Below are 144,179 nucleotides of genomic sequence, written 5' to 3' on the forward strand. Positions count from 1 at the left end.
TCATGGCAGAGGTAACGACTGGAGCCATGTTTATTGCCAAAACTTTATGGCATTTCATAATCTTTGCCACCACCAGAAAGCATGCGGTCAGCTTTTCATCAACACCATTTAAGTGTTTCGTGGCAGGACCTCTTAAAAGAGCTGCAATGTTTTGCGGCTAAAGCTGAGTCAGAAAGCCTCTCTTAAATGAGAGTGTTTGCCTCTAGCAAGCAGAGCCCACCTGAGAAAATGCTGCTATAAATAAGACGTGCTTAAATCTATTCTTTTTGTCTAGAATTACTTTCTAAGCTCTCTCAGTCTTTATGTGGATGCAGTTGTCCACATGGATGCCATTTGTTGACTGAGTTTTCTGTCCTGCCTGGTTCCTGCATTTATTAGGACCCAAAGAAATCACACAGAGGTCTATATTAGTTATAAACTTATTGGCTCATTAGCTCAGGCTTCTTATTAACTCTTACAACTTATATTAGCCCTTTATTTTTAGCTATGTCAGCCACTTGCTCTGTACCTTATTAAGAGGTGCAGTCATATCTTCCTTCTTCTGTGGCTGGGACAGGACTGCAGAGTAGGACTTTCTTCTTCCCAGAACTATCTCCTGTTCTCATTGACCCACCCCTACTTCCTGTCTGGTTGCCCCACCTACATTTCCTGGCCACTGACCAATTAGCATTTATTTAAAATATAATTGACAGAATACAGACCATTGTCTGACACCAGTGCTGGGGAACAAACTTGGGTTCTCATGCTTGCACACAAAGTACTTTTATCTCCTAAACCATCACCCAAGCCCTCTGTTCTGATTGCTCTCCTAGATTCCCATAGCTCTTCTATCCTATAATTTAATTGACTTACTGTGATTATTAAGCATTGATTAAGTCTTCAGAGCAAAACCTGTGGAGTATTTGGGTATGTCTTCATATATGTCTTCATATATGGCTTCTCATGAATCTGCTTTGATTTCCGTATCTTCTTTTATTGTTTGCAGAAGTATAAATTAAGTAAAGGTAGTGAATAGCCATGCTGTGAATGTGGATGCATATATCAATACCTGTTGCCTACCATCTCCACTACAGTATACACTTACATCCTGGAAGTATCTCCAAACAGCCTTCACAGTATCATGTTTAAGCAGGAGCAGCTTCTCTTTGAGCACCCTGTTTGCTTGCTTGGTTTTTTTCAACTTATGTATTTTTAACTTTATGAGAATCCAAAGGTATTTCTTGGAAACTTAACACTCTCAACTGGGAAAAAATAGATTTATCATCATACAATGCTGTTTCCCACAGACTTCACATCTTCAAATAAGCATGGCAAGGACACAGCTTGCCTCCAAAATCAAAGCAATATAAAAAAAAGGAAAAAGAAACATTTCTGCTGCCGATGTTTAATGGGCTGTTTTAAGAGGTTAGACCTTGAATCAAAAAGAACAATGAAAATAGATCCAACCAAACCCATTTAAATATCAATTCAGATAATAATCAGATAGAAAAACAGAGAAACTTTTCAGTGCCTGGTTAAAAAATAAACATTTAAGGCTTTGTTTTTGTGTGTCTAGAAAAACGTTCAAGTGCAACAAAAATATTAGCTTAATAACTGGTCTGGGTGTACCTCAAACTTGAGACATTATGCATGGGAGTATGGGTGTTTGAATGCAATTGGCTCCCACAATCCCATAGGGAGTGATACTATTGGCAAGTGTGGCCTTGTTGGAGTAGGTGGTCCTGCTGGAGGAAGTGTGTCATGGTAGAGGACAGCTGTGAGGTCTCATATTTGCTCAGGTTACTGTCCAGTGTCTCAGAACACTTCCTGTTGTCTGCAAATCAAGATGTAGGACACTGAGTTACTTCACCAGCATAATGTCTACCTGCATGCCACAATGTTGCAGCATGATGCTAACAGAGTAAGCCTCTGAAAATATAAGCCACCCAAATCAAATGTTTTTCCATTGTAAAGGTTGCTGTGGTCATGGTGTCTCTGCACAGCAATAGAAACCCTAAGACAGATAATGTCTTTATTCTTCCATATAAACACTATGAGGAAAGATCACCTCTGCAACTGACAGTTTAATTCTAATATCCCCATGGAAATTGTTAGTTAATGTGTAAGCCCATATGCTTAGTGAGCATTCCCTCACAACTGTGCTTGAAATAATTTTTATACCTAGGATCATATGTCTAATCCCAATATAATATCAGCACAGCACATACTAATCCATTCAATTTCCTAAACCAACATATCTCAAACTGAACACTGCTTTCTTTACAGTGGCACTGGAGTGGCTTCTTCATGTCATTTTGTTAGTGGTTTGTAGCAAGGATCACTGAAGAATCATTTAGAATATCCCAGTTCATTCTCTTGTTTCCAGAATCTGAGAATGTGATATGTTCATCATTTCTATGACCTAAAGCATCATTTTCATTTGCACGTAATGTTCCATTTACCTCTAACTAACTATTCCTTCAGTTTCTCTCCTAGCTTGCTAATCTTTGTCAACAGTATTACATCACACAAAGTCACAAGGTGTAATTAATTGCATTGTTACCATCTCTTTCAAAGTAAATGACCAATTGAACCTAGCCAGCTACTACTTCTTTCTATCTGACTTCGTCTTCTCCTTGTTGTCTCTTGAGTGGGACATACTGAGCTTTGGGCTGTTCTCTTAGCATGACAGCTGCTCCTTTCTGCAGGGTCATTGTACTTGTTCATGACTTGTCATACAGTGATCCTGACACAATTGTTCCTATTACTAACTTCTTTACTCACTCAGGGAAGTTCTTAAATGTACCCTCTATATTTCAGAGGGTCCTTTCTTCAATAAAGTATTTTAAAAGCTATCCCATCAGCTCGGTAGCCTACTACCCAATAATCCTTCTTTTCAGAGGGTATCTGTGAGTATTGCATTGTCTACCTCAGAGGTGTTAGTGTCTGTGCCTTCACTTTCTCCCTGTGATCATGGAGACTGCGAAAAGAGTTATTTCAAAAAGAGTTGATTTTCTAAGAAGAAATGTAAAATAATAATTTCTATTAATAATATGTAACAGCTTTCAAACCAAGTTTAGAGAGGTTGAGTTAGTTGGCCAGGGTCAAATGGGGTTATCAACAGAAGACTATAAGTGCTCCAGGTCTGCCACTATCTCTACTGATGGATGTCCTGGCAGAAACTCTACTGTGTTCATACTGACCAGGAGATAATGATTCAGTTAAACAATGATGCTTGACAAGAGTGTTCCTTACAGTGTTGCCAAGGCTCTTTAATCTATGGTGTGATTGTGGAGCAACTTGCCTTATTGTTTTGAGCATTGATTAATAAGTGATGGCCATAGACCATGAGGAACACCAGTTTGGAGAAGGAAATCCATAGACAGAAATTAAGAATGAGCATGTAAGACAAAATTTATAGGCAGTCTGCTCACTGATGAAAATTGTTTACAACTTACAAATTAATGTTGAGGACATAATTTTACCCCATAAATCTTGCCCGGAAGGTACAGTAGAGAGGATTATTTACATTTTATGGATGGTGGGACTGAGAATCAAGGAAAATCTGAGATGTGTGTGATATGTATTGTTAAGTGTACTTTGTCATAGCAAGATGCTTCAAAGTTGCTTATGGTATTTGTAGATTTAATTCTTTCATGAAAACTCAGTTCCCTGATTGCAAAGTGTGGATTTCCCTTTGTGTCCTTTCTTAGTGGACAGGATTTCCTGTTGTCTATTTTCTTTGTAAAATATTAAGCCCACTATTAGACTCCAATATTGTGTGCACTTCTAAACAGAACTCTTAGGTGTAGTTTCTTTCTTCAAGTATTACAACACTGTTGTAGACAGAGACTGTTTGTTTATTCCCAGCCTCCTAGACCAGAAATAATTATTCAGAAATATATTAATTAAATCACTGCTTTACCAATCACTTAAACATATTGCTAGCTTGCTCTTATATCTTAAATTAAACTATTTCTATTAATCTGTGTATCGCCAAGTGGCTGTGGTTTAATGGGCAACATTCTGGCATCTGTCTCCTCCAGCGGCTACATGGCTTCTCCCTGACTCTGCCTACTTTCTCCCAGCATTCAGGTTAGTTTCCCACCTAACTCTATTCTGCCCTATCACAAGCCAAAGCAGCTACTTTATTCATTAAGCAATAAAGGCAACATATATACAGAAGGACTTCCCACACAATTTCCCCTTTTCTGTTCAAATAAAAAGGAACATTTTAAATTTAACATAGTAAAATTACATATAACAAAGCATGTTACAAGCAAGAAATAAAGTTATAATATTTATATCTACTTTCTTTTATCATAACTAAGGAAAATTATATCTATCTATTCTTCAACTCCATCAAAGACTCCAGAAGAATATAATATTACCTAAGTAAACAGGAAGTGCATTGTACGTAACTTCCAAGACTCTAGAATTGACAGAGACATCTTCCTGCCTGGAAAGTCATCCAGAGTTCCTCTGTAATATTGGGGCACCCATATTTAGCCTATAGGCCCATAGTATCTGGCAAACTTTTCTATGTGGCTGGAAATTTGAAGATCTCTCATGCCTTGTATTGGCAAAGTTCATCAGTTGCTTTCTTCCATGTCCTGCAGAATGTCTGGCAGACTCTTTCATAAAACAATAATCCTGAAAGAGAGTCTCACCTTTAGGCAAGTTCAGTAGTCATTTTTCTGTGGGTCTTGCATGTTCAGTTAATATAACAACATCAAGCAGTACAGGAAAGAGTAGTTTCTTGCCCAAATGGCTAACAAACTTCATAAGGAGGCTCTTTGATGCCCTTCTTCCTTTTGAAGTAGATCAGTGCTACCAGGAGGAGATGTGTCCCATTGTCAGAAAAAGTCCTAAGTTCTTGAAACATTTTAAATGCCATATTCTGTAAGTCTTTAAAAAACATTTGAAGAATATTTGTCTCTCTGAAATATATCTTTGTACATCTAGAATACCTAACTAGCATGACTATAAGCTTGACTATTATAGATGACTATTAACCTGTATTTCTTAAGTATGCATTACATTTTAAATGAACTACACAAATGCAATACCTTAATCAAGAGCAGAAATATCCATATTAAAAATTGACCTAAAACTTTGATTAATGGACCAAGATTCATACAAATGCAAATATCTATAGCATATACCCCTTTAAATGTAAACAAACATTTATAAACCATATTTGGTCATTTGTGTAGTTTGTCTCAAACTACTTCTGGCTTTTTGTTGGGCAAAGTATTTTTGTGTGTTTTCATGGAGACTTTTTGAGTAGTCTTGGTCCATCAAATCACATTAGTTTGGAAAGAAACCATGGGTTCTCATCCTCTGTGGAAACAAAAGAATCTGTTTTCCAAAGCAATAAATGTTTAGAGACAAATTTGAAGTCAAGATATCTTTAAAATATATAGGTTGGTTTAGCTTAGCTGCTCATACACTGAAATGTCTCTCTGTACTTCGCTCATTCACAGTCAATAAATTCAAAGAAGACACAATCATATATATAATTCAGACTCTCTTTATATATTCTATCTTTACATGGCTTCTTTTCATACTCTGTTACTTTTTAAACAAAATTAATACTTATTTTATTATCTTTACTCCTTTATCTATGACTGTCTGTACTCTTTTATGTTATAACTGTCTGTACTATTTTACCAGTCTCTCTCAAGCCTGCATCCAACACTATAACACATTTAGAGGTCTTTTTCATATGAATATGTCTCTATTGCATGTGTATCTGTAATTATTTTTTCACCAGGAGTACTTTTTTAAAAATGCTAAGTGGGCATGGCTATGAGCAACTCAATGGTCCTGCTTGTTGGCTATGCCCAGTCCAACATGGCAGAGGCATATTTGCTGCCTCTGATAGCCATTCTCTCAACCCCAGATCAGGGTCACAGCAGGTTTGTGTCACCATTAAGTGATTTGTATCACACTGTGCACAGACCCCATTTAAGTGCTTTGCCTTCTGAAGAAGTCAGAACTGTAGACACATCTATCACAAACCAGAAAGCCACAGTTTCTTAAAGAAGTCACATGTTTTTATGCTAAACAGGTATGACACAAATACAGAAGGACTTCCCACACTTCACACCACACAGGGTAGACATTTTTTGGGGGGAATTATAAGGGTACCCAAACCTAACCATATCATAAGACACCACCACACATGGCCACAAATCAGATAAGTTAGATGAACTTTTGTCTGGGTTTAAATTCAAAATTTCTTTAATTTCCAATCAATAAAGTTTGTGCTTGGTGAACCAAAATTAAGCAACTTGATATTTTCTACATTTGGAATAGAAAAGGCACCAGGGAACTTTCTGTTCAAGTCTTACCGTTTTGCTTAATATTTTCTCCATACACGATTTAGCTAGGTGTAATAGATATAAGAACCTTCACTCCCTGTTGCCTGCTGTGCACCTGATACTCCCCAGTATCTGCTCCCAGATACACAGAAAGATGCTTTTATTAGAAATTGGTCTAGCTTTACTTTAGACAAGAAGATCTGCCTCCTTTTTTCAAAAGTTCAAAGAACCAGGGTGTGATTAGATAACATTACTTTATTGATGCAGCAATAATAAAGAATCATTCTCAACAGAGGTTGGTTCCCCTGTTCCTGTTCAGAAATGGACAGATCTCCCATGGATACCAACAAAACATGACATTTGAAGTTACAGTATGATCAAGCATGCCTCCCTTATACTAAAGCTGGGCAAGGCAAATAGGTTCCCAAGAGTCAACCAAAACATGAGAGACTGCCCCCGTTCCCACCATTATTATTTAATGACTTTAGATGCATTTGGTATAATTATTTTATTTCACAAGTCATAGCATAATATACTATAGAAGAAGCACAAAGAATCGAGTCTTTATAGATTATTCCCTGTGTTAGTCTGGTTAGTAAAATAGTTTTTCTGTAGGAAGAACAATTTTCATAATAAAATAAAGCCTTTTTAATTTTCTTAAACAGTGTTAGAGAGAATGAATTCAGTCTCTTACTCTCTTCCCAGATAGTAAGGACACTATCTGGTGTAAAATTTGACAATCATTAATCCTGTATGCGATAATAAATTTTAATGCTTGATAACATTTTGTCATCTTTAAAATGAGAATGGTGTTATTGAGATCATCACAACCTCCCTGAGTTATGCTATTGCTATATTCTATGTGTACCTTCCAGATTTCCTGTTTTGGAAACTTAATCCTCATATAATGATACTGAGAGGTAGGGTCTTTTGAAGGAATTAATTCCTCAGGGCTCTGTTCTCATAAATGTAGGAACACTCTTATTACAATTGTTAGCTATGATCAAATCAGATTTCTACATGGATGAGTTTGATTCTTTATTTTACTTGGTACATGTGTCTTTTTGGCTTTCTGCATTCTCCCATACCATGATACTGAAAGACCATGCTCAACGAATGTGCTTTATTGGCCTTTCCAGTCTACAATAATGTAAGAAATGAATTGTTATTCTATAGATTATCCATTCTCAGGTATCTTGTTATAGCAGCACCAATGTAACTAATATAGCTATTCATTTCTAGAGTGGTAAGCAATGGAGTTCACCTGTATTTGAATGATATCGTCAGTATGTGATGACTCCTCCTCTTCCTATTAATATCTTTCATCTACTCCTCTTTCTTTCATCACTGCCTTCAATAATCTTGCAAAGTTTCTCCATGCTTTTGACATGTCATCTTTCACATATAACTAATTTTATGAAAAGTATGCAAGGCTTCTACTCACCAAATCTTTTTATAGCAGGTGACTGATTCAACAGATGTGGGAATTGAAATTCTAGCTCAAGAAAAAGATCTAGCTTTGCAAATTCTAACCAAAGAAATTTAGCATTCAGGTCAATATATCGTACTTCAAAAATAAAAGCAGAAAACTCAAAACCTCATTTAATATTAATTTTATAGGGTCAAATTATGCAGCAAATTATTAAGTTTAGATTGATTTCCAATTTTTATTTAAAAATCAAAAAGCAAGGAAATGCATTTCCTAAAGGAAAAATGACTGCAGAGGTTCCTAAATTTGAAGGAATGAAGCAGAGGCTAAAGAAAGTGTAGATATAAAGTGGTGTCCATGGTATCTTAAGAAAGCTCATTAGAACCACATGTCTGGAAACACAAATGTGTCAAGTACTAGTGCTGATCTTTTTTCTTTTCTCTTTTAATTCTTCAGCATTATCTAACCTTCCCATTTATTTCTCAAGTAACATTAAATACTTCCATAGTTATATTTACTCATTCTTTTAATTAATCTATGATCACTTGTCATTTGCTCATACTCAACACTATGGGATAGTACGCGAGCCGGGAACTAAGCTGGAGACATAAAACATACACATACACAGACAGACAGAGACATGGGACACGGGTCATCCCTGATATAAGAGTACCAAGAATGCCCACTTTATTGTGCTCAGGGGCAGTTTATATAGGGCTCTGGTCACACCCCAGCTCTTGGGATCCTTCAGCTGCAGACTCACCGGAAACCAATCCCCTGCAATCAGGATCTTGTGCTCAGAGCAGTTGTAGGCTGCCCAGAGCAGAGGAAACAAATTGTTTACAAGAAATTCGGGGTCTGGTGATTCGCAGTACCCAACACCTTTCCAAGAACACACTGCTGTAGGTGGCACCACTCTCTAGGCACAGCATCCTGACCTCTATGAGTGGAGAAATCTAACTGAACCCAAGAACATAAGTAAAAATGCATGCACTCATTTTTCTTTGTGATTGCTGGAGATACATTGTAAATAGTTGGTTGAAGTTACTGCCTTGATTTTCTCGGAATTATGGACTATAACCAGGAAGGGTAAAATTAAATAAGCACCTTCATCTGCTGAGTGATCTTTTTGGCAGAGTACTTAGGCAATTTATCACAGTAAATAAATTAAACTAGAAGAAGACGTTTATCACCATTAACATCTCAATTAATAAAAGTCCTGTCCTCCTCAAATAGCTTAATTAAACCATTTTTGCAGGTCTTTTAGCAGAGGTATGGCTCCTCCATGACTTGTTCATGATTTCAGTGATGCTCACATGTGTGTGTATGATAATTCCATTTATTTTTTTTTCTCCCTAAAGATTAAAAAAATTGTTTGCTCTTCATCATGTCCTCAAAATTGAGGCATATTCCTGGCACTTTTATTCCATTAGATATTAAAAAATAAAATTGGATAATTCATAAGCAACAAAATTTGAAGCAGGATGTTCTCCAAAATATCAGCTTTGTAATAATTCACCTTATATGCCACTAGAATAAAAAGAATTATATTTAGCAGAGAAACTTCCAAAAAGCAAAATCACATATTTTCTATTCCTGTTTTCCAATTCATATGCTCTATAATACCCTTAACTTCATATCATAATTTATTCAGCTTATGATCTGAGAATAGTCTACATGTTAAAAATAATATTAAACATAAAGTTGCAACAATGACTAGAAATAGCTCTTCCCTTCAACTGAATGCAATGAGTATGTAAAGAAGCTGGCCTTTTAAAAGGGGATAGTCACACACTATTATAGTGTGAATGAGAACCTCTCCCCTGGACTCAACATTTGAATATTTGGTTCCCAATTGGTGGAGAAGTTGGGGTGGTCTAGGAAATGTGACCTAGCTGGAGGAAGTATAGAAGTGAGTGTGGGCTTTGAATTTTCTGAATCCATTTCCAGTTTATCATTTCTGCCTCCTCTTATTGTTCAAGATGTGAAGTCTCAGTCTCTCAGTTTACTGCTCCAGACATGCTTACCAGGATGGTGACATATTTGTATCCCTTTGGAACCATAATATAAAATAAACTCTTTAAATCATCAAAACATGGAGAAATCATCAGACATGGAGAAATTTAACATGTGTCCATTAGAAGCCTCACCCACACAGATCAGTGTTCATAGTACTAGAAGGACTGTGCATGCTCCTGAAATGATCAATATAATGTCTTTTCAGGCAAATACGCTGGTATAATAGTTACATTAATGTTGTGGTAATAATCCAGCAAATTTTAAAAATTAGATTTAAGACCCACTTGATGAAATGGAACCATAATTGACATTACTAAAGTGGCCAAGAAACTGAGACTTGACAAGTCTTGGGCTGTATGGAAAAATCTACTACTACTATCACACTGCTAAATGGAATGACATTAACATGACTCCTAAGGGCCTATTTCTATACTGCAGTGGTTTAGATGAAAATGAGTCCCATAGGTTCATAGGGAGTGGCACTATTTGGAGGTGTGGCCTTGTAAGAGGAAGTGTGTTGCTGGGGATCAGCTTTGAGGTTTCAGATGCTCAAGTCAGGCCCAGCATCACTATTTCTTCTTGTTAGCTTGTGATCTTAGGGTAGAACTCTCAGCTACCTCTCCAGCACCATGTCTGCCTGCATGCCACCAGGATTCCTATCCTGACGACAATGGACTAAACCTCTGCTGAACTGAACTGTAAGTCAGCCCCCTTTAATGCTTTCCTTTATAAAAGTTGCTATCCGGCCAGTGGGATATGAACAGTGGTCCCTGATAAACCTAGGGGAGAGTAGTGGAGGGTACAAGAGACACGAAGAAATGACGGCAAGACAGTATTTCTGATCAAACCGCCCTTTATTCTATCCTCAGAAGCTGTTATAGAGCAAATGGGCAAGAGGGAGGGTAGATGTTTCAGGTCTGTTGGAATTCGGGCCTGGAGACATCCCTTGCTGATAAGTAAATACTGAGGGTCTTGTGATTGTTGACTAACAAAGGAAAATGCTAATGTTTTCTAAAAGCCTGGTGCCTGCAGGTCTCACTAGGCTAATGTCCGGGATTTGCCTGCAAAGGTGAATATCTTACTTATGAACTTAAGATGGCCATAAACAAAATGCAGATCTCAAAATACAGGTCTTTGCTTCCAGCAAGTTGCTATGGTCATGGTGTCTCTCACCATAAGTAAGACATATACCCATAGCATCAAACTTTCATCAAAGAACCTGCCATTTTCAGAATATGTAATTAACACAGAAGCCCTCAAAAGAACAATCTTTACAGAGGAAAGACTTTGGAACACGAAGCTTTAACTGGGTTGTCTTTATCAAACTCCTACCAAGTCTCAGAAATCTATGATGAAGAAGAGACAAAAAGATTAAGATAAGAATTGGAGATGGTGGATAACTCTAATAAGAAAGCATTTTTCAGTCATGTCAGAGCTAGCGAACACATGGATTCACAAGGACTGTGACAACAATTCCAAGACCTGCAAAGGTTCAAGTCAGACAAAATCACAGCATCAAGGAGAGGAAGTAGACACAAATTCTCAGCCTTAACTAAGAAGCTATATACAATTTATACTTGCTCAGAAAGGAAAACTATTTTTTCTCTAATCAAGTAGCACTGAGTATATTCTCCAGAGTCCAGGACATGTCCCATGAACAAGCAGTAGATAAGCAAAACAAAGTGGACTTCATGTTTCTATTTGTGCTTTTGTTGCTATTATTGTTGTTTTGGGGTGGTGGTGTTTGGTTTTGTTGTATTTATCTTTGCTTATTTTTTTTCAAGAGAGAAAGAACATGAAGATAGCAGGTAAAAATAGGAGACCATAGAAGGAGTTGGAAGAGGTAAAATAATAGGTTTCCAATATATCATATGAAAAAGAATAAATTCAATAAATACAAAAGGAGAAAATGGTTTTAGTAAAAGAAGCAATAGAGCATTCTGCAGTAGAAGTAGAAGCAACCATACCATGAAAGTCTGCCTTCCCTGTGGACAGCCAGGGCAGGTCATCCAAAAGACCCCAAGCCATTTGAACACTTTCAGCTAGAAGCAATTCAGAGACGGTTAGCAAATGTCTTTATAACAAAGAAGTTTATTAAGTATGATAAATGCAGTCCTGACTTTTAAAGCACAATGAACTACTTAACCACACCCTATCACCATGTATACTTGTGACTCCCTGTGTCTGTTTTTTTTTTAAAATGTCCAGTTCATGAGGATAGTTCTTTTCATGACACAAAGAGCAACAATTAAAGCAAAATTACTCTTGTTCATGCCAAATTTCAGGAGGAATATGCAACTATCTCACTAATCAGTCTTCGCTTACATTGCTCCAACCTGGGTGAGATGTGCCACTGTGAAGCCATGATAAGCCCTGAAGGACACGCATATCAAGGTCTTATCTCCAAAGTGTATAAAGCAATTGCATTTTTCTGGACACTTGAATAAGTGTAACCATCATATACTACAGGTCAGAGTATGGATTTTTTTTCCAATTGATTAATTAATCTCTCTTTGTGTAAGATATTCATTGCCCCTTTGGGTCCCAGAAAAAAATGTTAAGTATATGATATTATTCTTTTAGAAAGCTAAAGAGTGTGGGGACAAAGGCAGAGAACAGGGCAAAGAGAAGAACATGAAGAGAGCATGGATTTTATGTGGAAAAAAAGAAACTCAGAACAGGACAAATGTTTAATGTCTTATTCTAAAATAAAACCACAGACTGAGACATATTTAGCCCTTTTGACGGCATGAGGCCAATCGGATCCATTTTCTCAAGCTTGCTAAAATATTTGTGTTGCTTGCTGGCTTTTTTTTTTCTTTTAATTGCTAATGTTAATTTGTCCATTAGCAGCTGTTTTCTCATTTTAGGACAGGAGGCAAAAAAGGGGAACAAAGAAAGCAAATGACAACAATCTTTGTAATGCTGCAAATCTGTGGGATGATATTTTAAGAGATCCACAGGCCTCATGGAGCATAGGTGCACACCAAGCACTCAGTGGCAGGGCCTACTGTTGCTTATGTAATTTATATTCCTGTTTTGTATGTTTATGTAGTGTGCATTTAAGTGACCATATTTGTGTATGTAGAAGAGATCTGTGGACATGTGTGCAGGTTGTGGTGGGTGTTTTCCTTAATCCCTCTCTACCTTTTTATTTTATTTTTGAGTCGTGATCTCTGGGTGAATATGAGGCTTGCTGATTGGGCTAGACTGACTAGAGAGCAAACCGCTGGATTCTTCCTGTACCTACCTTCTCAGAGTTGGAATTACACACAGGATTTTCCTGCCGGAGTGCTGGGGATATGAACTCAGAGACCCACACTTGTAAATCAAGCAATGTATCAACAGCACCCTCTCACCAGACCTGTTAACTCCCTTAAAATAAGTTGGAGGAGTTCTTAAACCCTCTGTAGGATTATAATAACTGATCCTTCTCTTGAAATTTTTAGTAAATTTTTATTTCTGAACCAAGGCATTAGAAGATCCAAAATTTTACATTCTGATGAAATCCAAGCAGATTAGATAGGATTTGTACCTCACTATTTCAGTTAAGAAATATTTGCTTGCCAAAAGTTGTAAGATCCTGTCTTCCCACATGATTAACTGTGAAAGTTTGCCATAGATACTGAGATGTAAATCCCAGTGTGTCTTTAACATTGCATCCATTGGAAAGCGGGGCTACCAACTCAAAATCTATAGGTTCTTCTTTCTTTTTCTTTCTTTCTTTCTTTCTTTCTTTCTTTCTTTTTTTTTGTCTCAGAGTATCCAGTACACTGTCAGATAAAAACCATAGATACTGGCACCTTACTTTATATCTTATCTCTGGTCATAAAATATGCCATATATAGGATTTTCATAGCTATAACCTGTCAGATTCAAGAGTTTTCTGTTTCTTATGTGTACAGAGATATACCATGGTGGATGAGTATTAAATTCTTATGACAAATAAATAATAAAAGTATAAACACATTATTCTTTTAAAATAACAAAGTGTGTTGGTTTTCAAGAAGCAAGTCAACCTTCCATTCTTGTGAAAAAATGCACTGTGTTTCATGACAAAGTAACCTTGCTATTTAATGCAAGATAAAATTATATATATATATGTAATTATATATGTAAGGTATAATTATATATCTTATAACCTTGTTATATAATACAAGATATATTCAGTGTAATACATTTAGTGTAATATTGGTAATCATTTTGTGTTTTGATGAACAACATTCATCAACAAGATCTTCCCTACTTATTTCTTCACTGATTTTATTATTCATATAATAATGGCTTACAATTATGCTCTCTAAATGACATTGAACATGCTTCTTCCAATTTTCTTTTTATCTGTTGTTTTTCTATTAACACTTTTTAAAAGTTAACATTTAATAATTGTTTGCATGTGTGTGTGTTTGTGTGCATGTAAGGGAGCACTCAGGACTGGCATGGCACAAGAGTGAAGGTTAAGGACAACTCTTAAATTGTTTTTCTCCTTTCTCCATGTGGGCTCCAGGAACTAAATCTAGTTCTTAGGTGTGGCAACATATATCCTCATTCTTTTAGTCCTTGTTCTATTTTTTTGAAAGATGTGCAGATCTGCATATTTTTTTCTTCAATGTTTAACAAAGCTGTCCTGAAAGGCATTCTCTGACTATTAATTGAATATAAGACTGATATTACAGCTGCAAGGAGATTTCTCTGCAATAGAGGGGACATTTATTAGAGCTTATGTCTACTGTAGGAATATAATCAGGTCACCACAGTGGATAGCCCATAGGCTTAGATAGAGTTCTTGGAAGGGAGGGAGGCTCTTCACAGATCTCCCTGATAAAGAAGAAAACAATTATTGCTATTGCATGTCCTTGGACCTGAACAAAGCAAAGGATCAAAATAGGAAAGCACAGAATGACTGCAAAGGCATATTATGAGTCTTTTTTTTTTTTTTCAACTGGATGGAAGTAAGTTATATTCTGAAATTTGCCCACAATATTCTTGGGGCAATAAATACATAGCAGTGCATACTTTATTTTTATCACCAAAACAATATTTGGCAATGAACACCCTTGGTCATAAGTTCAAATAATATATATTTATTGAATTTCATGTTGGTTGTATTCAGTTACCTGTGTTATTTTCTTTGAAATTTCCATCTTTTCTGGCATCTTGAATTTACTTAAGATAATCAATACAATTGATTGAGACCTAAAATAGAGGACTGACAATAGCTTCCAATCCAGTTTGACTCTGAATAGCTAGAGAATATGGTTAATGCAGAAGAAAACAGCACTGGTCTCTAACACTGATGGCACCTCTCTAGCTTTTTTTTTAGTACTAAAACCTCTACTACTAGGAAAACCCAAGTACTCCATGAACGTAAGGACACATTGTAAGTTTTGTTCTGTGTCCTTGCTGCACATGACTCTCAATTCTCTGAGTAGCTAAATGTTGTCTGAGGTTTTCTGTCCCACCCAGTCCTTGTTCTGCCCAGGTCCTTCAATTGTTAAGTCCCAAAGAAATCACACAGAGGTTTACATTAATCATAAACTTATTGGCCCATTAGCTCAAGCTTCTTATTAACTCTTATAACTTATGTTAACCCATTATTCTAGTATATGTTAGCTACATGGCTCTGTACCTTTTTCAGCAGGCAGGTCACATCTTCCTTCTTCTGTGTCTGGGCAAGATTGCACAGGGAGCTTCCCTCTTCCCAGAATTCTCCTGTTCTCATTGTCCCGCCTCTACTTCTTGTCTGGTTTCCCACCTATACTTACTGCCTGGCTACTGGCCAATCAGTGATTATTTAAAGCATGATTGACAAAATATAGACAATTGTTCTGCACCAGCTAAATATTGTATATCATCTTATAAATCTGTCCTGTTCTCATAGCAACATGAGAATTTTTTTTACATTGTTCAGTTTGTTTTGTGTAACTCTGTTAAGTTCCTTTTGGTTTCTATTTAACCTCTGTTTTGAAGTTTCTATTGGTACGGAGCTGAGGCAGTGTCCTTGAAACTCTGAGCTGATGCTCATGCATATTTAGTGGCACACTATTGAACAGAGTCATGTTGTATCAACAGCAATGGTTAGAGAAATAGAATATGATGCCTTTGTGGAAAAAAATAAGAAAATCAAGAATGTTATTATACAGGGATTAAAATATTTGAGACATTAATTCCATGGAAAAGGAAGAATATGGTGCTTTGAGAGCATACATAGAATTTAGTTTCCTCTGATCTCTGGGTTTTTTTTATGATTTAATGAATGGATCCCCAAATAAGCTTTTGTTCTCAATAGAAGTGGGGAAGAAACTTTATCTCCTAAGGAACTTTACTTTATTTACCATGTTAAGGAGGTTGTGCTGTGGTCAGGAGATAGTTTGTAGGAATAACTTGACCTGAGGGTTCAGGATGGGAGGTATTCTAGTGGAACAGTATGTGGAAGGACAGATACTTCCCTGACAACATGTATAATCAACAGTGTCTGTAAGAGCTGTTGATAGCATTCCCCAGAGTATATAACAATGCCATTCACTGGATTCTGAATTTTAATACTCTGAGAACATGACACATATTGTATTTCAGGACTGAAATTGCCTTACTGACAATGAAACCTAAAGCAAGTGGTGTTTGAGAAATATCCTTATTATTCCTTTTTGTCTCTTTGCCCTGTTTATCTTCTTTCTGGGTCTCCTTTGCTGCCTCTCTCCTTTCTTCCTCTTTCCTTGTTTCATGGTCTCTCCCCTCATGGCCCCATTCTGTCTACTGGCCATGTTCAGTGCATTATGTTCTCCCCCTGCTTTGAACTCTTCCAGATGATTCGGACTGTACTCCCCCTCATATCTGTAATAAAATACTTCTCTTCAACCAAAACATATAAAGAAATATCATTGTTAAGATGTGAATCCAAATCGTCTTTATTGTATTGTTACTTTCATGGTTTTACTTAAGAGACACTTTGATTATTGTACAAACTCTGTTTTCCTATTTCAATTCAGCAAATGCTCCAGGAGAGCCCTACTTGACTCACTCAAATCAAGCAGATGAGGGATTTTCTTTGTGGCATAAAAGATGTATGCTTCTCTTTGACATGGAATGTGATTAATACATATGGTACTAAAATAGATTTGCACTTTGTTGCAAACTGTGATGTGGAACGTTCATGTTCCAGATGGAATATAGAATTTATAGTGAAGATTAGAACATAATGGAAGATAATGTATGACTATATAGATAGGTATATGATTGATAGGTAGGTGAGTGGTAGAGAGACAGCAGGTAGATTGGTAGTGTGATGAAGTGACTCACCATGTCCATTACATAAGATTGCATGCTTGTAATTTTTCCTTAAGACTAAGTGGAATTGTCACAATGAAACATATTTCAAAACTATTTCATACAAGACCTGAAAACTGTTAAAAATTGCTAAGTACTTGAAATGCCTCTCTTCATAAGAAGGAGTCCATTTGCATTTAACTAAGGAGCTATACAATTGCTAATGAAATTTTAAAATCTTAACAGAAGTAATATGTTTTAGAGCCAGTCTCAACCAACATAAACTCCCAAGGAAGAAACAGAAAGAAATGCATACCTGTAGAAGATGTCCCAACAAGACAGTTTGTGACATAATTGGGAAAAAAATATTAGACTTGGAGGTAGGTGCCGTCTGGAACAATGACATATGCTTAGAGAGGAGCCATGGTACCTCTGAGGCAGCTGGCATCACTGAAACTAGTCATCTTGCTCATTAGACACTGCAGTGGGACAGGCAGGGCTTGTTCTTTGAAAAGTTTACTACAAAAAAGGAGCCCAGGGAATCTAGGAGGGAGATGATAGGAATGCTGGTGTCTGTTACCACCACTGCACAAGGCCAAGGATGGAACAGGAGCGTGTTTTCCAGAAGAATTGTTGATCAAAGAAGGCATCCCCAAACTGCTATATTTTATAGTTGAGTAAGATTTGCTTTGTGTTACATGTTTCTTATCAGTCATGATAATTTTATTTGCTTATCAGCCCCATGATGGTAACCACCATGCCTGTTGCCTGTCCTAAGTAATTACCAATGAATAGCTTGTTGCTTAGATTCATGGAAACACAGACTACAAAATGACAACACTACATGCATTTTAACACACATATATAATATATACAAATATATATTTATAACATATTTGACATATGTAAATATACAAATAGGGAATATATATATATATACAATTTTGAGATTATAATATAATTATATCATTTTTCCTTCCATTTCCTTCCTCCAGTCCTGCCCATGTATCCATTTTCAAATTCATAGCCTCCTTTTTATAGTTATTGCATTCATATATGTATGTACATATATATTACTAAATATAAACTACTCAGTTTATATGGCATAACTCATATGTCAGGGTTGACTGTTTCACACTGGACAACCAATTGGTATGCTATTATCTGTGGAAGGCCACCTCTCGTGCCGAAATTTCTTAGGTTGCCTATAGTTCTTTGTGTGGTTGAGCTGTTATGCTGGTGAGAGTTTGTATGTGTTGCTTCTGTCATTACCAGGAGAAACAATCTTCCAGCAAACTTCCCGATTCTCTGGTTTTTAAGCTCTTCCATCCGTTCTTCTGCAATGTTCCCCGAGTCTAAGGTTTGGGTTGTAAATGAATTCTTAAAATATGTCTTTGCATCATGCAATCGTAATCCCTCATTTCATAGACAACGGAAATGAGGGTTAGAGTCCAAGAGTTGGCCTATTCACAGATGGTGAATAAAGAGACTGAGAGACCATTTCAGTGTCGTTTATTCTTCTGCCGTCCCCACTGCACTCCCGTTCTCTGGCTCCTCTTCCCACCCACCTCAGATGCCTCACAGGGAACAGGATTACTGCAGCGTAAACAAAGCAGCTGCAAGCAATGAGCTCTAATAACTGTGCATACTGTTCTGAAATTACACAGGTAGCTTGTTAATGTGGCGCCATTTCAATACTCCTGGCAAGGAATTTAGAAGAGATATGTTGATCACCCTTCAGCAGTTGTTCTTCCAAGGACCCTCCTGTGGCTGCATAGCAAATTAGCATGGATTCGTGGTGCTAATCAGCAGACTTGTGCTTATTTGAATCAGAGATGCCAAAAATCTGAGATGCAGATATTAGCATAGTTGCTCTCTTCTGAGGGCTTTCTTCTTGAATTGCAGGCATGGTCTTCCTTCTATGTGTGCTGATTGATAGTCTAATGGCCTCTTCTCATGAAAATATTGGCTTTACTGGATGGAGCCCAACTGGTGAACGTTTTAACTTAGTTAATGTTAAACAAACAAACGAACACGTGATTCTTTTCTAGGGCCTGGTGGTACATGACTGCCTAAGCTACACAATGAGTTGCTGTCTCCAAGCAAACAATTCTGGAGATATAGCACAGTTAACTGAGTGCTTGCCTAAAATGGAAGAAGCCCTGGGTTCAATGCCAGCATTACATAAGCCTGGCAAGACCTGAAATATCTATGATCTCAATATTCTCTGGATATAGAATCAGGGATCCAAAAGCTTCTTACTACATAGTCAGTTTGAGGTCACCCAAAGATATATGAGACTGTCTCAGGAATAAAATCAATTAATAAAAATGTTAAATTTAAACAAAAAAGACAAAAAACCCCACCTCATCTCAATAATGTAAGAAAGAGTGCCACATTCTGTTCTAATTTATTATAAGTAAAGACTTCTCAAAACTTCAAAACTCGAGTTTTGAGAGATGACCAATCAGTCCATGTTCTTTGAAGCAGGGAAGGGAGAGAAAGATGGAAGGAAAGACATGAGGTCATGATGCATTTGTTGATTTTGCTAGAGTAAATAAGACCTTAAGAATAATTTCAGTCATTGCCATGATACAAAGAAACCTAAAGATAGACATACTTGTCTCCCAAGAGCTTGTGTGGGTAGTTCCAGTACAATATAGATTGGTTCTTTACCTTACAAACTCAAGCCTAAAGTACCCATTTGTAAGCAATAATTTTATTAGTGTAGACAATTGTACATGATCATGGATTCCTTGTGAACTTTCATTATCAGGTAAATGTCTTTATTGTTACTATTGTCCTTTGGTCCTCTCACTATCTCCATAATCATCCTTGCTTGCCTGTTCCTCTCTTCCTTCTTTTCTCCCTTTGTTTTATATCTATTTATATATTTATGTTCTCCTGTAATTTTCAAGTGGTGCCCTCCGATAAGTTTCATATTCCCTCTCAAGACATCACTCAAAGGATTTCTAAAAAGACTAGAGATACTGGAAACTGTCCTAATGACAGGTCACGTAGTTTCAGGAAGACCAAGGAAATGGGTCCACAGCACAAAGGAGATATGGATGTGTTGGTAAATTTAGATAAAACCAAATGGGCAGAGTTGCCGTAATGCTGGAACTACTCAATCTGAGCGAACCAACGTGTGTCAAATGATACACTTGGTATATGATATTCTCCCTCTTGTTTAGGACGTTCACGGTTCTTAATATTCTATTCTATTTTTTTCTTCACTTTCTCCTGTTCTCATAAAACTCTCATAGCTTCTGCGAACTTTCCATGGTGCATCACCATAATTTCCCCATGATTTTTCCATCGCCATGGCGCATTTCCATGGTTACATTGCATACATACATAGTTTAGTGTCCTGCTCCCCCTGCCCTTTATGGTTTTCCCTCATCATTTCATCTAACGATAGAGTGTCTTCTGTGTCAACAGTTCTGTGTTTCAGCTGCAGTCTTTCTTCAGTCTCTACAAAGTCTAAATTTAGATTCCTCAGGGTCCTTTCCAATGGCATACATCCAAATCAATACATGTGTTTCTTATTGAATTTCTGGATCACTGAATTTGGTCTTGGAAATTTTTTCCTTAACTTCCCATCTAAGGCAGAGTAGTTGAACCCATGTCATTACGGGAAGGCAGAAAAAGAGAGATTGCCTGAGTTCCAGAGTTCTGAAGGCTAAGCAAAATATTCTATTCTTTGTAACTATTATGATTTTTTTCTATGTGTTTTAGGTGATAAGTCTCTTACATTGAAATTACATCAGTTAATTAACTGTGTATATGTGTGGTCTTATATGTGCCATGGTGGGCTTGTGGATGCAAGAGGAAAATCCATAGCTACTGATTCTCTTCTATTATGTGATTTTTGGCACACAGATACAGGTTTTCAGTGTAGGCAGCAAGCAGCCTTATTCATTCAACCACGTTGTCAGCCGTATTTTTGAAAAAATAAAATATTTATTTTAAGTAGATTGAAAAATTAAATATAAAGTGAAAACCCCAGAAGTCTTACTGAAATTAACTCATTAGTGTAATAACATTGTGACTAGATATATTAAAATGGACTGCAAATAATTATTAAAATAAAGGCAGAAAAAAGGAGATAGTCTGCAATGAAAACCAGAAAGGAAAGATAAATAGCAAATATTAAAATTGTAGGCATAAAAGCAAACCTGTAGAGACCTACATTAAATATAAATAACTAAGTATTCCTATTAAAATTTAGGCATTCTCAGAAGGAAATTAAAAAGACAAAGCAAACAAAGATGCAATACACACAGTCATGCTGCCCAGGAGAAATCTTGTTCCACGTAACTCTATCTGCAACTGAAATAAAATAAAAAAGGCAGAAAGGATGCAAGCACCACAAACAAGAAATACAGGGTTTCAATTAACACCGGGCAATTTAGACTTCAGAGGGAAATTCCAATGGTAAAGATCAGTATTACATGAAGATGAAAGAGAAATTTCTCTGAGAACATACAAGGCTCTTACATGCAGAGTCTCACAATGTCCTAATGATGCTAACACAGTCTTCCAAGCATCAAGGAACAGCTGACAGTACTGAAAGGAATGACAGGAATTACAAGACTATACCTAGAAGTTTTGTATATCTTCCTTAGAGCCCACAGACAAAGAATCACTGCGTACAGAGAAAAGGATATTATCGACCAGCCAAATGTAACGAGGGTGGATGTCTTTCTATCATACAATAGTAAAACACAAATCTTGTGAAAGCATATGAAACATTTACCAAAATAGATAATACCATGTCAGAAAACAAGACTGAGAAAGGGCAGAGGAATTAAAATCACAACTGTATTGTTATCATAATGGAGAAAAAAATGAAATCAATAATACAAGGATAGCTATAAATCCTTTAAAACTGGGAAATTCAGCATGTGATTCTAAACAATTCATAATTTGTGAAATAAACATTGATATAATAGACTTCAGTAGGATCAAAAATATTTGTGGAATTCAAGACACTGCTTAGGAAATGAAAACATGTCACTAAGGGAAATGGTGAAAATCACGTATATAACAAAGAATTCGCATTTCAATCTTCAAAAGTCAACAATAAAGATAGAAAGCTCCTAAATTCACCTCAAAATCAGAAAAAAAAAATATTTTAACAAAGATACTAATTGGTCAGATTGAGGGATGCAAACCTGTAAAGGAAAGCTGCTCCTCTCAAGAGCCACTAGGGAAATGTTCCTAAATCAATTGCAGTGTATGTGTGAACATGGAAAAGAGAGTGAAGGAATTAAGAAGCTACAGCCACGATATCAGTGTCTTGCAAAGATGTCAGAAAACTGGACATAGGAGTTCACAACCAAAAAGACAAGAAACTGAAAGTGGTTTGCAACACTGTTGGGAATGCAAAAATGTTAGATTACTTTGGAAAACTGAGTTTCTTCTAAACACCACTACTCTCTCTAGTAGTCTAGACTGACAATTCCATGTCATCATCTCTATTCAAGATAAATAAAACTTATGGTATTATATAATCCACAATATTCTTTTATTGCCACCAAAGCTATCAACACCTTGAATATATTCTAATGGGTGCATTTATAAGTAAGTTGTAGTACATTTATATAGCCAAGCTCTAAACAACATGAAAAACAAGCTGTTGATTCAAGGATGAATCTCAAAGACATTGCTGATATAAAGATATCCTTCTCAAAAGTCATATGTTGTATGAGTAAATTTAAATGACATGAGGAAAAAGACAAAGATATTGGGTTTTCCTGGGATTGGGATCCGGGATTCTAATACGATGTCCACTTTCAACCATTTCTATCAATAGCCAGAGTGGCAAATTCATCATTCTAAAATGTCTCAGAGTATTTCAAATCTAATAAGATGTGCTGTAGCAAGATATTGGAATATTAAGAATAATGAGAAAGCCTAAAGCATGTATTGATTATTCTCTAGTCCCTCACAGTATTTTATTTTATGTTTTTTCTTACACTTAAGCATATATAGTTTAAAGTTCTAAAAAGAAGAAATTAAATTAGGTCCCCACAGAGGTTTTATCATCTGAGATGAAGGCATTTTGTGAGTTGAGAAGTGATGTATAAAAGATATACTTAAAGAAAATTCTTCAATTTGCAAAGGGCTCCTCCAGCCTAATGGAGGTAACGTTCAGTCTTTGTTATTTGATTGTCTCACATTGACAGATCATTCATTTGGTTACCCAGTTACTTATCCATTCAATATTTGTGTGCCATGCTAGGAGCCAAGAAAACAATAAGGAATGAAAACAGACTAGATTGTAAATTACCGTTGCTTTGTTTTGCAGGCCACATAGATTATTTTTGGCAGCTGAAAACAGTTACTGATTATAATAATCCTTTTCTTTTTCACACTGGATTCCTTATGAAATTGGTACTGGTATTTCATGCATTTGGTGTATAGGTAGTGGTTCATATAAATATGGTTTAGCAAGGCAGAGGTTGAACTTGTAAGCCCTCATAAAAATGCCCCCCAACTATTCTTTTTTTTTCTTTTTAATAATCTTAGTAAAATAAAAAAAGAAAAAGAAAATTTTAGAAACCTTCCATGAGCATCAGGTAAATAGGTGGTGACAGACAATTCTCCAAGACTTTTCTTTTTTTTTTTTTTTATGGAGGAATACAATTTTATTTATATACATGCTACATTTTCCTTTGTCTATTCCTCTATTGATAAATTCCTAGGCTGATTCTATACATGAGATTTTTTTCCAGTTTATTTATTTTTTATTAAAAATTGCCATCTCCTCCCCTCCTCCTCCCCCTTTCCTCCCCTCCCCTCCACCCACACCCCCACTCCCTCCCTCTTGAGGCCAAACAGCCATCAGGGTTCTCTACGCTATGTTGAGTCCAAGGTCCTCCCAACTCCCCCCAGGTCCAGGAAGGTGAGCAACCAAACTGACAAGGCTCACACAGAGCCCGTCCATGTCGTAGAGACCAAGCCCATCGCCATTGTCCTTGGCTCCTCGGTCAGCCTCCACCATCAGCCACCCTCAGAGAGTCCGATTTGGTCGCATGTTCCATCAGTCCCATTCCAAGTGGACTTGGTGGTCTCCCATTAGTTCTGTCCTGCCGTCTCAGTGGGTGAACGCGTCCCTCATGGTTCTGACTTTCTCATGATCTCTCTCCATCCGCTCCTCATCAGAACTTTGGGAGCTCAGTCCGGTGCTCCAATGTGGGGCTCTGTCTCTATCTCCATCCATCGCCAGGTGAAGGTTAAGGCTCACAGTGAGCCCGTCCATGCTGTAGAGTTCACATTCATTGCCGTTGTCCTTGGTTTCTCAGTCCTCCTCCACCGTCAGCCACATTCAGAGGGCCCGGTTTGGTCCCCTGTTCCATCAGTTCCATTCCAACTGGACTTGGTGGTCTCCCGTTAGATCTGTCCCACCGTCTCAATGGGTAAACACACTCCTCACGGTCCTGACTTCCTTGCTCATGATCTCCCTCCTTTTGCTCCTCATCGGGACCTTGGGAGCTCAGTCCAGTGCTCCTATGTGGGGCTCTGTCATTTTCTCCATCCAATGCCAGGTGAAGGTTCTATGGTGATATGCAAGATATTCATGAGTATGGCAATAGGATCTGGCCATTTCTGGCACCCTCTCCTCAGCTGCCCAAGGAACTAGCTGGGGGCGTCTTCCTGGACACCTGGGAACCCCTCTAGAGTCAAGCCTCTGCCAACCCTAGAATGGCTCCCTTAAGTAAGATATATAATTCCTTGTTCCCATATCCACCCTTCCTATATCCCAACCATCCTATTCCCCCAAGCTCTTCCCATCCTCCACTTCACACTTTTCTTGCCCCATCCCCCCTCCCCCCATCCCACCCCACCCCTATGTTCCCATTTTTTGTCCGGCAAAAAGATGAACATGTACTCACTCATAATTGGGTTCTAGCCATAAATAAAGGACATTGAGCCTATAATTCGTAAAAATCCTAGAGAAGCTATATAAGAAGGTGAACCCAAAGAAAAACATATAGTTATCCTCCTGGATACTGGAAGTAGACAAGATTGTCCCCCAACTATTCTAAACAGAGTATTGGTACTGATATGTCTCTTCAGAACACCCTATTTGTGGCAGGAAAGGAACTTGGCATGTACCTTTATACATTTGTGCTATTCAGTCAATAGAGGTGGTTGACCATTCTTCTTGAAGGTGTATGGCATGGGCCAAGCTGCTCTCCATGGCTCAAGGAATTGTTCAGGAGGGATCTGATTAAGATATAATGTCCTCCAATACTCTGAGAGATAAATAAACATTTCAATTCTAAATTGCAGGATAGAGTATTATAGTATTCATCACCTGCCATGGTATTAGATCTTTAGGGTTTCTCATGGTATTTGGCACACATAGGAACTTAGTAAGTTACATTCTAGTGTACTTAATGAAATTTACTAAGGAAATTGAAATTTGTGGGAAAATGCTATTTTGGATATAGTGAATATTTGAGGGAATCATTATCCTTTGCAATAATAACAAAGTTGCATGGAATACCATTGACAGTGTTAGAAAACCAAACTATAGAATTCCCAGTTAATATGTGAAGTTTGAGAAACAAGAAATACAACTTAGCACACATATTTTTGCACTATTTAGACTTTATATGTATATACATGTACCTTATATGCACATTTTATGTACAATATTCACTTGCTATATTATATTAGAAATATATATGAAAAAGTTATTTTTTTTTGAAACTCGAATTTAAAATGGTACCTTTTATTTTAAATGGCACCTGGAATAGAAAACCAGAGGGGCTCACTATTTTATTTTTTTATTTTAAGGTGTAGTAGTGGTTTCAAAAGTTATCATTTGAATAAAGAATCCAATCAACGTTTTGCAGGATCTGTGGTCATTATTGTTTGTTGTCTTTAGTCTCATTATGTGCTTTTGTGGTTCCTGAGTTTCAGGGAAGTACAGGCCTTCAACTAGATTGCTTAGGTTCTTTCTCTGGAAGGACATGACAGAGAAGCAGAAGATGAAGTGGAAAGATTTCTCTCAACTTCCAGCTATGCCTTCAGCATCTATGACAGCAGCAAGGGTCTTTGCCAGCTGTGGGCTCTTATGGTATCTTTGGAACCAGCACATTGCCGCTGATTACTGTTGCAGCAGCAGCAGCAGCAGCTGGATTCTACTCTACATTAGGCCACTGGAGCCAGCAGCACCACCCTGGTCAGGTCTGTCTAGCAGTGAGTATTCAAGTCCAGATGTCTAATTGATAATTTGACCAGATTAGAACTCTTAGAATTATTCTAAATATTAAAATTATATCAGAACACTGTGGTCCACAACTAAAGATTCTATTTGAAAATTTAGAGCTACCCAAAGGGCAGAACCGGAACTAAGTCCATTTCTTGCAGTGTTTACACTGACAGTATTTGTATTTGAGAAGCATCATTCTTACATTTTCTTCCCTGAAGCTTCTGTCCTGACGTCTGACCCACTTCTAGGCATCATGGGTATCCAACGACTAAGTAACTTCGTGGCATTGCATCCCATCAGGTCTTATCCTGCTACAGACAGATCATGTAACACTGACGACAACTTAGCAGGATTTAGAGATAAAGTCAGATAGAATCTGGGTGGAAAGAAATACAGGAGACACCTTTCCTGAGGGTATTCTCTTTAGACTTACCAGAAAATCCATCAAATCCCCTAAACAATTCCTTACAAAAAGAAATTGTATTGAATTTCTTACATATGTTGCAGGGATACATTATTTTTTAGAAGAAACGAGACACAAAATCCAGTGACCAGCCTTGATAATTCATCCCAGGCACTATCTGCAGCAGTACTAGAAAGAAAAATGACAAAGTTATAAACAAATCCTGTTGCAGAGCAGGCTAGAGCACAAGGTATAGTCTGATTTTGTGCAATGGCAAATTGGCTTGAGGAAAGCCAGCCCATCTTAGGCTGAATGTTAAGCCATCCTTTTTCTGTTTGTTTCTGGAAAAGGCATCCATTCTTTCTGAGGTTTGATGTCCTTTTAGAATCAGTGATCCCCATTCTCCAGACTGGGGTCAGTTTTACTAATTACATCAATGTAAAAGGGATTGTTGTTCTTAGAAGCTCTCCATAAGCAACTTCCAATGTATTGTTTTTCTTTTGTGCAAAATGAGGTCTGGATCTAAATTATTAGTTTTAAATTGAGTGAAGTAGCCTGTATATTATGGACAATAAATTGTCTTCCACTGCACTGGATCATTATGAGAATAGTAAATCAAACTTCATGTCTTCGCTGGAAAGATATTTTCACATCACATCCTCACATTTTCCCAAGCCATGCAAACTGTTGTCCAATGCAGGGTGTAAGAAACACATCCCGGAAGCAGCTAGAACAGAAGGGGATAATGATTTTGGGCACCAGTTGAGCATCTACACATTCCAGACGCTTCACTGATACATTTCTCTTAAATTTCCACAGGCTCAGTGACTCAGTGAACTTTGCACGATTGATGAGTTGGGAAACTGGAACATACTTCCTGTTAGTATCTTTACAGGATGGCCAATCCCTTAGCTTTGAACTCTCTTCTACTTGTAATTCACTCACCAGCTAAGTGTCTCTGAGAATGTGAGTGCAAACATAACACAGCCTTTTATTTCATTTAGGTCCAAAGAAATTTTAACACAATACCATTTCCTCACCTATAAAAAGAGGAAGTAAAAGCCGGGCGGTGGTGGCGCACGCCTTTAATCCCAGCACTCGGGAGGCAGAGGCAGGCGGATCTCTGTGAGTTCGAGACCAGCCTGGTCTACAAGAGCTAGTTCCAGGACAGGCTCCAAAGCTACAGAGAAACCCTGTCTCGAAAAACCAAAAAAAAAAAAAAAAAAAAAAGAGGAAGTAAAACCCTACCAATCTCAGAGGCCTGTGAAGGGAGTGGAATTTACATATAGAAACTTGTGTGCACATCGCAAATTATTCAACTAGCATGGGCCACGACTGTGGTGGCTTAAATTCCAGGGGCCTGTGCATTTGCTGTGATATAAATAAAGTGTATCTTCCAGAATTAAGAGGATTTTATAGTTTTTCAAATAACAGAGGAGTTAGATTCTGCCAACCAGTCCTTCTTATGGGGAACACAGGTAGTTCTGTGGAATATACAGAATTTCCATATCTCTCAGATCTGTCAACTCCATCTGAATGATATTTTTATTTAATTATTTTTGCTGAATAGTACACAAACTAAATTAGAGGCAGCTCCATTTTTTCCTCTTTCTATATTTTTTAACCTTTATTACATTTTAATGGTACCTGACAGACACTTCCTACAGAGAACTAGAAGGGTCCCATGCTACTTTAGGACAATGGCATAATGGTTGAAGGAGCAAGGAATAGAGGCGACATAAGTGAGTTGGGGCTTGAGGCAAAATAGGAAAACCAAGTATGTTAAAGGTCTAGGGGCGTAAAGAAAATTTGTGTTATTTGAATATGTACATCTCCATCTCAGGTAACATTTATGGAGGCCTTAATAACATGCTCTATACAATGAAAAATGCTGCTAATTTATTTAACACTTAACATATCCATAAAATAAATAAATTTTCATTATAACTGCTGGTGAAGAAACAAATGAAAAAAACAGTTTTCCCATTTGATAATATTTACATTTAGAGTGTGATGAACCGAAGGGCCATATTTGGAGAACACATCTCTCTACATCACATTCTTAATTGCTCAGCTGTGCCAAATGATGGGCAGTTAAGTATACTATGTGCTACGTTCTAAAAAGAAAAACAAATCTCATGATTACAAGTATCTCTTTTGCTTACTTCATGTCAGTCTGCTCAGATGGCTGAGAAAAACACCACAGACTGTGTAAATTACAAATAATGGAAATCTAATTTTTCACTGTAGGTGCTGGGAAGTCAAAGATCTCAAAGCAGTAGCTCCATCCTAAGACTTCTTCTCTTTGTAGTAGGTGGTTATCTCCTTGGATATCCATAGGGATTCTGTTTGTTGTGTGTGGCAGGGAGAACAAGCGTTCTGATGTCTCTTATAGTAAATTCTCATTCTTTTACTTAAGTGCAATTTCCACTTGAAGGAAACAAACAGTGTCTACCTGAGAATTAGGATTTCAGTCCCCACTTTTTTTTTTTTTTTTTTTTTTTTTCCAAAAACACTTAAGGTCATGCTCAACCTTCTTAGCGATCAGGGAAATGCAAATCAAAACAACTTTGAGGTACCATCTTACAGCTGTCAGAATGGCTAAAATAAAAAAAAAAACACCAATGATAGCCTTTGCTGGAGAGGTTGTGGGGTAAGGGGTACACTCATCCATTGCTGGTGGGAATGCAAACTTGTGCAACCACTTTGGAAAGCAGTGTGGTGGTTTCTCAGGAAATTTGGGATCAACCTACCCCAGGAACCAGCAATACCACTCTTGGGAATATATCCAAGAGATGCCCTACCATATTACAAAAGCATTTGTTCAACTATGTTTATAGCAGCATTATTTGTAATGGCCAGAACCTGGAAACAACCTAGATGCCCTTCAATGGAAGAATGGATTAAGAAAATTAGAGTACTACTCAGCGGTAAAAAACAATGACATCTTGAATTTTGCATGCAAATGGATGGAAATAGAAAACACTATCCTGAGTGAGACAACCCAGACCCAAAAAGAAGAACATGGGATGTACTCACTCATAATTGGTTTCTAGCCATAAATAAAGGACATTGAGCCTATAATTTGTGATCCTAGAGAAGCTAAATAAGAAGGTGAACCCAAAGAAAAACATATAGTTATCCTCCTGGATATTGGAAGTAGACAAGATTGCCGGGAAAAAATTGGGAACTTGGGGGTGGGGTGGCATGGGGCTAAGGAGAGATGGTGAGAGAAAAGTGTGAAGGGGAGGATGGGGAATGGGATGGTTGAGATAAAGAAAGGGTGGATATGGGAGCAGGGAAGTATATATCTTAATTAAGGGAGCCATTTTAGGGTTGGCAAGAGTCTTGACTCTAGAGGGGTTCCCAGATGTTCATGGAGATTTCCCCAGCTAGTTCCTTGGGTAGCTGAGGAGAGGGAGCCTGAAATGGCCTGATCCTATAGCCATAATGATGAATATCTTGCATATCACCATAGAACCTTCATCTGGCGAAGGATGGAGATAGAGACAGAGCCCCATATTGGAGCACCAGACTGAGCTCCCAAGGTCCAAATGAGGACCAGAAGGAGGGAGAACATGAGCAGTCCCCACATTTTTAAAAATATCCAAATCTGCATATACAGGGCCTTATATTGCTCCTCAGTATCCCTCAAATTCATGGAATTCTTAGATGCACTGTAACTTTCAGCCCTTAGAAAAGTACACTTTAGAGAAGATGCCCACATGAGTACAGTCCTTAGTTTTTGAGCTGTTGTGAGGGACTGTCTCTCATGATTGTGGGAACCAAGACAGCTAAATGTTGGCCACGAGCAAGCTGGAGATCAGGAGACTCTGGTCTGGTAACTGTCTGTATGAAAAGGCCTGAGAACTAGATCCAGCAGTGTATGTTTCAGTTCCTGTCTGAGTCTACCAGCAAAGGCCAGTGTCCTGATTAAGACAAGTGGGCAGAGCGAAATAACTTTATAGTTAGCCTCAGGCTTTAACTTTCTGTGAATTTTATTATACGAGGTTCAGTCATTTAGAGAAGAAGCATTCCTTCACTAGGCCTACTGACTTAATCCCATCCAGAAACACAGTCCCAGACACCCTTACTAAGGATTTTTTTTTGTCAAATACTAAAAGACTTGTGGAGCCAACCAATTTGGGAAGTAAGCAGACACACTTGTATGTTGGTCACAGAGAGCATGCCCAGGCAGGTGCAACTTATTTCCTGCTATTTCTCCCTGATACCAATCTCCTGTTTCTGTGCATTTCAGTGTGCATTTCAGAAGCAGTGGCTCTTCAGGAATCTCCCAGGCCTTTACCACCATGTTAAAGACTGCTGAGATGAACTTTGTGAATTGAGCAGCTCCTGAAGTCTCAGCCTCTCCCTGGTACAGATGGCTATTTTTTTTCCAGTTTATTTATTTTTTATTAAAAATTGCCATCTCCTCCCCTCCTCCTCCCCCTTCCCTCCCCTCCCCTCCACCCATACCCCCTAACCTTCACCTGGTGATGGATGGAGATAGAGACAGAGCCCCACATTGGAGCACCGGACTGAGCTCCCAAAGTTCTGATGAGGAGCAGAAGGAGAGAGATCATGAGAAAGAAAGTCAGAACCATGAGGGATGCGTTCACCCACTGAGACGGCAGGACAGAACTAATGGGAGACCACCAAGTCCACTTGGAATGGGACTGATGGAACATGCGACCAAATCGGACTCTCAGATGGCTATTTTTTGATAATCCACCTATCCAAAATAGGATAATCCAACTACAAGTCAGTCTAGAGGTTGACTTGGAGGATAGGAAACTCTTTGCAAATCCCTTTTTCTCTTACTGGTAGAAGAGTTTTGACCTATTCTAGCTCACGGAAGAACACCTAAGCCTAGACCTAGAAACACATGTGGTAGATTTTTTTCAAATTAACAGAGAGATAACAAAAACAAACAGAAATCATAGTAGTAAGTCTTGCTGCAGAATGAAAATGAATTTCATTCACAGCAAATGCATGGAAAGAGTATAGCTCTCAGGGACACCTTGCTCTCACACACACCCAGCATTCCTCTTCCACATTTTACAATAGCATAGTTATCCTCTATTTTACAGCAAATATCAACTTATGAGTGACTATATACCATGTTTGTCTTTCCCAGTCTGGGTTACCTTACTCAGGATGATTTTCTTTCTAGTTGCAACCATGTGCCTTCAAGTTTCATGATGTCATTTCTTTAACAGCCAAGTAATACTCCACTGGGTACATGTACCACATTTTCTTTATTCATTCCTTGGTTGAGAGATATCTAGGTTGTTTCCAGATTCTGGCTATTACAAATAAATGAATAGAGTTGAGCAAGTGTCTTTTGGTATGCTTGATCATCTTTTGGGTATGTTCCCAAGAGTGGTATAGCTGGGTCTTATGATAGATTGGTTCCCAGTTTTCTGAGAAACCACAACATTGACTTCTAAAGTGGCTGTATAAGTTTGTATTCCCACCAACAACGGAGAAGTGCTCTACATACTGTCAAACATGAGCTGTCAAATGTGTTTTTGATCTTAGCCATTCTGACAGGTGTAAGATGAAATCTCAGAGTCCTTTTGATTTGCATTTTCCTAATGTCTAAGGATGTTGAACATCTCCTTAAGCGTTTCTGCATTTCTTTGTCATTTGAGATTCTTCTATTGAGAATTCTCTACTTAGATCTGTACCCATTTTTTGTCTGAAAGAATGACCACAGATAAGAATCCCAATTTTCTCAATTGGGACCAAGGGGGTAGGGGGAAAAGAGAGCTTAGAAGGGTAGGAGAAGGGGAGAAGGGGAGAAGGGGAGAAGGGGAGAAGGGGAGAAAGGCAGGGGGAGGAGTACTTGAGGAAATTGGATGGTAGAGATGGGGCAAGGACAGAGAGGGAGATCAAGTAAAGAGAGATCTTGATTGAGGGAGGCATTATGGGGCTAAACAAGAAACCTGAAACTAGGGAAATTCCCAGGAACCCACAAGGATGACCTCAGCTAAGACCCTAAAGAATTATGGAGAGGATGCCTGAACTGGCCTTGCCCTGTAGTCAGGTTAATGACTTTTTAAAATGTCATTATAAAATCTTCATCTAGCAACTGATGGAAGCAGATACAGAGATCAACAGTGGAGCACTGATTTGGGCTCCCAAAGACAGTCGAAGAGAGGGAGGAGTGATAATATGAGCAAACGGATCAAGACCATGATGAGGATACTCACTGAAACAGCTGATCTGAGCTAATGGGAGCTCACCAACTCTGTCCTGACAGTGGGAGAGTTAGCATAAGACCAAAGTAGACCCTCTGAATGCAGTTGAAGGGTGTATTACAGGGGCAGACTGTGGGGCCACTGGCAGTGAGGCCAGGATTTATCCCTTCTGCTTGTTTTGTCTTTATGAAACTCATTCGACTACCTTGCTTGGCCTAGATATAGTTGGGAGGGACTTAGCCTCTCAAAGCAATGTGTAGACTTCAGTGACTTCCCATGACTCTGCGGAGTGAATGAGGGTGGGGTGGGAGGAAGGTGAATGGAGTGGGAGGAGAGGAGGGTGTAGGAACTAGGATTGGTGTGTAAAATGAGAAAAGATAGTTTTTTAAAATAAATAAATTAATTTGAAAAATCATAAAATACTAGATATATAGCCTGAACTGTCCATCCCTTGTGACCAGGCAAGACTTCAAGTGGAGGGAGTGGGAAGCCAAGCCAGTCACATAAGCTTCAACATCTAGTCTATCCTACCTATGAGATGTACTGGGTAAGGGTGGCCTAGAGACTGAGAGTGGCCAACCAATGACCAGTCTAGCCTAAAACCCATGACAGGAGAATAAGACCACCTCTCTCACTGACTGGAGTATGAGGACCCACAGGCTGGATGACACAGAGACCTAGAATAGACCCAAACATGACTGCAAAAAAAGTCAGTGTAATGATGCCTAATGATATTCTGTTATAATCATAGATTTGTGCCTAGTCCAATTGTCATAAGAGAGGCTTCATTCATAGACTGATCAAAACAGATGTAGACACTCACAACCAAATGTTAGGCAGAGCTCAGAGAACCCTGTAGAAGAAGGGGAGAAAGGATTGTAGGAGCCAGAGGAGTCAAGTACACCACAAGAAAACTCACAGAATCAGCTAACCTGGGCTCATAGGGGCCCACAGAGACAGAACTTCCAACCAAGAAGAATATATGGGGATGACTTAGGCTCTCTGCATATAAGTTACAGTGTATAGCTTGGTCTTGTGGGATACCTAACAGTGGGGAACAGGGGCTGTCTCTTACTCATTTGCTGACTTTTGAGACCCTACTCCTCGTATAAGATTGACTTTCCCTGCCCTAATACATGGGAAGGTACTTAGAATTACTGCAACTTGATATGCCATGTTTTGTTGATATCCATGGGAGGCCAGCTCTTTCCTGAATAGAAACAGAAAAGTGTTGGTGGAAGGAAACAGAGTGGGGTTGGGAGAAGCAACTGGGAAGAAAGAAGAGAGGGGAAACTGCAGCCAAGATATAAAATAATGAACTAATTAACTAAATTAATTAATTAAAAAAGTTCCACACTAGAGCAGTGAATACTTAGAGTTGATAAGCATAGTGACACATCGTTATTACTCAACTTGCCCTTGGCGTTGCACGTTCTGTGATATTTCTTTGTAAAAAAACAGGGTTTCTCTGCACAGCCCTTCCTGTCCTGGAACTCTCTCTGTAGATCAGGTTGGACTCAAACTCAGAGATCTACCTGCCCTTGTTTCCCAAATTCTGGGATTAAAGGCATGTCCCAGGACCACTCAGCATATTCTGTGTTTTTGCCCCCACCCCCCAAAAAGGCCATATCTTCCTCACAGTAGCATATAGAATGGCATGAGGGCCACACAGATCCTCTTTGCTTACCTATTATTATCACTCTCTCCTGGCAGCCATTCATTGACTTAATCGCTCTTAATCATGTTCTATCTAGGATATCACACAGTTGGAATTACACAGTAGGCAGATTTTTGGAATGCCTTCTCTTACCACATAATATATATCCAAGTCTCCTTTCCCAAGTCTCCTTTCCCAAGTCTCCTTTCCCAAGTCTCCTTTCAGTCCTTTTATGGATTCGTCTCTGTCTCTGTCTCTCTTTACTTCTCTCTGTCTCTGTCTCTGTCTGTCTGTCCCTCTCTGTTTCTCTCTCCATCTGTCTGTTTCTCTCTCTTTAGTTTTAGTTTTGTATATTATCCATTATCTATATTCACCACAGCTGATTTGTCTTTCGTTTATTAAAACAGACCACTATTTACTGGAATAAAAAGAAACTCATTTTACACTATTTTTGTGTGTGTACTTCAAGCTTCCCAGCCCCCAAGTTTTATTTTATTTTATTTTTATTTATTTATTATGTATACAATATTCTGTCTGTGTGTATGCCTGAAGGCCAGAAGAGGGCGCCAGACCTCTTTACAGATGGTTGTGAGTCACCATGTGGTTGCTGGGAATTGAACTCAGGTCCTTTGGAAGAGCAGGCAATGCTCTTAACCACTGAGCCATCTCTCCAGCCCCCCAAGTTTTATTAATGAAGAAACAATATATTTCTTCTCCCCCCCCCCCTCTCTCTCTCTGTGTGTGTGTGTGTGTGTCATGTGTTCTTAACTCATATAGTTAAATACCAAGGAGACCTTATGGTAAAAGAGAGCTTTTTAAGTCAAAGCTGTCTTTCAAAACATCTGTAAGTTTTAGGAGCATTCCTCTCCAGAAGTAAGAGCACCTTTTTGTAGACTCACACTTTTATCATTGTAGAACTGCCAGAGGAAGTGAATTTCAACTGGTTTCGTAGATCTGCAGTTCCATGTCAAGTTGATACAGTGTTTCTTGACAAAATATGCCATGGACTCTTAGGATATCTGTCAGTCGTCATTTTGAGTTTTAGCCTCTTGTGAGTGTTTTAACGTTGATAATCTCTGCTACTACTTCTGGGCCTGCCTACTGCCCCATTCATCTTTGAACACCAGTCCAAAAGAACGGTACAGCACAATTCCTCTAAGTGTTCTCTTACTGATGTTAGGTTTGTTAATAGACTACTTCTATAGTTCAAACACCAAAGTTTAGCAAAGTGTTAGTTCCTTATATTTTTATGTATTTAAAATATTTTATATCTTTTAAACTTTTCTGGTATTCATAACTTTATCATTAACTTAGCATTGGTTATCCTTAGGGTGAGCTACCCTAGTTATGTTGGTATTTGGTCTTGGGTTTTTTTTTTTTTTTTTGTAGTCTTATTACCATCATTCACCAATGCCCCAGTCATTATTACTGTATTACTTGAATTTAGCAAATTGATATTTTTTTCAGAACTTTGATTTTAAAGTAAAATTTATTTTATATGTCTATGGTATTTAAAATTATTATTTTCTTTTTGAATATTATTTAACCATGACTACCTTTGAACTTAATGTAAGTCTTTTTTCTGGATACATATATACTTTGCAGGTGTAATTTTTCTGATGTCAAACACAAAAATTCCACTATGCATTTATATCACAGTACTTTTAGCTTTTAAAAATTTATTTTACTTTTATGGTTTTTTTTTTGTGTGTGTGTGTGTGTGTGTGTGTGTGTGTGTGTGTGTTTGAATGTAGAGAACAGAGGTATGTCAGATCACCAGAACTGGAGATATGGTAACTGGTGGGAATCTAATTCAGGTTTTTCTGGAAATACAGCAAGCAAGCCAACTTAATTGCTGATCCATCTCTCCGACCTCTGGGGTATGTTTATATGTATTTCCAGTGTCTTATTTTTCAAAATAATGTTGTGATCAACACTGTGGTTGTTAGTTTTGTTAGACTGACTTCGGATACTGTGTAGCTCTGAACTGTATTTGTAGCATCCTTGAATCTTACAACTGAGGTGACCTGGCATAAAGATATGAGTATATATAAGCCTTTTTGACAACTGAATTAATGTTCACAATCTAGTATATCATTTTATATAACTATAGCCAGTAAAAACCTATGCTATCTCAAAACAATCATTACTCTCTAATTTTGAGAAAAAAATGAGCCAATCTGAAGACTGATTGAATCTCGGAACACTTTTGACAAATTTTTAAATCTTTATGACCATCAATCCTCATATATTAGGTAAGAAAGTAGCAGTAAGTAGAAAAATATGCTTTCCTAGATTCATCTCCTGTGTCTTAATGGCTGCATACTCATAAGAAAAAGATAAGGCAATATATTTCAATTTTTAATAATGTGCCATAGAGTAGCATGGTGTTTCTCAAATAGTATACTCTGAAAATTTTCCTTATTAAATGTCCTAGAAAATTTATATTTTGTATAGGCTCAATCTACTGAAAGTGAATAAAAAAAATAAAATTTGTTTTGCTATGTTCTTACTGAAGTAAATGTGTTAATCACATTAACCATTAATATTAATAGCACATATTTATGTGATTGTATTTTTCAAAAAGTGCCATACATTTTTATAATTTTCTGAAAAGTAAGTACTTAGAGGTATGGCTGACATTTAATCAATTTTTAAATTAATTTGTAACACTTAACAGGAAATAGCTTGACTTTCATATGTGTTTTGCATCCAGTGAGCTCTTTAAAATTTAGTTAAATGAGGAATATCAAGTCTCACACCTCATACTGAGAAGACAGATGTGTATAAGGGAAGTCTATATTTAAAGAACTTTCTAGATAATCATGAATGTCTTAACATTAAGTTAAGCATAGCAATGTGGAATCGATCATTCTTTCTTGGAACACAAGAGCATCCATTTATTTTGCATGTGGAATACAGCTTTAAACTGTGTGGGATTTTTTAGGATCATACACTGATCATTTGTGGGAGAGGGAAGAGAGGGTGTGGGGAGCCGGAGGGTATTGGGAGAAGGAAAGGAAGTGTAAATAATTGAATGAAAATTAATTATTAAAATTTTATTTAAAAAACTAGCTCACTGATAGACATATTTTTTTCTAATCAGTAGAAGATTTAATTATAAAGTATAGAGGATTTTATTTGTAGATATTGACAATAATTTCATAAGAAAGTTTTCAGTTTTAAAATACATAGTTAACTTTGTGATAAGAAATCTATTTCCCTTACTTTCACACTTCAGTTGTAAATTCAAATATCACTATTGGAAATGTATGTGAATTATTCCCTTTGAAGAGACAAATTCACCTAACTTATTAATTGGTGGGTGTTGCCACACACCAATCTGGGCATATGCATATGTAGCATAATTTTCTAAATACAAAGTTACTGAGAGTAAAAGGAAGCTTGTTCTCCTGATAAGGTGAAACGAGCAATGTTGTCATTGTTATTGTTGTTTGTTTGTTTTTATTTTTTAAACAGTATTGTGCAGTACTTAGGCATGCACAGTAAATGTTGTGTATGCAGTTTAGTAATTCCCACCTTCAATCCTTGTGCTGAGGCAGGAGGATGACAAACTCCAACATAGCCGAGGCTATATAGTGATAACCTGTCTCAAAAGAAAAATCGACAAAACAAAGCAACAAACAGCATAGAAGTGCTCTGTATACTTTTGTCATTTTCACACGATAATAAAAAAAATATATATAGACCTCTCTTAGCATTTAACAAAACAAAAATGTTTTGTTGTTGCAAACTGGACATTTCAAAAGGAAGTGGTCTTTTACCTTTCTCTTCCAGCCAATGTTAACAGAGAGCCAACACCTATAGTATGAGTGCTCCCAATCCCCTATTTAGCATTAAATTCCAACAGTGTGACTGTTGTGAGAGATAGAGACCCAGAGAGACAGAGACAGAGAGAGCCAAACACAGACAGACAGACAGACAGACAGATCAAGTCAGTATGCATCCCCTCAAAAAAAAGGAAAATAAACATAATCTTATGGTGTTGCTGTGAATGTAACTGAGGTCATGCATCTCAGAAGAGTATCAGAGATCCCCAAGATGCCCTTTACATAGATACCCTTTTTGTTTTGCCATCTTAGAATGGGATCTCCTAATTGAACAGTTGAATGTTTGATCAAATATAGCAAAACTCAGTGACTGACAGAGAGTTTGGAATAAGGACTAGCATACATGCACCCACAATCACAATGGAGATTTAATTTAATGATGTCTTGGGAGTCAGGAGGAGAGTCCAATTACTCCCTTGTGAAAATATGTGGTCTAACTGTTTTTTTTTTTTTCTCCACATGTAGACCAAGCAATACCCAAGGCTAGAGAGAAACAAAATTAGAGAAAACACTCAAAATAAATTTGTCAGCTGCTCCCAATACACTCAGTGAAGTCTAACCAAGGGGAAGGTAAACATTATTGACCTTCTAACACACACACTTTCACAGAGAAAGGGAGAATTCTTGCTGGTAGACACAAAAGGGAGTGTGAACTGAGACCACTCCAGGAAAATGGTGCAACATTCATTTTAAGTGGCTACACCATGTCACTCTGCAGAACACGCCATGATGCTGATGGATGGGGGATGTTCTTTCACTGTAGCCGCAGCATCGTCCTAGCAACAGATTTATGAAACTGAAAGATAAACAATGGCTTAGTATAAAATCTTGACCTATACGGAAGTAGACCATGGCTGAAGGTCTTCTGTCCAAAAACATTAAAAATTCCAACGCTTTGTAAGCATTACTTCCTAGACTTTGGGTAGAGTTCCACAGTGGAAACAGGCTTTCCGTATGAATTATCTTTTGGTTTTGCAAGTGCCCGCACATCATGAAGGAAATAAAGGAAGGAACAGAGTCAGCTGAGCCAAAATGGTCGCATTGAGACTGAAGTTTGCCATGTCCTTATCAAACATAAGCAAACACAACGGTATTAAGTCTTGAGGAGTCACTATTTCTAAATAAATATTAAACTTGGGCCCGTCTATCATCAGCACCCTTAGAGTGTTTCTTTGCTGAAAGTGACTCTCCGACAAAGAGACAGATGCCCTGAAGATTTGACTGACAGGCCCTCAACTCATCCGGAGATCTTAAAGCTTAGGTTGGATACAGCTGTGTGATGTGCTGCTACTATTTCGGCCAAGTGTTTGCCATCATCTTTACCCTATCGTTCTATTGCTATTTTACTTAGCTGTCACATGCACGAAAAGTCAACCCCCAATTTTTACAGACTTTTAGCTAAGTGAATTTTGACAAGCATTGTCTTCAACCATGTCCTTCATCCATTGTTATGGGACTTTGGCTGGCTTATAAATTCACTGAGAGTGCCACAGGCCGCCAAAAGCAGCGTGTTCTTCTTTTTGTCTTTTCAAAACTATCTAACCTGTCACTCAAACATCTGTCCATATTTTTTTGATTAAAAGCCCCTATAATTTAAAGGTTCACACGTCGGATTTCGTGAAAAGCTTGACATTGCCTCAGCATGGACTCTAATTTAACACTGTGAGGTTGAATAGGTGAGTGGATGCATATGGGCTCCGTGGTTATCCAGGCTTCTCCTGCAGGTTCTGTTATTTAGGAATTATCTTTCAATCCTTACCCAGCTGCTCGTGATCGACTTCTGTCTCCCTTCCTCCTCCCTTTCTCTCTCCCTTTGCCCCCTTTCTTTTCCCACTTTTCCCTCTTCTCCTTTTCCTTCCTCTTCTCCAGCCTCTTTCTGTTACATTCCTAAGCTTCAGCCATAGAGAACATTGAAATCAGAAAAGAGCTGTTATTAGTGAATTCTGCGTAATTTAAATCATGTAGGAAATCAATATTATGAATTTTAATGAAATGTTATACTCTTTCAATAATTTTATGAAAAAAAAATCCTCTTTTTCCGTAAAAGTCTCAGGGGTACAGATCGCAACAGAAAATGCACAATCTTAAACCACAAAATGCACTTTCAATATTACCTGTAGAAAAGCAAAGAGATGGGGCTGGTTAGGCACCCAACAGTTAAGAGCAAACACCACCCTGGCAGAATTCCTGAGTTCTGTTTCCACCACCAACATGGCAACCACTTGTAACTCTAGCTCCAAGGCATCAACTTTTGGTCTCTGTGGGCATTGTACACCAGATGCAGATCCATATAGGCCCTGTGCTTGTTGCTTCCGTCTCTGATAGCTCATCTGTGTTGTGCTTAGTTGATTCAGAGGGCCTTGTTTGTTCTCTCTGCCTATATACAATCTTTCTAGGATTCTCTGAGCTTTCAGAGGAAGAATTTGATGGAGACCTCCAATTTTGACTCTCTCATCTAATAATGTCTGGTTGTGGATTTGTGCATCTATTCCCACCTGCTGCCCGAGGAAGGCCTCTCTGATGAAGACTGGATACGGCACTGATCAATGGGTATGCAAATATATCATTAAGAGTCATTTTATTGATAATTTTGTTTGTTTGTCTGTCTGGCCAGTAGTATTTGTTTTGACCCTAGGCTTCTGGGTTATCTAGCCTTTCCCACCCAGACCCCCTCCTCTTTTCTTATCCTCTCTGGCTTTACAGATTATAACTTGGCTATCATTTACTTAATGGCTAATATCCAGTTATAAAAGAAAGCATATCATGTTTATCTTTTGGGGTGATCTCACCAAGAATGATTTTTTTTTTAGTTCATCCACTTGCTTACTAATTTCATGATGTCATTTTTAACAGATGAATGATATTCCGTTATGTATGGTAGTATGCAGGTAGCTTCAAACTCCCTCAGAAACACATCATTACTGAATGGGGCTGGTCCTGGGTTTGCCAGACACTACCCCCCAGTGTGGAGTCCCTGCAGCATGTCCGGCTGGGACAATGAAGTGTAGGGCAATGGAGCTGTAGCAGGCTGCAAGCACAGTGGTGAAGCTCACAGACCTTGGGGGGCAAACGTTGAAGGTGGAGAGGTGTGCTGGAGCCAGGAACGGAATCTGCCTTGGGATGCCCTGCCTAGCCACCACATCACCATGACTCTGGACAAGAGCAGAATATTTGATATGAGTCTTGGCAATGGCCTAGTACTATGATGCTTCAGAAACCAGAAACTGTGTAGCAGACCAATGACTCATTTCAATGAGTGTATATACTATGGGATACACTGCAGTTTCCAATGCTACTACCATGGACACATATTCAATGGAGAAGTTCAAAAGATGGAGGACCGAGTGTGTGGAGGAAAAAGGCAGGACTGGAGACTTGACTATGGTTAGAGGTGTGAGAGAAGGCTGCAGTGGACAGGGGGACATGCACTTACTGCCCATGAGCATGCTGCCCAGTCACATAATCTCCCTAATTATGAGCAATGACAACATGTCCAATAAGAAGTACAGTTCATTTTCTGGATTGGACCTCGAGAAACACCTCTCCTTCTCTTAGCACTTCTCCTGGTAGCCAGGTTGGTGTCTGTGGACTGAGTACTGCTGCAGGCTGTGCTAAAGCCAGGGGTTCATGTGGATGGCCTGGTCTGCCCCTTTGGCTACCACTGTGTGTGCCACGTGGCTGTCCAAAATCCATGTTAGTGCATGGTCCAAATTTCCTCGGAGGCCATGCTGATGTGAGAGGCTTATACTTCTGCCTGAGGTTGATATCTGTGGCCCGTGCACTTTCCTAAAGCCATGTTGATATGAGGGACCTGTGCAGCCACGTGAGGTCATGATGATGTCTATAATTTATGCTGCCTCAGAGGGTCATGGCTGGGGCTGTGGTTCTGTTGTAGTCAGGGGCTGTGTTGATATCTGTGGCCTGCTTTACCACCGAAGGCCAAGATTCCACGGTCTTTGCTGCCTTCTGAAGCCATGTTGAGGTTCGTGGGCTAGGGTGCTGCTGAGGACAATGATGGCGCCCATTGCCCCTATTGTGGCAGAGGGACTCGTTGATGTTCATCCTCTGTGCTGCCACCAGAGACCATGTGCATTTATGTGGTCCACGATGTCACTAGAAATATTGTGGAAGTCTACAGTCCATGTTCCTACTGCCTGCAGGTGGCAAGGAAACTACTTTTATAGTGGCCTTGATGACTTCAAACTCACAGCTGAGAAGGGGGGAAATAGAAGGCTTCTCTGACAACACCTATCCTCCACCCTCGCCCTCAAAAGTAACAGTCTAAATAGGAAATCATTGAATATAACCCTTAAAGACAATGAGCGCTGCTGAGAAGTCAAGGACAATGGCACTGGATTTGGATCCTACTACGCATACTGGCTTGGGTGGGGGGGGGGGCTGGCCTGTTTGGATGCTCACCTTCCTGGACCTGGATGGAGTGGGGAGGAACTTGAACTTCCCACAGGGCAGGGAACCCTTACTGCTCTTTGGACAGGAGAGGGAGGGGGACAGGAGAGGGAGGGGGACTGGAGGAGGGAGGGGGTAAATGGGAGGCAGGGAGGAGGCAGAAATTTTTAATAAAAATAAAAAAAAATAAAATAAAAAAGATGATTATAAAGAAGCTGAAATGTATTTCTCCACAATTGAGAGCTTCTCATGGGGGAGTGCAGGTGGGGAAGGATTCAGTTTTTTTTAAGGGGCTTAATATTCAGAAACTCACCATGCTCCAGTGAATATATTGGACATACAGGTGTTTGGCTGGTCAGTTGTATTTTCTTCTTCTTATTGGGGGGTTACAAGGCTGGGTCTGGGAGGACTGGAAAGTGATTGTGATTGGAATGCATGATGTCAAATTCACAAATAACCCACAAAGATATTATGTTGAGAAAATATTTGAGCAATCATCAGGACAAGAGAAATCCATGTCTGGGTCTGTAGCATTATTAATAAAACCTCAGAGACAGAAATTGTGTTTCAACCTGATCGTCAGAAAAGCAAAACAGCCAGCCACTGGCTCTTACCTCAGTCAGAGATGGCAATCCTGTCTCTAGTAATCTCAGAATGAGGCTGTGTAGAACCCCAAATTCTGTCTCTGGGCTTTTATTAATCGTACTACGTGTTTCTCAACTGAGACTGCATAATTGGGAGAGGGTTTAGACTGTAAATTAAATCAGTAAATAAATGAAATAATTTGAAAGGAGTGGGTGCTAATAAAGGAAGCTAGGTAGAGCCTCCTGTAGCATAAGCTAGAGTATATGATAGCATACAGGAGACAGAGGAATGTGTGCGGCTTTCTGGTAAAGTGATGTTTTAGATAAACTATAAAAGACAAAACAAGCTAGTTTATAGAAGACTGAGGGGAGAGAGACTTTGACACAGTAAACACTGTCTGTTGGGTGCCCTGTAGGAAACCTAGGTGGTTCCATGGCTTCCAGTGAAAGCAGTGAGCACTGAGCCAAAGACATGCCCAGGAAGACCATACTAGGACTTGGGTTCTGTCTGTTGTTGGAAAGTAAGCTACTGGAGAGCTGCTGCAGCAGACAGTGGGACATGTCACTGATATCACAGAACCATCACAATTAATATGTGAAGGAGTTTATAAGAAGAGGGAAATCAGAAGAAAAACAAAAAGCACAGATGATATCAAGGAGTACCAGATGAAAGAAAAGAAACTGAAGATTTTACAAATAAATGGTGTTGCATTCAAATTACAATACAAGACTCTGTGAACAGCTAAGATGATAATATATTTGAAGGACATGTAACAAATGGATCATTGGTGGGGAGCAGGGTGCACCTAGGAAGGGCGGATAAGGAAAGGAGTCAGTGTATCATGCATCATGTTCTAGTATTTTTGTGATTTTGTACTGTAGGTATTTACGGCTTATACAAATATTAGTGAGTAAAACATGTTTTGAATATTAAAAAAGTAAAGCTAATCTCATGTAGACCAGGCCACATATACTCTCTTTTCTCGCAAAATAGTGAGTTTGTGGCTAACTATAAAGAAAAGTTTTCACTTCATGGGAAGAAAAATTAAACAAAAGGAGTATGTGTTTTTGATGAATAAAACTATAAATTAAAATAGTGTTCTAGTGTGTTAATAAGCAGATGTTTTTCATGTTGATTGATATACTACATCATTAGGCTTCGGAACACAACTGTTTAAAAGAGATAAACTGAGGGTAAATGAGAAACACTAACCCAAGGAAAAACTATGTCATAAAGCCCTCTACTGAGAAAACAAATAACATGTTACTTTACAGGGTTAGAGTGTTTTACTCAATATAATGCTTTACAGATTGCTTAGACATATGGATGTTAACATTGAGTTGCTTTATTTCTAAATACTTTTCTACAGTTTTGGAGAACTATATATTTTATGTCTTATGGAAGAGTATCTAGGTTGCTTAATGGTTAGGATATTGTCAGTGAAGCCATTATATACATTTATTTTCAAGCATGTTGTGCATTCATAGTTTTCTTTGAGATGTATGTTCAAATGTCTGATTTCTAAGATGTTTGTTAGTTACATACTTAGTTTTTAAGAAGTGCTACATACAAGCATGTATGAACACTAAATTCTCAGCTGGATAGGATATTTTGCAAGGTTGTAGAATCTTTGAAACCTGGGACATAACAGGCAGAAGTAAGTCATTAGGAACAATCAATTAGGAAACTTCTACCTGCTTCATTAAAAGAACACTCAAACTGGTGTCCAATACCAAGTGGCCATCACTGAGACCACACAAACAAGTAATATTATTCAGACTGAGAAGGTTGTATTTAGGTATTTTAGAATATATGTGTCTATTTATAAATGCACGTAACAAAGTTAATTTGAAAGACAGCAATGAGGGAGTATATGGGGGTTCAGTGAATTGGAAAGGGAAAGAGAAATGATATAATCTCAAAATAAGAGACAATCAAATTATTATATATTTAATTTATTTTAAGTAAATAATTTGATCTTCACTTGAATGTAAACTGAGTGGATATGAAATTGGAGATAAAATTCTTTTCGAAACATGAAGACATCACATTTTTCATTTATTCATTGAAATTTTTACACAGTGGTAGCTATGACAAGGAGAGCTCATTTTCTTTGGGGTGCCTATGCTTCAGTGGATGTCTCCATGCTGGTGCATATTCAGGCTGTACTAACTCTACCCAGTGGTATAAATAAGATTAGAACACAATTGGAAGACAAGAAGTGAGGGGGAGAATTTGTTGGCGGAGGGTGGAAATAGTCACGGACATGGTTGCAGTGAATAAAAAGTGCATTGTAGATTTTTCTTGTTCTGTCCTGAGCTTGCTTTCTGGTCTTGATAACATGTGGCAAGTCCTTTTGCCATGCCTGTCCAGCTCCAGTGTACTGAAGCTCTATAACCGTGAGCCAATAATATCCTCTAAACAGTGATCATTTCCTGAAACAAATTCTGGGTCTTTTCAGACCCTTTCCAGGGTTGTCTACTAGGATTCTAGCATGGAATTGTGGTAAGAAGAATATTTTGTTTGGCATAAGTAAATAACATGCTTGAAAAGCAAAGCCATCTGGTGATCAGTGATCAGAGATCCCAATATGCTGCCTTAACAACTGAGATTTCTTGTGTTGAACCAAACACAATTCCCAATTCCAGATTTCTTAAAACTTAGAGGAGATAAATTGTTCTTCTCTTTAGCATACCTTGAAAAATGTGTAAGTATAAATATTTTACCTTCAATTAAGGCATCTTCACATGTTCAAATTAATTATGGATGCAATGGATGGAATCTGTGGCACAGGTGAGATCCAAATCACAGAAAACAGAACAATCACAATTCTGCTTTTAAAGCCAACAGACACAGGTTTTCTAGAAAGTTTCAAGACAAGAAGGTAAGTCTTTCATGTTAACCGATTTCTGATAGAATTGACCCCATATGGATTTACTTGTGACCATAGATGGGTCATGTAGAATCCAAGGCTGGTCCAGCCTGCATGTGGGAAGACATTTACATATGAGCAGAATTTTACCATTATTGCTTATTTTTATTCAAGTGAACATTTTATGGATGTTTATATATTCAACCATGTATGTTCTTGTAGAGATATTTGTATATACAGTCTATTTTAATCCATTCTATGTATCTATATAGTAACCTATACATCCATCTTTATCTAGAAAGAGATGTACAAATTCTAAATGGAAAAAAGCATGTCTTCCCTGAGGGAAATGCATGTGTCATCTCTCTGAATTTTTTTTTTTTAAAAGAAAGATGAGAGAAAAAGAATATAAGGTTAGGTGGGAAGGGAGTTGGGAAGGATCTAGGGGGAATAGGAGGGAGAATACATGGCCAAATATATTGTCCGAAATTTGCAATAAAACATAAAAAAATGAAAGCAAGAAAAAAGTATAACACAGAAAATAAAACTTGTACTTGTTATTGAATACTGACATTCTTGAATAATACAATTGTATTCAAAAAGGAAGTAGACTATACAAGCATGGAGACGAGGCATGTGAAATACCTCAAGTGAGCCTTGGAGCTCAAAGAAGGATGCAGAAAGTAGAGGCACTAGTACAACCACATTCTAGGACTCTGCAGATTCAACAGGACATTTTGGGGAAAATTATTGATATTGTTGAATATAATAATAATTCATATATATACATACATATATATTATTGTATAATATTCACTTGCATAACAATTACATCTTACAGTTGTAAACATTTTCACTGTGCCCACTTTTTCTCTTTGAGCTTTAATGTTTTCACCTAATTTACACTTGGAACACTTAAAGCATAAAGAAAGTGTGAAGTGATGAGAGAGACCATTGTTTCCTTTTTTCTAGATCACAAGATATAGCACCCTTGCCTGAAAGCATACCGTGGTCCATTTGTTCACCTTTGCATTACTCAAATTTTACATAATGTCGTTACTTTCAACTGTAAATTTTCCATTAATTCTAATGTCAAATCCTCTTACATATTACAATTGTTGTCTCTATATATGACTACAGCGTCTATTGTTCTTAAAAGTCTTTATTCACCTCAATGCTCCTTTGATTTAACAACTGATTTTATGAATAAAACTGAGTGGACTTGGAAGGTCAGGTGAGCAGAAAATGAACATCTAGTAAATGAATCGCTAATTCATGAATGCAGCAATACCCTCTATTTTCACACACTTGCCTTAATTTAGTTTAGGAGCATTTAATAATTTTCCATGCAAAGGCTGTGTTATTCTTTTGAAAAATATAGACATAGAACTAACAAGAAAAGCCCACTAAATCCTTTAAAATCAATTCTCATTTTTTTTTAATCACAGTTGAACTTCTCTGTGGTGATATTGTTTCAATTTAATTTATCCTAGGTACTTAAAAACCTAGGTATGTCTTTCACTGTGTTGACATCTCTCATCAGATTTTTACAACTCTGTGATGTTGCTTTCCTTGTACTTAGGACCCTCGAATCTACACATGTGTTTTGTTGTTTTGTTCCCTTTGTATTTAGAATCTCATTTATTCGATAACTTATCTCTGATCTATTGACCTATATTTTACCCCATCAACAGTCTTTATAGTCATGTTAATGATTGTTAATATCTTGTACTGTATTCTTCATTTTGATGTCTTATTGTATGCCCTAGAATTTTGGTGTAAGTATGGTTTTATTGTTTTATAAATTTATTGTCATTAACCATCTGATCACCATGTTAATTTCAAGTTCGATACACTGCAGCTTCAATGTTTATATCTCATGAGAGATTTTACTGTATAAATTTTAACTCAAACTTATACCATTTCATGTATTTGTTTTTGTTTATGCAGACTAAATTTTAATTAAATGTCATAAAATAATCTGCATCCTACTTGAGATTTTGGATGCTGTCTTATTCCTCACTTAGAATCTATTTTCCCTTCTTTTAATTAGGATAATATAATAGAAATTTGGATCACTTTAATTTATTCAAATATGAGTCTTATGAAATGCAATGTTTGTTTGGGTCTCTTTCTGCTCTTTCTACTTTTTCTTCCAGATATAGATAGAGATAGATAGAGATAGAGATAGAGATATAAACATGAAGTCTGCATTTATTGGGGTCTTTATTTATAGGGGACTCTGTTCTTAACACATTATCTTAGATTTTCAATATTTTACCTATTTCTGCCATATACATGTCTCGGCTACTGCCAACGGGTTACTGAATTTCATGTTTAGAAAGTCAGTGCATATATTAAACAAATTGTGTTATCTTTTATTTCTATGACTTTTCCTTTCAACTATGACAGGCTTTGATTCTCTAGAGTGATTTCATACTCAGTTTTTCTAAAAGTTCACCAAGTTAAGTTCTTCTCACAAATACAAATGGCCTGTGTCTACCTCTCTGTAACGGGACGCTGAGTGTTTGCCCCGCTTTCATTCCAGTTTTCATTGTAAAGGCTGAGCCAGAATGAGTAACTCTCACGCTAGAGTTTCAGAACCCTGTGTTTACAAGGGATCCTTCTCATGTCCACCTCCTGTGCCAGGCTAAAGATGTTCAGTGATGATGGGGGGGGGGAGTGTGTTCTATATAATTTTCAAAAGGGGGAAAAGGGTATAACTTCTGAATTTTATGGAACTACAACTGAATTGTGCCATAATCAATATTAGTATTTGAACTTTGGTGTCATTTTCCAACCTTCTTGAGGGATTTTATGTAAAATTTGTCTCCCACTATAATTGCTATTTGCTCTTCAATTGGATTGCAATATTCTATTACTAGGAGAGGATGTCTCCATGATAATTTCCTCACTGAACAACTATTTTTCTTCTACAATGAGAATTATGAACTTGTGAAATGTAGTAACTCTAGCTTGAAGCAATTGCCAGAGAAATACAAACTAAATTATTTCAAAATACAGACTCTTATAAGAAAATTTTAATAACTTTTTGTATATTATTCTCTTTTTCTATTTTCTACAATTATTTCATCCTAATTTTTAAAATTATATTTTAAATTTCTCTTTAGTACAGATATCATTTTTGTCCATGGTAAGGCACTTTACAATATATAAAAACGTCAAAAGCATGGTTAAATTAATGAACTACGGAAAACTTTTAATCACTCTGAATGTGGCTTCAATGTAGAAAAGATAAAATATTGCTTCACATTTTTAATATAATTAGACAAGAAGATATAGAGTAGTTTAAAGTAAAATATGTATCAAACATTACAATTCTCTCAGACCTTTTCTCTCTAAAATTTGTCCCTGAGATCTTCATATACAAGATGTTTCATTAATGTGTTTTAAGTAAATTATTGTTTGTGGGATAGAAAAATCGCTAAGATGATTATATTTCCTAAAGTACAGATTCAATGTTATACCCATTGAAACATAAATTAACTCATTACAACTAAATCTAAAATCACCTGAGGCATGACAATTTTGGGATATAAATTTATAAATATAATTAATATGTAGTAGGTTAACAAAATTGCCTCTTTGTGAGAGAAATTAATTCCAACCCTGATACATAAAGAAATGTAAAGAGATATGTGACTGATCTATAATTTTTTTAAATTTAGCTATCAGTGCATATATGTGTGAGTGATACTGTGCTGATTTTAGTTTTTACAAATACAAGTTCTATAGTACTGCAGTTGTGCATTTTCTCTGAACCTTTGTGTTCTCCGTGAGAAATTCATTAAAAATTAATTATTTAGTTGGGTGGTGGTGACTCACTCCTTTAATCCCAGTACTCGAAAGGCAGAAGGAAGTGGATCTCAGTGAGTTCAAGGCCAGCCTGCTCTATAAAACAAGTTCCAGGACAGATAGTGCTGTTTACACAGAGGGACCATGTCATATTCATATGAATATATATCCATTTGTACATCTAAAAATACTAAGGTAATCATTTGAGCTCATGATGGGCAGGCAAATGATTGTAGAGTCCCTGCCATTTATTTTTGATAATATCTGTCTCTTCAGGATTATTAAAATTCTAGGAGACAGGAAGGCTGAACTGGAGATGTTCCTGGTGAAGGGAGCTTTAACTGAGAAACAGAGGAGAGGTTCTAGGAGTTTCTAAAATTCAGAGTTTCAACACAAGCTAACCAACACTAACCAAGCATAACCAACAAAGCCAAGCATAAAATCATGGCAACCAACTTACTTCTCTCCATTTTATTTAATTTTATATTGGTTTTAACCCCCTCATGCTGTCTGTTGGTAGTAACTGCAGGTACTCTAGGAGACTGTCACACCAAATGAGAAAAAACTTTTCCACCTAATCTTCCCAGTCTATTAACTTATTAGCACTGATTTCCATTGGCTCAGATTGCGTCTGTGTGATGGAAAATCACAAATGATGTCTCTCAGAATTTCTTTCTGTCACTTATTTCTTTCAGCAAGTTTTTGTTGAGATCAATACCTGCCACTGTGTGGTTTTGCATTCCATTTCGTTTTTATCATTCTTATCCATGGGTAGCAAGTCTTTAAATGAGTATAACATTTTCTTTGTTCATTCACTTCTATGTTACGTCACATAGTAGAGATTTTGCTGAGCCAGCTATTATCTGTATTAAACAGTAATGTTATGGATATTTTAGCATGTCTAATTTTTATAAATATTTTTAATTATAAGGAATAAATATTTATTTTATGTTTTATTACTTTTTAGTCATAATTCTTCCTTTTTCTAATTCTTATAATATTTATTATTAGTATACATCATTTCCATTGTGTAATGGATTTATCATTATATGCATACTTTAATGTTATTTACTCCCTGGAGTAAATGCTTTAACCCTTTCTCTCTCTCTCTCTCTCTCTCTCTCTCTCTCTCTCTCTCTCTCTCAAAAACAAAAAAACAAAAAAATCTACTCAAAACACATCAGAATTTAGACTTCAAAGACAGAGGGAAAGAACTTTGGTGAAATCACCTAATATCCTTGCAATTTGAGTAGGCAGTGCTTTCTCACAATGTAAATGTATGAACGTCATTTAATGTAAAGTGTTTATATATCAAACTTACTCTTAAGGGAGTAATGGGTAAATCACTAAATTGCCTGTTATGCAAGGTACATACCTGTATTTAAATTCTTACTGCCCATGTAAGAGCTGAGTTGTTATTTCAGTGAAGTGTAAAGGCCTGATGGGCAGTGGTTTAATCATTGGATGATTTAAAGATTTTCCTGGAACAAAAAAACCTGGCAGATGCTTCCTTGGTTTAGGATCTTTGTATTGACTTCTGTTTTAATCATTGTTCTTTTGCTGCAAAGTGATGCCATGACCATAGCAACTCCTATAAAAGAAAGCACTTAATTGGAGCTTGCTTCCATTCAGAGGTTTAGGTTGTTATCATCATGGCAAGAAGCATGGTGAAATGCTGGTAGACACAGTGGTAGAGAGATAATGGTGAACTGTACATCTGGAACTGCAGGCACCAGGTAGAGGGAGGCACTGGGTCTGGCTTGAACATTTGAAATTCTAAAGCACAAATCCACTGACACACTTCCTCCAGCAAGGCAATGCCTATTCAAGCAAGGCCAACACCTCCTAATCCCTGTCAAGCAGCATTGCTCCCTAGTGAACAAGAATTCAAACATATGAGCTTATGGGGGTCATTCCTATTCAAACCACAGTACTCCACTCCCGGCCCCCATAGGCTTGTAGCAATATCATAATGCAAAATTGCACTCTGCCCGACTTCAAAAGTTCCCATAGTCTATCCCAGCTTCAACACTGCTTAAGAGTTCGGAGTTCAAAAATTTCTTCTAAGACTCGTAACAATCTCCTAATAATAATCACCTGTAAAACGAGCAAAACAAAACAACAACAACAACAGAAAGAAAACCACATATTTCCAACATGCAAAGACATAGATAGAATATACATTACCATTCTAAAAGGGAAGAAAGGGAGCACGCAGAAAAAAATACTAGAACCAAGCAAGACCTAAAACCATCAGGACAAACTCCAAACTCTACTTTCCATGTGTGATTTCAAAGGGCTCTTCAAATCTCCAACTCTTTCCAACTTTGTTTGCTGCAGTATACTTCCTTCTCTTGGTCTGGATCCACTCCCTCTTAGCAACTCCTCTTGAGAGGTATCTCAAAACACTGGCATCTCCAAAGTCTGGGGATCCCCGAGGCAATCTAGGTTTTATCATCACATCTTCATGCAAAGGCCTCTCTGGTCCTCCATGCAGGGACACCCCTGACACACTCCTAACCTCAGTGATTTTCCTTAAGCAGAGAGGAAGACTCCATAACCTTTCTTGTATCATTGATTCTTTATTATTATTATTATATTTTATTATTTTAAAAAAAATACCAATCCAAACTCCAACTTCCTTCCCTCCTTCCACTACCCTCCCACTCTCTCCACACACCCTCCCCCAGGCAGAGCCATGTGGCTAAAAGTGCCAAGCGTGATGCTTGCCTGGGCTGGAACACAGGAAGCCTCCTCATTTTTCAATTACATCTGCATTACCTTTTTAAATTTCTTTCAATATCTGAGCTTGGATGTCCTGGAACTCACTCTATAAAGGAGGCTGGCTGTGAACTCGGATATCTGACTAAGGACTGTCCCTGCCCCCTGAGTGCGGGGATTAAAGTAGTGTGGCACCATGCACGGTGCTAAGCTTCTCTTTGATTCCTTTTCACAAGTTGAAAGCTTAGCTGGGTGGGGTCTTACCCTGAGGTCCCCATTGCCCTTTTTTCCCCATTTATCATCAGGCTTTTCTTTAGTCTGTTTATCTCCTTAAGCATGGGACTTAGCTTCATTCCACTTCCTGATGCCCCCTTTGTCCCCAAACTGCACATTTTGTATTCTTTCTTGCTCAGCTTGCTCCTTTTCATTATAGATATGCACAAGAACTGTCTCTAATAACTGTGTGATACAGTCAATACTGAGTAATTTTGAACTTTCTTCTACCATGGCCATTAATCAAAAAGTCTTTAGTTTTACCTCAGGAATACTTTTAGACAGGGATCAAAACTATGTACATTCTTTAACAAAATCTCACAAGAATGATCTTGAGGACACAAACGAATATTCTTCTCCTCTGAAACTTCTTTAATTGGTCCTCCACAGTTCAAATCATCTTCAGTACCACCATTTTCCTTGCTTGTTCCTACTAGGGTGGTCTATTAAACCTCATGTAAAATGTCCAAATGCTTTTCTAGTCCAAAGCTCCAAAGGGTCTCATATCTCTCCAAACAAAATCATGGTCAGGCCTATCACAACAATATTCAACTCCTGGTCACAAGTTCTGTATTAGTCATTGTTCTATTGCTATGAAGAGATTCCATGGCAACTCTTTTTTTTTTTTTTTTTTTTTTTTTTTTAAAAAAAAAGAATTTAATTGGGGCTTGCTTACATTTATAAGTTTAGTTTATTATTGTCATATTGGGAAGCATAGTAGCATGCAAGCAGACATTTTGCTAAAGAGGTAGCTGAGAGTTTTACATCCAGACTGGTAGGTATCAGGAAGACACTAGGTCTGGTTTTGAAACTCCAAATCTCACCCCCAGTGATACACTTCCTCCAACAAAGCAACACCTTCTATTCTCTGTCAAGTAATGTTATTTTCTAATGACCAAGCATTCAACTTCCTTAATTTTTTTTTTTTATTTTTTGGGGGGGTTACCTTCATTTTTAATTTATTTTTTATTTTTTTAATTTATCTTTATTATTAAAAATTTCCACCTCCTCCCCACCTTTCATTTCCCTCCTCCTCCCTTAACTCCCCTCCCCCTCCCTTGCCAGTCCATGGAGCAGTCAGGGTTCTCTGCCCTGCGGGAAGTCCAAGGTCCAACCCACTCCATCCAGGTCCAGGAAGGTGCCCATCTAAACAGACTAGGCTCCCCAAAAGCTAGTACATGCGGTAGGATCAAAACCCAGTGCCATTGTTCTTGGCTTCTCAGTCAGCCTTCATTGTCCGCCACCTCCAGAGAATCCGGTTTAATCCCATGTTTTTTCAGTCCAGGTCCCGCTGGCCTTGGTGAGCTCCCATTAGACCAGCCCTGCAGTCTCAGTGGGTGGGCGCACTCCTCGCGGTCCTGACTTCCTTGCTCATGTTCTCCCTCCTTCAGCTCCTCATTTGGGCCTTGGGAGCTCAGTCCTGCACTCCTTAATTTTTAAGAATCTCTTTTGCCAGTTGCCCTGACAGGAGGATGAGGACATGAGGGTTGTTGTAACAGAAGATTGGTGATTATGTGTGCTAGGGTATAAGGAAAGTTTGCACTTGAACATTTTAAGTGATACATCTCTGTCTTCTTTCCAAGCTCTTTAACTACACATTTGCAGTTGGATATTATCAGTTTGATGTGCTGAACTCAATTGCCCTTAGTTTAAAGAAAATGTTAATGCTCAATGCATTGTCTCAAAACTAGTACCTATTATTTTACAAAATACTAGTTTGAGAAAATGCAGTCTTATTTCTCTGTGGCAAACTCTGGTCTCCCTAAATCCCTGAGTTATATTGCAGACTGTTTACTGATGCACTACTAGATTATAAGAGTTTCAAGAATAAAAGCTCTGCTAGCCATCTTAGCATGGAAGAAAGGGTAAGACCCACTATTTGAAACCTCTAAAGCGATTTCCGAAGACACTGAGTATTTTCTATGATGAAAAGGAGAAAAGTTCTTCATCTTAGATACTTTTTTTCTTTAGGAAAAGGCAACTCTTAAGTATCTCTTAAACATTCTGTAGTTTCTTCATACTTTTAAGTAAGAAGTTCTAGAACAACAAATCTACTACCTCCTTACTCAGTTCTAAGCAGGGTGTATTCAACAACTCTTAGGATCATCTTGTATTATTAATGTGTTGTCCTCATTAGCATTTGCCTTGAAAGGCTTATGACTACCAAAGACCCATCCTCCTTCTTCCCTCTGTTTGAGCAAGGAACATAGACATCTACTTGAGGAAGTGACACAAACTGAACAAGAAGATTATATGCATCAGTGTACATCTATCCCTCCTATATTCTTGACCAGAGCTCGAGTCCTTTTGAATTTGATCCCCCTCATAACCATATCCCATTGATACTGTTATACCAAGAGATAAGAATAGAGTCCAGATCTATACAGGCAATGACAGGCCAGATTTCAGCATTTTTAATAATTCAGTGCAAAGCGTTTGCTCCCTGGCCTACACATAAGAGTGACACCAGAGAGACAGCATGGGAATGATGGTGTTGGTGTCTCCGTGATTGCTGTTACAGAGATCCTAAGATGAAGGGAGTGAGCCCACATCGAAGACTTCAGAGTGCAGCTATCACTCAGAGCAGACCCCTTTACATGCATTGGTAAATAGTTCCAAGCACCTGAAAACAGTAGATGCTAAGCTTAACAATTTTTGTAGACAAAATTTTACTGTCTGATGAGAGAGCCTATTGACATGGATATATTCATAGTATCATAGTCTTCACTGTAAACTGATGCAGTCTAGAGTCCCCTGAGAAGGGAGTCTGAACAGAAGGGTTTTCTAGAACAGATTGGCCTGTAACCATGTCCGTGAGAAACTGTTTTCCTTGTCAATTAACCTACAACGGGCCCAGATCACTATAGTGACACCATTCATTGGGCAGGCACTCCTAGGTTATGTAAGGAAGCTAATCAAGCATGGGACTGTGAACAAAACATCAAGTAGCCTTCCTCCTGAAGCCTGCTAAAGATTGCTGCTTGAGTTCCTGCTCTGCCGCCCCTTGTTAATGGACTCCAACCTCTATGTTACCATAAACCCTTTCCTTCTCTAAGCAGCCTATGCCAAGAGTGTCTTTACTACAGCGATGGAAAGAAAACTTGGTAAATAAGAATAGGAATTCAGGACTTTCCAGATGACGTTCAGACTTGTGATGTTTTTATGTGACTTTCGTTGATAAGTTGTAGAACGCATGCTCCTGATTATGGAGAAGCGGAGTGAATGGAAGAGAGAACACAAGCTGGGAAAAAGTTTGAGGAAGTTTACACTGGCAGCAACAGAGGGTGTCAGTTTATCTGCAGACAGAAGTTTTGAGGGCGTATAGAGAAGTGTTGCATCCAAAGAAATGACAAATGAAAGCTAAGGCACACCACGGCATTACAAGGACAACTATCGGGCAGTCACACCAGGGCTGATGTTGGATAGCCACCAAGATTCATGTCACAAGGATCTGATCTGCCTCTTCTAAAGTTGGAAATAATCCTGTGAACAAAGGAGAATTAACACAGCTTTATTATACCAAAGACAGAGGAAAACTGATAATGCCACTGCAGAAGACGTCTCTAGCTACAGCTCCTAACATGGGGGCAGAGACATGGGAGCTAGAGAAGAAAGCTCTTGGTGCCGGTGGTTCCCTTGCCTAACAGCTCTGTGAAACCTATCCACAGTCACCCATTGAGTCATTCAGTGAATTAGTGTACCATGCACTTCATTCTGTGGGCTTACCTTCAGGAATGCAGCACTCAGGAGCTAACAGAGTTAGCTAACCCACCTGAGCAAAGCAGGCATGAACTCACAGAGATGGAAACAACAAGGACAGGGCATGCACAGGTCTGTATCAGGTTCTCTGCATATCCATTATACGTTTCCATTTAGTGTTTTTATGGACTCCTGAGTGTGCGGATGAGTGGAATCTCTGGTTCTTTTCTCTTCTCTTGGGCTCTCTTCCTTCTCTTGGTTTGCCTTGTTCAACTTCTATGTGATGTTTTTTGTTTTGTCTTACTATATTTTATTTTGCTGTACTTTGTTGTTAAAAATTTTCTGAGAAATGCCTTCAGATCCGTGTTAGTTTGACCTTGTCTCTATATATTTTTAATATGAATGTTGTCTGCTAGGATTATTACACAGAAAACCCTGTCTTGAAAACAAAAAAAACTATATATATATGCCTCATTTGAATCCTAACCATTTTTTAACTTAATTGGCATATTACTTTTAACTTTAAGCAGGCTTAGTTTTTATATTTGTAAAATAGAGATTAAAAGTTACCCTTAAAACACTGAGTACCTCACATACATAATAGAACTTCAATTCACCTGGTTGTCTCTCTTCCATTATTGTTACCAGCTGGATTACGAAGAAAACCTCTGTTCCTTTCCTGCATGTTTGTCTATAGTGACTACTGTCTACAAGATACTATCAGTTTTCCATCCAAAACAGGGCTCTAGTAAACTTGCTTCTGCACTAAAATTTAAGCCGTTTTTTTTTCTATGCCGTAAACACAGTTCCATGAACTTTAAATCAAAACAACAATCTTTTCTATCATACCAACATTTTTTGAAGATTTTTAAAAAATATTTTATATGTAAGTGTATACTCACTTCTTCCTAGGGACACCATGTGGATGTAGGTGTCCATGAGACCAGAGAGAGCGCTGGGTCCTCATTAATTGAGTGAAAGGAGGTTTCGAGCCACCCTCTGTGGGCACTAAGAAACAAGCGTGGACCTTCTATAAGTGCACTGTGTGTTCTCGGCAGTTGCCCCATTTCTTCAGGTCCCTATTCTCTTACATTTTATCAGTTCAGTGGGATATCAGACACTGATAACTGCAGAAGGTATTCCAGTATTCCCAGACACCTTGTCGTTTTCCTCTGTTCTTTCTCCTTGAACATGTCTCCAAGTGGTATGTGATATTTGAAATTCCTTCCTACCATACTTCCTGTCTTCCTCTTTCCAAACAAACACACCTGACCATTCATTGAATCATGTTTACTTGTGTTTTTTTTTGCATATAATATTTATTGCACATGCTCTAAGAAGCAGTGATGTTCGGAATTCAAGTTATTCAAATTGGCGATAACCTGTTTTGGTTTTCTTGTCTACAACATGCTTTATGCTTTGGTAAATGTATAACACACAGTTTCTCTAGCATTTACCATAGCCCTCTGATTATCAGGATAGTTGTCTCTGTTTACCCTATAATGAACATAACTTATGGAGATTTTTTTTAATCACAGTAAATGTAAATATCGTAGTTCAAGTTCACACCTGATTTGGATATTTTTTTTTCCATCACCTAACATCTCTTTCTGTAAGTTTTTCTTACTAGATTAATCAAGGTTATTGTCCTGTTCAGCTCTGCATATTTTCTAAGCTCCAGTCATTGCTATTTTCCAGTACAAAGCTGAACACTGTGATATGTTTTTTATGTGATCATAAATATTAAATATTGTTGTTTTAACAGAAATATGGAAACAGGAAAAAGAAAGACAAAATAATAACGTAGTGAGAGACAGGGGATTTGAAATGAAAAGGATGCCAGAACCTTGGTCAACACCAGCTGCCTCCTGGGATTGGCTGTAGCATCAGAGATGCTGGGAGGTCATAGTCTCTGATTATATAACACTGTGGCTGTATCCTCAGAGGATTCGGGAGTACTCTGAGGAATGACTGCAAAGATAAAAGACATGCCTATGCTACATCTGGCAACCCCCTGTCTCACTGTGAATGCATCAGACTCAGCCTGAATTTTGATAGTTCCACTTAATATCATCCAGTTTTCTCTTGAAGTTTGAACTGTAGAAGATTACATAGGCCAAGTTATGAAAAAAAAATCTATTTTTTTACATTTAATTCACACTTACCAGTAGAGAAATTTGAAGATACCTCACTTTGCCGTATGGAAAATCCTTTCTAAGTCATTTAAGGCTTTCTATTCTTAGGAACCATCTGGTACAAAGTCTGAGTTTCTAGTTTGAAACTTTTAATTTATCATTTTTCTTTTTTTCATTGCATACTTTAAAACCATCTTTCTTCTCCTTTTTGTTTGTTTATAGCAAAATTACTTCCTCTCCTCAACCTTATGTCCAGTTGGTGACCACACACATGTTATTCATTGACTTAGAGTTTCTTCTACTAAAAAGATCATCTTTCAGAAAATCAGTGACCTTTGCCTGAGACTTTGGTGAAATCTTCAATCACTGCTCCATGGGGATGAACCTGGGGTACCTTTTATGATTTGTTCTGACATTATCTGTTCACCAATAAAGTTAAGTACTCAGATTTGTATTTGTATTGAAATAGGGAAGATGTTTTGACAAAGAGATGATGATTAAGTCAAACATGAATATGAGATTTTGTTATCATTAATTTTAATTTTTGCCATCGTCAAAGTCAACCCAATATACAGAGAAGATTATTCAAGCATGTGCTTTTATGTAGAAATAAAGGAGAAGATTGTAATATGGGACTCATACACAGGCTAATCTGGCCGCTGGCTTGTTCCCCAAACATAGTTTGAGGGCTTATCAGAAAGAGAAATTTCTCCAAGTTCCTTTATAGAGCTACCATACTCTGGTTGTAAGTTTAATATCCATGAAGCTTGTTCTAAGGTATTGACAACTGCTACAAAAAAATTCAGAGACTCTGTTTGAAAGATAAGATATATTATTTGATTGACCTCCTAGGACAGTTTTTAAAACAATTGTTAATAACTCAAGTGATGTTTCCCTGTGCCAATTTGGCTTTAAGTAAATAAGACACAGGTATTTTCATCTTTGTACCCAGTTTCCATGGACCATGCAATGCATGAAATCTCTATGAAGATTCTATGTATTTATTTCTGGACAAGAGAATGACATGCCAAGACACTACTTAGCAAGCTAAGGGCTGAGGGTGACTCACAGAGATGTTGCCTCAAACACAGACCTCTGTAATTATGATCTGATTTGTTTTTCACGAAATATTGTCATATCCTAGCATGCCAAGACTAAGAGAAATCTGATTTTCAGTCTCTTAGACAGAAATCATAGCCCAAAACATCTGTTTATAATTTTCTAGATGGCCTTTATCAGATGACTGCAAGATAACCCCTCTACTTTGGCTATTTTACTCTAAATCAACTGAGTGGCTGGCCATCTCCATTCATTTTAGAAGTGTTCAGCTTTACTTAGTCTACATCCTTGCCAATGGGAAAGTGAACTACTGGGAAGCTACAATTTTCTGTGGTTCTTGCCACATGCTCAGTTCTTCCTTTTGCTGTAGGAAACCATCTTTTCTTCCTCAAGAATTGCCATGACTTCACTGGGACCAGGATCTATCCCTGGCGCATGAGCCGGCTTTTTGAAGCCCATTCCCTTATGTGGGATGCCTTGCTCAACCTTGATATGGAGGTGGGGCTTGGTCCTTCCTTCCTTCCTCAAATTAATACTGCAGGTTTTGTTGACTCTCCATGGGAGACCTTACCCTTTCAGAGGAGTGGATACGAGATGGATTCAAGGGTAGGCCCTGGTGGGGGGAGTAGAAAGAAGGGTGGAAGGAGGAAGTGTGGTTGGTACGTAAAATAAATAAAAAACTTTAAAAAAAAGATTTGCCTTGACTTTTCACCATACAAGGTAAAACTAGCTCTAGACCTTTCCTGAGGTTTGGAATTTCTCCTTATTCTTAGGAGGGTATGGAGTGGAGTCTTTCTCTGAACCTCTCCTGATTTTTATAACAATTAAACTGTTCTTTGTGATACAGCAGCTAACTTCCTCCTAAAATATGAAAAAAGGCACGTGCACATTTCCAGTGTTACATTTGTTTTACTTTTAATAAAGTCAGTAATTTAGCTTTGTATTTGTTGCCATAAACTACACAGAATTTGGATATCTTTCCTACTAAGATAATTTCACCCTACTCCGTAGAAACAGTAAGCCTAGACAATGGTATGCCTTTTGCCACTTTTGGTATTCTGGTGCTGATGGTCCTGTGTTGAGCATGGCTCTTCATACAGTGGGGATGGTTTCAGATCATTTACTTGCAGTTATATGAAATGGTTAAGTGATGTTTGTTTCCATTGTGCTTAGATAAGACATCATGAGAAGAAAATAGTTTACCCACTTTCAACAACCAACCAGCCAAAGACTAAGAGAGCACCAACCTTTGTGTGTGTGTGTCTTGGTTTTATCAATTAAAAAAAAAAGAGAGATGCTGGGGAGGTTTTAATGAATAAAAGTTTGTCATATAAGGAATGTCATCACCATCTGTGCTGATCTGAACAGAAATGCCCCCTATCAGCTCATAAGGAGAGTTCCCATAAGCTTATAGGTTTGACGAGAAATGGTGCCTATTAGCTCATAGTCAGTAGGGAGTGGCACCATTTGACAGGGATTAGAGCTATGGCCTTGTTGGAAGAAGATTGACGCTTGTGGTGGGATTTGGCCTCCAATATTCAAGCCAGGCCCAGTGTTTCTCTTCCTGCTGCCTACAGATACAGATGTAGAACTCTCAGCTACCTCTCTCAGACCATGTCTGCATGTGTGTTGTCGTGCTTCCTGACGTGAAGAAAATGGACTACACTGCTAAACTATAAGATAACTCAAATTAAATTATTTCATCTATATGAGTGGCCTAGGTCATGGTAATATCCTACCCAGCTAAGACCCCCACCCAGCTAAGCTTCCAACTTATAAAACGGAATGAAAGAAAAGCGGACACCTGGGGGTGGCACACTACTTTAATATCAGCAATCAGGAAGCAGAGGAAGTCTGCAGTTTTACCCCTGAGTTTATGGCCAGTATCGTTTACAGAGTGAGTTCCAGGACGCTGAAACACTGAAGCTTAGGCAGTGAAGAAAGCAATCAACAATAGAAAGATGCCGCAGATGTAACTGAACGAGGGAGCCATGATGCAGCTGTAGCAAGCAGTAGACCTTGACAGCTTTGGCCACATGGTTCTGGCTTTAGATACAACAAAATAAGGAAGGTTGTGTAATCTTCTCTAGCTAAGGAGAGCCATTGAGGTCATTTGTTTGTCAGGGATGTCACTGCATGGAAGCCCAGAGAGGCCTTTGCATGAAGCTGTGACGATAAAGCCTGTGATGGCTTAAAGAACCCAGGATGCTGAAGATGCCAGAGTTGTGGGGTATCTGTCAAGGAGAAAAGCCAGAGAGAGGGGGGGTTATACTGTATTCAACAAAGCTGAAAGGTCTTGGAGATCTGAAGTCAGCTTTGATATCAAACATGGAGTTACTGAGTTTGGAGTTTGCCCTGATGATTTTAGGTCTTGCTTTGGTTGAGTATTTCCTCATTACGTTCCTTTTATTCCCTTTAGGAATGGTAATGTTTATTCTATGGCACTGTACGTTTGGAAGTATATGATCTGCTTTTTAGTTTTGATTTTATAGGTGACTACAGTTAAGAGACTGCTATGAGTCTCAGAAGAGACTTTAAATTTTGGACTTCTAAACAGTGTTATAACTGTGATAGGCTACAAGAATTTTTGAAGTTGGACTGAATACAGTTTTGTCTTATGATATGATTATAACCATACGGAGGTCAGGGAATGGAACATTGTGGTTTGAATAGGAATGGCCCCCATAGAATTACATATTTGAATGATTGTTCATTAGGGAGAGGTGCTACTCAACAGGGATTAGGAGGTACGGCATTGTTTATATAGATATGGCCTTGTTGAAGAAAGTGTTTTCGTGGGTATGTACTTTGAGATTTCAAGTGCTCAAGCCAGGCCCAGGGTCTCCCCTTTCTGCTGACTCCAGATCTGGATATACGACCGTCATCTATCTCTTTAGCACCATGTTTGCCTGCATGACACAAATGTCTTCCACTATGATGATAATGGGCTAATTGCAAGTCAGCCCCAAATAAATGCTTTCTATTATCAGAGTTGCCATGGTCATGATGTTTCTTCATAACAATAGTAATCCTAACAGACACCATATTAACAGCTGAATAATGCGTTCAAACTTAAAAGTCAATTAGAAGTTTTAGATCTAGGAAAGAAGTCTGGTAGCATGTTAGACAGTTCAGAACATATTAGCAAATATAACTAAGTTGTCAAAGACACAGAGAGGAAAATACCAATGTGTATCCTGAGAGTGTCACCAATGTCAATTATCTAGAATATGGGTTAGGAGGAAGAAAGGAGAAAGGAATAAATGAGATGTACCAAGACCCAATTAGCAGAATTATTAGGCTACACATTAGAGCTTAAGCCATATTGTGTCGACTGTTTCAAATTGCTGAGTGACACAGGGAACAATTTATTCTTGAAAATCTCTCTCTCTCTTCCTCTCTCCCCTCCCTTCTTCACTTGCACACCCCCTTTAGTAAAACTTCACACCTCCCCCAAAAGAAAATACCCACTTCTGAGTTGTGGATATGGCTCAAGAGGTAGTGTAACTTGCTAAGTTATCATGAGGACCTGAGTTCAAATTCCTAGAGCTTAGGGAAAAGCCAGACATAGCCATGCATTCCATGTCTGTAGCTCTGATTCACGAGGTAAAGGCAGCCAGGCCACTGGAATCTCACAGCCAGCAAGCCTAGGTGAAACAGTGAGCTTCCAGTTCCGTGAGAGACCTTGCCTCAAAGGAATAAGATGGTGAACAATATAGGAAAATATGCAATGTACTCTCGGGATAGTATCAGGACATTCTGAAGTAGAGATGTGTAAATCTAAATAATGGGAATAACAATCATAAAGAATTGATTGTATGACTCAGGTGATGTCATTAATTTATCATAGGACTTGCTTCCCAGTAGATATTTAATAAATTGCTATCGTTGTCAATACTGTAGCTATTTAGGTACCAGTAAAGAGGACTAGAAATACAGGCAATGGAGAGAGGTGGAGGAAAAGGATGAGACAGAAAGATGGGTGGTGGTAAAGGGGGAGAATGAATAAATGAATGAATGAGTGAATGAGTTAGATAAATGAAGCCAACAAGCATGCCTCTCAGAGACAGCTGACAACCCTGCCATTCACTGAGAAGGCAAGAACACATTCCCTAGCATTCGTGTTAAAAGCTGTGATTCATTAGCCACCACAGCTCTAGCCACCTTATATTTAACAGCCCATTTCATCTTCACAGAAACACTGAGAGGCACCAGAGGAAACTGCAGTGAAGAAATGACCGCCAGAGAGTGGATTGTTTGACAAACTTGGGCAATCTGTTTGTAGAATGCCTGCCCTTCACCACAGCTCTCATGGCCGGCCTGTTATAGATACTTGAAGGGAATCATTAGCTGCAGATGGCAATTGTTCATATACAGCTGGTTATAACTCACTGGGAAAAAAAATGAACAGTTTTTTTTTCTTAGTATCTGTGGAGGGTGAATTCTGGGTTCTCTTATCCACGAAAATGCTCAAATCCAGTAGTCAACTTCTTTTAGGTACAGCACACATCCTTCTCTGATACCAAGTCATACTGTGTATTTCAAAGTTAAATTGCTCTTTAGGCAGTGCCAATGGGATAAGATTCACAAGTACGTGTTTCACACAAGTGGATTTTTCCCAGTGTCTTAGTTCCAATGTTAATCATATTTACTCGTTCACAAATGATATGTGTGTGTGTGTGTGTGTGTGTGTGTGTGTGTGTGTGTATACACACACACACACACACTCAGATTTTGGTCAAAGTCTTTCTATTATCTTTTTTAGCCCCTCCCTCCTTTCATAAAATCTTTAATCTCGGGTCAGTCCTCATATTCGCTTATCTTTTTTGTTTTTTTCTAATAACCATTATATTTGTATTATTTATTCATAGTTTTTTTTATTAAAGATTTCCATCTCCTTCCCTCCTCCTCCCCCCCCCCTCCCCCCCCTTCCACCCATACCCCCTCTCCACCCCTCTCCAAGACAAAGAGCCATCAGGGTTCCCTTCACTATGTTAAGTCCAAGGTCCTCCCAGCTCCCCCTAAGTCCAGGAAGGTGAGCAACCAAACTGACAAGGCTCACAGTGAGCCCGTCCATGCTGTAGAGTTCATGTTCATTGCCGTTGTCCTTGGTTTCTCAGTCCTCCTCCACCGTCAGCCACATTCAGAGAGTCTGGTTTGGTCCCCTGTTCCATCAGTCCCATTCCAACTGGACTTGGTGGTCTCCCGTTAGATCTGTCCCACTGTCTCAATGGGTAAACGCACTCCTCACGGTCCTGACTTCTTTGCTCATGATCTCCCTCCTTTTGCTCCTCATCGGACCTTGGGATCTCAGTCCAGTGCTCCTATGTGGGGCTCTGTGATTTTCTCCAACCAATGCCAGGTGAAGGTTCTATGGTGATATGCATGATATTCATGAGTATGGCAATAGGATCTGTACATTTCTTGTACCCTCTCCTCAGCTGCCCAAGGACCTAGCTGGGGGCATCTTCCTGGACACCTGGGAACCCCTCTAGAGTCAAGTCTCTGCCAACCCTAGAATGGCTCCCTTAAGTAAGATATATAATTCCTTGTTCCCATATCCACCCCTTCCTATATCCCAACCATCCTATTCCCCCAAGCTACTTCCATCCTCCACTTCACACTTTTCTCTTCCCCCATCCCCTATCCCCCCCATCCCACCCCATCCCAGTTCCCATGTTTTTGTCTGGCAATCTTGTCTACTTCCAGTATCCAGGAGGATAACTATATGTTTTTTCTTTGGGTTACCTTCTATATAGCTTCTCTAGGATTTTTTTTTTTTTTTTTTTTTTTTTTACGAATTATAGGCTCGATGTCTTTATTTATGGCTAGAAACCAATTATGAGTGAGTACAATCCCATGTTCATCTTTTTGGCCTGGGTTACCCTCACTCAGGATGGTGTTTTCTATTTCCCTCCATTTGCATGCAAAATTCAAGATGTCATTGTTTTTTTACTGCCGAGTAGTACTCTAATATGTATATATTCCACACTTTCTTCATCCATTCTTCCACTGAAGGGCATCTAGGTTGTTTCCAAAAGCATCTGTTCAACTATGTTTATCGCTTATCTTTATTGAATGATACATTTCATTTAAAGTGAACATGGGTGCAGATATTTATATGAGTAAGAGCACTGTACTAGTATATATATTTATATATATACTCTCTCTCTCTCTCTCTCTCTATATATATATATATATATATATATATATATATAAATGATCCCCTCCCCACCATTCTTTAAATCCCCTAAATCCCTATACCTCTTTAAGGAGTATTAGGCTCTTCAAATAATTCCTTGCTTTTTATTGGATGAATCTTTGCTTGTGTAAGTCACAGATACTGTGGGATGACTTTGTTAGCTTTTTTGTGTCTAGGAAAGATGATGTCCGTGGGTATCAGAGAAGCCTTGTAATGTGGATGGTGGAGACTGCTTTTCTGTCTCACTTCCTTTCAGCCCCTGCATGTTGATGAAGGGAAGATTGAGAACTGAGGAAGTCTCAGTTACCTTCCAACAACCTCTGTGCCCACAGATTCAAAATATAATTCAGAAAACCACACTTGACTGCCTTGTATTGGGCTTTGTATCCTGAAGTTTAAATCACGCTTCATTTGAGTGGTGGTGAATCATTCTATTGCTCAATACAACACCAGGAAGAAAAAAGCTGTTCAATCCTTCAAAATGGTAAAATGGTAATTTATTAAGAGCCTTGACTACTGAACCAACACATTATTGATTTCCAAGTGCCAATATTCCCCTGTGCTTCCTCATAAGGTGTGACTCCCAGAGGGAATTCCTACTTTGTGAACAGAGTATAACTCATGTCATTTAATCTTCACTAAAACTTATCAAATCACACTTTATCAACCAGCTAATCAGAGGTCAGTGCAAACTAACAGTCTAGCTGGGTTTGGAAAAAGGTGAGAAAGCAATCATAAGAATGTATCTACTTATATGAGCCTTTAACACTCACCAATCATTAACATACTTCCCTTATACTTTGTACTATTCCATTAATATTGTCTCCCAACCATATCTGCCTGCAGACTTTAAGAAAATTTCTATTTAGGGAGATAGATAGGGAGACCTTTGGAAACAAACACCAGGAGGATTTTAAGAGAAGTAGGAGGCAAAAGAGGCACCTGAACATAAAGGCATAGGGCTGATACCTTAAGTTAGTGAAGAATAGTCCATTTTAAGGACATATTGAGGAAAGCTAAGAAATGATGCCTTCTCTTCGTGTGTGTGTGTGTGTGTGTGTGTGTGTGTGTGTGTGTGTGTAAAGAAAATAAAGGACACTCAATTCAGGTAGTCTAACAATTTGTTTCACAAGAATATTCTACCACTGGCAAACATTGCATGTTCAAAGACCAGAATCCCATCATTAATAATTTCTCTCCTTCATAGCATCTACACACCTAACAATTCCTGGCTCTAGTCAGAATATCCGGGTATATTTACACAGGGTCTTTCCACTATCCAGGCCCTTCCTGCCTAGTCCTCACTCTGACGAGTGCTTTCCTATATCTCCATATAAGCTTATGTTCTTCATTGAATCCCAGTAGCTGCTTAAGACACTCTATAAAAAGTATTTTTTCTTCTCTATCCTGAAATGCACGAGGTGTCTATCCTGTCTATATTTGCAGCCTGGTGTGGTATCTGATTATCCTTTAGATGTAAAACCTACCTTCAAATAAATTGAGATAGAATAAAATATGTGCAACAGTTTCTTCTTCTCTAGTGTGAATACACAGAAACACAACCCAGCACCACATAGAGATGTCAAATTGCTCTTCTGGGGAGGGAATTATATTCATGCGTGAAGTGAAATTTTGTGCGTCAATTTATGTATCAGGCACCCACGCTCCACTATGCTAAGCTGTAACCTCATCAACTTCTGACTAGTCACTATCAACATTCCTAACTTTTGGATGACGCTAGGCACTTAAAAAACAATCTGCTTTCACACCGCATGAGTTACTCTAAGAATTAACCTCCCTCCCGGGAGCTACAGGACAACAGGAATAGTGTAAAATGAAAAGGGAAGATTGATTGTGTCAGCTACCCCTGTGCCTCTTTAATGATGTGACTATCCCCATAGGTTTTATGTACATGTATTCTGAGTATTGATTCATTCATGTGCTGTTGTCATTTTTGAGATACAAGGTAGCCTCGGCTGTAACTTGCTATGCAGACCAGGATGGCCTTGAACTTACAGAATTCATTCTGGCTCTGCCTGCTGAATGCTGATATTTAAGGAATGCACCATCTTACCCAGGTGATTCACTTTTACATAATATTTGGTCAAGTTCTTATACCATACAAAATTCAGTTATGATCTTACTTCTGATACATAGCTGTCTTTTCCCCACAACTAGATCCACTGATATATGTGATCACATATATTATTAATTCATTTTTATTTTATTTTTATCTTTAATACTTCTTTGCAAATTTTATCTAACATTTTTATCATATTCACCTCTTCCCATTTCTTTCCAGATCCACCCTCCTTCCTTACCTATTTAACTTTATCTCCTCTTAAAAATAAAACATCAAGTCCATCATGTGATTCTTAAATATTGGATATGTGGCCTCTTACTATTGTGTCATTGAGCCAGGAGCTACACACTTAGAGAAAAACAACTGCTTCTCTTTCAGATGATAGTTGCCAATAGCTCATGCCTAAGGGCAGTATTGTTTGCCCAGAGCCGTTCTTCATGCTGAAAATTTGACCTGACTTGAGCTTCTGTAGGTTTTGTTCATGCTTTCCCAACCACTGTGAGTTCATGCGGGCAGATGGCCTGTAAAACACTTCACTGTTTTAAAAAAACATCAGAAAACCAGGACTCAGCAGTCAAATAACTTGCTCAATTTAATTTGATCATTTTGTGCTATAAAAATCAAGATTCTTGATGTTAATTTATATATCCTTTTAATTTTTATGTTATAGTTAACACTGAAACACTCTTCATATATAGTTTTTCTACTTTTGAATTGTTCCCTTAGGTTGGTTTACAAAGATCAATACTGTAGATCAATAGGTATAAATATACTTTTCAGAGCTATTGATGTAAGTTGAAAAATAAAATACTCCAAAGACACTGGACATAGTTATACATGATTCCCTATTTATTTTACAGAAACATGCTAGGTTAGGCTGAAGCATGTAGCCTTATTACTGTTCTAATTTTTATTCCTTTGAACACATTTCCATATGCAGTTGAGCATTTTTGGCTACATTTGTCAGCATTTATCTTTTACCTCTTCCACGTTAGTTTTCTTGCATATTCCCTAAGCAAATGTGGAAACGTTGTAAAGATATATTTACAACTGTATGAGTGTCGCCCGGTGTGTGTGTGTGTGTGTGTGTGTGTGTGTGTGTTCAGGTGAATGCCTGTGTTTATGTATGTGTGTGATGATATGTGCTCTTTCTTTGTCTGTGTGTGCATGTATGTCTGTGTGCTTGTATGTGTTTATCATATATATATATATATATATATATATATATATGTCAAGCTTATTTTAAGCATATATCAGATTCTAAGTATACCACTAAAAGTCAGTGAATAACCTCATGCTTATGTGCCCATATTGAGCTTCAGGGATTAAAAAAGTAAATAAAGAAAATTATAAAGGGAGGGGAAGTCAGAAGGAAGATGTGATAGGCTACCCTGGTGGCAGTTGGAGGGAATAGTGGAGGTGGATATGATTAAATACCTTGTATACACGTATAAATTTTTCAAAGATAATAAATAAACATCAATTTAAAAATCAGTGATTATACTAAGAATTTATGATATAATTATACGCTTTAGCGTATAGTAGAGAGAAATGCTCTAAAGTATCTATTGGCTCAATGATTACATAGCTAAAAATATCTATTGTTAACATTTGGCATTTGCATATGATCTGACATGAAGAACACAAGATAACCCTGGTGTTAAACTTGGTTGTTAATGAATTTTACTAAATTTATGATTCATATGATAGATTCATGGTATGTACAGCCTGAAATGCTGTTCAAGATTTAACCAAACAGGTTTCACATGGGAAGGCTATAGGGTAGCAGGATAATACAAAAAAACAGTGAACAAATAAATTGTCCTTACTATTTAAGATCTTAGGCATGTACCTACCCTTGAAAGTATTCTAGATCATGAATAGATTCTGCTGCTAAGATAGTAAGGTCTTTCTGATCAAATCCTACTGGGAACTAAGCAGGTCCTAGAGTTAACCTAATATTTTCTCAGTCTTAATCACATTATCCTCTCTTGAAGCTTCTGTCTGTCTTTAACAGCCAAGCTTAGATGTATTCAGGCACCCATAATTCTTTCTTAACCTTTTAATCTGTATCCTTCCATATCTCAGATCTAGCTAATTGACAGTGGGATGTTTCTTTTATGGGAAGAAGACATTTAATTTTTACTCTTTTCCTTATTCGGTGTTTCTGTGAATCATCTAATCATCTTGGAGAGAAGCATCTGTGTTGCCTCGCCATTTCTTTCTCTCTTCCTTCTCAATAATCCATCTGCTGAACTTCAGTGTTTGTGTCTTTAGCCTGGGACACAGGAAGTTAACTTCATGTTTACTTGGGCCAGTCATTCCTTCCATTTTGCTTTTTTATTTCTGAAGAATTTCACTCGTGTTTTGGAATAGTGATATTGCAAGAAGCTCTGCATTTATGTTAAAAATGTTGGATCCTAATTAAAACTCATTGTTTCAATTATTCCGTTTAATTTACTAAATATTCTTTAAAACATATCTTCAAAAATACTTAGGTTTTATATATATGATAGTGCAATTTCTGTTCTTTAAATTGAAGCTTAATGTCATGAGGGCAGAAGTCATTCTTTTGGTACTCACAAAGCACTTGCTCAATTATAATGCCTAATGTATGATCAATCATTACTATTAAGTTCATATAACTACTGTCCTTTTTAAATGAAGACTCCGAAACTTAATGAACATATTTTATCTCATTTATTGAGTCCTTAATGTCACTGAAAAGCTTATACTAGAAATTCACATATTTTCTTTGTTTAAAGAGCTCTATAATTTCATACTACTTCAGTCCATGCACACTGACACATGTACATACCTTGCTTCTAATTGTATTATAATTACTGATTATAGACTAGAGTGTTATTTATATCTGAGGATTATAATTAGATGTGAAACTATTATGGGAAACTTGGCACCGGTGATGTGAGCAATTGCCATAAAGCTATAAGTATGTACCGTTTAATTTTATGGTTATTTGTACCATATGAAAGAGCAAGTTGCCAACGAGCAAACCAGGAGGGTGTTGTGAATCTGCTATCCATGTCCTTTTAATAATGTTGTGCCTTGCTATGCCAAAAGCACAGATTGCTTGAGTTTCAAGGACAGAAGCCTTGGTGGGCAGAGCTGGGTTCAGGATGAGTGTTTGTAATGTAAGAAGAATGAACTGCTGGCAGACAAGTTATCTCTATCTAGCTTGAGTGAGAGAAAAATATATACATGATGGTAAAGGTCATTATGAGTTATTCTGCAGCAATTATTGTTTTCTAATAGCAACTATTAGTATTGATGTATAACTGATTATACAACTATGGGAATGAATGATAGAAGTAGCAGCAGTAGCAATGTGTGTGTTCTGTGTTGGAGCCCCTGTCATAACATATGAGACATCCTAACATGCCTATATCCTCTATATGAGACTGTTTTTCCTAGGGACAATATCAGGTTCTGCTTACATAGTGTGATGGAGAAGTACATAAGGTCTGAAATCTGCCTGCAGGACTCACACTCTTAGATACTAGGTCATTCTCAGAGACTGAGGATCCTCAACAGCTGGAGTTTAAGTCTTCTGACTCTTCACTTTCCCATGGGGCCAACAAATAAACCATGAGGCATATATTCACAGCTCCTATCCTTTATGCTCAGGAAGGCATGTTAGACCACATCTCAACTCTGGCTGTTGCCAGCTCTTTTACACCTAGTTCTTTACTCTTTCCTTTAAAAAAAAAAAAGACGTTATCACTCCTTCAATCACACTCTATTTGTTTATAAACATAAAGAAATAAGCTTAGGGTTGCATTGAAAAGCATAATTTCATAAGGACTTTCCAACTTCACCTCATGAAAGAATAGCCTGTGTTCTTTCTATGCACATGGGCAGTTCATCTCACATTATGGCCTGTAGTGTCCGAGTCACTTCTCCCTTTAAGATGCTCATCCATTAATCTACTGTCTATTTCTTGTTATGTTTTCTTTGGGGAAGCTTTTGTGATTGATGTAACTTAACAGCAAAAATCTGCACATAATTAATGTATGCATTTTCATGAGTTTGGTATACAGTCATAAAACCATCATCGCAATTTGATGTATCCAGTGTTTATTAATGTTGTCTATCAAGAGGTGTAGTACACCTCTTATTTATTTAATTTTGCTATTACTTCTGCAAAACAGTATGAATGCTATCATTGTAAACATACCTTAAGTGCACAATATAATATTTTTAAAGGTATTCTCTGTAGTACACGCAAGGTGTTAGAACTGATTCATGTTAGTTAGTTAGTTAGCTTCTGGAGTCTTCCATTCTATTTTTTGCTGCCAGGTTTCTTTATTTTTTAAAAAATTTCCCATAAATTGAATCACGCAAATGACACAATCCTGCCTGTGGAGCTCCCTAAAGCCTATACACACAAATATAAATACAACAAACAAACAAACAAACAAAAAACTTAAAAATGTCAGAACAGTGAATTAACTAAGTTGCAGAATACAAAATATAAGGAAAACTCAATTGTATTTCTAACGAATAACAGCAATCTAAAACAAACGTTTTTTAAAAATCAGTTTTTTGATTGCTTCAAAAGAAACCAAACACATAGGAGTGCAGTTAGTCAAAACTTACATGAAAACTTGCCAAATAATCACAGAAGAAATAGTAGGTACAAGTAATGGGAAAGACATCCCATGTTCATGGATTGAAAAACTGCAAAAATGATTACATTTCCTAAACTACAGATTCAAGGTTAATAATGATTTAAAAATGATGTTTTATAAATAACTGTAATAATATCTACTAAAATTTTTATAATTAATAAGGCATTGCAGATGAAGATATGCCTCAGTGTCTAAAAGCAGTGGCTGCTCTTTTAGGGGACTGAGGTTTTAATTTTTAGCAACCACATGGCAGATCATATCCATCTGTAGTTATAGTTCTAAAGGATAAAAATGCCCTTTTTTTGACCTCTTCAGACATTATATGTATGAGATGTATACAATATATACATATAGGCAAAACACCCATATATATTAACAAGTAAAAAATATTTTAAAAAACTATGATATTGACATAAAACCTGCCATACAGACTAATAGAACAGAATACAGCATGCAAAATAAAAATATGTAGTAGCAAAATAAAATTATACATATTCTATGGTCAATGGACTTTTGTCAAGACTGTCATGAATATGGCCTGGAAGAAGGCAGTTTTCTCAGCCAATGGTGTAGAAACTAAGGATGCAGAAGCATAAAATCCACAAACATAATTAATACCTCACTAAAACACCGCATTTGTGTAATGTGAAGGATTAATGCATCACTCATTAGTGCCCCTGAAAACATGGCCTTAACAGAATAACCTCTGACCACATGTAAACATGCTTGGTTCTACTAGCTTCTCCATTTTTCAGATCATAAGTGATTTCCTCATTTAGACTCCCTGTTTTTTCTCATTTTATTCACAAACTTTGATATTTTATAGGTGATAATAAGTACACCATAATAGTTGAGAAGGTAAATAATTGACTGAAAAACATAACACAAGGCAGTGATTCCTTTTAATTTTCCCAATTTAGCAACTAAAGTTGTGTTTTTAATTTACTGACTTCTTTTAACTTCCTAACACTAGGATGTGAAATCCATGAAACAGAAACTTAACTGACCTTTTCAGCCTTTCACCCTGAAAAGTGTGGGTGCTCAATAAATACGAAATCTAGAAGTATGTTGGTAGTCTTGCAGAATGTAAAAAAAAAAAAAAAAGATACAGTTGGTAATGCAATGGATGGGGAAGGTGTAGGACAACAAAGGAGGAATAACATTTGAAGACTAGAAGGACAAAATCTCATTCTTGGATAAGCCAAAGCAGCTACAAGTTTTTATTAAGTATGGGTCTACAATAATATAATTATTTCATGTGTGAATTCATTGGGGTGTGTGGAGGGGGTGTGTGTGCATGTGCACGTGCGTGCTCTTGAATAGTGGTATTATCATGTATTAAACTGTGTATGTGTAAGGGAACTACTATACCAAATCATGCCTGGGAATTTATGTCTGCATAAATAAATGCAAATTAATGCAAATTAGTTCCCGATGCCAAGATAAGGTAGAAGGAATACAGAAAATATTGAGGAATAAGTTCTACTATGTGCAAGCAAAAACAGGGAGAACATACCCATGGCTGATTTTATTTTCACATACATATTCTAAAATCATGGTTTATGAAGGGCAGTCAAATTATAAAAAAATATTACACATTCTTTGAGGAATAATAGGAATAGTTAAAGTGAATCAGAGGTTCATATACCATCAATATATGAAGTTGTTCCTCAGATCACATACAGAGCTGGTAATGCTTTTATAGCTCAGGAGTTGGTAGAATAAGTGTGAGGCATTATCAGCAGAAGATTTTCCAATCAACACATTTGTATTTATTTCTTAAAGATGATGGCCAAGTAGAGAAAAAGAACTGTACAGTGTTGCACTTCATACAATGCAAAATTATAATTTTACAACATCTAAGATTTTGTTACTATTTTATATATTATAACATTGGTGACAATATCTCAAATGATAAGGAAAATGGTTAACGCCGTTAGTTTAGTCAATTAGAAGCAATTGGTTTCCATGGGTACGATTGAAAATTATTGCTAGGATTACTCACCTCCCTTCATTCATTTTATACTATTGATTTAAGTTAGAAAATTTGTCTTTTCCACTTTGCAGTAAAAATACTGTACCTCAGGGAATTGAATTGCTCAGTGCCCTTCCTGTATCTGACTTTCAATAGCTGGATGAACTTAGATAACAGTCCATCACTCAAGAGACATACAAATTGAGTGCTTTTCTTCTTGCTTGAGTCTTAACTGTGAACTCAATGGTATCTAGAATCATCTGGGAAATGGGCATGTCTACAGGGGACTATCTTGACTTTTTTAATTGGGCAGGGGACAACTGTCAATTTTGGGTGGTGTCATTCTCTGGCTGGACTCGAACTGTGTGCATGCAGAAAGGAAATTGAAGAACAGAATGTGTTTACTGGTCTCCTCTGACTTCCATCTTGTAGGACCAGATGCTTCAATGTCCTGTTCCCTTAACTTTCCTTCCATATTTAACACCATCCTAAAATTTGAACTAAAATAAACCCTTCTTTCCTTGAGTTGCTCTCGTCAGGAGGTTTGTCACAGCAGAGAAAAAAAAAGCAACACATCATATTTGTATCCTGAAAAGCTTAATCTCCTAATAGACAACCTTTCCCCTTTCTGAATTGTCTAGCAGCTGTATTCTAACTTCTATTTGCGGGAATTACTTGCACCATCTGTGTGCCACGTTTAAGCTGACTCTTTGTGTTTGACCTTTTCTGTGATCACTGCACCAACTTTGATCTGAAATGGACCATCACCTTTAGCACAATGTCCTGTAATTTGTCTCTCCAGCTTCCTTGCTGTTGTTTGTAGAATGAACTCTGTTTAAAGAACAAGTTTTGGGGGGAAGGATACAGGCTCCAAAATATACCGTATTCTTCACAGTTCACTTTGATTGACCTACCTTTTAAGCTACTTAGCTTTGTCTCTTCCCATTCCAATCCCTTCTCAGCACACTTTCTCAATGAACACATCTCTACTTTTCTGCACAAAAGGTATACTTCAGACACAGTGCTTCCACAATTATGACTCTGTTTTATGCCAGTGATCTGTCTCCTCTGTGCTTTATAGAATAGTCCTTTTCTATCCACTACATCTGCAGTTACTGGAGATTTCTAATTCCTCAGTGGATAAATGTTGCAGTAAGCCTGTTGTCTATGACTCCATCACACCATTTTATAAAGTACTATTAATACCTTTATGCATGTTTCAGAACATACAGACAAACACTAGATGTCTTGGTGGCTAAGACATGGAGAAATTTTGCAAATTCAAGTGTGTTATCAGTAGAGGATATCTGACAAATTACATAATCTCCAAGAGCATGAACATTTCCACGATGTGTAGAGAGTCTCAAATAAAACTTAAAATAAACATTAATCATTTTTCACATTCCTTTTCCTTGGGTTGCATCTCAAATCCAAAGTATTAGTTTTGCTTTTCATGTGTAAACAACTGACCTTATTTTATATATCAGAGAGTAGTTGCACAATACCAGATAGTGTTGTAACTATGATATATAAAACCAAACCTCGGGGGGGGGGGGTCCTGTACCCGCAATACACATCATCATGCCTGACACTTCTTTCATAGGCTACCGCACATTTCCCACATCAATGTGATAGCTGAAAAAGATTAGTGGATTTTGTATGTGCTTGTGTCCATTCTCCTTTATTCTTTTACCAGTTAATCTGAGTGACACATTTCAGAAACTGATATTATTTTCCCTTGATCATGATGCAACATTTATTTCCCATTCACATGAATAATTTGGGAATAACATCTAACTGTGCTGGATTTTTTTTTTTGCCTTCTCCTACCTTATTACTAATGTCATGGAATCTATCTTTAGCTCTCTCTCTCTGTGTCTGTCTGTTCTGTCTCAGTATCAGTCTCTCTCTTCTATTGCAACTACTAAAGCCTTCTGTATCAATCAAACCAGACAACCTGGAGGTGACCCAGAGGGCTGGCATGATTCACTATGAGGAATTCTCCAAGATGCTGCATCTACTTTCTGGACCCACATTAACCATGACCCTTCAGTCCAACTCACTGTAGATAGAGGGACGCAATCAAGCATGTTCCAAACACATCTACTCCTCAACTGATTGTTAATAATGATGCCGAGAGAAAACAGATTTAAAATTTCACACCAATAAATACCAAGGTCAAGAGCAAGTTTCTTTAATCTAAGAGGGAATATGAAGGCCAGGCTGTCTTTACTTTAAGAGCTCTGTTACATTGGTATCGTTTTCCTCAATCTACAAGACAAATACACATTACAAAAAGGACTGAGTGAGGGTCAGCAGTTTTTATATACTTACGTGCTTATGAAAGTATATGGTTATATGCGGTGTTCAAGGAGCTAGTTTTACCTCTCCTTCACACTGAAGTTCACGCCTGTGAAGAATTGCAATGTGCAGTCATTTTTTTAAAGACTCTGTGATGTTTTGTTTGAGGTACAACACGGTGAAATGATTTGCCTAAAGCCTCACAGAGCACCAGCACAATGAGAGCATTCCATCAGAAAAGGAAAGCAAGCTTTTGATGTTAGACCAAATAAAGTGTCTGATCTTGCTTCTGTACTTCCTAATACGAGTGCTCATAAGCACAGCTTTGTGGCCTCCGTAAGCTTCAGATAATTATTTGTACAAGGTAGACTTGAAATACCTACCCCACCCTGTAGAACCGAGAATGAAATAATGTGAATCAAAGATGTGAAACAGTACAGTCATTACAGCGTGGCTGGCACATAAGCTCTGTGATGATTGGCAGTTGGTATACTCCATCTTTGCTGTGCCCAGGCAATGGTAATTGGTAGCCTATATGTTACATTCACTGAAACAGTGTTTCTGCAGCTGTACTTCCCAGGCTTTCAGTGTCTCTGCTTATAAAGTCCAGTGTCAGGCTCTCTCAGAGTGCCACATCTTATTTTCTCTGACAGAAATACCTGGGACCCCTCTCTTCCTTACAGATGTACTTAGCATCAGAATGAAGTAAGCTCTAGAAACACATTCTCTGAAGTACAGGCTGAAAACTAGAGAAGCATGTAGTGTGATTCGCTATTGTTAGGTTGGTTTGTGTACAGTGAGGACATATGTTACAAAATGCACGAATTTGTTTATTTCCTAAAAATAGGAAAGTTTAGCCAGCACAACTTAACACTTGTGAACAGAAACTCTCAACCCCTAAAGCAGGATTCCCATTTATCAAGCCCCTAACCCTGAGCACACAACACTTGTTAGAAGATATTCACACCTCTTAGGCACAGAATCAGCTCTGAGCCTACTGGCATCCAACAGTCTATCCTTATAATCCCCTCTCTGAATCTCTCAAAATTTAATTGATTTTATTTATCGTGTGTGTGTGTGTGTGTGTGTGTGTGTGTGTGTGTGTGTGTGTGTGTATTTTGCAGGGGTGTATGTGTGTAGGTCAGAGGAAAACTTGTGGAAGTGAGTTCTATCCTTCTACCATCTGTGTCCTGGGAACTGAACTCTGGATGTCAAGCCTTATATAAATATCTTTACCTAATGAGACATTTCACTGCCCACAAGCTATCAAACTTAGAACCTTACATACATCCATTTAAACAAACAAACAAAACCATATTTTCCTTTCTTTTCATAGCTTAGATGAGTGATCATCAAGAGCTGTGGCAAGGTGCAAAAACTGTAAACTAAGTAGTTTCAAACATGGAAGCAAACTCCTGTCCCCATCTTTTAAGATCAAAGAGGATTTATCTTTGTTAGTCTAATGGATAGGTATCCACTTGGGGAAGGGAGTCTTTTCTACTGCAAAAAAAACGAAAAGGATTGAAATATTCACTAGAAATAGTGAAAACAGAAGAACAGAAGTTGAGTTTAATTATGAGAGGAGTTTGCAACTCACCTTCCTATTGAGAAAGCAAGTTCAGCTTCAAAAACTAGAGATTCATTGGTGCAGCTGAAATGACTTGAAGCAAAGGAGTGATGCTCTAGACGAGCGTGATGGACTCTTGATAGGGTTTCGAGGAAGACATCACAGCTCTGAGCTCCCACACAGGCCCATGTATTTGCTGGATTGCTGTTAGTCTGTTTCACAGTGGCTGAAACTCAGTGGCTTCTTGACAACACAAACCTACGGAGGCCTTTTTCTGAATCACTTCTAACTCTTTCCTGAGAGCCTCATAAAAAACTAGGAAGCACTGTCACACTTTGACACGGTAGCAGCAAGATAAGGACCAAAATAATCACAAACATGAGAACACAAAAACTTAGTCATAAAACCTGTCTTGATTATTTAGCCCTTTCATGGTTTAAGGTAGTTACGTTAGATCCATTCTGCCTCATTTTACACACATGTAACAGAAGTGAACCCAACTGTTCTTTTACATGTGTGTGTACAAATATTGGAGTGGTACTGTGCATGTGCATGCATAAATGAGAGCACACACCACACACACCCACACCCACACAGACACACACACTTTGTGAGTCTGGCTAGGAATAACAGTATTATGCCAAGATATAAAACCTTTGGTGTTCATTTGTCTTTATTTAAGGTGAGCTATGACTAGTTCAGTTTATTGATTGTTTCCCATTTCTCATCTGCTGAAAGTGGGTTTATTAGCATTTTCCCTCATTTTGCCGTTATTATTCAATCTGATTGCATGCTGTGCTCTTTTGTGAACATCAAAGCAAGCTGTATCTCCTTTTTGTTTCTTTTTATTAGATGCACTTCTGGTCTTAGTCCACTAAATACAAAGTTCTGATGTCCACACTGGAGTGCTTAATAACATAGACTTTAGATCAATTCAAGCACAAATCTCTTTCTCCCACACATCAGCTGTATAAATGAAGACAGGATGCACCTCTCTAAACACCAGTTTTAAAGTAGTTCAAAATCAGGCAAACATCTTACATCTGTCCATTTATGATTAATCAATTAACACATGCATCTTTATGTGTGTATTATATATATATATGTATATATATGTATATATATATATATATTTGTGCATACATGCTTTGCATACAAAACAAGATATTTCCAAATTCAAATATTATAAGGCACTAGACTGTATAAACGATGCAGTACATGATATAAAACTGCCATTAAAGTGATGGTACTGAACATGTCATTCCAAGCAGTGATTTGAAGTCATTGTCCAATACGTTGATAATCAACTCAAGACGACAACAAAGTGTACCCACCCCATTCCACCCTCACAGCACATTCTACTCCCACGTAAGGCAGTTCACCATATGTACATTCATGTCTGCAGGACTGGCAAGGGAAAACCTGTCTCTGCTTTCAAAGGCATCCAATTTTCCAGCCTGGTCCGGAAATATACGTGAAAGGACAGTGACAAATCTTCGAGATAATAGCAGCAGGCGGGATCACGGAGGTGAAGAATCTGTTATCTGATGTAAACTGCTCATCCATGGGAGGTGAATGAACTCTTTACAGGGTGCCATTTAGTTCATGGGCAAAGATAATTTACTGAACATACCCAGTGCCGGAGGCTGCTGAATTTGTTCCATTTGGCTAAACACACTGCTGCAATGCACTTGTTTATTCTCCTTGTTCATCTAACACTGGTCCAGTGCATTAATAAGAAATGACAAGTGACTCATTCACATTCTGTATACTACACAATTCAAATAACCACCACTCCCTGCTTCCACTAAATGAGTTATTTTTAAATTCACATCTTTGCTTTCTTTTTTTTTTTCTTGATTTACTTTCAGGTGGAACTAGTATCTAGTGGACAATGTGGGAAGTTCACAGTCTTTGTAACTTCTCAAAACCAAATGTGCCCTTGGTTTATCCATTCATCCCAGTGGTCTCAGAAAACTACCTTTTTGATCTTGGGAAATCTAGGCTGTTTTACAATATATAAACTGACTACTTGTCCATAGAGGAAATGAGTGGTAAACTTGTTTTTTTTTTTCCCTTATTGACAGTTCTTTCCATGGGCATATCATCCGAAGAAAAACAATATACCTTAAACTGATTTTATAATTGACTTGCCAAAACCATTAATGAAACAACATTCAGCTCACAGAAAAAGGAACACTTGAAAAATAGGAGCAAAAGCACCAAGTTAGCAGCCATTGCATCTTCGCAGAGGACCTGATGCAGACCCATGCAGGTCCTGTGCTTGCTGTTTCAGTCTGTGAGCCCACGTGAACACTGCTGAGTTGATTCAGCGGTCCATGTTCTTCTGGTGTCCTCTGTCCCCTCTCGCTCTTACAGCTAGGTTCCCAGGTCTCCAAGGGGAGGGACCCAATGGAGACTTCCTATTTAGACTCTCTTTCTGCATCATTTCTAGCTGTGTATCTTTGCACTTATTCCCCTTTACTGCCAGTTGAAGCCCCTCTGATGATGGCTAGACAAGGCACAGGTATACTGGAGTAGACACCAGGTATAGTGAAATATCATTAGAAATCATGTGATTGATTTTGTTGTTGTTGCTAGTTTTGTTTGGTTCTACCCTAGGTCTCTGGGCTATCCAGTCTCCAGTTGCTGGCCATCCAGGCAGTATAGGGCATGGGCTCCCTCTTGTGGCATAGGATTATAGTTAAAGCAGACATTGGTTGGCCATAAGTACTATGCCACCATTGCCCCAGCACACCTTGTAGGTTGTAAGTGGAAGGTTTTGTGGCTGAGTTGGTATCTAGGTTTCTCTTTTGGTAGCCTGCAGAGCACCTTCTAATGCCAAGAAGACAAGAATGTAGGGGTGAAGGTTCCAAGCCCACAACAGCTCAACCCCTCTACATTCAATGAGCTGTGTGAATATTGCCCTTGGCGATGGGTCCCAGTTGTCAGTTTTCAGAGCATGATTTTCTGTCCTTGCATCAGTCTGGGTTGTTTAGGAGTATCTGCGGTATTTCCCTGGCCAAAACTTCAATCGACTGTAACCCAGTCCCGTCAATGAAAACCTTGCCTGGCTACCAGAGATGGGCATTTGAGACTCTGTATTCTCCATTACTAGTGATCCTCTTCAGGGTAACCGTCATAGATTCTAGGAAGTTTCCTCTGCACTAGGTTTATACACTGACTCTAAAATATTCCCAATTCCAGCCATCTCTCCCCACATTCTCTCCCTCCAAACCCCATCTCCCATACCTTATCCCTCCTGTTTTCATCCCCACCCATACCCGGTCTACCTGCAGAATCTATTCTATTTTTCCTTCCCACTGAGATCCTTGCTTCCCAGGCACCCAGAGTCTAGTATTTGTAATAGAGATAGGCCATGAAATCCAGATAAGTCCAGCCAGGACCAAATTACTTTGTTTCTAAGAATCTGACAAACTCATTCACCCTTTGAGATCAGAACTAAACTCTTCAAAATTGCGTTGCCTATTTTATTGAGTCACTGAGAGAAATTAATTAAGAAAAACTAAGGCTGGAGGTATGGCTCAGCTGATAAGAACACAAGTATGAATACCTGTGTTTGGTTCACCAGAACCCATGTAATGCCAGATAAATAGCATGCATCTACAATCCCATGACTCCTATATTGATATGGGAGGTGGAGACAAAAATAATCCATGATTACTCAAGAATCATATAGATTGATGTACACATTGGGGACTAATATGAAAGCCTGCCTTTAAAAAAGGTGGAAGGCAAGGACTCATATATGAGAATACATGCTATGGCACAGGTGCACCCACAAGCACATAGTTACAAAGATACGTGCATGCCTGCACACAAACACATACACATACAGCATAACAGAGACAGAGATAAATTTTTGATATACTAAATATGTCAGAAACTTCATGATTAAGAAGGATTGAATTAGGAACAGAATCTTCCATGAAAGAAAAACTTAAGGCTTAATGGCTTCAAAGCAGAATTGTCCCAAACATTAAGGGACTACCACTAATTAGTCTCAGAACAGCTCTCAAATATGAAGAAGAGGGAATTGTTCCAACTATTTGAGAAGAGTAACACTGTAATACCAAAAGCTCAAAGAATAACAACAAAAAGGAGACTGAGATGTATCATTCACTCAATAAAACACTAGTAAACTACATTGAACAACAAACTAAAAATATTATTTGACACAATAATTTTCATGTAGGAATCATCTCAGGAAGAGAAGGATTTACTGACAATTCCAGATCAATAAATTTAACATACTACATGTAATGACTATTCTTCCTTGTCAGCTTGACTATACTTAGAATTACCTACAATTCAGATATGGGGTACACATGATGGAGGACTCTCATTGGTTAATAAAGAAACTGCCTTGGCCCATTTGATAGGCCAGCCCTTAGGTGGGTGGAGTAGACAGAACAGAATGCTGGGAAGAAGGGAAGTGAGGTCAATCACCATGCCTCTCCTCTCTGAGACAGATGCGATGGAGCCAGCCGCCAGGTCAGACATGCTGAATCTTTCCGGGTAAGACACCACTCGTGGTGTTACACAGATTTTTAGATATGGGTTAGTCAAGATGTGAGTAAGAGGCTAGAGTTAATAGGCCAAGCAGTGTGTAAATGAATACAGTTTGTGTGTTGTTATTTCGGGGCATAAGCTAGCCAGGCGGCAGAAGTAGCCCACTGCTCCTCACTACATGCACACCTGTGATAGATTTTCTGCTTGATTTTAAGTGGGTGAATCCAATTCTAGATTGGAACTTTGAAGTAGGAAAAACACCTCTGATCTAGATCTTGAGGCTGGAAAACACAAGCTTTTGATCCTGACCTTTGAGATGGAAAGGCACACCTTGAAGTTGAGTCACACCTTCTTCACGGAGCCTATATAAAGAAGAAGGAAAGCGTTCCTCTTTGCTTGCCCTTGCTTGCTAGCACACTTATTCATTCACCAGCACTGGAGCCTACTTCTCTGGGATTGCAGCATATACAGCAGGCCAGCTGAGACACCCAGCCTTGTGGAACAGAGCAACTAACCGCTTCTTGGACTTTCTATTCATAGTTAACCATTGTTTGATTAGTTGTACTACAGAATGTAAGTCATCTCAATATATAGATATAGATATAGGTGATATAGATGATATAGATATAGATGATATAGATATAGATGATATAAATATAGCTATGGATATAGATAGATATATGGGGGTATATTGTGAGAGAGAAAGTATATTCATTCTATAAGTTCCATGACTCCAGAGAAGCCTGACTAATACACTGTCTCAAATCAATGGCACCACAATATAAATACAACAAAGGTACAACATTCAACATCCCGTCGTGGATAAAAGAAAACAAACTCAAATTAATTATTAGACCATTGTGTTTCATTATATAGAAACCAGGTGTTGAAAATCCCATAACTAACATCACAGAGAATGGACAAAGTTTGAAAGCATTCCCTCTGAGGTCTGTAGTGAGATAACATTCTATATCCTTTTATGTGATAAACTACTGAACATTCTACACAGAGAAATTATTGAGGAAAAAGAAATATAGAAATACAGAAAAAAAGCCGGGCGGTGGTGGCGCACGCCTTTAATCCCAGCACTCGGGAGGCAGAGGCAGGCGGATCTTTGTGAGTTCGAGACCAGCCTGGTCTACAAGAGCTAGTTCCAGGACAGGCTCCAAAGCCACAGAGAAACCCTGTCTCGAAAAACCAAAAAAAAAAAAAAAAAAAAGAAAAGAAAAAAAGAAATACAGAAAAAATAAAACCTGGAAGGGAAATATCATATTTTCCACTTGTATATGAAAGGTCAGAGATAGATAGATAGATAAATGATAAATAGATAGATGCATACATATATATGGAGATTCATAGAGATATAGACTGTAGACAGCTGATAGCTGGAGTCTGCATTCTCTGCCAAAACTGTATGAATGATAAACAAGTTTAGTAAATTTGGTGATGTAAAATTACTTTAGTATTTATGTAAGTTTATAACTACCAACACTTAAAATCAAGAAAGTAATCCTATTTAAAATAGTACAAAATCTATAGAAATTAGTGTAAAAGAAGTAAAGAATACCTAGCATAAATCTGTAAGAGATTTAAGAGACAGATGGAGTTAGTTCACAGAAATATGCACCATTAGAATTAAGTTTACTTTGCATAGTTGTCAGCTAATGGTTTTCCTTAAATGGTACGACCCAGAAAATGCTCACTCTCTGCATGGATGATCTGTTGGTTTGCTGAGACACCTGTTTTGATAATTAAGGTCAAACACAGCAACTCCTAAATAACAGATTTCCTTGTGATGTTGATACTACATTAAACAATGACATTTATAAGGATGAGACTATGGTTTATTGACAACCCGTTCCTCTTCCTTGCATATCTTCTGGACTGCCTATTGTCACATCCACCATGGATATGCTATTATGCGCTTTCATGATCATTGTGGCAATGGGGGGGAAGCAAACAGTATTAGGTGATATTTATCTGCTTCTGTGGTCTCTACTTACAGTGATTGAGATGGTTTTATTGGAAACAAATTTTTCAATTTGTTCCAAGTCTCTGGTTACTTTTTTTCAGAGATCTGAAACAGATGATTTGGTCACTTTTTGCAAGCGTCTTTGTTGTTTTTCTAGGTTGTGACACATCAGAGCTGTCATGTCTCCTGTGACTTTTCCACAGTCTTTGAATTACCTGCCTGGAGGATGGTCTTATATCTGCCCATTCAACCCTCCAAGGGAATGTTTTAATCCACACCAATTATAGATGAGAATGGTTATGAGGGAGAATTTCAAGGCTGGGTTTGAATTCACAGAGAGGAGTTTTCATAACACTGCATTTCCACATGATCTCACCTGATATATTTAAACTATTTGATAAAATTTAATAGCTGTTGGGACAGAAACAAAGAGTACATGTGAAAATAGTAAACATATATAATTTATGTTAATATGCTGAGTATATTTCTTTTAAGATGAGGAAAAAAAGATGGATACAGAGTCCAATATCAATCGTTGTCTTTGAATGCCTATGGTATGAAAATAAGTACAAACACAGCATGAACAAGATGAAATATATACTCAGTTCTTAAGTTACAGTAAAACTTAATAAAACAATTAAGACAATACTTGCTGGGAAAATGAAATACAATAAATAATTTCTTAAGTTCTGTAAGTTAAACATATTTTAAATTTAAAATAGTAATGTTGAAAGTAAGGACATAAATAAAAATGATAAAATTAATAAAAATGTTTACATGGTTACCAAGAAATTATAGATTATTATCAGCAAATTCAAAAAGGCTATCAAGGCAGGGGGAAACTATGATAGTTCTAAAACTTTTAAGTAAATCCATATATATATATATGTATATGTGTGTGTGTTTGTACATATATATGTAAAACCACTGATTGACAGATATACAAAATAAGCAAAAATAAGATTCTATTACACATATACATGAAAAATATATATGCATGGTTTTTAAATTGTTAACAAATCTTTACAGGCTTTTAATTGATATTTTGACTATATAATGTTTATAAAAATTCAAGTAATCAAAGTATTCAAAAATTTTGTCTACAATGAGAACAGTCAGTAACTTCCTTTTCAGATGAATATTGTCATGATCCTAAATTCATTAAGACCCTAAGCCTTTGTATAGCATAGACTAAAAGTAAGCCATTAAGATTCATCATTGTTTACAATGTTTAGTGATGAAATAGTTCACATTATCAGACTAATTGAAGAAAAGATCGTTTGTGTGGATGGAGAAGTTGGAATTCCACACAAAAATTAAACATACCACAACTATATTCTATGTGGTACAAATTCTAGGCAGATTAATGGTCTAGAGGTTAGGAACAAAATTATTCAACTTGCAGAAACTAATGATTTTCACCTTAGAAACTTATTTTCACCTCCGGCAAGAAATATAATATCTAAATCAAGTTCTCGAATATCCCAAGAGTAAGGAAACCAGCTACCAACTCCTATGGCAATAAATTAAAAATACTAGCTAATGAAAACTAAAATACAAAGGAGGAAACATAGATGTCCTGGTTTATTACTTACTGTTCCTGTGATAAAAACCCCTGATGCAAAGTAGCCATGGGGAGGAAGAGTTGATCTGAGCTTGCAGTAGCAGGTGGCACTCATCACTAAAGGCACATCGAGGCAACAGAGTTTAAATTGCCATGTCAGAACCCATAGTCAGAACAGAAGTATTCATGCTATAGTTCATCTGCCTTTGTTTTCTCTTCTGCAGTTCATAATCCAGAGAATGGTACCTCACAAATTTAGACTGGGTCTTCTTTAATAATGTAAGTAAGAAAAAGTCTTTCCACACACAACAACAGACCAATCTGATCGAGGACATCTATCATTGAAACTTTTCTCATGCCTCTGTGACGTAGAATGTCCTGTATATATGTTGCTTTTATTGACTAATGAATAAAGCTGTGTTGGCCAATGGCTTAGCAGAATATAGCCAGGCTAGAAGAGATATATAAAGTAGGCAGTCAGGAAGATGCCAGGTAGCTGCCAGAAAGAGACAGATGGCAGATCCTTAACAGTAAGGCACAGTCTTGTGCAGATACACAGATTAATAGAAATGGGTTAATGGTAAGAGTTAGCTAATAAGAAGCCTGAGCTATTAGGCCAACCAAGCACTGTTATAATTAATATAGTTTCTGTTTGATTATTCAGTCTGAGAAGTCAGTAAACGAACGTGTTGTATCCAGTTACAAATGGTGTCTGAACATTCAGCAATGTACATCCACATAAAGCCTAAGAAATCTTAAAAAGAATGCTTATAGAGCCACAAAAACAGGAGCCAAGCACAGCTGCTTCGTAGCCACATTATTTTCAGAAAGACTCATTTTGCTGTCTGCAAGCAGCCCACTTTGGGTGTGGTTTCATATGCTCTAATTGCAGACAAAAACCATGTGCAGACCTCTTGGCTGCTGGATTCAGCTCCAGTTCCAGAACATCAGAGGACTACAGATCGCTTCTTTTTCTGTGACTTTATCCCTAGATAAATAAACCTTTGTTATTTTCCATTTTGGGCTATTGTGGAACTCTTTTGTTTGTCAATATCCCCCTTTTAACCACAAGTTATGTCTGCCAGAAGACCAACCAGGTAGCCTGCCTGTAAACATTCCCGGCTCTCTCTGTTCCCCTGGACACAATACCTCAGGCTAGCCCCTAGCACTGTAATGGAACACCGGCTGCTGCCTCCCTTCCTTCACCTCTCCTGTGGGTTCCGCAGACTACTCTCACCAGGCCTCCCTCCATGACTCTCACTACATTCCTGCCCCCAACTCAGGTAGACTCCTGTTTGCTCGACCTAAGGTTAACACCTACCAGAAAAACAGAAAGTCTGCCCACGGGCAGCCTTTCTCCATTAAACCCTGTTTCCTACAACCAGTTCCTCAGTCTCCGCCCACTTAGTTCTGCAACAGATGATTAGCTGCAGCCTCCCTTCCCCTGAACCAACTCCTATGGGAGAGCAAATAGATTGGACTAGAAAAGAAAGTCCTCTCACCACATAATAATCAAAGCACTAAACATACAGAATAACAAAAGAGCATTAAAATATGCAAGGGAAAGGACTAAGTAATATATCAAAGCAGACCCATTAGAAATATACCTGAAAAACAAACAAAAGCCAGGCAGTTGTAGTGCAAACCTTTAATACCAGCTCTTGGAAGGCAAAGGCAGGTGGATCTCTGTGAATCTGAAGCCGGCCTAGTTTACAGAGTCAGTTTCTGGACAGCCAGGAGTACACAGAGGAACCCTGTCTCAAAAAATTTTAAAAAAATACAAAAAACACCTGACTTCTCCGTGGAGACTCTAAAACAGATGTGTTGCATACTCCCAGACTCCCAGAGATCACGGATGCCAGCCCAGACAGCAAAACTTTCAATCACAATAGATGAAGAAAATAAGAAATTCCACAATAAAGACAAATGTAAACCATAATCTATCTACAAATCCAACCCTACAAGAAGGAACTAGAAGGAAAACTCCAATCAAAGAATGTTAACTACACCCATGAGAACAAGACAAACAAATAATCTCACACCAGCAAAACCAAAAGAAGCAAAACACACACACACACACACACACACACACAACCACCAAAACAGCAACAAAATGACAGGAAACAGGAATTAGCAATCTTTGGTCATTGATATCTCTTAATATCATTAGTCTCACTTCCCAACAAAAAGACAGAGACTAACAGAATGCATCCTTCTGCTGCATCTAAGAAACACACCTCAAAATCAAGGGTAGACATGACCTCAGTTAAGAGTATTAGAAAAGGATATTCCAAGCAACTGGACCTAAGAAGAAAGTCAGTGTTTCCATTTAATATCTAATAAAATAGACTTTAAACCAAAACCAATTAATGAGAAGAGGAAGGACACTATACACTCATCAAAGAAAGAATCCACCAAGATGATATTTCAGTCTTAATAGTTATGCTAAAAACACAAGATCATCCACTTTTGTAAAAGAAACAGTACTACAACTTAAATAACATGTTGATTCCCTCACACAGACAGTAGGAGACTTCAATTCTCTTCTCTCACTGATGGACAGGTGCTGATGGGGAAGAACTCAGGTTTTTTTTTTTTTTTTTTTTTTTTTTTTTTTTTTTTTTTTTTTTAAGGGACTGCCCAGTTTGAGAGTTTGTCCATGCTCCAGTGAGTATATGGAAAACACAAATTGGACTTGGTGTGTGTGTGTGTGTGTTGTGTGTGCGTGTGCGTGTGCGTGTGTGTGTGTGTGGTGTGTGTGTGTGTGTGTGTGTGTGTGTGTGTGTGTGTGTGTGTGTGTGTGTGTGTGTGTGTGTGTGTGTGTGTGTGTGTGTGTGCGTGTGTGTGTGTATGCTTGTTTCACTTTCTTCCTCTTTTTTTAATAGAAGAGCAGCTCCAATGTTAGCATGGTGGGCCTGGGAGAACTGGAAAGTGAGGGTGTTTGTTCCTGTCCACACCCTCTCCCAGTCCACCAGCAAAATCTATTCTACTTCCCATTCTCAGGAATATTCATATTTCCCACCTAGATCTCTCTTTTTTACCGAACCTCTCTGGGTCTACAGATCATAGCTTTGTTAACATTTACTTAATGACTAATATCCACTTATAGGTGAATATATACCATATTTGTCTTTCTGGGTCTAGGCTACTTACTTAGGATGATTTTTTTTGAATACCAATACATTAACCTCCAAATTACATGATGTCATTTTTAACAGATTAGTAGTACTCCATTATATAAATGTTTCACATTTTGTTTATCCATTATTTGGTTGAGAGACATCTAAGTTGTTTCAAGTTTCTGTCTATTATGAACAAAGGCACAATGAACATAGTTGAATACTGTGTCCTTGTGGTAAGATGGAGCATCGTTTGGGTATATGCACAAGAGTGTTGGAGTTGGATCTTGAGGTAACTTGATTTCCAAATTTCTGAGGAACTGCCATATTGATTTTCAGAGTGGTTATAGAAGTTTGCAATCCCATCAGCAATAGAGAAGTATTCCCTTTGCTCTATAACATCACCAGCATGAGCTATCACCTGCGATATTTATTTGTTTAATAAAATTCAATGGATTTTCTCATTTTGTTATCTAATGCTTATACTAATGTATTCATACAAAGACTTCCTTGGCTTGTTGTTATCATATTATTTACTTATATTTGGATATATGTGATGTATTCTTTTTCTGATTTTAGATATTATGGACAATTTAGGTGAAACAAATGATATTTGGATGAGAATAATAATCTACATTGTTCACTTGGCCACAGAGATGCTTGGTTTAACACACAGGGCATTTCAGAGTTGAAAGAGGGTTCCCTCATAATAAGCACACACCAAGGTGACCAGGAATCCATGCTGACTTGCTGCTTTTTTTTCAGTTGACTTACCCGCTTAAAAAAGTCTCTCTAGGTGGCTATGCCCTTTGTGGCTTGGCTTTCACAAGTATGGAAGCTGAAAAGCAGATCAGTTACCTCAACATAAATTTTGAGGCTTCAGCATATTTGTCTCTATCATGACTAGGACTCTGGCACACATTGTTCCTAGTCTCTGATGGCTCTTATTTCCTAAGTGAACCTTCTACACACTCACAAATCATAGACATGTGATTTGGAATGTTTCCCAGCTTGGTCTTGTTTTGTTAAAAGCCAGTCGTATCATATAGCAGAAGAGAAGGGTATGACTAGAAAGCTGATAAGGCTGCAATGGGGAGCAAACATCACTGACTCAGGCCAATGGATAAGGATTTTGGCTGCGTCTTCTGAATTACCAATGAGGCGTATGTTACTGGCTTTCTGTACACTCAAATCTTTTAAGGTTGGCAGAGACACCTGTAAACACATCACAGAATTCGGAATGGAAACCAGGGCACAGTGTGCTGCGAGCAATTTGTTGAAGATTAGTCACATTTGGACAATATTCTCTAAGGAAATCACACATTGGTGTGATGCTTGTCAACTAAGAGGAGAACCGACAGGCACTTCTACCACTGCATTACCACAGCTCAAATGGATTCGTTAAATGAGGAGGGAAGGAAATCCATTATCAGTATTCAGTTCATGCGAGGTAATCACAACCTACCTCCATCCGCTGGTAGTAGAGACATATGAGGCATGGGCAAGATCCTGTCCTTTCTTGAAAGAGCACATTTGAGTTGAGAATGATGGATGCTCCCTTGCTTTTGTCTTTATGTGAGAACGGGACCAATAGAGATGCAAAATATCATGCCACCACTGCTGAGAATGCTAGCACTTTGGTTTGGGCACTGCTTCATATCCTCTGTGAAACTTGGTGGAAAGTGGAGAATGAAAGAGGAAACGGAGAAGGAGCAGATGAAAGAGACAAAAGGAGATTGGGGGATATTTCAAAGCTTCTATAAGAGTGAAGAGTTGAAGAAAAGTGAGATTGATGACCCAGAAAAGGGGGAGACACTTTATGGGGTAAGAGAGAGGAGGTGCAGGTGTAGTTTAATGAATATATACAATAAGCCTGCGAGGCAGAGGAATTTTGGAATATTTGAGTACGCGGATGAGTGATGAGAGAGGAAGAGGTGGGATATTACATTTTAAAAATACATGGAGAAGACTACATTAGGACGTTTTACTGTGATATGTGGGGTTTCATTTTTTTCATGAAAAGTTAAAATTCATTCATGATCTCTAAATCTGTATTTAATAAGAACTAAATCTGAGAATGCCCAGTGCTTTTAAAACTTTGATGAGGTTGTTAATGTTATAACTAAACAGTTCTGTCATTAAATTTGTGTGTGCTAAAACACAAACAGACAAATATAAAGTTTTAGATTTTGCAAAAATTACAATACATTCATCCAGTTCTTTTTGAATACCCCTAATTGACCATTATCTAGATTTCTTGGATTTACAGTACTGAGCTCAAGCTAGACAAGATGTTATCCTGCCCTTGGTTGTAGATTCCGTCCCCAACTCATTCTCATTTTGTCTACAATGGATAAGCTAGATATAAGCACTATGTAAATTACAGACCCACAGCCAGGGCTTTTGCTTAGAGGTCAATGAATTTCATTTAAGTCAGTTAATTTATTGAGGAGGCTCAATTTTTATATTTGTAACATAGGAACTATTATGATGCCTACTCTGTCCACTTTTCAAGGCAGGATAAAAGATTAAAATATGGTCTACATCAAGGTATCATTTCTGATCATAAAAATAACTATGAAGAGTGGTTTAGTTACTTGAAACAGTATTATTGATTACTGACATATTCATATTTTTTGGTTTTTACTTTAGTTGTTCATGTTCTAACAAATGAATCAAATTTAGTGATAATAGCTATTTGTGCCTCATGAATTACTTTTTTGAGTGCATTGTGTTCCTCTGTGTGTGTATGTGTGTGTGTATATGTGTGTGTGTATGTGTGTGTGTGTCTGTGTGTGTGTGTGAGAGAGAGAGAGAGAGAGGAGAGAGAGAGAGAGAAAGAGAGAGAGAGAGAAAGAGAGAGAGAGAGAGAGAGAGAGAGAGAGAGAGAGAGAGAGAGGAGAGTATGCTGTGGCACAAAATGCATGTATAAGCCAGAAGACCATCTCAGGCATCGGTCCTCTTGCCTTCTATTTTTGCTTAAGATGGGGTTGTCTAGTTATTTTTCAATGGTCTGTACCCTGCTAGCTGGCTCGAGAATTTCAGAGATAACTCTGTATCAATCCTCCACCTTGCTGTTAGACTACTGAGCTGACAGATTAATAATACCAACATTGATACTATTAATTTCTGGGGATCCAGACCCTAGTCATCACGGTGGATTTGGGATAACCCACCAGCCTCTCTCTAGCCATTGTAAGTGCATTTTAATTATCCTCCAACTCCACGGAGTCACATAAGTAAGCTTTGCAAAGTATAATTTTAAGAGTGACAATGTAGTGAGCACAAACTGTGCAACCTGACATCCTTGGTTCAAATATCAAAATCTTCACTACTGGTTACATGGACCTTTGAAAATTCTTCAGTCTCTTTGCAGCATGCTCTTCATTAACAGAACTGGCTCTATGATTCCATTTCTTCATTGAGGATGTTGATGTCCTTAAATTATAAATATGTAAGATCAATACCTGTCATATAAATATTCAGTGAATATGAGCTATTCATTTGCTGTTACAGTTAAGTCTTGTTTTTATCAAGTCTGCTTCTAAAAACATATAATTCTGTGATTCTAAGTACGGTTTCCTAATATGAATTATGAATTCTCCTCCTTTCCTCTAGGTTGTCTACAAACTCTGATCTCTCTGTTCTCCTTTGACATTCCTGTTTGGAGTATAAATTCAAAAGGTCCTCTACCATAAAACATCATGAAACCTGCCTACCAAGGGCTGCAAATAATCCTGTGATACCCTTGTGAATGACGCATGATGAGGACTGTGTGAGATTTAAACAATCAGCTGCTTTAGCTAGATCTTTTCAGAAAGGAAAACTGTGGAAGTGATTGTTGCCCTGGGGGATGTAGAAACTTAGAGATGGGAAGTAAGTTTCAAGAAAGGCAATGTGTATTAATTCAGCATTGTGTTATAACAGAGTACCTGAGACTTAATGATTTGTGAAGAAAAAGAATTTTGTCAATGGTTCTAGATTCTGGGTAATGCCAAAGCCTGTTGCTAGAGTCTATTTAACACCTGGGGAGGATTTTGTACTTCTTGAACTCTGAGTGGCTAACTGGTGGACAGACAGAAACAAGTAGAACTGAGAAAGCCTGAACTAGAGCTTATCTTTGTAACAACCCCTATTCAGACATCTAATCCTGTGCCGTGAGAGTGAAATCCCCCCTCTTTAGAAAAAAGGATCTTTTCCTTTTAAATTCTTAATCTCTTCTTAAAGGCTTTACTATCTCATATCATTACATTGGAAATAAAATTTCAATATGAGCTTTGTAGGGGGCAAAAAAATGTAATCCAGGATGGCAGTTGATGCAGAATTTATCAGGTTACTGCCTTCCATAATAGTGCCTCGGTACCTCTAGAAGCGAGGTCTTTAGTTATTTGCAGTTAACCATGGAAAGCTACAGTTCTTCACTGTGATGGAGAAGGAGGAAGGTCACTGAGAGAGCATACGGGAGCCAACATGTTCCACATTAGTATGGACCATGAAGAGCTGATTAGCTACAGAATTTCCTTTATTATTATTTTACTACTTGTCTTCTAATTAACTACATAGACATCTGTTTGGAAAACACGTTTTTTTCCTCACAGGATAACTAGGTTTACATGAAACCTGTGCCTTTCAATGTGAAGATTCCAGGGACTGTGGATCGCTCATCAATAAATTGCTGACCTTACAAGCATAAGCTTGATCTCCAGAATTCACCTAAAGCACTATACCTGGTCGTTCTTGGTTGTAAGTCAACCCAGGAGGAAGCAGAAGCCAGTTCCTGGGACTCACCAAACACTCAGTCTCACCTAGTTGATGAATTCATCGCAGCAGAGGCCTCTCTCAAAGGCAGTGAGTGACTAGCATTCCTGAGGATGATTCTTGAGGTTGTCTATTGCTTGACCTACAGGCATATATTTGTAAATGGGCATGAGAATCCATGCCCACAAACACACCATCACATACACACTGAAGATTCTATAAAAACTGACACTCTCACATATAGCATTTTAGAGAAAAAGTGAGTTCCAATTACAAAGGAGTGGAATAAAAGTCTGAGTACAGAATGCCCTTGAGAGCCGCTCCACAGTTATAAGCATATGTTTTAGTCGTCTCTGCTACATTTCCCCCACCTCTCTAGCTCTGACCATGTCCTCGCAGCTTCGAAGGAATGTTAGAATAAGAAACACATTTTTTTTCTGGGAGATTGGATTTTAATTCACAAATGAGAGTTCTGTATCACCAGAAACAATCATTTGAACCAAGGCATTCAATGCTCCACACACCTCTCAGGGTTAGAACTCTGTGGAGATCCCAAATAAAGTCAGAAAACACCTGTAAATGTCAGAAAGCAATGTGAGGAGATTTTCTTGATTAAAAAGAAGTTTCAAAAGCTAGTATCTTCAGAAATTTCCAAACATGCCACTCATAGATAATTATATTCTTTTTATAAATTAATGTTTCAGTTGAGAATTTCACCTGAGTACTATTTTTATAACATTGCAACCATTCCCTTTGTCCCTGTAAATCCTCTAGTGTTGTCTTAATTACTTCTCAAATTCATAACTTCTTCCATATATACATATGTGTGTGTTATGTTTGCATGCACATGTGTGTGTGTGTCCTACTGATTCCATTTAACAATGTTCTTATGAATATTTGTTTAGGGATGACCACTTGGGATTGCATAATCTCACAGGGCCTTGTTGTCTGCATTTTGTCCAGTTTCAGTTCTCAGTATTACTATGTCTTTCACTCCTACAGATACATTTTATGAAAAAAAATAAGTGTATATTAAACAAAAACACATATAACTATAATACAAGAATATTAGGTAGAATATCAAGCTTTTTGCTTTTGTTTTTTCAATACAGGGTTTCTCGGTAGCTTTGGAGCCTGTCTTGAAACTAGTTCTTATAGACCAGGCTGGCCTCCAACTCACAGAGATCTGCCTGCCTCTGCCGCCCAAGTGCTGGGATTAAAGGCATGTAACGCCACCACCTGGCTAGAATATCAATCTTAAAGTGAAGATTACATCATCTAATGATATTGCATTGACTTTACCCACAAAAATGATCCTCTGTCCCACAAGGGAAGTAGAAACTAGGATGATTCGAATAACCAGGATAGTGTTAATGATAAAATACAAGAAATGTTGAATGCTGACTAAGGACTTTTTAGGCAATTGTTTTACATATTAACAATGATTCATAACATCAACTTGTTAAAGACCGAGCGATTTATACTCAGTGTCAAACTAATATTCACTCTAGCTGTAGTAGCTGAAATGAATGATACAGCATCAACAATGAGATGTATTGTTCATTCACAGAAATTCTAAGTTTGCTCCCTATATACTGAACCATAAGAAAGTTATGTCTATAGACACTTCATTATGGGAAGAACTATTTCAGGTTTTCTTAAAATTTGAATGACTATAAAATATTTTATATAGTTTAAGGGAAAGAATAATGAAAATCCCCCCAAATTTCTAGTCAGGGTTTTACATCAATGAAATTCAGAAACAATTGAGAATCTCATTATGGTTTCAGAGTTTTCCTACTTTCAATAAATTTGCCCAGTAAATACAAGAGAGCATTTCTCCTTTGCATTTTTCTTCAACTATTTTTTTCTCAAAGAAATCAAATTATTTATTTTTTATATATACTGAAATGATTTCCTGATGAAGTACAATGACCATAAGGGTAAAACTCACTTCTCAATTCCTGGTGGGTGTTATGGGATAGATGTAAGGCTTTCTACTAAGGTCAGTAGGCCATGAGTTTGCTCCACGTGAGTGTATTTTTAACAATTTTCCTAACATTTGTTCTCCTTCTAGAAAGACTCCCTCGAAAATTAGTTTACATTTTCTATTATGTAATTTCTGTGTGTGAGCCTGCCATTTATTTTGTATTTCTGGAAACTAATTTCATAAACCACTTTCTTCAAGCTTTTTATATCAAAACCTGAATTTGCGCTCTAGTCAAAGTTAGACGTGGTGTTTTAAGCTTGCGTTTTCATTATGGAGATATATTCTTATTAAATATTATTTCTTATATTGTCTAAAATATTATTTCAATATTTTCTTTTAAAAATATACCATATTTAATTTTTTGAGAATTTCATAATTCATGTAGAAAATATTGACCATATTTATTTCTCACACCTTCTTATAACTCCACAGAGATCCACCTCTTGCCTATTTATTATTTTATGTTCTCTCTTGTAGTCTCCTCTTTTGTCTACTGACTTGATTAGCTTTTGATTTGTAAGGTGTTAGCTTTTGGAGTTAGTAAAATGTTTCTTAGAATATAAAGATGATTTAAATTTAATATTTATAGTAAGTATTCACCTATACGTCTATACATAAAACATATGACTTCATATGAAGTTTCATTTCCAATAGAATTTATTGGTAATAGAAAAGTAAAGTCTCTTCAAAATCAAATACTGACTGAGTGCTAGCCGTTACTCAGACTTACACTCCCAGTCCTCTGACTTTTCTAAACAGGAAACTGACAGACATGTTTTAAACCTATAGCCTCTTTACGTATATGCATGCCAACTTTCTGTATTCTTCTATCCACTTGCAAATATTCCATCTGACATAGAGTTGAAATTCTCAATAAATGTGATTCGTCAACCCACCTCAAAAAGGTTGAGTTGGAGATGGGTTATACAAAACCACACTTTCAGTCTTAAAGATGCAGGCAAACTAGATTCTTGAGTCAAACCTACAATTGGTTTTTCTCTGCTCAGATATGACCTCATTCTGATTTTCCTAGCTAGCTCCAATTTTTTCTGACATGTTTTGTGATCAACATAACTTCCTTCTTTCAGAATATCCCCCAAATGACTCACTTTCTGAGGAAAGTACTTCTTTGCTTCTACTCTGTGCTTCATAGGATGTACTTTCTCCACCATCAGCATTCACCGACATCAGAATGAGAATCTCTGCCTTCTGTGCTGTACAATTAACTAGCATGAACTAATCAGTGGTCCTTCCCCTTTCATTTATTAATTTATTTATTTCCATGTTTTAATCAATTGATAATTATTTAAAGTTACTTAATTTTAGCTAGTTTTTTTAGTGTTTGAAATAGAAAATCAACCTCAGGAAGAAGCTGTACCCCTAAACATTCAGAGCATTAAACACATTCAATCACAGTAGAATTGTGGGAAAAAAATGTGCTCCTCTGTCTGAAAGATGAAAAGAAGCAGTTCTTGAAGAAAGACCAGCATGAGCAGGGACATCTCAGGATAAAATAGAATCAATATCTAGCTACTCAATGAGCACTCCTCAAATCCCGTATATTGTTTAAAAGCAATATTAGAACTAATCATCTTTAATAAATAAATAAATGCATGAAGGAGTCTGTAAAGTCATAATAGAACAATAAAATTTTGGTAACATCTCAATAAAATAAATGCATTCTTTATGCAAATAATAACTATACTGAGGTTCAAGAAAAATGGTAATGTTAATTAAGAAACTCATTTCAGTTTCATGGGAGGGACACATTCTTTCTATTTTATTTCAGCAAAATGGAGTGGTCTCCTGGGACAGATGATGGGAGCACTTCTGTTTAGCTATTATGTGGCTGTTAAAATCATTTTAGCAATTTGTTATTTTTTGCTAGTATTGATTAAAAGTTCTTTAAAATAACATTTGTAACTTTTCTATTTGTAACCTTTTATGTATAACTAAGCAAAGATGTTGGGCATTTGGGGCAACTTGATATCTGATTAGAAGTTATTGAACTTTTCTTGCTGACCTTGATGCCAAGCAATAGGACTGCCAAGCTACTGACATGACCTACATGACTTTGGGATTGACCTGACTGGGCAGTATAAATAAAGACACCACAGATACATAAACAAGTTGTAATCTTGTGGGCCTTTCACTGTAATTCCATAACACATGGACCATCCCAGAAGCTCAGCATTTATTATATACCGAATGAAAGAGGAAAAGAAAGAAATTTAGCTAATTTTGGCATCTGTAGGGAGAAATGTCTCATCCTGCCCTCTGGAATAAGATACCTGCAATTGAATCTTTCTGTACACACTGCCAGCATCCTTAAATAGAGGATGAGCCATTCCTGTCTATTCTTCATTTTTGAACTGTAGAAAAACGTTCAGTTCCTATGATTTTGTGGCATTTACGTCCTTGACATGGCCATATTTGGTAGGGGAAGTACTTTTTATATGTGTTGCTTTTATTAGTTAATGAATAAAGAAACTGCTTTGAGCCTATAGCAGAGCAGGGTATAACAGAGCTAGGTGGGAAAAACTAAACTGAATGCTGGAAAGAGGGAGATAGAATCAGGGAGGAGCCATGGAGCCCTGCCAGAGACAGATGACAAAACTTTACCCACTAAGTCACAGCCTCATGTCGACACACAGATTAATGGAGATGGGTTAATTTAAGATATCAGTTAGCCAGAAATACGCTTAAGCTATTGGCCAAACAGTATTGCAAATAATATGGTTTCTTTGTGCTTATTCCAGGGCTGAGCAACCAGGAATAAACAATCAGCCCCCTACAACACATACTCATGACAAATAATTCACATTTTCTAGGAATTTCATCTCCTTCTCACATTCACACATACCAGCTCTCCAGGTTGTATTCATGTTTGCACCAACAGCCTAGAATATGTCATGAATGAATTTACACAACTACTCTAAATTTTTAGCTGATTTTTCTGCCTCCTAAAGACCCATCCAAGGATTGAAATTGTGTGCCACCTGTTTCACTAGCACAAACTTCAATGGTTTATTGCACTCTAAATAAGGTGATCCATTTTCACCTTGGTCAGAATGAGAGCACTTCCCGTGGTGGAAGAACTATTTCCACAAGATTTAAGAGGCTGTGACATAATTGGTCCAAGTCAGTGACTATGTTTGATATCCCCAATCACTATGATTGATTTTTTCTTGGGATATATAGTCAGCTTGCTAATAATCAAATTGTTCATGATTGATTAAGAGACACTTTCCTGTTCTACATTGGATCACAGTATTTGTCTCTATAATATTTTTTAAATACTCTGTTCTTACATATTTCCAGTATTGTGGTAAAATGAAGAAAGAAGCAACATGAATGGAAAAAGGTCTATCAATGGCAATATCACCCACAGTGAGGAAGGGCAGATGCATTAAATGTGACACAGCTGTTTGACAGTTGAAGATGTCCTAGAGGCCTGGGAGGTATTGGCAGTTTCTCCAGATTAGATATCAGTCTCTGACATTGAGATCTCTAAAAACTAAGCTTTTATCTAGGACCCAGTTTATAAGCCCTTGGTTCTGGCTTCCATGTGTGATCTGTTATCAACTTGTTTTTGACCTTTCTAAAGATGCATAACCCTTAGCAAAGCTGCGTGCCATGTAATAACAGGCTGCAGACATGTCCAACAAATGAGCAAAAGCTAAATAGAGCTCAAACATCTTGAATGATCGGGGGTAAGAAAAGAAGCTGCAGGAGAAAGAGAGAGAGACACACGACACACACACACACACACAGAGAGAGAAAGGGAGAGAGAGAGAGAGAGAGAGAGAGAGAGAGAGAGTGCTGATAAAAGACAATTGAAGGCTAAAAGAAACCTCTAGATTTTCATCTCCAAGCTATAATAGGAAAACGCTTATTTCTGCGGTGACAAGAGCCTCAGTCTTCAGGCTGAAAAGTATTATATAATCTACTGCTGAGGTGCAAAAATTTTGATACTTGAGGTCCTAAGGGATTATAAACCTTCAGGAATAAGGAGACCAATACCCTCAGCCTGGATGAGAACAATCATGTTAGTAGGGCCATATATACTAAATCCTGAGGCCTAAAATGGACTATAGCATAAAAGCAGTGCTTCTCTTTCCTAATGCTGTTCTTTATGAACAACATGGGCCATCACTATTGTTGCATAACTCATAGAAACTCCATATGTGGATTTGGGCTAGTGAAGAAAGCACCAGTTCCTTTGTTCACTGAGTCTTAATTTCATTTAGTTAATGACTTAATTATAGATTCAAACTGGGGAAATATATACACAACAACATGTATAGAGTTTATGCTATATATATATATATATATATATATATATATATATATCTGATTGATATATATATCAATCAGAATCTATGGGTGGTTATAAAAATGTCTGTCCTTCCTTAATGTCAATCCCAGAACATTCAAGAGGATTACAATATTCTAGATAATTGATTCCTCCTTTGTAGTGGGTATTATCCCCCCATTCTATAGTCTATTATCTACCTATCAATGATTGATCTTCCCTCTAACATCTCTCTGTTTGTCTATCTATATATTTACTATTCATTAACTTTCTGTCATCTATCTATCTATCTATCTATCTATCTATCTATCTATCTATCATCTATCTATCTATCATCTATCTATCTATCTATCTATCTATCTATCTATCTATCTATCTATCCCTATCTATCATTTATCTGTTTTGGGACCAAAAATACTATAAAGTATAATTACACTTAACTATTAGGCTTACTATTACTGACCTACAGTCTCAGGGTCTAGGATACTGAAAAAAAGAAGACCACTCGAGCCCAGAGTCTCGAGTTCATCCTAGAAAAAAAAATGAGTAAAGGAGGAGTGTTTGAGATAAATGAGGAGAAGGGAAGGAATATAACACTCCACCTGTTTACTTTTGAGTCTCTACTTTGAATTGTAGTTCTTGAAACTGAGACAATGTTAATAACAAACTAACCCTAATAAGCACAGATAGACCAAGTGTTTCCCAGATTCAATAGTTATTTAGTATTAGTAACTTTCACTTGATTGAGAATTCGAGCAAACACTCAAAAATTACTGAGATCTAGTTTATTGAAATGAAAAAGAAAAGAAAATATGAGTGTGCTGTGCCTTCATGGTGGGAAGTTCAATTTATTGGTGGAGTCAGATATGAATGGATTATAATAAGCCTTATGAAAATAAATGGAACACTAGAAAGAGAGATAGATAATGATACAAGAATAGGGAGATAGGCATAGATATATACGTGTGTGTGTGTGTGTGTGTGTGTGTGTGTGTGTGACATAGAGACAGAGTGAGAGAGAAAGAGAGAGGGGGGGGAGGGAGGGAATTTGAATGTGATTCCAGGCTTCACAGAAATCTTCCCATATGAGTCCAAAAGTTAAGATAAGATAGAAAGATAAATGGCATTTTCTTCTCATATTTGAATGACATTTCCTATGCAACACAATACCATGTATAATGCACAATACAAAATGAAATAATTATATTGAAGCAGGGTAATGTATTCAGGAAGATGGTGAAGAAAATTGCCTGCCCATAGTGACGGAAGCGAAGACTATCAATTATGACCAAGTGAAAGGAGGGTATTTCTAGGCAGAGGAAATTGAGGGAGTCTGCATCTCTCCATATACAGAACATTTCAGGCCACTCTGAGCATTGTACTTGTTTCTCCGGCAATGAGCATGAACTCTACAGCATGGACGGGCTCACTGTGAGCCTTGTTAGTTTGGTTGCTCACCTTCCTGGACTTAGGGGGAGCTGGGAGGACCTTGGACTTAACATAGTGAAGGGAACCCTGATGGCTCTTTTGCTTGGAGAGGGGTGGAGTGGGGGTATGGGTGGAAGGGAGGGGAGGGAAGGGGAAGGAGGAGAGGAGGAGATGGAAATTTTTAATAAAAAAAAATGAGGAAAAAAAAGATTAGCAAGGTTCAAAATAAAATTCCACTTACCCTATAATCTGGGTAAAGTAAAAAAAAAAAGAAATGGATTCAACAAAAGATTGGAAGCTGTCAATTGTCACAATTATGATTTCTTCATTCAAAAGTAACTTCATTGTTATTTTGACAATGAAACAAAGAGACTTGGAAAAGTCAGGGAAAATTTTAATGATTAACGAGAGACATGGATGATAACATTAAGAGAATGGTAAGCATGATGTGTGAAGTCTGTATTCTTACAAATCTATGGCATTCAAAAAGAAATGCCTCTGTAGAGTATTTCTTCATTAGGTCATATCTGTTATAAAATATTTTCCAAGCCAACATTGACTTCCTTTTTCTTAAGATCTACTCTAAAAATTCCTATACTGTATAGGGTATCTGCTAGCTATGACTATAATGTAGACTTGCTAGACACAAGCACTGGATTGGCAGTAGATAACCATGGCAATTGTTATGTGCAAGATGATCTTTGTGGAAAGTTTGGCTCCAAAGATTTAGACTTATGAAGAGTAGGCAGTGAACTGAAATGTTGTTTTCAAAGTTGTTGTTAATGTACAACCACAAAAGAACTTTAATATTTTTACAATATGAAAATGTTTTTCACATGGGTACATCTACTCGTATTTGTGTAATATTATTAAAGATGAACTGTTATTTCTATTTTTTAAAAAAATTACTCATATAGATTTCGGCTATTCTAGACCTTACATTCTTTTCAGTCAGTCACTGAGGTCAGTTTATTCATATGGGACAGAAGGAAGACTTTAAGAAAAATTTTACTTCCTCAATGTCTATTTGGTCTATATTACATTCTTTATTGAATTTATGTCTCTATAAATGATGTTTAAGTTTTCCACAATGAACAATAGATTTTCCTACAGATTATTTTGATGAAGCAATCTTTGAAATTTCCAGGGAGAAGATGGGGTCCCTCAACAACAACTCTGACATTGTGATGCTGATAGTGGTACCATAAAACTGTTTTTTTGGGGGGGGGGTACCAGATGCTGAAATGGTGCACCTTCTCATGACATTTTGGCCAGAAATACAAATAAGAACTTAGGAACAACAACAACAAAAAAAAAAAACCCTATAGACTGCTTGAATATTGTTTGTAACTACACTAGACAGTAATTTTTAAACTTTTGCAGGACCCCATAAAGAGAACATCACCCCCATGACAGCAGGAAGCAACTGTAGGGAAGGATGCCCTGAGTACTAAAACATTTGTACTCAGGGTTAGGAACATCATTTAAATGTTGATTATTATTATTTGTATCAGGTAAAAGGTTGGGGCAGAAACTATGTTAGTTCTGAAAAAAATACTTGTGAGCTATTATTTATGGATAATTTACATTGGTATAGTTTTTTGTATATTGTTTCAGGTTCAATCTATATTTGTTATTTCTGCTTATAATATTTGTATACCTATGCAAAGTTATTCTGTCAGATTGTATATATTCATCTTTTACCTCTGTTTAGGACATTTTGTATATTGAAACAACTTTTAGGATATATTTTCATATTGCATTGTATATTACTCCTACCCCTAATCAAGATATTTATACATTGTTTACATTTTGTGGTTATTGCCCTCATTTGTTGCATTTTAAGCAGTAAGTTTTTCATTTATAATATGTATGTCTAGCACATATAAATGTGTTTGTAATCATCAAACCAAAAATAAGTTTTGTGTTTTATGCTTTAGTTGTCATATCATCTTAATTTCAATCCTTATATCCTTTTATATATTTCAAAATAATTTGTGTTTATTCACAATTCCTTCATACCTATAGCTTCCATATAAAGCTGCTTTTGTTATTTGCCAAATTGTAATTCCTATGATAATATAGTAGGGCCACCTTCTAAAGTTAGCAACTAAAAATAATAGAAATAAATATTTTGGGACTATTAATTGCAATTTGCAATTTTAAGTGTCATAATATGTATAAGTGTGTTTGCAATGTGTACAAATGTAACTTCTAGATATTAATTTATTTTCTATTTTTAAATTAATGCTGGCCTCAGTGGATTGTATATTTTCATAGCACAAAATCTAATAGCAAATTTTTAAGGATTTTCTTCAATTTTAATAATGTATTTTCTGTGTGTCTTTATGTGAATATGTTCATGAGATCTCAGGTGCTCACCAAAATCAGAAGGGGCATTTATTCCTGGATCTGGAGTTACAGGTGGTTTCTAGCTACCAGGTATGGGTGCTGAGAACCCAACTGTTGCATTTAAGAGCAGTGTGCATTCTTAACTGTGGAGGAGTCTTCCCTGCTCCAACATCAGATTTTGATACACTCTTATTTGGTACACTTCAAACATTAAATGTTTCGACATGGTAATCAAGGTTGTGTGCGTTAACTTAGGCAGAAGTGTCATTCCTAGACCTTGATTTCTTGGCTCATTAACTTATTGGATCCTTACATAACCAATATCTGTCTGAAGATCCCTTTTAAGGGAACTATTACTGGCACTGTTAGAGTCATTGGATATTGGCTCCCTGAGATTTATGTTCTAAAGGGTTTTTTTTCTTTTCTTTTTTCTTTTGGTTTGGTTTGTTTGTTTGTTTGTTTTTGAAAAACAATTTCACTACATTTCAAGAAGGGGGTAGGAGTTTTACTACATCTCAAAAAGGGGGTAGGAGTCTATTTTGCATGTTATAAATGAGACCTGTACAGGCCACAAAATAGATATCTTTCATCCAAGTCTTCACCTCTCTCTCTCTCTTTTTATTTTTTAAATCAAATATGCTTCCCTGCAATAGTTTATTCTGCTTCTTTTTGTTTACCCATGTTTCTTGATGCCTGAAATACTTTAAGTGATACATTTTCCTCCATAAATGTAATGCCCCAATTTTCTATTAGTGAATTGTCAAGAAATTAGGCTACCATTTAAGGCAGTAACTCACTGAAGTTCATCTACTACCACTAATAGAGGTCTCATTGCTAACCATGTGACCCTCCTAAAATACTACACTATTTTCCATGATTTTAAATTCTTAACACCTTACTGTCTTATATACTGAGATGTGGAATTAATGATATAATACTGCTATTATGTAGCCATGCCTATTGAAGAAAAGGCATAAAATTGAGGAAAGGGAGCAGAAGAGCTGGATTTCATGTCAACAGCCTCAGCCAATTTCCCAGAAACCTCTGGGGAAACAGTTGTTTCGGGTGGAAATAAAATATTCACATTTTTAAAATCACTTATTGTCAATAATCTATAGGAGAAACTCATGGAAAATTATCATAGAACAGTTATGTTTCATGTAAAAGGGACTTCTACTCCTGAAATAATTGCTTCAATTTCTTGCTTAAGGGCTTCCTGAATGGTAACTGTGTGACGGTAGTGTCAATCCCGGGGGAGACATGAATAAACATCTTCTAAACATCTTCTAACTAACTACAGATAGTGAATTAATAATCAACCGAAGTAGTAATATCAACAAGTCCAATTTGATAACCCCCCAATGAGTTTTGCTGATATTACTTATTAGAATATTGATGAAGGACTACTTACAAGATAAACAATGATTCAAATGCAGTGGCATCCAGTCTAGCATGATTGACAGCTAATGAAAACTGCAAATATTGAGTTCTATGTGGCCTGCAGGGAGCTTAACAGGTGGAAGGCTATATATTGTAAGTAACTTGGCTAGTCCTAACCCTGCTTCCCCATATTTCAGTTTGTCTTAATGACTCCCAATAGTTTACAGTACATATATAACTTTGAGAATGGACTTTGTCCTTGTATAACCTTGATTACTAAGGGTCTTGTGTATTTGATGATTTTCAGAAACTTCTTGATACTTCTGAGTTGTTCCTTCCTTTTTCTAAAGGAGCTTCCATTTAGAAATCCCTGAGTCTTAATGAACTTCAAGCAGGGTAAAATGTTTCACCTCCTTTTAGAACATCCTGAGTCTTAAGGAACCTACCTCTAATATGGACAATGGCACATGACCTTGACTACCACTCCACTGTGTAGACCCAAGTTATAAAATACTACCTCAAGTAAACAGGCTTTTAGCATACTAACAACCATTTCCAACAACAGGTTAGTGTGTAGTAATGTACATCAATGCAGTTTACCAATCATAGATCATCAGGGGCCTTTAACTCTGTAAGTCAGGAAATTTGAATGGTAGAACTGCCAGTACACTAATTATTCCTAGTTACCATAACAGGAAAAGGAAAAAAGTCTCCTCTGAGGGCTCTCAAACCAGGCACCAAATCATTTTCCAGGGTATTTCCAAATGCCAATTGCATTCTCCACTATTAGTGTTTGTAATAATCACCATTATTACTAGTCTACAAGACCCAGGAATGGAAATCCCACTGGGTGTCCTTCATCATCAGATTTCTATGTATAATTCTGTCCTCATCTCTTCCAACTTCAAATCCGTGCTTCCCAAGTCCAGCAGTCTTGACATTTTCTGAACTTTCCATTCTCTCTCTCTCCAAAGTGTATTAATTTGGATTGTCTCTCTGGCTGTTGTCTGTCTGGATAGTGGAAGGGATTCCATTTTCATTAATCAGAGCTTTCCCCCTTCATTAATGCTGCCATTTTGACTTAGGCATGACAAACCACATGCCATAATAGAATAATATGATCTTTGTCAGTAAGAATATATGCTCTCCTCTTGCAAACACCATCTTTTTCTAATGACTCACACACATAGTACATTCTATATAACCTAGTAGAGCACACGCATGTGATTCATTTGATACGGACTGTAGACAATATGAGTTTGGTTTTGCTTTTGTATTTCTTCCCAGAGTGCCCTTAATCATTGCCAACTTTTTAACCTCAAATTACTAATTAGTTATATCCATCTCAAAGGATTTACTGGAGGCTAAACAAAGAAAATCTTAGACTATTTTATGTATTTTAATTCCTAGTAATTTTATTAGAGGCCTTACAGGTGTGATTTATATTATCACCATCTCTTTTGTTAATTCTGAAAGAAGTAAAGATCAGGTTTTAGCCGAGGGAAAACTGTAGTAGGAGAAGTCAAGTTGTTCTCAGGAAATTTTTCTAGCCCCACTCTTAATTACTCTTGCTTGATAAAAACAACAACTTCAGTTCACTCCTCTTTGAAATCAGAAGGTCTTATCAGGAAACCTCTAAGGAATTGCCTACAGTGAAAATGGAGAGATTTGAAAGTAGATTCCATCTCAGAGAACAGAAATTTCTAATTAGAACAATAATACAATTCTTAAATATTGTCAAAACTTTGCTTTAATTCACTGTTGTCTTAAAAACAGCCACTGATTTTCTACCACATAGAAGGGTTGTGGTAAACTGAGAAAGGTAAAAAGTATAATGTCTTATTAAAAAATTGAGGGAAGAAAGCAGTCAGACCCAACATTTGGAAACCATCTTTTTCATTACTGTGGGCTTCAAGGTCATGGAAAAGACCCCACTTGATTTAACATTAGATACAACTAGAATTATAGGCAGTAGCACCATGAATGCTTTTGATTTTTTGTTTATTTTTTGGGTTGAAATAAGCTCTCATTTTGTATCCCAGTCCAGCCAAAAATGTACTGTGTAATCCAGGATGGTCTCAAATTCATGACAATTTTCTTGTCTGCAAGTGAAAATCCTAGGGCTATAGCTGGGAGTCCTACTGGAGAAAGCGGGGAGAGTTTGTACAAGACAAGGGGGTCCAGGTCATGATGGAGGAACCAACAAAGACAGCTGGCCTGAGCTCATGGGAGCACATGGACTCTAAACCTCCAAACCAACAGTTAGGGAGCCTGAATGGGACAGATCTAAGCCCTCCACAAGTGTGTGACAGTTGGATACTTGTTCTGTTTGTAAGGCTCCTTGAAGTGAGTTCAGGATCTGTCCATGACATTTAGATGGCTTTGGGAAACCTGTTGCCCATGCTGGATTACCTCACCCTGCTTTTATACGTGTGGAAGAGCTTGGTCCTACCTCAACTGGTGTGCCGTGCTAAGTTCAAGTCCATGGGAGGCCTGCACCTTTCTGAATTTTGTTATTCTGTATCTCCCCAAGGTAAAGGATTGGGTCCAAGAGAAAATGGATCCAAATCACCAAGCAAGATAAATCTTTGATCTCTCTATTTTGCTTATCTCATATATTTTATTGAAGCCCTGAAAAGAGGCCTAAAAATACCTGTTTTAATTTTAGGTGCCATTAATTATACATGCTTTTATGGCTAACTATATCTTAACCAGAATTTGGTATTGTTAGTGGTTTTGAATTTTAAACCCACTAAGGTGTCTAGAAATAACTCATTGCTAATTTAATTGCAATTTGTAAATGCTATTGTAATTGAATATACTCACAACAAATGTAATTACTGAGAAATATATATTTGAATATGTTGGGTTACTGTTCATTTATTGTGCATAACTCTGAAGGTTTTATATTTGATTCTTATCTTTTCATATAAAATGGAGTATTTCATTATTATTCTATATCCCCTCCTCCCAGTTTTTTGTTGCATGTATTTGCTTTTCAAATGGTAGCCTTAGAGATTAAGAAAATTTTTTCCAATCAAATATATACTAATGATTTACTGTGATCCAAATAATATAAGAAGCTTGTAACCCATTTTCCTATATTCAGCTCCTCTGTGTATGGCTGTCTTACCTGTCCTTATTGCCACACATTTCTTGCAATTGCAGCTAATTCTATCCAGTGTTTCTAAGAGCCTTTCTTTTATCTCTTTCAGTCTCTTTCTCCCCTCGTATTTCTTCCCGGTTCTCACAATATGTGAAGCACCATGGAATGTGGCTTCATTATTGTTTTCCTTTAAACATGCATTCCTTGTCTTTCATGGTATGCTTCAAGATCTTCTACTGAATTCTAGATTTTTTTAAAAAGAATACAGAAGAAAATGCTTGAAGTTCTTAAAAATAGTTCTATTTTCTCCATTTGATTCATGGATTTTATTTTACAGCTGTTTAAATTTGGATTGAATTGACATTATTGATTTTGTTTAGTGCTAAGAATAAAACCCAGGGTTTCACTAGATCACTCAACTACATCATGAGCCCATGCATTACTCTCATTGGAAGTATAAAATGATGATCTATTTGCGTCTTCTGTGATGGACCACTAGGGCATTATTCCATCAGATATAGTATCTTATGCTTTCTTCCTTCTACACAGCAGAAAAAAATAATGACATCCTGAAATTTGCAGCCAAATGGATGGAGCTAGAAAACATTATATTGAGTGAGGTAACCCAGACTCAGAAAGATAATTGTCATAAGTACTCATTCATAAGTGGTTTTTAAACATAAAGCAAAGAAAAGCAGCCTACAATCACAATACCAGAGAACTTCACAACAATGAGAAGCCTAAGAGAGACATACATGGATCTAATCTACATGAGAAGTAGAAAAAGACAAGTTTTCCTGAGTAATTTGGGAGCATGGGGAGCATGGGGACCATGGGAGAGGTTTGAAGAGAATGTGAGACAAAAAAAAGGAGCAGAGAAAAAAATATATATCTCAATAAAATCAGTAAAAAGAAAGAATACAAAAAATTGGAAAAGATAATCTCAGGCATCTATGATACAATCGAGAAAGTAGGTTTGTTGGTCAAAAAACTGTTAAATCCAACAAATTCTTAAAGCAAAATATCCTTGAGGCCTGGGATACCATAGAAAGACCAAACATAAGAATAATAGATACAGAAGAAGGACAAAAATTCCTGCTCAAAGGCACAGAAAATATATTCAACAAAATCATAGAAAAACAACTTTCCAATTCAAAGAAGGACATGCCGACAAATGTTCAAGAAGCTTACAAAATACCAAAAGACTGGATCAAATAAAAAAAGGCCCCTCAACACATGATAGTCAAAACACTAATAAGGAAAGTATATTAAGAGCTTCAAAGAAAAGGGCCATGTAACATGTAAAGGTGTTGGGGGCTACAGACCCCTTGCCCCTTGATTTTCTTTGACTGCCTCAGACCCTTTGCCAGATGGAGTGAAACAACTTTTTCCCTGTGTCTGCTGCTGCTCTCAGCACAAGACCCTCGTGAGTTCCTGATTGCAGGGGAGTGAATTATGGTGGGTTTTACAGCTGGAAATCCCAAGAGCTGGGGCATGGCTATCAGTTAAAAATGCCTACATAAGCATCTCTGGAGCACAATAAAGTTGACGTTCTTGTTTCAAGGATGACCTGTGTCCCTGTGTCTCTGTCTGTGTGCATGTGTTTTTAAATCTCCAGCCTAGTTCCCAGCTCACATACCATTCTGTAGTGCAGGTGCTACATAAAGTCAGAACTAACAGAATTACATCCGACTTCTCAATGGAAACTCTGAAAGCCAGAAGGTCCTGGACAGACATTTTGCAGAAACTAAGAGACCATGGATGCCAGCCCAGACTACTGTACTCAGCAAAGCATTCAATCACCAGAGACGGGGAAAGCAAAATATTATATGATAAAACTAGATTTAAACAATAACTATTTTGATATGTAAGATATTCATCAGTATGGCTATAGGAAAGGGCCATTTCAGGCTCCCTCTCCGCAGCTGCCCAAGGAACTAGCTGGGGACATCTCCATGGATATCTAGGAACCCCTCTAGAGTGAAGTCTCTTGCTAACCCTAAAATGGCTCCCTTAATTATCTTCTTCCCTGCACCCCTATTCACCCTTCCTCCATCCCAACTATCCCATTCCCCTAGGGTCTCCCCATCCTTCCCTCCTCACTTTTCTCTCCACATCTCCCCATCACCCCTTACCGCCACCCCACCCCCACCCCCAAGATCCCAGTTATTGCCTGGTAATCTAGTCTACTTCTAATATCCAGGAGGATAACTATATGTTTCCCTTTGGGTTCACTTTCTTATTTAGCTTCTCTAGGATCAAGAATTATAGGCTCACTGACCTTTATTTATGTCTAGAATCCACTGATGAGTGAGTACATACCAAATTCATCTTTTTGGGTTTGGGTTACCTCATTCAGAATAGTGTTTTCTATTTCCATCCATTTGCATGCAAAGTTCAAGATGTCATTGTTTTTACCTCTGAGTAGTACTCTAACGTGTATATATTTCACACTTTCTTTATCCATTCTTCCATTGAAGGGCATCTAGGTTGTTTCCAGGTTCTGGCTATTACAAATAATGCTTCTATGAACATAGTTGAACAAATGCTTTTGTAGTATGATAGGGCATTTCTTGCCAAGATGTGGTATTGCTGGATCCTGGGGTAGGTTGATTCCGAATTTCCTGAGAAACTGCCACACTGATTTCCAAGTGGTTGCACAAATTTGCATTCCCACCAGCAGTGGATGAGTCTGGCGATGGATGGAGATAGAGAAAGAGACCCACATTGGAGTGCAGGACTGAGCTCCCAAGGCCCAAATGAGGAGCTGAAGGAGGGAGAACATGAGCAAGGAAGTCAGGACTGCAAGGAGTGTGCCCACCCACTGAGACAGTGGGGCTGGTCTAATGGGAGCTCTCCAAGGCCAGCTTGACTGGGACTGAAAAAGCATGGGATCAAAACAGATTCTCTGAACGTGGCAGACAATGAGGGCTGACTGAGAAGCCAAGAACAATGGCACTGGGTTTTGATCCTACCTCATGTACTGGCTTTGGGGGAGCCTAGTCTGTTTAGATGCGCACCTTCCTGGACCTGGATGGAAGGGGTTGGACCTTGGACTTCCTGCAGGGCAGGGAACCCTGACTGCTCCTTGGACTGGAAAGGGAGGGGGAGGGGAGTTAAGGAAGGGGGATAGAAATGGGAGGTACGGAGGAGGCAGAAATTTTTAATAATAATAATAATAATAATAATAATAATAATAATAATAATAATAATAAATACCTATTTATAAATCCAACCTTACAGAAATTTCTAGAAGGAAAACTTCAACACAATGAAGTTAGGTATGTCCATAAAAACACAGGCAATAGAAACATCACACCAGCAAATCCCAAGGAAGGGAAACACACACACAAACACACACACACACAACTACTACTACTACTACTACTACTACAAACAATCTTGGTCAGAATGTGTATCCCTGGTGGTAATCAACAAATTTTTAGCAACATCCAAACTCTCACCATCAGTCAGAGTGGAAATAGTCTCACATTGTTTGGGCCTCCACAGTACCAACATCTGAGTCTACATGGGACTGAACTAGGTCCTCTGAATGTGGGTGACAATTATGTGGTTTGATATGTTTGTAGGGCCCCTGGTTCTGGGACCAGGACTTATCCTGGTTGCATAAATAGACTTTTGAAGCCAATTTCCTATGGTGGAATACCTTTCTCTACTTTGATACAGGAAAAGGAGCCTGGTCCTGCCTCAACTTCGTATGCCAGACCTTGTTGATACCCTAAGGAGGCCTTGCCCCATCTCAGGAGTGGATGGAGAAAGGTAGGAGGGAAAATGGAGAGAGGTGGAACTGGGTTTGGATGTAAAATAAAAAAAATTAAAAATTAAAAAATAGCCAACTAATAAAACCCCACACTACTATAGATTACAGGTATCACAGCTGTATATCTATGAACACAAGGCAGTAAAACAAGACAAACCAGAGGAACTCACATATTCTTGGCACTGAACTGTGACCTGGTTGGGACTTCTATAAACATAAGCACTATAATGAGGCTGTAGGACAAGAAAGATTCAATAAAATATTTGGTACTACAGAATATACAACCATGAAGAAAAAGCCATGGAGCCATCCACAATTAGTTTGTAAATATAAATTGAGTGACAGGTAAGAAATAAATGCAGGAAGAAGTTATGATAGTCACAAAAATGCATGTGACCATGAAATATAAAAATTATTTGAAATTAAATGCGTTTGCCATCTCCAAGAGGTAAGAATATGATTGATCATGCAAATAATGTAGTATAAACAAAACAGAGAATCATCCAGAGCTGAAAGTATTGAAGAATATCTACTTAGAGATCCTGAGATAAAATACAGATACATTGTCATTAAATGCATGCAAGCTGGAAGAATAAACCCTTCATAGTGTACATGCACTACTGGCTGATAATACCTTCTCTGTTGAAACAGCAGACTCTGAAAAAAAAATAAATGTTCCAAATATATTATTCTTACTAACAAATAGAAAAATATTAAAATGTGGTTATATTTACAAAATGAAGAGAATGGACAACCCAAGCACATCCTCTCTGGCTTGATCCCCAGCATTCAAGCAAACCTGAACTCCTGAGGTGAAACTTCTTAGAACAATGCAATTAGTTTGACAAATCCTAGTCAGTATTTCTGGGCTGCAATATTGCCTTCCTCCTTCAACATTGATTCTAAACTGTCTCCAACCTTCACCTCAGATGATTTAGATGACTAAACTTGTAAAATGAACTATTTTCTCATTTCAAAGTATGAGATCTTAAGCCAATGTTGTCCTCACTCCATGGGCATTCTATACATTTCTTCATTGCATGACCCAGCTCTCACTACTTTTACCCCCTTTTCATTCTCAGACGGAAATAGGGATTGTACCTTTATCTGTTGGTACCTGGACTCCAGATATTTCAGCAGTATGAGCAGTTGCTGTGGAAATTTCAAAATAAAATTTTGGTGCCAGTTTTTCAGTACATTTCTCTTTAAGCCTAACACTAAAGATTCTAAAATAATGGGAAGGCAAAGTAGAAAGTATTCTAAAAGATCATTGGTTGATAATTATGGTACCTAGACACATACATTTATGCTTCAGTTCTCTGGAAAGTATTCTTTCTGCTGAGGACACAGTGACAAGAGCCACTGTGTTTCAATGTATAAGTGTTATCCATAGTTGACTCTGAGTTGTAGACTACTCTCCCTGCAGGCAACTATAATATTACGTGACTCTGTTTCTGATTCTCACAGCATGATATGAAGAGATGTCATGACTGCATGTCCATAATTCATTCATTGTAAAGTAAACCTGAGTATGCACATTATCTTGTGTGACAATCCAGATTGGGGATCAAACATCCCAGGCATCTCAAGACAATTAGTCTTGACTATGACTCTTCAGGAAGGAAAAATGAACCCACTATATGTCCTAGCATCTCTTTCTAGGAAAATGGAATTCTAGCCATGCTAGGAAGGGAACGACCTAAAAGCACTGAACTTTTATCTCAATGTTTTGTAATCTATGAAGAACTCAACTTTGATTTCTGTTGCTGGCATTTGGGATATTCATACAGGGAAGGAATTAGATCAGAATGTTCTCCACACTCGGCTACTGCATTTGGCAGCCTTATACTGTCTGTTCTCTGTCATCAAATCCACTCACTTCATACATACTTTAAGTGAGATCTGTAGGAGTTGATACTGAAAGATTATTGACATGAACTGGGTGACATATCTTTTAGCTGGCTTCTCTTTTGAAGTAATACATGTTCATCAGAGTTCAGACTTCAAATTCACATTCTTATGTCCTTAGCCCTGAATTTCATCCTCACTTGTCCACTGCTTGGTTTTGTTTTGCCTTATAATCCACCTACTTACTAATAAACATGTTGGAACCAGCATTCATGAGTTAAGGTATATTTGTTTTCTGTGAATTTTCCCTCTTAAACTACTTGGTTGAACAATGGCATTTCTATTTTGATGATTTTCCTTTGATAATGTCCTTGAAAGCTACAACAGAATGAGCTGAAAACTTAGAGTCTTTGTTATCATTATGAAACCTCACCTCACACTGAGTCAACCTGACTCTATTAGGAGATCATATTTCCACTTCCTGAAGGCAGCATATAATACTGTCTCTGTGATCATAAAGGGGATTTGAGGGTGGAGATAATAATCACATTGATGCTACCATCATTGTTTGGGATACTTTGCTCTGTCATATAGAACATGCTGATGTCCCATTCCAGAAGAACCCTTTGCAAATTACTGTTATCTTACTCTTTTATTTGATAGGTGACACAAAATGATAGTTCCAGGTGTATTTTCATTTTGTGAACATAACTATCCATTTGCAAAATGTTTAGAGATCAGGAGTTATGCCAGTGCAATCCAGAGATATATAGGTCTCTGATGTAAATACAAGCTCTTCTTCTAATACCTTTCATGTACTGTGATATTCCAATGTGTCTTGATATATATTGCCTTTGAATTATTTTTCCTCTTACCAAACCACTAACAACTCGATGATGGAAGACACTAATAGACAATATGTAAAATCATGCATGTCTGTGAGTCTCATTGTTTATATGTGCTCAAGTCGTTTTCTGTGCCAGCCCTCACTCAAAGCATGTATGCAAGCCTTCCATGACCGCATAAAAACAGAGGAGTGCTTCTGTTCAATGTCAGAGATGTGGTCTCCATACCAGAGAATACTTACTGTATAGTATTTTTAAGTGAGCCTTAAGATGAAATTTTCTAATTTTTTTTTATTTTTAACATTTAGAGGAATGTGTCTGCTTTATTTTAACCAATGCCCCACAAATTCACGAAAGCAGCTGATCCTTGAAGGTCAATACGGCTCCTTTCCACACAGAAAGGAAGAATAAATTCTATGGCAAAGCCTCCTGAAGAGTGTCTTCCCCGCCTACACATTGATATGCCGCAGTTAGTAAACTGTGGCTCCTTATGTCTCCGCAAGCCACCTTCTTCTGTGTCTTGCCACACCGAGTGGTTTCCTTGGTGTCATGGATTGATGTGTTTGTGGAATGGAGAGACACTTTCTCTAAGTTCTGCGTAAGTTCAGCCTCGGGGAAAATTGCAAAAGAGATTCTCCCATTCCACACACTTGTGAGTCAGGACTGACCGCCATTCGTCATCAGCAGAGGAAAACACAAGTATTCTCACCGTACGCCATTTGCCATCAACCTCCTTGGCCCGCCCTGCCAAGCAGAAGAGCTGACAGGAGTATGGCAGTCTGCGTCCACTCCTTTAATCTGCAGGGATTCCTCAGAGCGAAGCCCTTTTCTTAGGAACCACAGTCCTGAATTAAATAGAGAGAAGTTAGCGACAACAAACTGGAAACAATTTACTCATTTTCAGAAGTCATGAATGTGCACTGTTTCCAGGGAATGATGCCACCCATAGAAAGGTGTTATTTTATTTTATTTTATTTTATGTGTATCAGTGTTCTACCTGTATGCATATATTTATAACCCATGATTACAATATTAGTAGTCAAGAGAAGATGGTTTCAGATCCTATTGAACTAAAGCTAAACCTTATTGTGAGTCAAAATGTAGGTGGTGGGAATGAAATCTTGGTCCTCTGGAAGAGCAGCAAGTGCATGTAACCACTGTGCTAGCTTTCTGGCCTGATAATGGCATATTTTACTTCCTGTCTCACTTGGAATCTGTTTAGTCCCATAAGTTTACACTTGACTGTCTCCAAACTGATAACTTTCAATTCGCATTCATTCTGGACTTCATAGGGTATTTAAGAACTGTCTACAATAACCCTAGTGAAGAGGATAATACTGGATTACACAAAGTCCAAATCAAGAATAACCTTCTCTGAGGATTTTGTTGTAGGACTTCTGCATTACTCTCTATAAAGTTTAACCCATGGTAGGTTCAGCTTGGTGATTTGTACTCAATTACTGAAGTGATCTCAGGGAACATGAAGGTTTTTTTTTTTTGCATAATCTCAATAATCTAGATAAATAGTCTTTCTAAATCCAAGGACCATTTAATTAGTTTTAAGTTGAAAAGGGTATTTTGTGGAAAATCATGAAAATCTCAATCGTCTTCTCTAATTCTTTCAGTTTGTTTTTCAGATCCACAAGATGGACTATTACTCAAAACCAGACTATCTCTGTCACATCAGATTCATTTCACAACCCTCTTTTTAGTATATTTAAAATATTTTGCCTTATAAAATGGGTTAGTAAATTCAACTCTTGCCTTCATAAACACTGTACTTCAGATTTGCAATACCTGCAGAATTATCAGGCCAGTATAATGCCCTGCTTATAGTACTAGCACTCTGAAATCAAGGACAGAATATCCCTGGAACAAGCTACCTACTCATGCTAGCTGATATCAGGAGCCCTATCTCCTTATCTAAGTTGGAGAGCAATCAAGGAAGTTTGCTGATGCCAACTCTCATTTCCATGTTCATGAATATACACACATGCAAACTCACACAGGTAAACATACATATACACACATGTACACACCACACACTGACAATTATCTTTTCACTTACTTTACTATAAAATACTTCATCGCATAAGAAGGAAACAAAATAGCTGTGCCAATCAAGCCCTCACCCCTCAATACTCTCAGCCCTGGGTAACCACTAACATATTTTCTACTTATGTGGATTTATGTTTCCCTAGACACTATATATAAATGAAAACATTTATATTGTGTTTTGACATTAGATTATTTAGTTCATCTGTTTACAAGATTTGTTCATATATTGGTTTATATCTGAATACTATTCCTTTCTGTTGCTGTGTAATCTTTCATTATATAGAGGAACTGTGTTTTGTTATCTCTTCATGTTAGTAGGTATTTGAAGTAGCTAGGTCTTTAGTATCACTTGTAAGGTTGCACTCTATGTAAACAGATTTTGCTTGTTAGGTCAACACCAAAGGAAGTGGTCCACCAATTTCCATTGCATCAACCCTGGTGTTGAAGAAGTAATTGATAGATAAAACCTGGGGCCCAGTGATTCCATTGTGTTAAAACATTGACAGACAGGATACACCTACTGCAGTGCCTGCATCATCACAGTCCCATTTCCAGAAAGATAGCAAAGGCCATTCAGATTGCAGATCTGAGAGTCTCTCTTTTTTTTTTTTATAAACAATTTTAAAGTATTGTTTTACTTGTAAGGTATTTTGCCTTCATGTATATCCTAGTACCACATGTATGCCTGGGGCCAGAGTAGGTCAGGAGAGGGTATCAAATTCCCTGCTATTAGAGTTATGTAAAATTGTGAGTTGCCACGTGGGTAGTGAAAATTGAGCCTAGGTCCTTGGGATGGTAACCACCAAGTCTTATCTTCAGCTCCTGATATACCCTGCTTGCTAGTAGATAATTGTTAGAGAAAACAGTTGCAGTTACCTTCAGGATGCCGTGATAACCTTCCCAGTTCTTTTTCCATTCCTCTGCAGTCATCCCACACGGGATCGCACCTTTGAACTCTGAATCTTAGCAGCAGCTTGTCTTGTATGCTAAGGCATTATGTTTTTATTTGTGGGTCTTCTTTCAAACTCACAGTCTTACTTAAGCATTTTTACCTCATAAAATGAGAATATGCAACAAGTATGCCTGTTTCTGACTGTTTACTTAGCTTTCATTTGCTTCTCAGGCTGTGATGATTCATTATTCTCACAGTTCTATGAGAAAAATAAACAAACAAAAACAAAAATAAATGCCCCATCTCTACTTTTTTTTTTTTTTTTGGTTGTAAACATATTCTCAATCCAGGAATTTTGATGGTTAATTGCTTACCAGATCCTCCATTGTATCATGGTTCAAGAAGTCTCACATTTATCAGTAGGTCCAGCCATAGAGCTCCCATCCAACTGTCTGATCTTTCCTAAAAAGAAAGCTACTACTTCAGTTCTTGATGACACTGGCATTTCTCTGGAGCATAGTAGAGAATGTGCTCCAGGAATTCCTAGGGGAAATACAATATAAGCATTTGGTAGATCTTGTTTCCTCATATAACATAAGTAGTTAGACATTTCTAGCTCATTTTTCCATTTAAACCATTTCTGGACTGCCTGTTAGAGCAGTTCAGAAATTTCAGCTTCTGTTTATCATGGTCCACCACTTTTACAGGCTTCCAGGGGCAATCTTAAACAATAAAATTGTCCTAAGGTCTCAAGTCCTTGCCTGTTAAGTGAGTGTTCCTGCACCAGTGAACTCTCCCTCCCCTTTCATCTGATGTCTTGCTCTCAGCTTAGATGTTGCGAGAGTCCCAGAGGCTATCAGCTAACTATGTCCTCGTGGCTGAGTGACAAGCTCCCCTTTTCTCTCAAAGGACCATGCAATCTTCACACTTCCATGGCTGACCTGCAATAGTTGTCAATTTCCCCAGGGTCATGCAGGGAGCTAGTGACTGATCTTCTGGCAGTTTGCCAGGAGAGGTACAATAGTTAAAAAATAAAAATGTAGCAGATTCTGTATCCATAGCAAACACATGGAATTGGGATAGTATAAAGAAGTGTTTAATATAAAATAGTTATATTGTACAAATGGTTGGCAGGTAGGGTGCCCTGAGGCCTGGTAGGACCTTCTTACCCATTGAACCTTAAATACAAGATATATCTGTCCTCAATGTTATAGACAAAGTCAGGCTGCTACTCTTCCTGAGCTTAGAACAGGCATTTGTTTAAAGGGAAATCTCCAGATTCATCGTGGAGCTGGATGGTAGATCAGACCAGGGGATAATAAGGAACTTTGTCCTCTGAGTTCTGGGACAGCTACAGAAAAAATGATAAGTGCATAACATAAGAAATTCTTTAAACACAATTGAGAAGAGAATCCAATTATACCTTGAAAGTATAGCCAACTGAATTATTTGTTCCCCTTCTTATACATGTACCTTCTGTGGAGAGCTTCCAGGAAGCCACGACAAGATCTGCTTACAGAATTTCTCAAGGAAATGTAAGTTTATGTTTATGAGAGATAATGAGTCTTTGAGTCCATTATTCTTCCATTTTCTTTCCTTCCTTTCCTCCTCTCTTCTTTTCCTCATTCTTTCTTCTTCTTCGCATCCTTTCTTCATTTAATTTTATTTCCTCTCTCATACTCTCTTTTATCCCACATCCTTCCTTTGTTCATGATCTATTTAAGTGTTCAAAACATAATTTATTCTGCTCTTACTCTATTACCATTTGGGTAGAAAATGTTCCCAGACATAAGCTCATATTCTACAGTCCTGGGATTTTGTCTGGTTGACACTGTTGAAAGGAGATTGGATAATCTTGGTGCATATTCATTAATGGATTATTATGCTTATGAATATATATCAAGTACTGCATCCATTTTGTCCAATGGCTCTTTGCTTGACTATTTGACTTCCTTTCAATGCCCATTCGTGTGGTTTATCTTGGTCTTCCATTCTCTGGCATTCCTACCATGAGAAAAAGAATGACCCACATTGATCATGACCCTAGAATAATGGAGCTTGTAATAAAGATCTGATCCCAATCAAATTCTGAAAGTCTAGCAAGCTCTGTTCAAAAGCAACCAGCTGAGATCAGTTGTACAACACATGAATAAGTCTGGTTCCTCTCTTGGCCAGCGAAAGCTAGGAGGAAAAGGCAAACAGGATAAATACTCCATACCATGAAAAGTGTGTTACTGTTTATCTCAGCTCCTGCTGCTGCCAGACAGAAAACCCCTGACAGGTATCTATGTGACGGACTGTAATGTTTGCCAAAATATTTGTTGGCTCAACAAACTTCTATAAGAACCTGTTTCCTCACAACTCTGTTGGTGTTTTCTTGCCAAGCATTATTAGAGCCACAAAGAAGTAGATTGGGTTCTTATCACAACCCAATGGGCCAAGCTAAGAATATGACACAAAGTCCTAGGATCCTGGGAACTTCTAAAATTCAACATGTCTTCCTCCCTATTTCTCTCTGCCTACAGGAGACTACATCTCTGCAGAGAGTGCATTCCTCTCTTTGTGTTGTCCAGGATGATGAACTGTCATTGAATCAGTTGTACATAGAGAATATGTTACCTACATTTAAAAATCAGAAGAATCCTTTCAATGCTGGATCATCATGTTGATTAAACAATGTTGTAGTTAAAAAGCAAGAGCCAAGGCCAATGTTCCATATCCCATAAGGTACATCATGATGTTGATTTAGCATCCTCTATGCTAACCCTGAAGATCGACCTTATGATTGAGTAGCTGTTGGCCCATAATAGGATATTACAAAAGTTAGTATGTTGGGAGTTATAATTAATTGATTTTGATTATCAAGTTTTTAATATTCATTTGTCTGAACAATATTTTTGATGTGGATTACTTTACTAATGTTACTTAGTTTTGTACGCATATAATCATATCAACTACAAAGAAGGATGTGCTGAATCTTCTTTTAAAATATCTATTTGGGAATTATGTTTTCTTTCCTCATTGTATTAAGTTAGGTCCCCAAAGAAAATGCTGAATATTGTTGTGTTAAGATTCCTTCTCTTTTATAAGAACCAAGACTTTCACATTTCACTGTTGACTGTAGGTTGTTGGTTGTACTTTATAAATAACTATTGAGTATAATGTGTTTCTGACATGTTTACTACTTATATAATATATAGGTTTTCCAATGTGAGTTGGTTTATGCATATTTACATATGTTTCCTTTGTTTTGATGAACTACCATTTTACTGCACAGCTAGCAATGAATTGATAATGTGCCATTACAGGTGTTTCACATCTAAGATCATAAATAAAGTTATACCACAGTACCACTGTTATTTTATCCTTCAGAAATATTCAATACATATTAAAGGTAAATACTTTGATGAGAATTGACGATTCTAAAGAGAATAAAACACACTGTCTCTACTATAAGGAAGCTTGAGACACGTTGAAACTCTGGTGTGATATTGAGGCCGTTGATGGGAATGACTGATGAAATTTAGACAGCCAATGCAAGGTCTGTAAAAAAATGATTGGAAGTAATACCAGATGAATACTGCAGAAAAAATAAAATAAAATGATACAGAAGGCAGCTTGGTGGTGGAGTGGGATGCAATTCACACCTTTGCATGAAAATACAGGCCACCAACTAAAGCAGCCACTTTGAAAGGGATGTGGAGACTAACAGATTTGAGGAAAGAACAGCAACTAATGCTGGCCACTCAAGCACTGACATGCCTGGAAATGGGCCCACAGTTCAGAGTGTCATTTGATTTGGAAAACCATGAATGATTGTAAGCAACAGTTTTGAGTAGACAGTAAATACATGATCTGGACAACGAGGAATGTGTTATAGTTTTAGAAGAAGGCAGTCCGAGCAGGGCGCATTAGCCCTCTCAGTATACCATAGCCTGCTTATTCTAAGGCATTCTGTTGTACCTGCCATGTGCTCCTGAAGTTGGATGGCTTTAGCTCAAGTCTCTGGAGTGTTAAATGATTTCCCATCTGGCACTCCAGGTATCGGCTCACGTGTGTCGATAATGAAGCCAATATGCCTATAAGGACTTTTGTAATAATTATCCTCTAGTACAATGAAAGGAAGTAAAATAATTTAGCCTCCAACTCTCTACTTTTCAATGTAGTGAAACCAGATCATTCAATAGTTTTATCTTAGTGGCTTTGAATTTCAGCAAAGCATCCATGCAGAAATAATGTAAACCTGCCATTCTCCTGTTACTGTGGAGTGCATGTGTTAACTCTCAGAGGCAGAAGTTGCAATTGTGCCTATGCCACAGAACACAGGACTGTGGCAATAACAGATTTCTTCCCTGCCCCCATTACTTCCAGCCCCACTAAACTCTTCTGTGGCAGTTATTACTTCCACTGTCATTTAGCACTTGACTTTTGGTCACCCCTCTTTCTGATCTGTGATATTGGATACACAGATCTCCTAGAGTCTTGGTAAAAGAGTCCTGAGCACCCATCGTGAAAGATGGCAGTGCACTTAAAAGCAAACAGAAAGGGATGAATTCCAGAAAAGCACTCCCCAGTTAGCATATGTATTTTAATAAACTCCCTACATTTCAGTACATATAGGGAAAGTCAGAGAAGCAGACTTCTGTGAGGGTCTGAGACAGGAAGAGCTTAGAAAGCATTTAATTTTCTCATTTATGGGAGCATCTTAACTACCCTGGTGTTCTTCCAAATCCAACTCTTGAGTTCTATCTCTTTGCTACAAATGTATACAATCACCACTGTCTATAATGACAATAATAATAAAGTATTCTTATCATTGAATGATTTTTAGCTATTATAGGAATAATTACTTTAAAATAGCTGCTATAATCATTAAAAAAAAGAGCTGCCAGGCAGTGGTGGTACATTCCTTTAATCCCAGCACTTAGGAGGCAGAGACAGTTAGATCTCTGTGAGTTCAAGGCCAGCCATGTCTACAAGAGCTTTTTCTAGGACAGCTAGGACTGTTACACAGAGAAACCCTTTCACAAAAACCAAACAACCACAACAAAATAGAGCTGTTTAAAGTAGATGAAAATTTACCTTAAAACCTTGGACATGTATCTCAGTATCACCACAATAAAATGAAATATAAGTATCTCTTAGGATGAACAAACAGTTCTGGCCTAAGCTGTTTATGTTAGCAAATGCCTGCTTCCAAAATACACACACACACACACATGCATGCACACATGCACACACACATATGTATAATGTATCTCAAGAAAACAAACTTTTTTTTCATTATACATACCAATCCAAGTTTCTACTCCCTCCTCTCCTCTCATTCCCTCCACAAACCCTCCCAACCCACCTCATTCAATCCTCAGAGAGGGTAAGGCACATTGCTTTGAGGAAGGTCCAAGGCCCTCCCTACTATATCTAGGCTGAGCAAGGTATCCATCCAAAGAGAATAGGTTCCCAAAAAGCCAGTACATGCAGTAGGGATAAATCCTGGGGGCCACTGATAGTGGCCGCTTAGTCTGCCGCAGTCATGCAACTATCAACCACATTCAGAGGGACGAGTTTGGGCCTATGTTTCTTCCGTCACAGTCTGGCTGGAATTGGTGAGCTCCCATTAGCCCAGGTAGACTGTTTCAGTGGGTGAACCCATTACCGTCTTGACCTTTTTGCACATTTTCTTATTTCTCCCACTCTTCAACTGGACTTTGTGACTCAGTCCAGTGCTCTGATGTGGGTCTTTGCCTCTGTTTCCATCAGTTGCTGGATGAAGATTCTATGGTGACATTTAAGATATTAATCAGTCTGACTTCAGGGCAAGTCAAGATCAAGCCCCCTCTCCTCTATTGCTTAAGGTCTTAGCTGGGGTCATCCTTGTGGATTCCTGGAAATTTCTGTGGAGCCAGGTTTCTGCTAACCCTATAATGGCTCCCTCAATCAAGATATTTATTTCCTTGCTCTCATCTCTGTTCTTCCTCCATCTCGACTATCCCATTCTCTCAAGTTCTCCTCAACCCTTTCCTTCTCCCCTCCTCTTCCCCTTCTTCCTTCCCCCCCCCACCCCCATGCTCCCAATTTCGTCAGGCTATCTTGTCTGTTTCCAATTTCCAGGTGGATCTATTTATGTTTTTATTTGGGTTCACCTTATTACTTAGCTTCTCTAGGACCATGAACTCAATATCCTTTCTTTATAGCTAGTATTCACTTATGAGTGAGTACATACCATATTCATCTTTTTGGGTCTGGGTTACCTCACTCAGGATAGTGTTTTTAATTCCATCTGTTTGCATGCAAAATTCAAGGTGTCATTGTTTTTTTACAGGTGAATAATACTCTAAGGTATAAATGTGCCACATTTTCTTTTTCCATTCTTTGGTTGAGGACTATCTAGGTTATTTCCAGGTTCTGGCTATTACAAATAATGCTGGTACGAACATAGTTTAACAAATCCCTTTGTAGTATGATTGAGCATGTTTGGGTGTATGCCCAAGAGTGGTATTGCTGGATCCTGAGGTAGGTTGGTTCGTAATTTTCTGAGAGACTGACATACTGATTTCCAAAGTGGTTATATATGTTTGCAGTCCCACCAGAAATAGATGCAGCCTCTCTAGCATAAGCTATCATTAGTATTTTTGATCTTAGCCATTCTGACAGGTATAAGGTCGTATCTCAGAGTTGTTTTGATTTGCATTATCCTGATGGCTAAGGATGTTGAACATTTCCTTAAGTATCCTTTGGCCATTTGAGATTCTTCTGTTGAGAATTCTCTGTTTAGTTCTGTACCCCATTTTTTATCAGGGTCTTATGCCCCAACATAAACAACATTTCCCTCTGCACCAGCCTGGAGATGTGGGAAAAATTGAGAAACAGTTCACACAGCAATAATGGAAGGGAGTCTCAGGGTTCATTCATTCCTGAGGATCACCTGCGTTTATGTATTTATTATTTAAACACCTTTTATCCCCCAAGGTAAACCAAGGTGGAAGCTAATTAATATTCTCTTTGTGGGGGGTAGCAGGACAGCAGTCACGTCTGCAACCAGGTCACTAGCTTGGAATTCACACCTCTTCCCAGGCAATCTACATAATAACAAAAGAGAAGGAGCATTACATCCTGAGCCTTTGGTTAGGTAGCTGCAGTCTATGTAGAGGGATTCCTTTGGATACCAAGGATGGCCTGATAACTTGGCTGTCACACCATGTAGAAAATATGGGCCTACAATTTTATAATCGGGTTATTTAGAAATTTGATATCTGATTTCTTGAGTTCTTTGTATATTTGGAAATCAGTCCTTTGTCTGATGTGGGGTTGGTGAAGATTTTTTCCCATTCACTACGCTGATTTTTTTGTCTTATTGACTATGTCCTTTGCTTTCCAGTAGCTTCTCAGTTTTAGGAGGTCCCGTTTATTTAATGTCGCTCCTCAGTATCTGTGCTATTGGGGTTATATTTACGAAGTGGTCTCCTGTGCACATGCATTGAAGACTGCTACTCACTTTCTCTGCCATCAGATTTAGTGTGGTTGGATTTTATTGAAGTCTTTAATCCATTTGGACTTAAGTTTCGTGCATGGCGATAGATATGGACCTATTTTCATTCTTCTACATGTTGACATCCAGTTATGCCAGTACCATTTGTTGAAGATACTTTCTTTTTTTTCTTTTTTGTATAGTTTCAGTTTCTTTGTCAAAAATCAGGTGTTCATAGGTGTGTGGATTAATATCCGAGTCCTCAATTAGATTCCATTGGTCAACCTCTCTGTTTTTATGCCAGTACCAAGCTGTTTTCATTACTGTAGCTCTGTAATAGAGCTTGATGTCAGGGATGGTGATACCTCCAAAGTTCCATTATTGTACAGGATTGTTTTGGCAGTTTACAATCATGCATTTAAAAATAAAACCCTAAACCGGGCGGTGGTGGCACATGCCTTTAATCCCAGAACTCAGGAGGCAGAGGCAGGCAGATCTCTGAGTTCGAGGCCAGCCTGGTCTACAAGAGATAGTTCCTGGACAGGCTCTAGAAACTACATGGAAACCCTGTCTCGAAAAAACAAAAAATAAAATAAAATAAAATAAAACCCTTTTTCATTTTGACAGGGAGCAATAACCACTCTTGATCACAGCCTGATATGTACCTTAAATGCATTAGAAAATTAATTTCATAAGGAAGGAAAATTAAATTCAGCTCTAATAAATGTCCAGTATACTTGGGTAATGTGAGTTATTGAGAACAAAGTCTGCATTGGATCCTGAAAGCCTGTAAAAACTGTTTGCTATTGTCCTGTCTTTTATTGAATGACTATGTTTAAGAAGGAGAGTGGCTAAATGCGAGGACTTTTCATGAAGAAGAACAAAGCCATGAAAAGCATGTTCTCTGTCAGTGAGATGATGGTCTCAAGTAGGTTGGAAGAGGGAAAACCATAATCAGAGTATATTTATGAAAAAAACTCTATTTTCAGTAAAAGAAATTTAGAGGGGGAAAGCATATACCTAATACAATGGCACACAGGTGAAATCTGGGCAACAGCACAGATATTATCACTTTTTATTTAATAAGATGGAATTGAAGTGGTATACAAATAAGGTTGTGAGATGAATTGGAAGTTCTCTACTTCTCTGAGCTGGGTAGTCCTCTTAGCTCTAATAGGATATACTCTGTATGTGTATGTATGTATATATATATATATATATATATATATATATATATATGCATGACATGTATATTATATATATGTGTGTGTGTGTGTTATATAAGAAAATGGGGTAGAAAGGGAGGGAAAAGAAAAGAAGAAAAGGAAAAGTAAGAAGGAGGGAAGGGGACAGAAGGGACGGTAGAAAGGAATTGAGAAGGAATAAGAGACCAAAAAATATTTGTTACAAAATTCACCAAAATATTTAAAACAAAGTTATAACAATTGAAAAAAAATTTCAAACCATATGACGCCTCATAGTTTCACACAATTCTCAAGAATGCATACTAGCTAAGCCTTGTGAAAAACACCTGGAATCCCAGTTCCTCAGAAGACTGAGAAGTATTTTGAGTTCAAAGCCACCATGAACTACAAAGCAAATTCTAGACCAGTTTGACCAGGGCAAGAGTCTATCTTGAATTTAAAAAAAATGAAAAAGCATGATAGGCATTGCTAAAACATGAAATGTTTGCCTAGAAGGGCCAAGTCCTGAATTCAATTTCCAGCAAAAAAGGTAAAACCTAATATCTTGAGAACTTCTAGAACATTTTCAAGTGCAGGTTATTACCATTGATACAATTGGCTGACCTGATTCAACTTTTACTTGTGTATATCCACATGTGTGCCTTGTATGCATGTATATCTATAATCTTGTCACAGGCACAAATAGGTCGTGTACGGGTTAATTTCTGTACCACTAGGGGCAAAATTGTGCATTATTTGTTTTCTTATTTTGAGGTATTGGAAAAGGAATTATATATTCTATGCATGATCCTCTGTCTTGCTTCTGGCTATGTTGTTTTACGTCTATTTTTCTACAGGCTATCAATATGAAATTTTTTTTTATGCTGATGAATTACAACTGATTTAGGGTTTTCTAGAACACTTTATTGGTGAAATAATTTTAAAATATTTTGAAGATTAGATATCTACAAATATGTTCATGCTTCTTAGAATCTACTCTACCAGTCAATAACTGTACAATTTTAGTAACTTTTCTTCACACCATAAAGAAATCATGAATTTTGTCTCTTTTTTTTAAAAAAAATCAACACCTCAATCTTTCTACAGGCCAGTGTTATACCTCCTTTAATTTTCTAACCTCAATGTCAAATGTTTGGAATAAAGTAATCCTTAAAAGTTATCTTCCAATGGAAACAGACTGTAGTATGATATAAGGTAATAGTATGATATATGGAGAGAAGAATATAAATTGGTGCTGTATACAGTGCTCACACTTAACAATATTTTACCTCCCTCTTTCTATCAGACCCACTGTTTTCACCAGAGCAAACAAACACTGTGTTCAAGAACATAAGAGCTTGCATTGAGTTTCAAGAGTAGAAACTCACACCTCTGTGATGTAAATTACCAAATCATTGCCAATGAATTGCAGAACATAGGGCTGTATCAGATGTTTTGAGATCACTTTAGTCGAGAAAACCATAAATCTCAGCATTAATGGGAACAAAAAGAGACAGAAGTTGGAACCAAGCCACATAATAAGGCACTCTATGAATTATATAAAGGTCATTTCAAGATTCATCATTCTCATGATCTTTCTACTCATCATGAAAAGTCCAAAGAAGACATATTTTCTGTAACCATTTCTAAAAAAAAAAAAAAAAAAAAAAAAAGCCTTCCTCAGAGTGACCGAAAGACTGTCTGTTTCCATTCTAAAAATCATGTAGAGGCCTATCCTCACCTTGCCTCTTTTACCTAACATCCCTTCCGAGGACAAAATGCTAATCAAAACACATTTATTATTGTTTCTAGCCTGCAGTTCTATGCCTAGCATTCTTTATCATCTATGAAGTCATTTCCTGTGTTACGGCAAAAGCTCTAGATAACCGTCCCTCTGAGCAGAAATCCCAACTGTCTGAAGGACAACAGTAGATTGTTCAGTGTTCCATTCTTGCAAAGAAATTTAGCACAGGCTTAAGCAAAAGTTTTTCAGAGTTGAACTGCAATTAGGGGCCATTGCTGAGGTTCTTCACAGCATGTTTATTTATTGGTCTTGGTCCACAAAAATTTTCCTTTTTTTAAGAAATGGTGGTGATTATAGTAGTTACTGCACATAGATTTCTAGTAGACTAAATTGAAGCTTATTAGGGAAGTGCTAGAATGGTGCCTACCCACAGAAAGAATTCATGAAAATGAAACCACCATTATTGTTGTTATTATGGGTATATTTGAGACTCTGTAGAGCAAATGTTTGAACTCTTGCTCTGGAAAGATGTTGAAAGTATAATTTTTATTCTTGGCACTGGGTGTGTTCTAATTTACATGTGGATATATATATCTAATAGCAAAACCAACTTTCCATAATGATTGTTGCAATATCAGGAAGAAGGAGGAAGGCCTGTGATTATATTCAATGGCATAATGAATTAGATGCTCAGAGCCGACACCTCTATAGATACAAATGCATACTTTAGCATATACCATAGTTATTACAATGTCTGATTTAAAGTGCTATTTAAATGAAATAACTAAGACCAAGATTAAGAAAATGTTTAGCTAGAAAATGTGATACTTCACCTTATAAGTATGCATTTTTAGTTTCAAAATGTCATATTTGGACCCATACTGTGGTTATAAAAATCAGAGACAGTTTTTCATGATCAAATAAGCAAGAAATACGAAGATACAGCGTAACACAACATAAGGAAGATAAACCATACTCTAAAGAATAAAATGCTGGGTTTACCACAGAAAAAAGAAGGCCCATGATTCCTAGAGGTCTACATGTGTGTGCTTTAAATAACTCTGCAGTGCTGGAGAGGTGTTTAGTGGTTAAGGGCTTCTTCCAGAAGAATGGGGTTCCATTCCCAGCATTCATATCACAGCTCTTTAACTCCAGTTTCAAAGAATCTGAGACCCTCTTCTGACCTCCCTAGATACTGTATGCACATGGTGCACACACATAAATGCAGGCAAAATGCTTAACTTCTGTTATTCTATGTCAATAGCTCATGTTCATATGAATGTCTCTAAAGGAATTTCACAGAATCCTTGATGCCCTTTTGAAAGTCATATGTTTCAATTTTCCTTTCTCCTTAGGTGAGATAGTTGGGACCTATTTTTTGGTGGACATCTCTGTGAACATCATGATAAACTCTATCTGCAATTTCACCAAATATATTAATATTAATATTAATATTAGGAATTGGAAAAATAATAGTAAATGTACATGTGCATCCACAAATAAACAAATCCATAACCCACCAACAGTAGCACAGGTTTGTGTCTCTTTGATAAGAGATTTTCTTGTCATCTGAAAACATGTGTGAAAATGATTGCATTGATAATGTTAGGAGTACATACTGCAATGTCAGTTGCCTGATAAATAATGCCAACAAATTAGAACATCCTTTGTGCTAGTGTATTAGTTATCATAGGTGATGTTTATTGAAGTTTCTACTCTGTGACATGTGTTCTCTGTTAGGCTCGCATGCCTGATCTCTCATTAAATTCTTTTAGCGCTTTAACAGTGTGAATATAATTTTCTCTTTTGTCTGCACTGAATAAAGAAAAACAGAGGCCTTCAAAGCACAAAACACAAATGCACAAATAAATGTTCTATATTAAATTTTTGTCTCTGCCATCCTTAAGATGTGGATCAAGGTCCCTCCACCTTTGCTCTGATGGGGCTTTGTGACTTCTCTGAAGAATTAACTACTGAAAAGTCATTTAGGTCTGTAGAGGAATTTTAGAAACTAAGAGTTTTTACTTCTGATTCTCCTGTCTCTGTCTTCCTAGTGCATTGGCTTTTTCTCTTAGACGGTTACTTTGAGAATACTTTGCTCTGGAATTTTACTTCATAAACTGATATGATAAAATTGTCTCTTCTGGGTGTGACATGACCATGGTATTACAAGGCAGGCATTTGTGGCAACTTAGGGAGAACTTCAATACATGGTCATGGCAAGAAGCAAGCAAAAAACTTCAGTGATAACCAGATCTCTAATAATGGTAACCAGGGTAGTAACTTAGTGGCAGCCAGACCCATGGTAATGTTAACTAGAGTAATAATCCCTCCTGGAAGTAGAGAGTCGCAATACCCTCACCAGAGATTCAGTCTTCACTTTCTCCCATCTGAGCTACAAATTCTGAAGACCATAGCATTGTTTTAGGAGGTAGAGAGCTGGCCATGAATTGGAACTCCTAATGGTGCAGTTCTTAGATAAGCTGTCACACTAGAGGAGAGGAATTCCATGTAGTGCAGCTCTGTGGAACCAGATAAACTCATTTGTTTTCCAAGCTGACCTTGGGTGGGACCTTGTATTTGGTCTGTTTGTTCCCTCTCTGTTAGGGGTGAATAGATGTTTCTTTGAAATATCCTAAGATAATAACTACATCATCTTCTTAATTCAGGAAATTTATCTGTGTCATTTAGGAGCCATGACTTGTCAATCATTCAGTCAACTAAGACAAGTTTTTACCAGAAGTGGGGTGTTGTTATGAGAGATCTGACCATATTGCTTTTGAAAGAATTTTGAGAGGACTTTGGAACTTTGGATGAGAAAAACCACTTGCCTGTTCAAAGATTAGTGAGCAGTTCTTTGAGTGCTTGGAAGATAAGAATTTTGAGAGTAGTAGAGATGATGGAGGCCAGGCTTGTAAAGTTTCAGAGGGAAGTTTAAAGACTCTATCCTGGCATTTGCTACTTTGAATAGAGAATCTATGATCCTGGTTATCCAAGACTGAAAAATTGGCTGTAATTAACAAGAGACCAGAAACAATAAAGCAAAACCTCTATGTTACTATCACTGAGGCAATGGATGCTGGTCAGCTGGAGCTAAGACATTAGTAGATACCTAATACAGAAGATACCAGAATTATTTAGGTGAAATTTTATAGGAAATGTTTCCTTAGAGTCACTGCACTCAGAAGAAATGTTCCAGACAAGTTAAGTGATGTGGAATTCTCCTCTATATGCTGTGAATACCATTGGTTAATAAAGAATCTCTTTTGGCCAGTGGCTCAGAGAGTAGAGTTAGGTAGGGAGGGAAAACTAAACTGAATGCCGGGAGAAAGAAGGCAGAGTCAGGGAGATGCCATGTATCCCCACCAGAGACAGATGCCTGAACTTTACATGGTAAGCCACAGCCTCGTGGCAATACACAGATTAATGGAGATGGGTTAATTTAAGATATGAGTTAGCCAGAAATACACTTAAGCTATTGGCCAAACAGTATTGCAAATAATATGGTTTCTGTGATTATTTCAGTGCTGCACAGCCAGGAACAAACAAGTAGTCCTCTCAGTCACTCTCCCACACTTCCCCTCTGCTCCCCTTATCCATTCCTCCTCCACTTCTATTCAGAAAAGAGTAGGCCTCCATGGATATTCATATAACATGTCTTACTAATTTGTAGTAAGATTATGCACCTCCCCTTGTATTAAGGCTAGGCAAGGCAACCCAATATGATGAATGGGGCCACAAAAGTCAGTAAGAGTCAGAGACAGTCCCTGTTCCCACTATTAGGTATCCCACAAGAAGAACAAGCTACACAACTGTCACATATATATAGAGGGCCTAGGTCAGTCCCATGTGGGCTCCTTGGATATTGGTCTCTTTGAGCTCCTATGAGCCTGCTTAGTTGATTCTGTGAGCTTTGTTGTGGTGTCCTTGATCACTCTGGATTCTCCAATCCTTCTTCCCACTTTTCAAAAGGATTTCTGGAGCTCTACCTAATGTTTCACTGTGGGTCTCTACCTCTGTTTCTCTATATGCCCCTGCCTTTGACTATTTCTCTTCATTATTCTTGCTTTGATTCTTTCATATTGTCATTGCTATCAAACTGTTTAGCTTAGTAAATAACACAATCTAAATAATGTAATATTTTATGTCCCTAATATATCAGTTTGTATGGAGGCAGTAAGAAAGTTAAAGTGCAGAGGTCTGTATCTATAAAGGTCTTTGGATTTGAGTACCTACTTTGAATGGTCTATTAATTCCTATAGATTTCAGATACTATGCTATAAAAAGAGATAAATCACAAGAGACTACACAGAATCAATAACACTGTATAGAAAAATATGCTATAATTTGAAATATATACAAGATCTTTGCTATCTCATAGACAATATGATTTTTTACTCATGTAATAAAATGGGAGTATTACAAAATAAATTAATATTATGAACAAGAGTTGAGTAATGTCTTACCCTTAACATACAGGTCTTATTTTATTCCAAGGAAAGAATACATTTATTTTTACTTCTAAGTTTTCTTAACATAAAACAAAAATGTATGCATACTTGTACTTAAATGGTACACTATATAATTTTGTAACATATACATGATGTGGAACTTTTAATTTAGGTGAAACTTCCTAATCTCCTCAAAACTTATGTATGCATGTAGGATGTAGGTGTGTATGAATACCCATTCACATATGTGTACTTGTTTGAATTCCAGGCTTCTGGATACTGGACTTACTAATATACAGCATACTGTTGTTTTTTATATTTCTAGCAACATTTCAAAATCTTTATTTCCACTTTTTTTGAAATGAATAAGACTTAATTTTTGTCTGTAATTATATTTTGTAATGTCATAGGAATCTTATTCTTAAATATATAGTAGAGAATCCATTAATCAGTCTTCCCCATCCTTCTTGCTACCATTCTCCCTAGAATCTAGAAACTACTACTCAACCACAACCCCCCCCTCCTTTTTTTTTTAATGGCCCAGACTGGCCTCAAGCTCATGATCCTCCTGCCTCTGCCTCCTTCAGGAATTTTACCAAAATGCACCACCACAACCAGTTCAACCCTCAAATTTTATGAGATTAATTGTTTGATATTTCACATAGGATTGTGAACTTCTGAGGTTTTGTCTTTTTATACATTACTTATATCTCTTAACACAATAATACCTACCTCCAACAATGCTGCATTAAAATTTTTTTAAAACATTTTATAAACAAAATATTTCATTAATATTGTAATGTAAATTTCTACATATTTGATATATGTCAATATTCTTCCTTTGATTTTTTTCTGAAGAAGTACAATGTTTTCATACATTCTATCATTTTCTTAAGTGGAAAATCGCATCTTATATTTTTAGCTCTTTGAGTTAAGTAAATACCAAATGAAGAATATTTGAGGTCTTCTCCTGAGAAAATTGGGAGACAGGGGAGATGGGATGGTGGAAGGAGAAAGGTAGGGGAGAAGGGGAGGGAGGAAAAGAACTTTAGGAATAGGATGCTCAAGAAGGAGAAAGGAAAGTGAGGAAGAGATGGGAAAGAGATATCTTGATTGAGGGAGACATTAAAGGGCTAGTGAGAAATATGGCAGTAGGAAAATTCCCAGGAATTCACTAGGGCTTTAAGCAGTAGTGGGAGGACACCTAAATTGACCTTCCCCTGTAATCAGATTGATGACTACCTTAATTGTCATCATAGAACCTTCAACCAGCAACTAATGGAAGCAGATACAGAGATGCACAGAGAAACACTGGACAAAGCAACTGGAGACCAACCCAAGAGAGGGAGCAGCAATAATTTGAGCAAATAGGTTGAGACCATGATAGTGATACCCAGAGTGATACCCACAGAAACAGATAACCTGAGATAATGAGTGTTCACTGACTCTGGACTGATAATGAGGAAGCCTGCATCAGATCAAACTATACCCACTGAATGTGGGAGACAGTTGTGAAGTTTAGACAGTCTTTGGGGCCACTGGCAGTAAGATGAGGATTTATCCCTGGTGCTTAATCTAGTGTCTAGGAACACATTCTTTTTGGAGGGATACCTTGCTCAGCGTAGATATGGGCGGGGGGTTGGTCTTGCCTTGAAGTGAAGTGTCAGATATTGTCGACTCCCTATAGGAAGCCTTACCTTTTCTGAGGAGTGGATGGAGGCATAAAATGGAGGGAAGGGTTGAGGTAGAGGAGGGGAGGGAGTGGAAATGGGGATAACTATGAAAATAAGAAAAGATTGTATTAAAAATTCTTAATAAAAAATCCAAGGTCTTGAAATACTAGATAGTGTTACCAGATACTGATGATGTTTTTTTGGACAAATGTGGACTAGTTCTATAGATGTCCTGATCTAGAAAGACTAGAGCTCCATTGAAACCACTCAACTTCTACCACATTTAATTCATTTAATGACATTTATTATATATACTCTTTTTATGCCTTTGACTTTTGCTGTTCATTTTTTTCTTTTCTATACTTGAGATTTTCATATATGAGTAATGTGTTTTGATCAAAGCTAACTCCTCTTTTCTCCCCTCCAATTTTCCCTCAATCTCCTAACCACTTTTTCTTCTTATCACCATGTATTCTTTCTGATGTCTGCTGAGTCCACATGGTGTTGTACCTGCATAGGTGTAGGGCCATCTACTGCCATATGGATGGCCTCTAAGACACTGTATCCCTGAAGAAAAATGACTCCTTCTCCACCAGAAATCATCAATTGTCGATAGCTTTATAGCTAGTTGTGTAGTACCATGAGCTAACTCCTCTGCATCCATGCTGGGATTTGGAAAAGACAAATCTTGTACAGATCTTGGGGCTGCAGGTATAGCAACTGTGAATCTATATTAGAATCCATTGATAAGTATTCTCCCATTCTTCTTGCTGTCACTCTCCATAGATTCTAGAAACTACTGCCCAATTTGCAGCTTCAATGGCATCAGCTATGATTCATTCAATGAGTGCAGAGGCAGTGTCATGTCCATCAACTTCTGTTTTGCTGAGCACACACATAGACACCTCTTTCTTTTTGTTTAGGCATATGGTAGGCAGGAAGAAACGGCTCTTCATTAAATAGTTTGCACATCTAATAACCAAACCATCTGAATATATTATCTATCAAGAAAGAAAATATTTGTCTCGCATCATCTTGGAAAAGTACCTTAAAAATCATTTTCTTAAAGACTCATGTGTATTTATCTCATAATGTAAAACACAGTCTAATTATAGAGAACTCATAGTCTGTGAAAGTCCAATGCTCTAAGAGTCAGGGTTTTTAACTGTGGGCTACTATAAAATTAAAAACAAGTTTTATACTTCCAGGATACATTAAATAGTACCGAGTAAACAATCGTACCCCAGAATGAAATATCAGAGCCTTAGAACATGAATTATTGCATCAAAATAAAATGAAATTACTGTAAGAGAAATCTCAAATCTTTATGCACAAATATCCATCATTTGGTACTATGATTAGAGCTCCAAATTCTTTGGGTAGCTATACCTTTTTAGTTCTGCCACATACAGCACACACCACTACTATGTAAGAATAAAGCTAGCTCTATTGCACATCAGTTCACCTTTGTGGATAGCCCATGGACCTCAAATCTCCAATATTCTTGGATTTCCATTGTAACTGAGGCTTTATCTCTGTGGCCTCTCAAGGTGTCTCTACAAGTATTCAGAACTTGCCATTTGTTGCTCTCAATGATGCTCCCAGTTTTATATCATTCTTGCCTTTAAAACCAGTATAACGCTAACAATATGTACAAGTTTCTCAAATCAGGATACCATTTTGAGATATAGCCTGGGCCCTATGAACCATAGCTGTCTTGGCTGCTGTGTACTGACCCTGAGGAAACATCTTCTCAGAAAGCTGCTTTTGAGGAACAAGAAAACACCTTTGGCTTATGTTTTATCCTTTTTAATTAATTTGGATCCATGCAAGTTGAAGCCTCAGATAGGTGGCATCTTGTCCTTAGGATATTATTCATGAAGCAAGAATACCTTGTAATATGTACAGGGTGTACAAAATGTTTTTTGAAAAGTTCTTTTAAGAAGAAAGACACAATGACAAAATGAAAAACATACAGCAATGGAAGCAGAAGCTAAAATTTGAACATACAAGCTGATGATTTGCATATTGAAGTAGGCCAAGGAGTATAGATTGTTTAAAAGAAACATGGTGGCTCATTGCTTTAATTTCAGTACTTGGGAAGCTGGTTTTAGAGGACTGTTTTAGGTCAGAGTCCAGCTTGGTGTGTAACGTGAGACTCTTTGTTAAATTAACAAACCAAATAACTTATCAATTACCCATATATGCATATATGTGTGTGTGCGTGTTTGTGTGTGTGTGTGCATGATTTATATAGAGAAGAAATAGCATTATATATGTACATATATATTCACAAACTATGTACATGTATAGAAAATGACACATCCTCTAGAAGCTAGAAAAGTAGAAAACAGATATCTTTTACAACCTCTATTAAGAATTCACACTACTGGCACATTGATTTTGTCAAAGCAAGACTGATTGTCAACCTCTGACTTACATGATGTGTGCAAATCATGGGCTGTTTTAGATCACTAAGTCATAGATTGGTGCTTTTCTACAGAAACAGAAAGAAATGCAAAATTTTTGCCAATATTGAATACCATGTTCAGGCACCATTAATATAACAGATTCCCTTCTAAAAGGATCGGTTAGCTTCTAAAGTGTTTTATTTATTTTATGTGATATTTCAGAGAAAAACAAAAGTGTAACCGAGATAATATCCTGGGAGATAGTGTGGTTTTATTCTTTCCAAATATACTGAGCTCTTCCTCACATTTTAAATGTATTCCCCATAAATTATGCAGTATAGGTCAGGAATGAAATGTAATCATCCACATTTAATTTGTATCCATGATTTCAGTTTAATCAGTTGAAAAAGGAAAAATATTACTTGTGGATTTATGGCTAATATTATACAGCTAGTGTAAAACAGAGTAATAAATTTGCAAAAAGGAGGTGATTGTCGACAAGCCCCTAAATTGTGATAAACATCCTGCAAATTAGAATGTGTTTATATGTTAAGTAACCAATTTTACAACCAAAATGAACTGCTAATGCCTACATTTTTCTTTAAACTAATAGGTAGTCAAGTACATCTGTACATTGACTCTGAAGGAAAATATTGAGATCTTCATGTTTAATAGAACACTGAGTTTCCTTTGTCGCAGGTCCTGACTGCAAAAGTATGAATGGTTCAGAACGTAAAGCTGAAAGCTTTTTGTACTCAGAATAAGCAGAGTGTGTCATTAATAACCAAAATCTGTATTGTATTATGTAGGTTGCTCTTCTCAATGAATTTTCCCATGAATGAGATAAGCTAGAATTAGGTATGTGGTATGTATTTCCTAAAGTCGTGGGGTTTGGGAATGGCAGCCAATGATGTGAATGGCGTGTATTGACTGCAAAGCAAGCAAGATGACCTCCATCCCTACATTTCTGTAACTTCAGTATTTCACACATCACCTCCTGAATGTTTAACTTCTTGTGTGTCACTTATTGAGGATATATTTTAGGTTCACTTAATGAAAATCAGGATAAAATTGCTAACTATAATAGGATGTCAATAAATATAGGTTCTAAACAGTGCCATTATGATGACAGATTTCCGTAAAGCCTGCTCCGTTTTCTGTTTGATGATTATTTCCTCTTGAACCTGAAAGTTATTTAGTGTTTTTGAGAGAACAATAATGAACTGGAATGTTCATGTATACTACATGATGTGTTGTTTAATCTCAGTGTCCCCATTCCTTATGTGTGCCTCATAGAATAAATAGTTTTAAACTACATTTTAGGGATTATTGTGATTCCCAGTGCTGCCAAGAGTGGTCCACCACTCTCTGTCTTTACTTTTCATTTTTAGTTGAAACTTGTTTTCCTAATATGTAGTGTAATAATAATAATAATAATAATAATATAATAATAATAATAATAATAATAATAATAATAATAGACTAGTTTAGTAGAGATCTTGGAATCTCTAATAAAGGTCAAAGCCTTGCATCCAGATTGACATCTTCTTGCAAATTCAGACTGCAGATGATAATAGGCTGGAAGAATTGTCTCTAGCCATGTTGTGTCATCTGGTCTGTACTGATCACTCAGTGTTATTTCTATTTGGGCATTCTGGGAATATTTAAACCTGAACAGGCTACAGTGTAGCATTAAAGTGGTTCCTGTCTTAACTGATTCTCTGCTGTGAGGCAGTACTAATGCAAATGTCTCTTATTTCCTGAGACCTTATAGTACCCACATCCTTATCAAAGAACCTAAAAAATACAATCAATTTTTTACAATTAGAAAATATAATGCATCTACATTGTATCTTGCAATATTTCATATCAAACTGCCAGTAATTGTATTTATCTCCCTCTTTTCTTTATATCAAAAGAAAGACACAAAAAAACAAAAAAGATACTGTCTGAGATCATCTAAACATTAAGGTGCGGAACAATGTTCAAAACAGATACTCTAATGCTAAAGTAGGAATAGTCAATATCTGTGCATTATACCTTGCAGTGAATATTATATCTGTCACTTATTTTCACTAAATTACAATGTCCATAACAAGAGAGGCATGTCTTGCTTATATACTCCATGATTAAGGCTCATTTTTTCTGTACTTCTAGAAAATTTATCATTATTAAGAAGAAATATTAATATTATAATGTGGTAATAAATTAAATATGTACTGTCTATTTGTGTAAATATGCCTATTGATTTCTATTTAGTTGGCACATAAGAAATAGTTAATAATATAGCATATATTTATAAAATAATGGAGATGGTAGATGTCAGAAAAACTGAAGCAAATAAAGAGAAAAATGAACAACAACAACAAAAACCCACTCAGCTAAAACTCTGATTTCGGCTTGTTTTAGAAAGGGGTGATGAGACAGAAAACTTTCTCAGAAAGAGACCTGATGGGAATGAATCTGTTGACTGCCTCCGCAACTTTACACAATTTTGGTTTATCATGGTCAAATGAACCAAAAAGACATGGATCAATAGTACTTGAATCTCAGAAGCAACCACATAAAAATCAGTACAGAAATTCAGGCTCTAAAAAAGCTGCAGAGAAACCCTGTCTCGAAAAACCAAAAAAAAAAAAAAAAAAAAAAAAAAAAAAAAAAAAAAAAAAAGAAATTCTCTCTTAGCCTATCCTCAGTCAAGATGGCAGGACAGCTCCTCCATCTGCCTGTGGGAAGGAACAGTCACTCATGAGACCAATGGCCTTTGAGGGCTTCACCATACACTCCCTATTTTCACAGTCATCACAGTCTTGAAACAGCAATGACTAGTATTTAATTCCAAGGATGCACAGAGTGCCCTGTGTTTGAAATACAGAATATCCCTTTATAGGTGCCTTGAACTATTAAAAAAAAAAAAAAACCCGTGCAGAGTTATGATCAGAACACTATGTGCCCTCTGGTCATGGGCTACCAAGGGCTGTCATGTGATGTTTTCTCCACTGGCAATAAATGTTAGCAATGTGAACATGTTTGATCTGAAGTCTTTCTTCTTTCTTGGATCTGCAGTGTGCTCTGTACATTTCCATGTCTTCATTGAAATTGGATCAGAGTTCACGGTGTATAAATGTTGATGCACATATGCTTTTATTGAAAGGAGAGCACTTTCATGATTTCATGTGCAGAGTGGCTTCTGTTTCCCTCACCCATGACTCACTCCACACTGTAAGGACTTTCAATGAAATATAGATGTTCTAGGGGAAGTGTTTAAGGCCAAAGGATAGGAACTCAACAGCTGGGACACGGTAGGCTCTTAGATTTTTTTTTTTTTTAACTCAGCTGAAAATTCGGTAGTAACAGATAAAAAGACAGGAGTCTAAAGCAAAATGGAGTCATCCCATTTCTGTTGCCCTTGGCCCTAATTCCAGTCCTCACAAGCTGCCAGATGATCATAGTCCCGTGGATCAAGGTTTGTGTTTACATGTGGTACTCAGGGATACATTTTACTTTGTGTAAAGATAATGGAATTCACAGAAGGCATGGCTGCTCTTTACTTTTTGAACAAGTAGGTAATAACAGCACATACTGGCAGGGCCTAATTTCTCTCCCTGTTACCTGTTCCTATGAACTACTTCATCAAGTTCCTGAGATACCTCCTTGATAGAAACATATAACAAAAAATATGATCAATGAGTGATAAATGTGGTTTGGCTTGGATGCACAGAGGCTGAGGAGGAAACCAACTGGCAATATCTCTCTTCAGAGGAGATTGGTAGTGTTTTCTGCAGCTGGAGTAGATAGAACTGTGGAAAAGATTGGAATTTGTCCACCACTTCAGGCCACTGGTCTGGGCCATACTCTGTCACTCTAGAAAAGTATGGCTTGTTTGGGTTGTTCACTAGTGGGAGGGTTGAAAGGTTTTTGTTTACATTTGTATCTTTTATGCACATGAGTGTGAATGCACAAAATGCATGTGGCAATCATAGAGGCCAGAAGCACACGTCAGATTCCTTGGAACTGGAGTTTCACAAGTTTGTGAGTCGCCAAGCCAGTTCCAGGTTCTGGACCCTGTTCCTCTACAAGAGCAGCCAGTGAACTTAACCATTGAGTCCTGAGGTTGACAGCTTCAAATTGATTGATTGATGACTCATTTCAAAATTTTCTGTATAGAAAGGGTATTGAGGGTTATGGTGTGATTTTTTTCCTTTCTCCTTTGGCAATGCATTTTAGCAAGATGAACATGTTTGATGCTGAAATAGTCTGCATTCCAATGAACAATGACTGTAAGATAGCGTGCAACGCTTAGGGAGAAAAGGGCAGGGGTTAAGTGATTTCAATTCAAATAGTTGCCATCTCATTATATAATTGAACTTATAAAACATGAAATCCAATAATGTAGGTTTATTGTTATTACATTCATTCCTTTTGCATACACTTTTTGCCCACTGGTAAGCATTGTATCAGCAATGTAGAGATCAAAAGTTTAAGGAGCAGAACATATTCTTATTCATCATAAAACCGAGTTCAATAGAAGTGATAAAAAAATTCAACTCAAGCCTGGCAATGGTGGTATAACTTTAATCCCAGCACCCAAGAGAAAGAGTCACAAGAATCTTTGTGAGTTAAAGGCCATACTGGTCCACAAGAGTTAGTTCTAGGACAGGTCCCCAAACTACCAAAAAAAAAAAATCCTGTCTCACAAAACAAAAACAACCACAAAAAGAAATCAACTAAAAGAATAAGTATCTAAATCAAACCTGATTTATCACTTTTATAGAACACAGAGAGATACTGAGGGCAATTTGCACATATAGAAGTAAAAATTTACAATCTTTGATTTATTTGTCTTTGATATTAAAAGTCACATACCCATTATTGGTGTGGTCAGAGTCTAAATTCCAACTCTCAAAGGCAAGTTGTGATTCAAGTATTTCCCATTGATCTGCCAACTGTAGGTATCAGAGTCAGGCTTTGGGAATGAAAACTGAGGTAGTAACTCAAGCAACAGAAATGGTACCTCTATGTATTAAAGGATGGCTAAATCCAGACATAAAACAATTTGCATCCCACATCCTCAATTTAAGGCAGGATCCTTCAGAGCTAGTGGCAAAGCCAGCTATGATGTGTTCTAAAAAAAAAAAGAAGTATCCCTTTATTGGTGTTCATGTATGTTATTATGCATGCCTATTGCAAGTGTGTGCACAATCATGTGTGTCTAGGTATCTTCTTGTATTTAGATGCATATGCAAATGAATATGTGTAGAGGCCAGTGGACAAGGCTGTCATTGCTAAGGTACTGTCCAATTTGTTCATTTGTGTAGAGTCTCTCATCAGCTTGGAACTTACCTAGTATACTAGGCAAACTGACTGCTGACTGGTGAGCTCTGAGACCCATCTGTCTCCAAATCCATAGACTTGGAATTCCAAGAAACCACATTTGACTTTCTTACATAAGCCTGGAGTATTGAACTTGTTTTCTAATGCTTCCATGGCAAGATTTTATCAACTGAGATCAAGCATCTTTTTAGAAGAATTTATAGAAGTTATGAGTGGTATATTATCATGCTAAAAATTTGCCGGAGACTTAATTGACTCAGATCAAGTTACATGGCTAGAAAATAAATTATGATGCGGTTGATTTAGACCCTGACTTTATTCCATGATGGTGATAAGAAGGCAGATTCTGAAAGACTTGCCAGGTAGGATTGAGGCAACTCTCAGGCTCTCAGGGCAAGGACTATAACAGTCTGTGGAAAGTCTCCATAAAACAAGTAATTAGAAAACAGACCTTCCACACAATGTTGGCTTTGATAGTATATGGATCATGACAGACCATAAGTCATTTGCATAACCATTTTCTTAGGTGAAGCTGCTGATACCCAAAGACGCCATGTGATTTATCCTAGGTATTACTTCTGGGTAGTGGATAGGCTAATAGGGAGTAAATTAATGCCATTAATTACAATTCTACTTTCTGAAAATTTTCTTTATATACCCAAGGTGTGTCACAGGACATTATAATTTCAGGTTACAACAATGTTTACCAAATCTACCTATGTTTCCTAAACATACCTCACTTGCCTTTAGTCTGGTAATTCTATACATCATCTATACAAATTGAAAAGAAAGTAACATTGTACAGTACGATTAAAATAGACCTATTTCATAATTTTAGACCAAAGCTGTAACATTTCTGACTTTTGGACTGAAACTAAATTATGAATATGTATGTCTTGTCAACAGAAGCACAAAAGGCAATGATCTAACATCTGAGAAATACCCTCAGTGAAGACCAATTATATATTATATTTGTTTGATTTCACTTTACAGAAGAATGATGACTTTAGAATCTATGAACAGTAATAAGTTTCTCCTCATGTAGAGATGCTGTGAGCACAAATTAACTTTATTTTTCCCTCCATCATTACTGAACTTTGCTTTCTCTTTCTTCTCTTTCTTGATTTTCTTCTTGCTGATCAGATGGGTTGTCTTTTGTCCATCTATTTCTTCTCTTTCTCTCTCTCTCTCTCTCTCTCTCTCTCCTTCTCTCTCTCTCATTGATAATATATATTATCTATTGAGTATATATAGATACATATATACA

The sequence above is a fragment of the Arvicola amphibius genome, chromosome 9 (genome assembly GCF_903992535.2).
Source record: "Arvicola amphibius chromosome 9, mArvAmp1.2, whole genome shotgun sequence".
In the NCBI taxonomy this organism is placed as follows: domain Eukaryota; kingdom Metazoa; phylum Chordata; class Mammalia; order Rodentia; family Cricetidae; genus Arvicola; species Arvicola amphibius.